This window comes from Crassostrea angulata, chromosome 4 (assembly GCF_025612915.1).
Source record: "Crassostrea angulata isolate pt1a10 chromosome 4, ASM2561291v2, whole genome shotgun sequence".
Lineage (NCBI taxonomy): Eukaryota > Metazoa > Mollusca > Bivalvia > Ostreida > Ostreidae > Magallana > Magallana angulata.
The window spans coordinates 17,639,248-17,783,426 of record NC_069114.1 but is presented as its reverse complement, the minus strand read 5'-3'; the positions used below and the strand labels follow the sequence as shown (position 1 = coordinate 17,783,426).

Sequence of the window (144,179 nt, the reverse complement as noted above, 5' to 3'; positions counted from 1 at the left end):
TGTGATACGCCAAAAGTAGTTACTGATGAAGAGTACCCGTGTGTGTGTGTGTCTCTCTCTCTCTCTCTCTCTCTCTCTCTCTCTCTCTCTCACTCACACACACACACACACACACACACACATAATATTTTCATAATCTGTTTCAAAATCAAAATATACCTAAACAATTACCAGTGCGTCGAACCCAACTTTGGTACACACTATATAATTATCAACAGAGTTTATAGATCTGGAAAGGAAAAGAAAAACGCATGACCCCCTCCCCCTTACCCCTCTCTTTCACCAAACTCTGATTTTTTTACTCTCCTTATCGTATTGCAATACGTAATATTGATATAAATGAGAAAATTTTCAAATACATATGTGTATTTTTTTTCTCTGAATCGCCGATTGAATTTCGGATTTTTTTCATTTCTTCTTCAAAAGACATTGAGTTGACAGAATCATAATTATGACTATTCATATCATCGACCAGATATTGTTTATTGCCCACTAATCAAGAAATATCTCTACATGAGAATAAAATAAATATTCATAGGTACTTTCTTTGAAAATTGCTCTAAGGATCAAAATTGATTTTTCGTCGTTTAAGGTGGACACCAGAAATATATAAATCTTCGTACGCCATCTTTGACAGTTACAATCGGAAATGTTGCAATAAGCAGTGTCTCCGTATAATGTTTGCATATTCTTATGAAACTGGTTGCTCATTTTAAATAAATTTTGCGATTATTGAGCCATGACCCTATGACCTATGTGACGTCAAGACATTGTTCTGTTCAAGTAAACAATCCGATCACGGTGGCAGTACTACAAGATGGCGAAATTAATTCATAATTAAAGTCTAACAAATGAAATTGCTATTTGATAAACTAAAAGTAAACTAATTTGAAAAACAAAAAATATATAGTTTGCAGTGATTATCAATTTTATTTGTGATTCTCGAGAGGAAAATAAATATAACGTCTAATACAACGTTTGGAAGAGAACACTAGTTTTTCTAATACATGTAATTGTTTTTCTAATAATCCATCAAAATACCTGACTCAAAGCCATGAAAGTTAACTCTTCATCTCAATGTTATTTTGCACATCATGTATCTTAGCATCATATTTATTGAGACTTTTACCCATACATTTGTCCACCCCCCCCCCCCCCCCCCCTTTAATTTCTTCAACACAAAGAATGTAAACTTCTTGGTTCAAAAAAGGATTCACTATAAAAATAACCCAAATTCCGGTGCCAGTAACACTCTTATTAGTCTTGCCACAGACCACAATATTAAAATTATTATCATCGCAATGACACAATAGTATGTTATTAAGTTAAAAACTGTTCACTCTGCCAATAAATCACACTTTGCACGGCCTCTTTCCCGGTGTAGAGCCGTTTGAATATGCTCACAGCGTACGCACGGCGTTGAGATCTATTTTTGTTATTTATTTTTTACTTTGGTTTTTTCCTGGTTTCCATAAATATAAACAGTTTCAAATATAAAGTAAGCCAATGTGGAGGGCAATGGTTTGGGCGAAGATTCGTGAATTAGATACCATAGAGGAAGTAACTTTTAAATATTAAGGTGATGTACAGGTTAACATAGTTGTTGTATAATATTTTGTAATGAGGATTACAATATTATAAACTAATATTTATCGTAAATTTTGAAACACAACAATTAGAAATTCATATGTGGCCATTATCTTTAATATGATGTATTTTCTAAGAGCTGCGGTTATTCTATCACTGAAAAAAGTAGTCATTAAACCTTTACTTTTTTTCTGTGTGTTTCCTGTTGTGATGGAACTACGGATTAAATTCTGTATTATTAGCCATCACAGGGCCAAAGAGTTTGATAAAACCGCAGCTAAAACACGACACTTGGAATTCTGAAAGAAAGATGATGAAGGAACCAGTTTCCATTAACCAAATGAACGCTACTGGCCCTTTTCTTTAAAAAAAATAAATAAATATATAATTATACGTATAACAGAGATCTACGAAAAAATGTGTGATGTGTACAATTTGAAGTAATGACTAACAAACAACCAATACCAGCACATTGTGTCAACATACGGCAATTTTTGACACCACAGACAGATGAAAACATCGTCACAGTCTAAAATGGTGCATGGTCTTTAGTTGCACCAGTGCAATAATGGTTCAACAGCATAGTTTATCATTTAATGAAGGTGTGATAATATATCAACGTAATTGGAATCATCATTATGGTTAAGGTCAACCGGATCTGGAAAGACTCTTTCTGTATAATGACAGTTAGCTTTGCATACTAGCAGCGGGTATCACCAAATTCATTTATTTAACATTGCCAATTAAAAAAAGGAAATGTTTGCGTTCTGGCAATGAAGAATACTTCGGAACAGTTTTGAAAGTGATTGTCAAGGTTTTACCAACAAAATAAAAACAACTGACGTTTCAAAACATTCGTGTGGAAAACATATAACTTAAACTTAATTGTTAAATGTATGCTTAATCTAATATATGTGGCAAAAAATCACGATTTAAGTTTTCTAATTAGGAAGTGCATTAACTTTTTGACTACCAGTATAAAATTTCATAACACTTGACCCAAAACATAAAGTAGATAAAACTATTGCATACAAAGCCATTAGGAAATGACAGTTTAACTAATAACATTCCTTGAAATGTTTTAAGTTCTTCCTAAAAGTATATGGCATTTCTATGCTAACAAGAATCCAATTCGCGACAAAAATCAAATAATTTCCCTGTTCGTGAATTTATAAGCAGAGAAATAACAATAAACTGTCATATATTAAATTTCAAGAACTGAAAGGTTAAATAATCATTTAGGTATGACACGGTTTCGCGGTCATTTCACTATTCATTGAAATTTAAGTTAACGAGACAATTGAACGGTGTAACAAAACATCAGATCAAACCGTTTTGTGCACTCGCATGCATGTTTTTGCGTAACATTCTTATTTTGTACCGTAATGTCTTCTCTAAAAGTACGGTATGTTGAATAAAATCTTACACGTGGGATGACCATTAAGAAAGGAGACTTAGAAATATTTTTGTTCGCTACAATTATTTTTAATTAATAAGTCTAATTAAAGAATATAAGGGCGCTGGCTACTGTAGAAACATGTGGCCTTGGTTCGTTGAAAAACAAGACAGTTTGCATTAATTTGATCAAGGTGGCATTCCATGGTCAATTAAAACACCGCACACCTAATATGTTAAGTAATTTTGGAAACCTGAAAAGAATAATTTTTAACACCAATAGTTAAAATTATATCAGAATTAATGTCATCACACAAGGGTTGTGCTATTATTTATGTCTTTAGCAGCATACTCTATTAAAATATAGTAGACCCCTTCCTTGAAGAGTTCTGCCGAATGAGGATTCTTAGAAGTTGTGTAAAAGCTCTATGTATATATGCGGTGGTTGCCAAGAAGACGGTGGTTTTGACACCAATGGGTGCTTTATGTCTTGTTAATATTAGAACCTAGCGCTGCATGAACACGCTCCGCTTGCATTAAAACGATGTTAAGCAATAAATGAAACAGAAAACCAAGCAGACAGACGGACATACAGGCAGACAAGGGATTTAGACAGACTCAAATAATTTCTAAGTGTCATCATCCCCGACAGGTAACAAATCAAAGCATCAGTAGCCAACTGTTTTTAAGTGACCAAGAAAAAAAACAACGGAGCGCATAATTTGGAATGTTTAGAAAGTTTATGGCACACAGTAAAGGTGTCATATACATGTACATCGTTCTTGGTGATAATAAAGTAACAGAGAAACTAATTATGTCGTTCGCATTCTTTTCTTCCAGTTAATCTCAAACTATGCGTGTCCGAATTCTGTCAGACTCTGACGACAAACTGCAGCTAGACATGCAGAAGACTCGAAGCATTTGTTTTTAGGAAGAAAATTGTCTTGGTTCCACGAATTTATTCATCAATTTTAAACCAGTTGCTTTATTATATATTGCTACATGTAAATCATAAGGCAACAAAACATCCCCCTTTTCTTCAAACTATTTTGCATGTTTTCCAACTAAACGTACGAGGAAACGGTTCTTGGGGGGGGGGGGGGGGTCTTACGTTATTTTATCAGTTCCGTATACGAGAATTCTTCCGATTTCTACACGTTTCTAGTGGAAGATTTTGAATGGAGTGGGTGGTTGTCTTCTTGTGGTCAAATCAATGAACGTCAATAGTATTCAAACGCACGTGCGATTCATTCACTAAAACGGCGGTGTATATTGTGCAATTCTATACCTATAAATCAAATTTTCAATTAGCAATTATTTCACCAACCGCAGACGAAACAATTTGTTTTTGTATCTGCAATCTCATTGAAAGCCTGATTTTACGTTTAGATGCTTGTTTGTTTGTATATACAGCTAATTAGTATCTTTTAAACAATAGAGTTGTGTATCTCTTGTTTTGATGCTGCCAGTCAGAAAAATATACAATTTAGCATTATTTATTGGTGCATAATTATGATATATAACTGTCGCCTTCCCAAATAAGATAGTTAAGTAAAATATAAAATATTTTTTTTTAATTCTTCTCCATCGTTTCTTGGATATGTTGAAATACGTGTATATACCGGTGCTCTATTAACCGACTTTTTAAAAAAAAATTCTGATGTGAGAAAAATTACAATTGATAAAACAAGCCACCAACGATTCATAAATCAAGTAAAAAGCAAATGAAGTCAATAGTGTCAATGAGTTAAAGTTAGGAATGTACGAAGACAATTAATATTGCTCAAAACACTTCTTTACACAGTGAAACGTTTTGACAAGGATTTAAATTTAACAAATCCATATTCTAAAAGGAGCAGTGATACATTAATACGACAGTGAGCTTTAGTTCATCTAGTTAACAGAATCCGAATTTAAGACTAGAGTCTCTAATCAGGATTCTAAAAGCATTTCATTTTTCTATCTAGAGCATATTTACAAGCTTAAGCCTGCGGTCGTTGACTCGATAATACAGCAATAAATCTAAAGCTTAAAGTGTTCCGAAAAACTTAATCATAAATATATGCCTATTAAAATGATATGTCGTCGTTTAAACATGCATTTATATTGCAAATTATTGTGTCGCGTTTTAACTCTGTATGTAATAAACAAATCAAAATTACACACACACACACTGCAAAAGTATTTCACTACGTTTCAGACCCCCCAAAAAATCGCATCAATTTATATGAAAATCAATTAACTCTGGGTTTATTCAATAACGCGATTTGAATAAATCTCTAACCCCTCCCCCCCCCCTTTTTTTAAATGATTGATTAATAAAGAATCATAACATTGAAATCGCAAAATTACTATAATTATCAAAATTCATGACCACAATGACAGCTGCAACAAAATTTTAATCTCTTACGCATCCTAAAATAAAGAGAATATGACAAAAATATGTGCAAGAAAAATTGACCTCGACAAAAATGAGTGAAGTGGCAGGTATTGCCGAGGTATACTAAGTGCGGTTTACTTTTATTTTTAGAAAGTTGAAGCATTTTGACACAATGACATCCCAAAAGCATTGGCAGATAAACAAATAAATTGTTCTGTTGGGAGACAATATTGCAATTATAGTGCCATTAATGCAAAACAAACTTGAGGAATTTTTGCATTTCTTCGCTCCATTGTAGAAAACGGAGAATTTCTTTCATCCATTGTAGCCTTTAGGCAACGCCTTTAATACTGAACACTCTTTCACAAAAGAAACCAAAATTAAACACAAACTGAAAATTTCACTGGACAAACGCCAGTTTAATTAAACAAGAAAATAAAAGGCACAACTGATTGTAATGCAACTGAACAATAATGTTAGCCAAATGACTTACAGTTGACATATTCTTAGTCTAACAAACGTTTGCGGTATTATAAATAATTGATTTTCATAAACACCAATGATGAATCAAATCATTAAACGAAACAAACAAGTATGAAAAGCGGTATCACCGGAAGTGCAATTGCGGAAAAACTACAGATGTTATGAATACGAAAAAAGATTAGTAAATTGGTTTTTGCATAAATGAACTTTTGTAGATTCACAAAAGTATTACACATTATTTTTTATTCTTTTGATAAAAATCAACTGTAATGATATTGTATCGTACGTTTACATTGCTTTTTTATCTTTTATTTATCACTCATTTGCAAGTGCAAGTGACGGCTGAAACTAGGTCACACGTCTTAGTGTATTTACAAAAATATAAATTAAAGAAAGACAATAGACTTAATAAAATATGAAATAAAATATGAAAGTTAGTGATATAACATTATATATATAACAGTACCAACTTTTTCATCCTACCAGCATTCGCTAAATATTTTTGAACGTAATTTTTTTTCAAGATCACAGTGACATCAATTTTTCGATCGACAGCTTTGGGAAAAAAATGAAAGACCTAAAAATCTGGACTGACAAAGAACATTGGATTAAACGTTGGATAAGCCAGATAGATATTTTTGTAAGAGAACTGTTGTCAACATCATCAAACATACTTCTTTTGCATTATAATTAATAAATCATACGCTATTCGTTTTCAAAGTTATCGGTTAATTATTTTTCCGAGATATTTCATACTATACTACTATATTTCATACTACCAACTCAATTTTCACGAGCGAGTTAACAATATAAAACAACTAACGAATTATCTTGATATACTCGAGTAGAAAAAATCCAATCGCAAAGTCTTACTAGGCTTTTTCCACAATTGGAAATTTTCTCAAGTTCTACAGGAAAGACCCGAGGCATTGCTATTGATACAAATAAGCTGATGTTTAAAAAGATTGGTGAGCTAGCGCTGTAGCCATCATAAAACACAGAAGCGGATTTCTAAAACAAGAGTGGGCTTCACATCGGCAATGGCATAGCTTATTGACTCTGCCTTAATCATATGTATCTATTGTAATTTCAATTTCGAGGTGAGAATTTCAAGAACCATTGGTGCTGTTTTGTAGCAATCGTATATTCTCGGGCCTTTCCGGCAAGCTTGGAAAACATATCCGAGGTTGTTTTCCGAGGTTGAAGGAATTTAAGATAAAGCTAGCTATTTATTATAATATTTAAAATAACTTTGCATTATAAGACCAAAGCTACGTTTACTTTTTTACATTTAAATAGAACACAAAACTTCATGTGAAGATGATAAAACGAATTTCAAATGGTACAGTTTATGTTCTGCCACAGGCCCATTTTCTACGTTGAAGTAAAACGCCCAGCTTTTTACATTCTTTATTCAGCCAATATAGCAGGAAATTTACGGTAACAACTGAAATTTAACAACATATAGACATTCTTACTATACCTAATATAATTAGAAAAATTTATCACACACTGCACTTTCATACACACTTGCCAAAAATCTCGAATGAAGTTTTAAATAAATAATCAGAAAATATTACAAATATGTAGATGTAAGAAAAAAGACATACATCGTTGCGCCTTTGCACCACGAAAATATGGATGACGAAGCGTCCCTGACGCTGTAGAGGGTCTTCAAAATGGATCTGTGCGTCCCAGACGCGCGGGAAATAATGTCTCCCAGAAACAGCTTACCGGATGTAATTATCACCAAGTAAATTAGAAACCCAAAACTGACCGGCACCGTAAATTCCGGTGACGTTACACTCCCCGCCTGACGTTCTATAATGTCACTCTGCTTAAGGTGTAAATAAGTGAACTATCTCGGTGATAGGTCTCACATAAGTAATACAAGTTCCGTTTCTAACAGTGCGTAGCTCTACTTTCCGAACATGTCCATCTTTACTTGGGAAGGTACGTTGAACAACTGCCATTGGCCATTCGTATCTAACGGTGTCAGAATCCTTTAAGAGTACTACGTCATCAACTTTGATGTCTTCCTTAGAATAAGTCCACTTCTGCCTGGTTTGAAGACTGTAAAGGTATTCTTGCTGCCATCTTTTCCAGAACTGGTTGGCTAATAGTTGTGTGTGTTTCCATGATGATCTGTACATGTCCTTCACATCAACTGCTTGAAATGGTCCATAATCAACTTCAGTCTTTTGTGTCAGCAATACTGAAGGGGAAAGAACTGATGGCTGTGTTGGATCTACCGACACGTTCGCTAATGGTCGACTATTGATAATAGCACAAACTTCATACATAAATGTATTCAAAACGTCATGTGTAAGTGGTTTCTTTGACTCCTTGATGATAGCATTAAGAATTCTGCGCGCTGTTCCAATGATCCTTTCCCATATCCCTCCCATATGGGATGCATGTGGGGGGTTAAATATCCAAGTAGAGCCATTTTCCACAATATACTTCTTCAGGGTTGGAGATTCTATGTTGATTGCATTGATGTTAAGTGCATCTGTACTTCCAACAAAATTAGTTCCTCTATCTGAATAAAACTCAGTGACTTTACCGCGCATTGCTACAAAACGCCTGAGGGAATTGATAAAGGCACTGGATGTCATCTCGTCCACCAGCTCTATGTGTACTGCTCTGCTCGTCAAACATGTAAATAAGATTGCCCATCTTTTAGCATTAGCAACTCCTCCTCTAGTTTTTCTAGCTGTCACCTCCCAGGGCCCAAAGGTGTCTACTCCCACATACGTGAACGGTGGTGATGGCTTGCATCGAAAGTCAGGTATATTTCCCATTTTCTGTGTTTCAAGTTTACGTCGTAACTTTCTACAAATTACACACGAGTTTAATAATGATGAAATAAGTCTCTTGGCACCCATTACCCAGTAACCTGCGGATCTCACAGCACCTTCAGTTAGGTGACGTCCCTGATGTTTACATTTCTGATGATGGTGCTTTATAAGCAATCTTGCCACATGTGACTTTTTCGGAACAATAATAGGTCCGTTGGATCCAGCCAGTACATCTCCGGTGAGAATTCTGCCTCCTACACGTAGCAGACCTTCGTTATCCAGATAAGGGTCAAGTTTTTGTAGCGGACTACCTTTGGTGACTGGTTTGTGCTCCTTAAGTCTTTCTATATCCTGTCCATAAGCTTCAAACTGTACACTTTTGATAACAATCTTCTCCATACTTTGGTAAAGCTTTGTTTGACTGAGCTTTTCAAGGTTGATTTTCTGGCGAATAACACTACGCATGAATGATAGTCCACGAATTAGAGAATCCCAGGTAGAAAATCTTGTGAACACATTTGAGTTCAATCCATGAAGTACACTTGTCTTAACTACAGTGACAGTCCTTCTAATTTCACAGTCATTATCAGGGTCCAATAACGGGTATTTTGAATAATCTTGTTGATTATGATCCAAAATAATCTTTGGCCCAGTTAACCACACAGATGTTGCAAGTTCGTTTGCAAAAACAGAACGTGTTCCTATATCAGCTGGATTCTGGTCTGATTTCACAAAGGTCCACTGTTCTGATTTTGAATTTGTAAGTATCCGTTGGACTCGGTTTGACACGTACGTGTGAAATCGTCTGGTCTTGTTATATAAGTATCCTAATACGACACGACTGTCAGAGTAGAACTGCATATCATGAATCTGTGTATCAAGTTGACGCTCAACAAATGAAGCAATTTCTGTTGCAAGAAGAGCTGCGCATAGTTCTAACCTTGGAACTGTATGTCCATGGTGAGGAGCTAGTTTAGATTTTCCGGTTACAAATCCTATGTAGGTTTCTCCCGTGTTTGTAACTTTGATGTAGGTAACAGCAGATATAGCTTTTTCAGATGCATCCGCAAAGGTGTGGAGCTCGATCTTTTCAGCATTCTTCATAGATACTGCAACATATCGCCTAGGTATCTTCACATCGCATAGGTGATGAAGAGAGCTTCGCCATGACCGCCAACGCAGGATTATGTCTCTAGGAAGAGGATCGTCCCATCCAAGTTGTAACTGTGTAATGTCACGAAAAATAAATTTTCCAGCCAAAATGACAGGTGACAGGAATCCTATAGGATCGTACAGGCTATGTAAACAAGATAGCACACCACGCTTTGTTTCTGGTACATCTTTGAGATCTGTTGAGAAGATGAAAGCATCTAGTGATAAATTCCAGATTAAGCCCAAACTACTCTGTGCAGGAGTTGTATGTAGATCTAAATGTACATCGCTTAAATCCTTTGCTCTATCCTCTGGTGGCAAAGCATCCATAACAATTTGGCTGTTGGAGGCAAATTTGTGAAATCTAATTTTACCTCTATCTCTTAGAATTTTCTGTGTTCTTAACAAAATATCTAAAGCTTCATTGTCTGTATCGTAAGACGACAGTCCATCATCAACATAGAAGTTTCTTGTAACATAATATTTCACATCACTATCACAAGGTTCTTCTACACATTTGTGGAGACAATATGTGGCGACAGCGGGTGACGGTGAATTCCCGAATAGATGTACACACATTCTGTAGTCTTGAAGAGACTTGGTAGGATCATTGTCTCTAAACCATATGAAACGAACGAAATTTCTGTGTTCTTCATCAATGTGAAACATATGAAACATCTGTTCTATATCTCCAGTGATGGCGACACGCTCCTTACGAAAACGCAAAAGTACGCCGAGTAGATTGTTAGTAAGATCTGGTCCTTGAAGTAAGGAAGAGTTCAAGGAATGTCCTTGATAAATGGCTGAAGAGTCAAAAACCATACGGACCTTGTTGGGCTTTTTTGGATGGAATACTGGGAATATGGGAAGATACCAACATTCTTCTCCCTCTTGGACCTCTGGAGCTTCCTCTGCAAATCCATTATTAAACACATTTTCCATAAACTTTATGGCTAAGTTCATTTTCACAGGATCACGCTTAAAAGTTTTCAGCAGTGAATAAGTCCTTTTCAACGCTTGTTCTCTGTTGTTAGGTAGTCTATTTCTGTTTAACTTGAATGGTAACGGAGCTGACCAATGTCCTTTCTCATCTTTATGACACTTTTCCTTCATGATTTCTAAGAATTCTCTGTCCTCGATTGACATTCCTGGAATGTTATCGTCTTTGGTGCGTTCAAAGATCTGAGAAAGCTGAATTCCATTCTCACACGAACACTGAATGTCTGTATCATCTTGATATGTTGAAATTCTCAGATTTGATGAACATGGGGTAAAATGAGTTCCTCGTCCAGACGGTAAAATCTGAGTCTTGTTCACAACCACATGTTGAGGTCTGTGTACTCTACCTAGGCAACATTCTCCTATAACGGCCCAGCCTAAGGGAAGTCGCTGTGCGAAAGGTAGGTTTGGTTTATCAATCTTTTGTTCCAGCACATGATGAGCACTGGGAACATCCCGTCCAATAAGAATCACTTCTGCTTTATCGTCTATTGGTGGGATCTCAGACTCCAAGTCTGATAAATGTTTGTATGGTTTAACTACAGCTGGGGTTGGAATCTCCTCATATGAAACAGGGATGTCATCACATTCAATAATTGATGGTAAATATATTTGTTCGCCACTCTGTATTGAAGATACAACGAAATCAAAGGCTTGTCTCCCGGAGACCATGGCCGAACCACTGCATGATGACAATGTATATGAAATTTCTTGTCCCTTGATTCCAAACTTGTCAAAGAATGATGACTTCGCAAGTGTCCTGCTGCTTTGGTCGTCGAGAATCACATATGCTCTTTTCTTTAAATCTTCACGGCCAACTGGAAAAATGTTCACTAAAATAATCTTTGCACAAGATTTGCCACTGAATGCGGGTGAGCAGACTTGAGTACAGTTAGTTGTAAAAGATGATATTCTGTTCTCCCCGCCATGCGAATTTTCCTTATCCTCCCCGCCCTGGGAACTGTTAACATGTAAGGCACCACAATGTCTGTCACTTTGACACATGTCACACTTTAATTTCACATTACAGTCTCTTGCTAAGTGTTCTTTGGAATCACAACATCTAAAGCAAATTCCATTTTCCTTGAGAAGCTTTTTCCTTGAACCGATCGGAAGGGTACGAAACTTGCGACAGTCTTTGATATTATGATTGGATTCAACTCTATGTTCTAAAAAGCATGATTTCCTTTGTCCTGTTGACTTGCTAGGCTTAACATCAGTTTTTCTTGAACGAATCTGTCCAGTGTTTTTGGTTTTAGTCTCTTTCTTTGTTGGTTCACTGAACTGAAATCCAGGGTCATTTCTCACACGACATAAGTCTTGTATAAATTTCACAAAGTATGTAAATGGTGGGTATGGAACACTGTGACGCTCCTTATATTCCGAGGCCCTGTTGATCCATTTTTCTCTCCATTGATACGGAAGTTTGCTTACTATTGGTGCAATTCCAAGAGAGGTGTCATAATAGGATAATGCTGCTGAATATTTAGGGTTTTTCTTCACACCATCCACTTGTGTCAGTAGATCAGACAGTTTGTAAAGTTCTTTAGGGTCCTTTATCATAAGTTGCGGAAAAGCGGCCAACTTCGATTTTAATGAATCATCGATGAGTTCGATTGCCCCATATCTCTCATCTAATCTTGCCCAAATCTGACGTAGTCCCCTTCCAGGATTTCCGGCGTTTGCTTGTTGGATGTCCGCTGCATGTTTAGAGGACTCCGGTCCTAGCCATCTCACAAGTAACTGAAGTTCCTCGAATTCTGAAATCTGCAGGTCCTTTATGATTGAGGTAAAGTTTAGTTTCCATGCGTTGTAAGCCTCTGGTTCATCATTAAAGTTACTAAACCGGGATAACAACACTTCCTTCCTTAACAAGAATTTAGTCACAGTTTCCACTGAATCCTCCTTTGGTCGAGTTAAAGGAACATCAAAGTTATAACTTGAGGGAATTGGTTGAACGATTTTTGGGTTCACATGTGATCTAACACTTGATTCTTGATCTCGAGAAATACTTTCCACATAATCTGCAACACGCTGACCTCTGTCTTTGGGTAGTTCATCTAAGATGGAATTTCTTTCACTTTTGGTTTCACTTTCTTCTCTTTCGAACACTTTGGCTTCTGCATCCGCGATTGCTGCTGAACACGTTTGATTCAGAATTTGTATTTGTCCTTCAATTTTTGACTTCTCGGTTTGAAGGTCAACTTGCTGTCTGATGAAAGCTAATTTAGCCTTTTCTGCTTCTGCCTTCTGTCTTAACAGAACACGAGACTTTGACATTTCACTGACAGAACTTCTACTCTGTGATCGGGATCCTTCGGAACCACTTGCTCGTGATATGGTGTCTGCTGCGTCCAGAAGGGCGTCCTCAATACGGTTCATGAGCTGATCTATGATGTCAGAACGTTTACGAAATCTTGGTTCTTGAATAGAAAATTCTTCATTACTTTCTCTTGTGTTTGTTCTTTTAAGAAATGAAAGAAAGTCATTTGCACAATCAAAGTAAGTACGTTTAAATTTCTGAAGCTCTGCTTTAATCTTGCGTAAGTCTTTAAAATTCTTCTGGTCTATATTTTCATCTATATCAACTAAGATTTCTTCAATCATTGTCCATGCCTTTTGTTCTTGAGAACTATATTTCTTAAGAAATGTCAAAAACTGTTCCATGCCTTTCTTTGTCTGCGTTTTCAGTCGTTTTCCCTCACCTTCCTCTGAAAGAACAGTCTCCTCTTCACTTTCCTCCTCGTCAACTATGGGTATGGGTTTTCCACCAGATGCCATACTGATAATACTGTAGTGATTTTCACATGAAATTATGCCATGAAATTTTGAAAATATATACACATGCTAAAAATGGCATTAGACATGTTAGATGAGAAAAAATGCACAATTAACTTTCAAATTCACATGCACACCACAAATACGTGAAAATTAATGCTTCCTTTCGAAGTACTGATGTTATCTGGTATTGAGAAAATATTCAACACCAATTGACCAGAAAAAATATTTGACATAGCATATGATCATGATCAATCTATAATATCTGTACTATTGTTCATTTCAAATAATGTCAACATATTATTTGATATAAAGTTACCGATATGTCACTAGTGTTTGCACATATACACACAATGTCCAGGAACACCATGCACCACAAATACCACGAAAAATCCTCCAGCGAAGGTATGGACCAAAATGGGGGGGGGGGGGGGGGGTAGTTGGTTGGAAATCCCAGCTTCACAGGAATCTGCTGTCCACCAGAAAGTCGTCTTATCCCCAGGATAGGTTGCAATCGACTCTCAGAATGGTTGAGGTGGTAAACAAAACGATTTGTTACTGTTCTGCCACAGGCCCATTTTCTACGTTGAAGTAAAACGCCCAGCTTTTTACATTCTTTATTCAGCCAATATAGCAGGAAATTTACGGTAACAACTGAAATTTAACAACATATAGACATTCTTACTATACCTAATATAATTAGAAAAATTTATCACACACTGCACTTTCATACACACTTGCCAAAAATCTCGAATGAAGTTTTAAATAAATAATCAGAAAATATTACAAATATGTAGATGTAAGAAAAAAGACATACATCGTTGCGCCTTTGCACCACGAAAATATGGATGACGAAGCGTCCCTGACGCTGTAGAGGGTCTTCAAAATGGATCTGTGCGTCCCAGACGCGCGGGAAATAATGTCTCCCAGAAACAGCTTACCGGATGTAATTATCACCAAGTAAATTAGAAACCCAAAACTGACCGGCACCGTAAATTCCGGTGACGTTACAGTTTATCTAGTGTAGTACAGTATTCCCACACTCCCCTTCTATAGAATCGAGCAAGCGTATTCTAGTGAAAAAGACTAACGAGAGCGCTAGCAATCAAATTTCATGTACAAGTTAACAATATAATATAAATATATAATTTAATATAAATTATCGAACGAGATAACTTGACTCGATGTAATAACGTCGCACCTCAAGGAAAAAGACTATTGTCGATAAAGATGCTCCGCAGGGTGCTGCTCTTTTTTCCCATTGTGTATTTAAGCAGCAATATACATGTACTGCTAAGAATCTTCCAGGGAAGCATCGGCGTTTCTCGGGGTTTCTGGAAATCTAGCCTTTGGGCTGTCCGCCCCAGACATGTTCAACCACGCCTGTTTCTATGATCGCTGTCTGTCTTTGCCTCTCGTATTACTACTGCTATTGGTCCACTTAGCCCTTGTTTGTATTTTTCTCTCATAATTATTTCCGTTTGTTAATTAAATTTGAATTTTTGAATACATCAGAATTTATACAACAAGCCAGTGTTAATAAACCATGCGCGGTGGGTTTTATTTGTGTATTGTAATACAAGCAAGTATCGAAAATCGCAGCCATTTTTTTTTCTTGCAGAAACACATAAAGAACCTTTAATCTATAAATTATTCAATTGAAGAGATTTGATGCTGCAGGCCTGGAGAAAAAATGGTCTTTGACTCCTCTTAAAACTAGGTCGCGTGATATATGTCAAAAACATGTCAAAATCTAACATCTCTTTTAACCGCAAAGAGATTTGCATAAATATTTATGGTAATACTACAAACATCATTACAGAAGGGTTTAAGACTTTTGTCAAACAACGCAAATAATTGGTATTAACGTTATCTTTATATAGTTTAATAAAGTAAAGTTCTATATATAGCTGATCAAGATTGCGTTTTAAATGAACGATGGAATTTAGCAAATTTTATTGTCAGATTTGCATGTAACTTTCAATTGGCAAATTAATAGATAATTCGGCACGATTTTTAGCTGGACTTTGCTGAAAGCAAAGATCTGGCTATAGGCGTACAAATCGCAAATGTTTCTATAAATAGCGCAACTGCAAAAGTAAACAAAAAAACTGAACAACTCAGTAAATGTAGAAGCTTCCGCTATTTTAAAAAGTGTCAAAAAGAGCTGTCAAGTGGTGTTTTTTTCCAAATCTACTGGGTTTTTTTTTTTTTTTTTTTGGTTTGCGAATAAATCTAACGAGTTTTGTTTTGTTGGTTTTTAAATTGATTACATAATAATGTATGTGTTTTAAAAAAAACAAGCCTATGCATTTTGGACACATATACAATGCGCATGAGAGAGAGAGATTTTGCCAGTCTTTATTACACAATATGCAGAATTACACATCAATTCGATGTCATCTAAAGAGCCCGGCTTTTACTGTTTTAGTACTTCCAGTATACTTTGATGATTAAAAGCTGTCCGTACAAATCTGCCTCAGGAATTTTCCTTAGAGATATATTGTTAAATTCTAAATTATAAACATAAATTTTTAACATCTGAAACAGATCTTTTATCAGTAAACAAAATTTCTTTCAAGCAAATACAGTTTTAGAAATGCATTAGTATTATAATAATATATTTATTTTTTTATTTTAACAAGAGCAAATCCGCATTTAAACTTAAAGTAATAACTCTGCAAAGAAAACTCAGCATTTAAACTTTAAACAATTGAATAAAATATTTATCTAAAAAAAACACAAATAATTGAAATAAACATGAATCTTTTAAAAACTAAGTCTTCATGAAACTAAACTTGCAATGAATGTAAATTCGAGAATTGTGTAGGTTGTTCGTCTTTTTTGTTTGACATGAACGATGTTTTATCATTTACGCTGGTGACGGTCTCGTGTCTAAAACTGTCCGTTTTACCAGTAATGCTATCCGTCCGCACAAGGATTAATTTTGATTTGTGATTGGCGCCGAAAAGTTTCTTATATTTCACATGATTTGCCTAACTTTTCATCGTTTCATTCATTATTTCGTTTTGTTCACTTAAACACCAAAAGGACACGAAAGAGCAATATAATTAGAACATTAACGTAGGTCTCCCCCACTGATGATACAATATGACACAACATTGTCAAATGTTCGTATCGATTCTGCTCTGTAGGTCAGCTTCACAATGTCAAAGTGATACCTTATTAGAAATAAAAAAAAAACCTTGACATTGTCGAAAGGTGTTGCTAACGTACATTAACCGATTTCCTCTTTTATTCAGCGTGCGAATTATCTGGGAAAAGGATATTATATCCTCTGTTTACAAACTTATGATATTTCTCATAATGATAGAGATTACTCTCTAAGTCTTACATTGTACGTTAGTGTGAGAGAGTAAATTTTGTCTTTCTTTTTTCTACCACTTTTTTTTTTATCGAAATTAGATTTGAACAACATCATCCCTTTTTTCAATTGTTCAGGTATACATGTACATGCAATATTTAACAAAGTTAAAACAAAAGTAGAATGTATGTATTTTACTTAAAAATCTAATTTAAAAGCGCACCTTTAAATCAGATGCATTTGTTCATGTTCGTCGGTAACAAATATAAATTTGAATTCAAATTTAATTAAAATCGGTAACGATGCAACTGAATTACTAGCATGTGGAAGTCGTTCATGTTTCTGAATGAATTCTCTGAATCGTGCTCTACTCTTTAGTGTTTCAAAGTACTGCGAAGTCTTGTATACGCACGCGCAGTATGCCATAACTCACGCCACCCACGTGCCCAACGCTCTTACACACGATTATTTTCCGTTTACTCATTTTGTAAAGATTGGTGTCAATTTTGTTTTAATACAATGTTATTTGTGGAATTTATGCTATATACATTTCACATTTCACTTCAGTTCTATACCTTTGTATTTTACACCCAAATACTAAAAAAAACGAATAGGAAATTAGCTTAAGGGCTGGGTAACGGCTATTGATTTACTTTGTATTATTTTTTTCCTCATTTAAATTATTTACGTAATCTTAAGAATTAGTTTTTATAATCCTTTTGATATTTTTTTTATATTAGGTGCTTAAAGATATCTTTAGAAGTTATAATTAAAACAGAAATCGATATGCTCTTGATATGTTTGTAGTTTAGCATATGGAAGATAGCAACCCAACCCCCCCCCACCCCACCCCACCCTCCCCATTACCCCCTTCGGTAATAAAACTAGCCGTGGTTAAGCAAATTACGTTCAATTCTACAAGATCTCGCAAAACATGAGTACGACCGCTTATTTCATTTCTCATAAATGAATATACAAGATTTATGAAGCAATTATTTGGTCATTGGTCTTACGGAGTGCGTCAAGAAAAACTGGAATAGAAGGGGAAAAGGGGTACTTTGTACGTTTTCAAGAATGTAACGATGAAGAAGTGAAACCCCCGGGGATAATTTCCCGTATATCATCGAACAAATATTGAGACCTGAATAATTTATCAAGAAATTGAATATGTGCGTGGTAGAACGGGTTACAATAGCTTCGAAGACTCACGAGGTCGATGATGGCTGAAAACAAAAAAATGTAGATGCTTATATACTCGATGCAACGATCGTAGTATTAGCATAGAAACGTTTTTGAAAACTAATGATAGTATTCACGATGGGTTTAATTTGCGGGATAATGATAATGTCGTTATTCGACAATCTCCAGTATTATTATGCAGTATGTATGTATAACGTTTAGATTAACGAGAATAAAAGCTGCTATGTTTTTATTCACCAGTTCAACCGAACATAAATCATTTATAAAATAAAACAAAAACACATTATTTATAGGGTGAGCTCGCATGCGCGAATGCAACAGACTTTAATAATTATATACATGTACATGTATATAGTACAATGAACATGGCTCTCAGTCTCTTTACTTTCATAAACACGTACAAGCATACTCATTCTACAAAAGAAGAAAAAATTATGTAAAAACAGAACTGACAGAAATTCAATGTTATAATTTGGGAGGAGGGGTTGGGTGGATAGTCTGTTGCAAAGTGGCATCGAAGTTCGAATATCTTAAAAAAACCCGAGTTCTACTTTATATGTGTACAAGTCATGCGTAGCACGGATTAAATTACAGTACCCTATTCGCCCGTAAACATCCAATCGATATGTTATTATGTAATATCAACACGCCCACTTAATTCAAAACAAACACACGTGTTTTCTGTAAATTTTATAAATATATCAACCAATACTGTAAACCAACTTTTTATTCGCGAGGATTATGTAGATGTTGAAATAAGGTGTCGAAAAATAGTTTACCTCCAGTGAATCGCGAAATGTAGCCGTTGCAAATAAAATCTGGTTTACCGTTCTGCGGTTATGTATTTTTGTAATTAAAATGTTCAAATTGCTTCATCCCTCAAGCGATTTTTAAGCTACAATTTACCCAGAGTTGGTTCCCCAAATGAATCCTTCTCACCACCGTCCCATTCCTTTGTCATGTTGTAAATTTTAAATTTACAATGTAACGGGTGGCAGTAAATACAAAATTTACAACATAACTCTTCAATCTAAATAATGTTGCTTTAGAATAAACAAAAACAGCTTTACCACCTTTCCAAACTGAAAAAACATTCGAAATATATTTTTTGGAATTGCAGATTTTTTTTAAATTATTGACAGTATAGGTGATTAAGTTCTAGGCATGTTGTAATTAGTGAAAGGTTATTAGGAATTATAACTGAAGAACCAGATCTAGAATTTGTTTTGCACTTAAGAGTGGCAAAAACGTGTGTTCGGGTGTTCAATCCGTAAATTCACATTAATTTTTTTTATTGTCTGATTACAAATATTAAATACAAAGAATCTAGAGACGCTTCGCACTGATACTTGATCGCTATGAATGAAACGCTTGTTTCTTTCCTATTTTGAGGTGACCTTCTCTTACATAGTGGTAAGTCATCGACACATTTGTCTACAAGAATTGAGGTCCTCGATTTGAAATAGTAGCCTATTTTGCTTGCAAGAACCGATTGCTCTGTTGTTGATTCACTGAAACAGAATATCCATTGACACAACGAAGAATGGTGTGCATTCCACCATTGAGTATTGTAGAAGTGGTCACGTTATACTAGTATTCTACGCTTCGTCCTACATTTAAATAGTTACACATGTATCATGAAATAAAAAAAGATCCAAAATACCCAGTGGGTGTGGATATTAAGAATCAGCTAAGAGCGTAGAAAGGATACGTAATGCCGTTTATCGACCATAAAGTGGCCAAATTATCTATAAATAGACAATAAATCCAATAATACTAGAAATTTAGGCAGTTACACATGCATGTACAATAAGTCATGTTTTCAGTACAGGTAGAGGAACTGTAATTAAACTTTGCAATCAATAGTATGGCTCACGTAATACCTCACACTTATTTGCCAGTTCATCTAAGCGACAGCGCTACTTTTTACCATTAGTTCAAAATATTTTTCTGATGTATAAACGTAAGTTCTGGCATCGATACTGATTTAAAAATTTCCCTTTAATTTCATACGATAAAAACAATGGTCAACCCTTTTACTATATATATAAACTATGTTTTAGGGACCACTATAGAGGTTCTAAAGTGTAAATTAATTTATAATACCAATAAGTTGGTCTTTTTTAAATTTCGAATGACACTGGGTGTATGTTTAATGCATACTGTGCGCAATCGGGATGGGTGATGACTTTCTTAGAAAACAATATCATAAAGCTACAATGGTTAAAAAATAATATACAATGTATTCCCCCCAAAAATATTAATTTTTTTTAATCTTTGCATGTATAAATCAATTATCTAATATATTGTTTCTTTAATACGGAAGACGGCGTCAAAACTTTTAAACAGCTATCGATATTGGGTTTTTAAAAATAAATTTTGATATATATATATATTTTATTTTTCACTTTAACCTCGTTCTTAACTTTTCAAAGCCACAAGGCTTTGACTCTATTCTAAGTCTTGCTGAACGTAAAGGTCATAGACGTTACATTTTGAGGTCATTAATAATTTTCAGTTGAAGTTTAGTTGTGAGGAATAAATATTGCTTAATATTTTACGATCTAAAACTTGGTGGGGGGGACCTGCTAGCAGTTAAAATTTTGAAATATAGAATTAATATAAATTAAACTCGTTAATTATATATTGACGTAGGGTTTTTTTTCTCATAACTAACAGTCATGCTGCACAATCATTCAAAGTGTAATTCAACCCACGCAAAACGAAAAGAATTTGAGAAAATTCAATTACAGCAGTATTTCTGAAATGTAAAAGATGTGAAGGAGAGTGATGCAAACAAATATGACGAAATCATTTTAAATGAGAAGTAATTTTCTAAAGTTTCTCTCAACAAGTTAACTTTTTATGCCTTCGTAAGCATCCCAACACATGGAGAAACACGTAATACTAAACGTTAATTTTTATCATTGCAAATTCTTTAATTATTGCTGACGTGGCTTAAATCAACCAATAAATTATACATTAATGAATCAATCAACCACATGAAGATAAGCTTATTTTAAAAACCATGAAGACATTTTGTATCCTGAATCCTATTCTAATGCGCACGCACAAACATCCTTGCCAACGAAAGGTATTAAAATGTTGTAGAACTTGTTTATCAATTGTTGTTAAATAAATAAAGACCAATTTATTTTTTTTTACCCTAATTTGATATCGAAATCTCACCTGTCATTCTTTATGTAGATTTGGACTAACTCGATCGCAACTATTGTCCTCAACGTACTGTAATATACCTGCACACTAAAATTTTATACCACACACACACACACTATTTCTTTAATCGAGTTCAAATCAGTAGTTTAATTTATAACTTAACCTTTGCATATGTCAAGCTTTAACCAAAAACCACATCATTCTATAAAAAAATCATCTTACTATCATCCAAACCACAATTAACAAGATTTGACAGAGTTCAGTCGATATCAAAATTTCAAAGAACATTTATATCAATTTACATATATAAACACGTAGATTCAAACAATAACTATAGATATATGACTAAATATAGCTGCGTAAAGTGTAAAAAGGATGAATTTTTATTTATAGTTCATGTATCGGGATCTGCAAGAAGAGCTAGAAGAATACTCAGCCGATAAGTTAGAACGTCCGATCCCTGTGCTATGGATGACTTTCTTTTCAAGGTCACCCACGTTCCTTTAGACGTTTGTTTTAACAACGTAGAATACAAACATCGTAAAATCTAAACTTGGAAGAGGTTTAATGTGTATTGTGAATGCCGGAGTAAGTTTTGATGCGTCGCCTTCTGCTACTCTCTCCAAATTGTTTTTTTCAATGGCGTACCCTGTCGCGGGAACCGTTGTCCTTCATCGAAGTCTCCCCACAGTAGCTAGCAATGAAAAAGTCGACCACGGCTAAAACTTGTCGATTTTAAGTGTCCTGCAAGCATAAAACAGTCTAAAGAAATCAGGGCATTGAAAAAGTGTCCAATACACGAAGTTTGTATTTTCGGAAAGGGTTAACTTAAAGTATAGAGAGAATAGCCGAAAATTTCATTTAATAATTGCATTTAAATCAGACAACAAATTAAAAAAAAAACTCGCTAATTTATGATGAATGGCGAAAGAAATTATCATTTGTCAATTTTAGTACTTGACATAGTTATTTATTTCCCGTCATGAGTTTTATTTTCCAGCACTATTATTCTCCCTGCATAAAAAAAAAGTAAGCATTAACTTGTAAGAGCATAATCTAATATATCACGCCGATCATTTTAAGACCAATATTCAGGTGATTTTTGCGATTCAGTATAATGGAGCGGGACAGTCAGCAACAAATCCATTAGATCTGCTTAAAAAAATTTACCCGTAAACTGTCATGAAAGGGGCATCGTCACGATTTTGGTCCAATTCTATTTTTATGTTTTTATTATTTACAATGCTTTAGAAATGCATTTCTAATGATCAAATAAAATTTGAGAGTCGGTAGTAGAGTCATGAGCAAGATACAGGGCTCACAATTCTTTGTCATGTAAACAAGGCTCGTGCCCTCTTTTTGTTTACATAGGTTCAATATGCCAGTAAAAATTCTTTTTCCAGCTTATTTGTCTATCCTTTTATTTCCTTTAAACATCGATAAACAGTTCCTAACATTTAAAACATTCGTTTTAAGGTTTAAAACTGAAATTATTACTTCAACGTTCAAAATGTTAACAAACGCTTTGTTTACACGGCGATGAATTTCAAGCTCTGTAGCTCGCTTTCAACTCAATAAATGACAATCAAATTTCGGTTGCCTATTTAAAATGCCTTTCTGAAGCAATGAAAATATTAAAATCGGAAAAATAATTTTTGACCAAAATCGTGACCATATCCCTTTAATTTAAGAAAAGTTCAGAATATTGAAATTTTAAAATTCAAATGTTTTCCTATTCTTTATAACGAGCTCTTCTTCTCAAAGAGATAGAGTATAAAAATAGCCAAGAACATCTTGCTCTCTTAAAAACCAAACACATTTCGTGTTGCATTTTTATTTAAAATTTTCAAATCATACAAACAAGACAATAGAGCACAGTTGTTAATCTTCGATTACCAACGTTGAATTATTGCTTCATTCCAATTTAACTTTAAAACTTCCATCCAGCACGGGGGAGTGCCAACAATTATTCTTTCATGTTGTTTTTCGCGCGAAAATCGTGGTTTGGTTGTTTACCTCTATCATACAAAATGATAAACGCTTGCCATCAGACTGCTTGTGGTTGTAAAAAAAATAATGTTAACACGTTTAAAACAGAAGAATTATAATAATCAGTAGGAATTTAGCAGTAATTGGCAGCAAGATTGCTGGCAGTCGGCATGCGCTTTGCCAGAACATGCGGTAATATTTGAAGCAATGGGATTTGTCTATTATTTGTTTCGTCGCCTTATCACGGTTCTTTTGTGACCAATTATTTCACAACATTAATTAGCCCGCCTAATTTACTGCTAATTAACCCGCTTGATAAGATGCACCGACAATATTTCTTCTTGTCTTCTTAATGACTTTTCGTACCACCAGAAAAGGCCAATCTCCTAGCATATTGCAATAGAAGCTCAACAAGACATGCTGTGACGTCACGATTGACAGCGGTCACGCTTGACAAACGGAAGCTTTTCCCGCAAGAAGGAAGTTGCTCCCTATTCGCATTTTTATATGGTTGCATGCATGTATAGTGTTGATATGACTTCTTATGATTTAAAAGCTTAATGCGATCTATGCCAACGCTAATTAGACTGTGTATGATCTGACTTCATTATAACATACAGTTGAAATAAACATGAGTGAGAAAAAGCGTTATTTTGAATATCCTTTAACAAATGACGTTCACAAATCGGCGGGAATCCCAATCGATGATAAAAAACACCCCACAGTGCCGGGTCAATAGAATTGATTTTATTAACATTTTTGAAAGTCCATACTTAAGAACCCCAACAAACTTAGAAGTATACGTAGTCTAAGGATAAAAATTTTTGTTTAATGTCCGTGTTACCCCACCTAGCGGAGACATGCGAAGAATGCATACGGGGCATATCACTTGAGGGTACGAGAAGTCGAATTCAACGAGGGTTCCTACGTGTTAACTTGTTAATAAACTCATTGACGAGCGTGTTTATGAAACTAGGATGTATTGTCTATACGGCAATGAGAGAGGTCACTCGAAAGGCCAAGAACACAGACAGTCGTAGAGCACCGAGTGCAGGAGACGAAATCGCCGAGTAATTTTATTTGTTTTTGTTTCTTTTTTTTAATTTTGGTTCCGTCACTTTCTGACATAAATGACAATGCATTATAGAGATTAGCTTCAGAATCAAAGTCTGCAAGGCATGGATCGTGACTGTACGAGAACTATGCTAACTGAAACCAGCCGAGACCTTAAGGTAATTTAAAAGTATAAGTCAGTGGTTAATTGTTAGATTCATTCATGGTAATCAGTTTTTGCTAATTGTGTCATAGATTTATTTAATATTATGATACATAATTATATGAATACTAGTAAAGCATTGCAATCCATTTTGTTTTCAATATTCAAGTTTCAAATCAGATGAATTATGCTCTTTTAAAAAGACATTTTAAAATTAATTTTTAATTTAATATAGAAACTCCAACATATAATCACGGCTGCTGAACAAAATAAATAAACAAAGTCACAGCGGAAATACCATGACATGGACATACAGGATGTTGCTTCTTTTGTTTTAGAATGTTACTTACGTTAAATTGATTTTCTATTTCCATTTAGCTAACTGTTCATTGAGAGAGAGAGAGAGAGAGAGAGAGAGAGAGAGAGAGAGAGAGAGAGCCGGGGTAGATGGTAAAGAGTGGTGGTCTATGCGAAAGTATTATAATTATTATCATTTTAGAGTGATTAATAGTGTTTTATTTAAAAAAAAACCCATGGTTTTCTATGCAAAATCACTAGGTTTTTAACAATTGCCTTGCATGTGGGATCATTGTGAAAAGATATTTTTACTGCAATATTAAAACAAGAAACGAGTTGATAGACACTTGGCCAAATCATACTCATTTTTTAATAATATTGACTTGTTTTCCTCTAGTTAAAGCAGTTAACGTTATCAGAGCATCGCCTCGATCGTTGTTAAGCGTCTAATATTCTCGTCTAAAACGGGTATTGAAATCCTAATATTAAGCAATGATTATATAACGCTATAATTTTCCTCGAGAGGAATAATTACAGGCATGTTACGAGGGCTAGACAAACGGACCAGACAATTATGAATCAATTTAAAAACAATTGAAAGATACATAAAATCTAACGATCATAGCTGATGGGGAGGTTATTTTTTATTTTTTGTTTTTAGGGACAAAGCTGCATTAATATAGGCAATCACTTTAATATAGCAATTGCTATGGGTTACCGTAACTATCTTCAATACACCATTGCATAGATTTACCGATAAATCAATTCGTATACTGCCCACTATTACATGCGCAGCGGTTATGAGGAAGACCATGACCCCCGCCCCCGCCCACCCCTGTGGAAACTTCAATTTTCTTAATTTCACATAGTAAGATACTGAAAATAATTGTGTGCACTGACGGAATATGTTATTAATTTTGTTTATCGAGAAGTGAAATCAAAAACCAAAGCAATATTATTCAAGCATCATTGACAATCCTTTTGTTATATATCTGATCACAGGATAAAGCTGTGCCATTCACTCCGCTGAATGTTAACTGAAAGGTGACTGAATTGTAGAGATATGCCGATCAGTCACATTTCAGTAATCTTTCAGTCACATTTCACTTTACTGAGTGGCACAGTTTCATCCTGTGGTCGATGATTCAGCCCGACGGCGTGTTGTACGAAGTTGTGTCAGCGCGACGGCGAGATGCAAGATGTTTTGTGTCAGTGCGTAGGCGAGTTGTACAAAATTGTCGGCGTGTTGCACGTATTGTCAGCGCGACGGCGAGTCGTAAAATGATTTGTAACAGGGCGACGGCTAGTTGTACAAAGTATTTTGTCAGCGTGACGACGTATTGTACGAAATACAGCGCCACGAAAATATTTACTAAGGCCGAGGGTATTTTCTTGGTCTGAAGGTCTAAATAATCATGTTCAGTCCAAATCAAATTATCATTATCCTCCACTATTATTAAAGATAATTAAAATTACATGTGGCAATAAGCAATTCATGTCTCACAGCATCTTTATGTTGTAACGGCACAGATCTGTTTAATTGACATCGATTTTGTTTTGATATATATTGAGAAATAGTCATTAGGGTATAAACACCTCACTAAGGTAATGTATAGTTACATAATTTTTAAAAGTCTATAGTTTAATATATTATACAGTGTATTGTTATAACATCATCCAAACAAAACAAAAGCAAACTGTTTCAGTGCATCTTTCAGTGCATTTTGATAATAATTTTTAATCCGCTTCTCACTAAACGCAAAAACATCGTTATGTCGTCACCTATATCTCAGTTGAACATGTACAGTTGAGTTGTTTGACTTTCATATGAAGGGGGTTAATAAATAGGGAACATAGTGTAAAAATCTATTCATCAATAGAACAATTTTAACAAGAGCTTGGACTTTGGGTAGTTGTATCAAACAGCAATGTGACGTAGGCCTGTCTATTTCATTGCTGGCCACTCGGCCAAGGCTCTGTGAAATCAACAAGATTTGTCTGGAGTTTTTCAGCTAAGACTAAGCAATTGGTGCATATTTCGCTTGAAACTGCGTCATTTTTAACTTGTTTTGACGCAAGAAATAGATAGCTTCGTGCAACCGAAATTCCAAGGTCTCGTTAAAATGATTCTAATTTAGAAACTTTAACTGGGGAAAATGTCGTAGGGTAATAAAATATTCATTGTGAGTCAAATTTAAACATTCATCTTGTGTTAAAATGTGGGCTTGTTGGAATTCATATTTTTTCCCAAATTCTGTACTGTATTTAGTTCATGCTTAATCTAATTTTAATGAAATTGGCTCTGGTTTATTCAGTTGCATGAGAAGAAATATACCCTTTTAAAATCTTTATTTTAATTTTGAAAGTTTCTATATTGGCTCTCTTTGCAGTACTGGTCAACATCAGCCAAGTGCTTGTAATCCCTGGACATCTAAATCTACAACCGTGCGACAAATATAGCACTACAAATACAGACACCTAACACAGGTCAGGTTTATTAAATTAACGTAGAGAGAAATGACTGAAATTGATTACCCGTTTTAAAAACGGACGATATCCAAGTGAAACATGATGTCATTCACAGAGCAAATATTTAACATATAGTATCCGGTTTCCGTTTTTGATGAAGAGGTATCTACGTCACGCTTTGGGGATGTTTTCATTCACTTTTCGAATTCATTTACTTTGGTCAATTCATCAATGTACATGTAGACCTCAAATTGCGATTCCCTTTTGATATGGAGACTTTTATTTATTCGTTTTGTCACTTTCAGTCCTATAATTGGGATTGTATCAAAATTGTCTGTCAACATGAAAAACCAAAATAACTCGGACAAACGAATTTGATCGGAGACACAATCGGAACAGGTGCGTGCAGGAAGAAGGGTTTCTGTTTAATTTTACAAATACATTAAATCGAAAATCGATGCAACTTTAAAAGAGCAGTTGTAATTAATATCCATATACCCTTTACAGTAGCATAGGTTTTGAAGTTGTTTCAAATATTTCTCTTACAGAATTACGATATCAAGCTTTTTATTATCAGTAAATAGCAAATTTCTCACGTGGAATTGTTTATAACATACTGATTCTGAAAACAAAAAGTAAAATGTCAACATATTTCTTTTCAGATTTATCTAGATTTGTTTTTCTGGGTCTGTTGTTAAAATAGTATTGTTTTAAAGGCTAATTTACGAAGAAAGGTTGGTTTAAATAGGGCACGTATTTTTCGAGGAAAAAACATATAAGACATCTGAATACAGTTTTGAAATAGATTAACTTTTATTTTATTCTTAAGGTTCTTTTTATGAAATATTGTGTTTTACAGGCTAAGTAATTCGGAATAGCTGTTTCCAAATACGGCACGTATTTGAAAAAAATAATAACAATCTTTAGGTACAGACTTAAAATAGAGTAAACTAATTTCCAAAAACGACTCTATTAATTAACTGTTGAATATCTTGCATACATGATTTCAATACAGTTGATGCATAGCAAAGCAAATAGCCTTCGATGTAATGCACTGAACATGTTTATAAGGGACCTCCGCTGCGGTCGATATTTTCATAATTTTTTATCCTCTGTATAGTAATCAACTATTATTGATTCAAATGTGGCATGCCTAATAACAATTTTTACTGGAATCGATCATGTAGAAGTATAAAAAAACCCAAATGATAGTTTTGAAAATTAAACAATGTTAACATTTCCATTTGTTCAAATTGTTTTTAGAACGTTTTACACAAAATATAATTTCCAAATGTTTATCACAAATATGGAAATAATTTATTTTGATTTTACAATTTAAGCCTTAACATTTTATATTTATATACGTTTATAGAATATTTGCAAGATGCATATATATATATATATATATATATATATATATATATATATATATATATATATATATATATATGTGTGTGTGTGTGTGTGTGTGTGTGTGTGTGTGTGTGTGTGTGTGTGTAAATATATAAAACTTTGTAAACATGTAATTTGTTTTTTGGTTTCTATTTTATGTGGTGGGCTTGATTGGTGTGGTGAAGCAAGGTTGAGGTGGTGGTATTAAAGATAGAGATGACACGACACCTTGAAACAAGCTATAAAATCAGGCAGCCCGCCATCAATCTCCGTCAATAAACGTTGTCTTTGAACGACTTATAAAAAACAACACTCCTCAAAAGGCTCTCGGATTTAAGTAATCTGGAAACCAATACAGACCTGCAATAAATGGCTAATTACATCCGTCGACACTTTTTATAGTAAGGTTCACTGTTTACTCACTGTTATGTGCTGCGCGACAAATCGGTCGTCTGAATCAAGAAGAAAAAAACCCCGTATAAAACGTCGCGCGAGGAGGAGTGGGATCTTTGGGTCTGCTTTCTACGTCTGGATTTAGCTCCTTAATGTATCCAGTTTTATACAAATCATTGCCCATAATTCAAAAGTGGTATCGATGAACACATGTATTAGGTTACCGCAACACAGGCCTCATGATTTCAGTAAAAACTTTTTTAAAGCCAGTGTCGTCATAATTGTTGCCAACATTGTCGTCGTCGTCGTTATCGTCGTCATCATCATCATCATCAATACAACTACATCATCATCAAAAAATTTAACTACAAAACTAATATAAAACACGCTATCAATGATTTAAATCATAGGGAAGATATTTATTTCTTATATATCATTATAAATGTCAGACTGTTTTAGGGACTGGTAATCACGTTGTAAGTGCTTTCCATAGACTGACCAGTTTATAATAACGACAGTGATGGCTTCAGAGTGAGGTCACCTATATAATGTAATCATCATAGAAAATTTTGTCATTCTTTTGCAAATTTGTTCACCGAAAGTAAGAGATTAGGAGCGGCTGCAACTATGAAAGATAAACATATATTATCAATGGAAATTAGACTTAATTAATTTACATCTGACTATCGCCATAATGTTGATACCAATACAACGCTAACCCAACGTGTCTTTAGTAAGAGTAAATAATACATCAACCTTTTTGTCCTGGTTACATTTGATTGGCCTCAAGATTCCGCAGGAAAATGAAATGACTTATTGTTTCTTGATTCAAGTCCTTTAAACCTGCGTATCGTATGCACATATCATTAAAATCACCAGTTACCACTTCATTAAAAAATGGACATTTCATATCCTCTCTGTTATCAAAAAATGAATTTAGGTAAAATGGCGGTGATGACCCCTATTGTTATGAATATTGTTCAGGGAGTTTTTGGAAAAAATATAAATGATATTGCTCCAAACTTATACAAAAAAATAAATAAATGCAAAATATAAACGAATTCCCCTGGTGAATCAAAGATTAAAGCATAATATAATTATAATATTTTTTGAAAATAGATTTCCTTACTACTTTTGAACTTGAAATGGATTTTTTTCTTTTGCTAAACAACTCGCTAAAAATAATTTCTTAGTTTTCTACTTGTAACGCAAAATTGTTGGGCCAGTACATGTAATTAGAGACCAGGACGAGATGATCGTAGACATTATAAGACTATGTAAATGGACGACCTATCTAAAGACTATGTATTGTTTAAAACTAGAGTTAAATCTTCAAATCAAAGTTGGTTCTAAAGCTTCAATCTTCACTATATACAGCGTAATGCAAATGGCTAGAATAAAATCCATAGCTGAATCTGATTGTCAATTAATCTCCTAAAGTCAACTTGTTCCGTAATACTACTATTTTGTGAATAAAAGTGTTTCCTTTTGTATACAAACACAGTTGCCATGAATACCAGACTTTCTCATTGCATTGCATCTGTTTTTGACTAAAACAGGATGTGTGTATTGAAATCAAAAAAGCATAAATAAAAAATAATATGGAAATAGCGTCATATTGCACATCGAGCTAAATTAAGAGCCTGTCATATAAAAATAGCTTAATGCAGGAAGCGTTTATGAGGGTTCCGAACGATAACTTATTTTTGTAGCGATGTATCATGTGGTCTTTCCCTCAAAGAAAATATTCTTCTTTTGAGTAATTTTTTTTAAAGAAATGTTCCCCTTTTTATTTCATACTACCAATCTAGTATGAGTCTTTTCTTGTAGTAATTAGATGTATATTCGCGTAACAGATGTATGAATACTAATGACAGGGTTTCTAATATGGAAACCTGCTATACAGCATCGGAAGTTAATGTATTAAAAAAATCACAAAAAAGTCTCAATGACAAATGCCAAGTCGTCAAAAAGTTTTCATTGTCACCGGGTCGCTATTTTTAGATACATGCAATTTTCGTACTTACTTTTATTTTCTTTATTTTATAGCAATAAGGGCAAAATTAACATATTCTGACCTACATTGTAAATTCAAATCATTGTTTAAATCCTCTTTTCAAAGGCTGAAAATACATGTACAACTTTGAGACATAAGAGATGTTTGTGAAACACTTATTCCCCTGACCCTGGAAACACTGCATGATCGTACCCAAAAAAGAACTTGACCTAGATATTATTATGATAAATCTGTTTTGTAAATTTCATTTCAGTAAGTGCAACCTTTGCAAAGAAAATAAACGGAAACAACTGCAAATAATTGGAATATCTTTACGTCCAAAGGGCATAACACTGTCAACAGTGTCTTGATCGTTCCTAAAATCGAACTTGACCAAGACTGATATTATTATGGCAAATAAGTAAACTAAATTTTCATTTCAATACGCTCAACCTCTTCGAAGAAAATGAACGGAAACTGTTGGTGGACCGACCGACAGACTAACCGACCGACCGACGGACTGCAGCGGAACAATATGCCCTCCCTTGTTTGAAAGGGGGGGGGGGCATAAAAATTCAAAAATGTGGATCTTAAAAAAAAAACTCGATTTTATTTTTCAATGCTTATTTAAATATCATATGGTCATATTGTGATTTAAAATTAACTGCTAATAATTAAATCCATTTTCAATCCAGCGATCTAAATTTACCTATTGTTTACAAAGGATGAATGTAAAAATATAAATTTTGAAAAAATGCCTTACATCTGACTAATATCATTAAGAAGCCATTAAGAATTGCACTAAAATAGCAAAAAAGCATAAGAAGAAATGATTGTAACATTTTTGTAACAGTCTGATCGAACAACCCGTCAATGGACATATTTCCAGGATTGCCTCAATGTGGTTTTTTGTAGCAGTAATAAATGACTTCCTGACTTGCGCGTCATACGACATAAACTGCTTAACTTCCGGATGCTGTTCAATCGAAATTAAAGTGATCGCCCACATTTACAGATAAAAATTTATTTCGACAAATTAGAGTAATACTTAATGGCGGGAATTGCTGCTGCAGCCCTGCTGTAATATCAGATACCATAGCCTATTCAAGGAACCAATTATCCTATTCAGGTCGTTAATTCCATATAGAATCAACGCTAAGTGGCCAGACATTGTGTATTAAATCTCTAAAACGGCAGACCTTAAGAGTCGCAATAGACGAGTTTTGGATTTCATTGATGAACTATTTCTAAAAAAAATAATAATAATCTGTATCAGAACGCTAAAAACTGGTTCATGAATTCGAACTTCACGTTAGAATTAATAAACAAGAGCATAGCGACAAAACGAAAATAGACTTTGATCAGACGGTTACCCTTTTTGCACGATTTGCAATTTGAGCAATGCACATGAACGTCACATCAAGCTAGCATCTGACATTAATATCCCGTTTTCGGACTGCTTCTACCAACAGCCTTCAAGAGAAAAAAAAACAATTATGTACTTGAAGCAAATAATCGAGAATGTATTTAAATCATCCACAATATATAATTAAATCAGGAATGTTAATGAAGTAATTTATGGTGATAATAAGGACCTCACATATTCTAGAGATTTGTGGTTCGGTGCTGTGCTTCAGCGGCCATGTTTTGGATTATATGCTTAGGAACCTTGACCGAATAAAATAAATTGTGATCAAATAAATTGTGATCAAAACAGCTTTGCAGGGACGGCTATGAAAAATATTGTATATTCTACACATCTTAACAGTGCATTTGGTCGTCTTTTGAGGGATGGGGTAGTGGTTGATTTTAAATTATCGTTTTAATATGAAAAATTCACATCGCCATATAATCACTACAAAATGTTTCAGAGCAAAAGTAATATGCAGATGACGTTCCGACTCGCAGCATTCCAAACGATGAACCCAGCGTTTGATTGACGTTACGCCAGATGGCTATTTCGAAATATTTATGGAAAAGACATTATTTTTAAAGACATTACACAGGTGATAAATAGATACAGTTAATAAAAAATTGCAAAATAGAAGTTATTTTAATATAGTTATTCTACATATACCATCTGTTTTCTTGTCAAATGCAAAAATATTATTTTGTAAATCTAAATTCTTTTTCTATAAAATCCATAACAAATACATGTAATATGCTAAAGAGAGGTCCAAAGTGAATATTTTAGGAATCTTTTTTCTCAAAAAGGCTTGACACAGGCATAAATTAGAAAACTTTCGTAATAATGCAATGACAATTGTTGGTACATTTATTGCACTTTTATGTTAACTACTTACATTTCAGGTAAAGATAAATGTTTTTCAAAGTGGAAGGGTGTAGACTTGCCAAATTTTTTTTTTAAATATTCTAGAATAATAAGAGGGACCATTCTGATTATAATCAATCAGAACTAGGAAGCTAGTGGAAGGGTTGCTTTTAATCAGCCTGAAGAAGAACATACTCCGCAATCTAAAATGTGAAAAAGGTATGGCTCGTAGCTTCATCACAATGATATAGGTAAAAACGACTATTTTAAGAATATAGGATCTGCCTAGAGACAACGTACGCCACGGAAATTAGTGTGACAAAATGGAGTGTGAATCAAGCAAAGCAAACATAAAGAAACTCAAACTCATGACGAAAATCTGGTTGCAAATATTAAAGATTAATAGATATTTGAAGGAATCAAAAGTTAAGGGTATAGAGGAATCTAGGTAATCCCAAAACATTATGATACTCAAAATAAGTGGAATTATTATTTTCATTTTTCACAATTCGTAAATTCAAGTATTCTAGCAAAATTTTTTAACGTTAACATTTAATTTTAATATACTCTGGAAAATAAATATAATTATTTTATCAAACAAAGGAAAACTAAAACTAATTATTTTTTTTGTCACGTTTAATTTGCTTTATCCGGTTTTTTAAATGTGTCTTTTAAAAAGAAATTGATTATAATGAATAATTAGATGCGTTCAACTTCAACCCCCCCCCCCCATAAGGTTTAGGAACATATTCTTGTTAACATGTTCAGTGCATGATGGTAAAATTAACAAAATATCAAAATCCTTACATGAACTAAGGTTTGTTTTGAGAAAAAAATAAAAAATTTGCACTTTTTCAAATCAGAAAAGAATGACACTATTATCGATAATTATCGATCTTAAAGCTTTTTTTATCTTCCTTTTCTGAAAACATCTCATAAAAACTTCATTGCGTGCTTACAATTACGGTCTTTCCTGAATATAAACGGAATACACATATATATCAAGAGGAGATCGACAAAAGCAGCACTATAACCAATATATTTTTATCTATTGGAAATGAATTAAAGCGAAATAGAGACCTAGAAATTAAAAACGTTCTCTAGATCATGGACGTATTTGTTTAAGTTTTAATGTACAGCGATGATGGTTAAATAAACAATAGACAAAGCGGAGTAATTTCCTGTGGTGTGAGTGACTTTGAAGAGCAATATCAGGGAGAGCATTTGCAAAGAATTCCGGTAAATTTCAGTGTTAAACGGTTATTGCATTTTGTCATGCGACTAGCATAAACCTACTTCTAAATTTACCTCCCGTACTGTGTACAACCATATTTCAGTCGCTTAATGATTGATACGATCTGCAATCGAAGATAAGTTGGAATTTCACGACAGAAGTCCTTGACTTGTCGCCCAGAACAAGTGATACATGACATAAATGCCGAGGCCTTCCGTGTGAAGACACGATCAGAGAGAGGCTGCGAGGATGTAGGGAAACGTACCGAGAACAGAACAGAGATCAAGGAGTCAGCGAGGTATTAGAGGTGTAGAGGCGATACGAATGAGTGGATATTTGTAGAGAACTAAATGTCCATATTTGGACTGGAGTGCAAATATGCTAAGGCACACACATATATATATATATATATATATATATATATATATATATATATATAGAAAGCGCCATGAATGCTTCGCATGCGTGGATTTTTGTGTATAGCGTGGGAGTCAGGACTGATTCAACCTAAAACGTTAAAATAAATGAAATCTAATACCTAATCGAAGTCTCCGTTAACGTTTCAATAAACCCGACCTTGTCTAAAAAAATTGTAAAGTGGACACCCGAGCCTTGGGAGTTAAAGCTTTATATTTATCGATGGATTATGCAAAGAAATAAGAAAGGTTAAATTGTTTTGGTTTTGTTTTTATAAAATGAAATTGAGGATTACTGAACGACTTAAAAACATACGAGATATGACATTTAACAACCATTAATCTCCAAATCAATCCCAAAATTTTATATGATCGAAATCAATTATGACATTTAAAATGGCCGGAAGACGAAATTTTACACCAGGAAAATCTTCGCGCCCTCCCCAATTGACGACTTTTTAAACGTTTCAAAAACGCGATACGATGAGACAGACATTCAGATTGGGGAAAATGTGTTGTAGATTACTTGTTGAGACCATCGCTAGTGATGTAGTTAAGATTCACGTCATGTTTACAATGACGCTGGTGACATTTTTCTTGCGCCATCGCGGATGCTTGTCGATTGCCTCCTCTTTGGGTACTGCCGCCATGGTCTGGGTGGCTTAGTTCAAATTGTAGGAGTATTTTCTATATAGCCCACAGGACGACGACACCAAAAATACTAATATTCCATGAATTATTTTTGTTATATTATCTGGCACATTCAACGAATCTATCGCCCTTTTAATCTGCCGGTTAATTCACTGCCAACGTTATTTTTTTTTATCTACCACTGGCGTTAAGTTTTGTTACCAAATACATCCTGTTACACGCAGTGACAGAAAAAGTAACAACACCTGAGCAGCATGGATGAGGAAATGTAAGCTGCTGCTTCTCACAGGCTTAATCGCTGATGATAGGGTAGATAACGTAAGCTTCAGAGATCTAAGGCTACCAACAATAACCCCATCGTCTGATAATGCCCTTTGACGTGTTTTTTTTGTTGTATGCAACTGGAACATGCACCCTTCGAATCAAAACATGATTCCGTTTTTATAACTGCTTCAAGCTAGGTTGCTATTTACGTACAAACATTTTCTTGTTTTTCTCCATTTATGGTCTGTATGATGTGCAACTTCTATACGATCTTTTTGCTCTTTATCTAAAAATGATCCTATCTGTACGATTGTCTGCGATAAATTCCCAAGGTTGCATAAGGAAAAGCGAAGAAAAGAAGGAACTGTAAGGGACACCCAAATCAAGGCAATATCCTTTAGATTGTGTTGTGATGTTCGCTTTTTATCAATTGAACTGCAAATATATATGTATTGATACAACCGAGTTCACCGTTGCACTATGATATTGCGATACGGATCAATTTGAAGGTTACCCTAGCTAAGGGTTCATTTTCTCAATTTTTGGACGTCATATTAACCACCAACAGCATTATATAAGTTTTGGAAAGAGAAAGATACAGATCACGAAAATGTGATTTCAAGTGCTTTTCGAATGTAATTAACACCGCGTATATAAAAGATCAAAACCCAGTAATGCTGATATTGTTGTATCTAGTACGTCATTTTGCACACCCGTGTTGTAATTACTCTGATATTACAATTATAACAAAAAATGAACAAAAACAATGAATAAATTGTCCTTTAGCATAATAATAAAAAGTGTTATTCACTGAAACTTTTGAAACTGATATGTTATCAAAAGTTTAAGTGAATAACACTTTTTACTAGTTTTTGCTTCCACCACTTTTCGCTTGATATTTCGATAATCATACATGTAATTACATGTACCTCTGTGTTCAAACAACATTCATCTACTTAAATTAAATATTAAAATTTTCCAGATTATCTGTTTTGAAAAGCCCCATCCATATTTTTCATACCAAATGAACGTCAACTTCCTGTTTAAACGATGACTCTTTATTTTGAGTCTAAATTTTCAACCAAATTTTCCTCAAAGATTTCTCAGCAACTATTTATTGCAAATGCTCGAAATATTAGTTACACTATTTGTGTAGGAATGCCATATATATTATAATCTATTCTTTTGTACCAGCTTTCTGTTTAATGTTGACTGCTTATTTTGCATATTCGCATCAGAGCGGGGGTATTTACTAGTGAGCATTAGTTCACAGATATCTTATTTATCTTAAATTGGTTTCAATTTACTGTATTTCTTATCTGGGTACAAAATGTCCAAAGAAAGAACATATCTACAGGACTTGCTGTGGTGAAGTCATTATACTGGAATCGAATGCGGTAGACGAATACGCATATTTTTCTCTTTACTGTTTTTGCAACTTGACTATTTTTGTATTAATCTGAGAAAAAGGATATTTTTAGGCATAAATTAATCTTCCGAGACTGATCACTGCTCTTCCGTATTTTGCACAATTGACATTTTTGATCCAAATAAAACAAAGTATGTAGTGTAAGTAATAGACATTTAGAAGCTGATAATCTCTTCTCCTTGGGGGTCATTTCGAATGTTAATGGAACATTTACAAAACAATGCAGACAATCCCACTCAAAAATAAGGAGCGACGAGAGTGGAACGCGATGTGCCGACGCCATGGGTCTGACACTTAGCGGTTCCACCCAAAAATCGTCATCGGTTAGATGATGCCTTGTAAAGCATCAATTGTGACGTAGTCCCAGCGTGTTCATTCAACCATGGAAAATCACCACTTCCGATGAAGCTATAAAAGTTGAGGGAGGTTCACACGATTACGAGCGTAAAAATACCCACTCCCCTTGGGGTTTTCCTCTTCGTAGTAATTCTGCTATCCCTGCGTGTTCTCTCCCAACCAATGAGGAGGCAGAGCAAAGATTCGAAGTATATTCGAAGGAAACAAGGAAGGGATTTGTGACCCGCATATAAAACTATATAAATCGATTTGAACTTGTAGCTTATCGTTGTAAAACTGTCATTATCGTCTTATCCCATTAGACGAACGCTGGCAGGCACCCATACTAGTACATCTTACATGACACTCGTTTACACGCATGTCTGCAGACAACGCCTTGAGGAAGTGACGTCATGAAATTGGGCGATCTTTGCACACCCTTACCGTGATGCAATATAATTAATTTGCAATAAAAAAAAAATGCACTGCAAAATGAATATCTGAACTATTAATTGATGCTTTCGGACAATAGATACCAGTGTATCAACAATATTAATAATATGATCACTTTTGCACAAAATTATAAGTACGCAATTTAATATATTTAACTCTCTATTTAGATAAAAAAAAATGTTATACACAATGCATGAGCGAGTGTCATTTTAACGCATTGAATATTCAGTATGTATTGATTAACAGATTTTGAGAGGATTACCAATTGTCCTATCCTGTTATGTTTATACATAGTAAAATATTGTTCAAATTAAACGAAATATTAACATTATATACAATAAATTCCACATTATACGAGTAACATCATTCCAGAGTCGACATCCGATAAATAATGATAACTAAAAATTAATAGTTACAAACTTATTTCAAACCAAACATATGTACACTAATGTTTATGCGATCTTAAATATAGGTAAATCAATGTAATAAGTTACGCAGTAATTATCATGATTTGTATTAAATCTAATAATGTCTTTGGCTACACTGAAACTTCTAAATATTCAATGATGATGATCAAAAAGATTAAGCCTGATTAAAAATTATGAGATGGAAAAACCGCGAGCGGCTTTGAAGTCATAGGTATCAGTATATTACCCTTGGCGCCTGCAAGTTCTGATGGTATTTTTGTTGGTTAGTTGTAGGACTTATCGAACTACGGGGTTTCCAAATTTCAATTGTGAAACAATTGGTCTGAAACACTATCGTAGTAGAATTTTTGGAATATCTCTTAAAATTTAGAAAACTTTAATTCATAATCAGAAAATCGCTGAAAATTTTCACAGCTAGACAAAAAAAAACAAGAGATGTTTGTGAAACACTTATGCCCCCATCCCTTGGAACTTCCACAAAGAAAATGAACGTTAACTGCAAATATTTGGAATTTGTCTAAGTCCAAGGGCCATAACTCCGTCAAAAATTGCTCTATCATACCAAAAATTAAACTTGACCTTGATATTATTTAGAGAAACCTGTATATTAAATTTCATATCAATATGTGCACCCTCTGCAAAGAAAATGAGCGTAAACTGCAAATAACTAGAATTTTTCTACGTCCATGAGCGATAAAAGTCTGTCGAAAATTGCTCGATCGTACCCAACATCAAACTTGACCTAGATATTATTATGATAAACCTGTATACCAAGTTTCAAATCAATATGTTCATTCTCTGCGAAGAAAATGAGCGGAAACTGCAAATAACCGGAATTTTTCTACGTCCAAGGGCCATAACTCTGTCGAAAATTGCTCGATCGTACCCAATATCAAACTTGACCTAGATATTCTCATGATAAAGCTGTTTACCATATTTCATTACAATATGTTCATCCTCTGCGAAAAAAATAGAGCAGAAACTGCAAATAACTGGAATTTTTCTACGTCCAAGGGCCATAACTCTGTCGAAAAATGCTCGATCGTACCCAATATCAAACTTGACCTAGATATTATCATGATAAACCTGTATACCAAATTTCATTTCAATATATTCATCCTCTGCGAAGAAAATGAGCGGAAACTGCAAATAACTGGAATTTTTCTACGTCCAAGGGCCATAACTCTGTCGAAAATTGCTCGATCGTAACCAGTATCGAACTTGACCTTGATATCATCATGATAAACCTGTATACCAAATTTCATTTTAATATGTTTATCCTCTGCAGAGAAATTGAACGGAAACTGTTGGTGGACCGACCGACAGACCGACCGATAGACAGCAGCAAAGAAATATGCCCTCCCTTCTTCGAAAGGGGCATAAAAATCGGTTGTAACCAAACCAAAGTCACATTTAAAGTGAAGAGTAACGAAACCAAATATTTATATTTAGTTATTGGTTTTTATGTTTATTTGACCTTATTTATAGAACGCTGAAAGTGGTTCACCATCAAGTTCGCTCTTAAAATAAAGATTCTTTAGTTGTAAAGAGAAAATCATGGAAACATTTTTATCAAGCATTCTATTTTGGAATACATTAGTAAGATCGTACAAATATATGTATGTATAAAGTAAATACTGAAGTTATTCTAGTCGCGTTGCCGTTAGAAAGGGCTCGGAATAAGTCATGAAAAATTTGACACTTCGGATAAATTGCAATTTCTTTTATCTAGATAACCTTTCAAAGCTTCTATATGAATTGTATGTAATTGTTACAAAACAAACGCGTCTGATTTGAGCCAAGGTGGCCGCATTACCGACTTTTTTGACTGTTAAGTGATTACGAATTTTCGAAATTAAAATTGTGATATAACAATGCGCGGGATTGTACACTTAATAATAGTAATAATAATAATAACACATAGGAGTATATCGAATATACTGAGATTTGACATTATTTGAAAAGTAACTTCGAATTCTGCGGTCTTTGCCCTACTTGCATTTATTTTCAGCGATGCTCCAGAAACCATCACATATATGTCAAATAGGTGTGAACATTTTCATCAAAATTGAAATTTTTATTAATTGGAAAAACCAATATTAATACGGTGTTAGTACTTGTGAAATTCAACTACAACTTTTTGAAAAAAAAAACCTTTTTATCAACATTTTGCTATCTAAAACAAAAACCGTCGATACTCTATTTAATCGCTACTTATCGAGCTGATATGGTCATAACATAGCCTGCTGGTACTTGCTGACGCTATACAGTCATTAAATCTTCCCAAAGCTTCTCTGTGTCAACGATATTCAAAGAAATTATTAGCAAATAAAACCGATACCCGTCATCATTTACTATTTCTGATAAAACGAATAATTTGGATGAGCTTAAGGGTTAAAAAAAAATCGAAAGTGACGAGTTTATGTATTACTTGCATTTGTAACCCTATAAAGAAAATAAAGTCAAACGAAATGACGACGATTCGAACAGTTAAAAAAAATGGACCATATACAATTGATGTCATTCATCATAGCTTGTTAATTAATAGAAAATATCCATTCTGGTTTTGTTTTGAACACTGACTCAAAATATAGTTTTTTGTGTATAGAACGTCCACCTCCTCATATCCAAAATGTCAAAGGCATAAATCTACCTGGCGAAAACACCAGCCCCAAAGCTTTAGCCATGTCAAGGAAATCCTAAGTGCTCAGAATGGATTCTGATCTTTTTTTTTATAATATCTGGCCGACATACCAGGTTAATTGGACAATTTAATAACTATGAAGATGTGCAATAAGCGTTTTGAAGTCTCTTTGATTTATGAGGACGTTTTGGTGAAGATGGAGGACCGTTTTGATGCCTATCATATACTATTGGTACAGATGGAGTTCATTACATTAATGTATTATCTTATATATTACTGTACCGAGTGTCCTTCATGACGCGACTCGTTGTCTCCGCAAGATGCTAAATTGACAATTAACAACAATTACGGAATCTGAAAGAAGTTCAAGGATCATCATCATTTTGATAAAAAAGTGACTTTTTCACCTTTAAAATTTGCTTGTTGATAAAAGAATTATCAATCCCGGTATAAGAGACTTGAATCATGCGTTTTTGTTTATGCCTTGTAAATGTTCCTTATTTAATCTCGCTTTTTATGTAAAATTGAGAACATGATTAAATCATTAATATCGGGTGAGCAAGTACATGTATATGCTCGCAATATATTTTATTGTTACAGAAGTCCGTGTGTTTGTAAACTCGATAGTTATAAACATCACTGGTTTTTCAGCACATCCATAAGACCAAGATTCCGCCTTTATCAATGGACTATTGTACAAGTAATGTAATAAAAGATTACAGAGCTCACCGAGACAGGGCATCACCATCATGAAACCCTCTTAATCATATTATATAATCAAAGTACTGAAGAACTGACGGGAGTTGATTTTGTCGATGTTTATTTATTTCAAAATCAATGATATGTTATTTTGCATGACAAGTACATGTATAAGTAGTTTCTAATTTGAATTACGCATATTTTTATAATATGAATTTTTGAACTTTTTCGACTAGAATGTCGAGAAACCTCCATATGAATCATGTTGAATAATATTTAAAGATAAAATTAATTCAATCAAACTATGTATCAGTGGTAGAAATATTTCTCGAAAATTGTATGGATCCAAGCAATTATTTTTTAGGCCTATTGAACTCTAGTCTCGTTCAACCAAACGCTCGGCTGACACCGTAAATCTCCGACAAGGGTTTACGGAGACAGCCGAGCGTCGAGTTGAACGAGACTATATTGAACTCTGGCGTAGGAATACATACGACTACAAAAAATATTTAAATTGTTCGGACCATTTAAAATCTGACTATTTTTAAGGTATTTGTAAATAAGTTTCCTTGAAAAACAATGCTTTTGCATACATTACATCGAATTCATCAATTATTTTCAAGAACTAAGTCTTGTCAGGAGCAATGATTTGTGCTGAGGTCCAAACACTGTTTAACTTTCGGTTTGTCCAAGTGACTGCATAGGAGAGTTGATTAAAAATCAACTCCCAAAAATCATTGTAATTAAATGATCTTGATTACAAAATAATATAGTGTATTTCGGGTATGACGCAATATTGTATCATAGTTAATGTAAATTTTCACACATTATTGCATGATATATAATTTATCAGTTCACTACTATACAATACTATATAAATAGTGCTTGTTTGGGTGGGTAACAGTTGAAATTAACACCCCTCAAAAACCATTGTCAACCTCCGCTTCGCGTCGGTTGACAATGGTTTTCGAGGGGTTTCAATTTCAACTGTTATCCTCCCAAACAGGCACTATTTATTTTGTTATACTGAATGTCTTAATTTTTAAGAAAATTTTACTGCTTTTATATAGGAATAACCCGAATTCTACAGCGAACCGTACGCGCATGATTTTCGCGCATGTAACAATTTGTAATGTTACCCGTTCTTAAGTGCGTTGCTAACGCTTAGGGTAATAGAACGGATTATGAACTGCGTCTTAACCAATCAGATTTCAGTATTTAACATGAAAGTATAACAAAATATTTTCTCGCATTATCATCGGTGTGAGATCGGTTTGCCCAGTGTGAGACTGCACTGTGAGATATTTCTGTCGTACACTGTGTATTAAGGTATCTCATTCCTCATGTTTTGATTTCATTGCGCAGGTGATCATTATATTTAAAATGAATATGATTTTATTTAATCATCACAGATTATTATTTCATATTTACACAACATTCATAAAGACAAGAATAGAATTCCTGGGTCCCCCGTCGGTCAAGCAGTATACTAGTATCGAGTCCATCGACCAATGCTGATTTTCGAAGTTGACCAAAGTATTAGTGGTATAAACATTTGGTATAAATTTAATTAAAATCTGTCAAAATTTGTAGGCATGAGAGCGCTTACAAGGTCAATTTTTGGATAAAACGGAGTCATTATTGCGGTCAAAGTACCATTACTCCAACAAAAAGTATCGACCAATGCTGATTTTCGAACTTGACCAAGGTAATAGTGGTATAAACATTTGGTATAAATTTAGTGAAAATCCGTCAAAATTTGTAGGCATGAGAGCGCTTACAAGGTCAATTTTCGGATAAAACAGAGTCATTATTGCGGTCAAAGTCTCATAACTCCAACAAAAAGTATCGACCATTGCTGATTTTCGAACTTGACCAAGGTAATAGTGGTATATACATTTGGTATTAATTTAATGAAAATCCGTCAAAATTTGTAGGCAATGAGAGCGCTTACAAAAAAGTGTGACGGACGGACACACGGACGGACGCCCGGCATTTTTAAGTCCCCGCGCGGGCATGTTAAGGCTTCCCGATGGGATATGTAGAAAGTCACTTGTCTGTACTTCATACGATATGACGTCATAATTAACTTTGACGTCACGATCTGCATTCCTGTCGATAGTTCTCAGGGAATGTATCTTAACGTTAAAAGTGAATTATATCAAACCAGTATAATACCGCATGTTTCCTTTATATAGATGCTGCAGTTAATTCTAGACGTACAGAAATCATTCATATTAAAAACCAGTATCAAATAATCGGCAGTTTTAAAGCTTCGTTTTAAGTAAAAGACTATTTATAAACTAGTGGTTTTGAGACTCTCCCTGCTACGTGTAAACAACTGAATGAAGAAATTTTAATGCATGTAAAACCAGCTTGGCGCAGGTGAAAGATCAACACAATTTTAGAATATTTTACGTAAAATTGGTAGAGAATATAAGTACCAATGTGAATCGTGCTGCGGAAACCTACGGATTTACCCCAATTTTTTGTAAATCGCTTTTGATTAGTAAAAATGTGCATTATTTTGATGATTTTGTGGAATGTTTCAACAATATCTTCTATAAACGAAATATCTATTTCTTTCCCAAGCAAGAACTTCAAAGTTTATGACTTAACAAAGGATTTTTCTTAAAAATATGTATGATTTAATGTCATTAATCACCTGCGCCGATGCGTTTTAACTAGATCATTTGCAATATTAGGATTCGCCTGTCACGTGATTACGAAGTACATATGACGTCACAAAAATGCATCAAATATAATGTTTAACATCGACGTCAATAAATGTAACATAGATTTAAAGAAATACTCCCGGTAAAATTATTTTTGCCATGAATCAAATAATATCGTTTTCCAGCCGTATTTTAGCACCGGGACGCCTTAACAATGCTGCGCGCACCGCGTTGCGGCGGGGAACAAAAATCCATTTAAATTCAAGAAACAAACAAGTTTTTTGGGGAACTATTTTTTCGTGCGGAAGGCTTTTTAGACGAAAATGACAGAAACAAGCAATTTTATGAATTTTCAATATACTTTTCTCTTTATTATACTTAATTCATTATTCACATTTTTAACATTTGACAGGTTTGTAACATATTTTATAGGTTCTGTGTGACATGTACAAAATCAAATCTTGAGAATATGATAGCCGTTTAGCATAAAATCATGCATATATATAGAACATGTCTGAATTTTTTAAGCCAAATTTTGCGAGAATTTTACCTTTGAAGCCCTATATCTAAAATTTGACATCACTGACCCCCATGTTATATTATGTCAAAATGAAACTGAATACATATTTAGGCAAACTTGATTAATATTATAAAATTCTTGATATTCAAAAAGTTTTTATTTCAAATCAAATTGTAACTATTATAGAAATTGTCTTTTTTAAGTGCAAAAAGGTCACAAAAAATTTATGCAGCTTTGTACAATTTTTTTTCGTAATCCCTCTATTCAGTGTGACCATTGTGCATAATTAAAAACAATATTTGAAGAAATAAGTTTGCTTAATCAAAAATACTGACAACAAATCCTAATCAGGATGAAATTGCATTTTAGGTGCAAAAAGGTCAAATTAAATGGGCCATAACTCAGAGGGATGGATACTGATCCCCCATTATCTTTGTATTTTTTAAGTTTGTTTTGTCTACAGATTTCAATGATATACTTCTCAAGAAAATCTTGATACAACAACATTGAGGAGTGGGATACCTTAACTACGCAAAATTTCTAATACTATAATTGTAAATGTAAACAACCATTGTATGCTGTACCGAAATGGTAAATGATGAATTGAGCTTATCTATAAATCTATGTTTATTTGACTACAGTTTCTCATATTTTCATTGGAAAAAAAATCGTCGTATCCCTTTTTCTTCATTTGCACTATTTGTAGCACGCGGAGGGATAAACCGAATGTAAACATTTAGAAAGTTGTCAGACATCGTCTTTGTGTATACTAATGCGAGAAAAATTCATTATACATCGTGTGGCAAAGCCTTGTCCAAGACTGAATCTTGTCCCCGAGGCGGAATTTCACTATCCCACACTCGTAATAATGGATGATTCTATTAGTATCATATATAAAATTGTATCAAGATTGTATCATATAATAGCTAACGCAGCGAGGCGGCGCGAAGCGCCGCTCGCGTAGCGAGCTCCATAGACAACGTGTACGAACGGAGGAAATTCGAGTTGAAATCTGCACATTGTTCAAAGAAAATTTTATGAGGCCACGTGAAAATGTTCTACTATCCCAGTGATCCTTTGCGGTGCATAGCAACATGGTGGAACAGAAAGTGTTTCTACGGAAAATTCTTACCTCTACATCGCATACATCATTTTCATTTAACAATAAAAAAAATCCTTCTAAAACATTACAGTAAACAACACATAAGCTTACGTAAAAAAACTGATCTTTTGCTGACATATGACGTCATTTCCTTCTCCGAATTTTTCCGACAATTTACGAAAACTTTGTCGAGCGTAAAAGATATTAACTATGACGTCACAAAGATCTCGCGTTTTAATTTCCCGCGATACATTTAAAGGTGGATCAAGCATATGTACTGGATCATGTAGGAAGTACTCAGTATCAGTGTTAACGGTGACTCTTTGGCTGATTAGTTTTGTTTTGATGATTTTTTTTTTGCTTAGTAAATACACATGCAAGTTCCATGCTAAATTTATTGTCATATTGATCCAATCATATATGCATAGTTACGTTAGGTAGGTGACAAAATATTATTAAGAAAGAAAAGTCTAATCATTATTAGATCTATGTGCAGCCACGTCATTTTGTAATGAATAGATAAATGAAAAGAATTAAACTGTTAAAATATCTACCGGTACATGTATTTGTTATATAGTTGCATATGTGGTCAAATAATATTGGATATCACACACTAAGAAAGGGGCGAGGGCACATGTCTACAACGCTTATATAGCGTACAAAAATTAAAAAGATTTAAAACAAAATTAATGTCACTGAGGAAAATAATTAAACCACGGGTTACAACAAGGAACAAAATGAGAAATAACAAACAAAATTTATTTTTACTGATTTTAATGATCATTATCAAAGGTAAAGAAAAGATAAAACATAATTGTATCTTCATAAAAAAAAACGGCGTTGTGTTTATCAAAATATTTTAATACAATGTAAGTCTGTTTAACATTTTATTAATGCTCAGTGGTAGTTTATTTAAGTGTATAAGACTAGGAAGGGGCCATTGGAATAAAAGTTTGATAATTTCGGGTTCCTTGCGATGGTAAAAGTTTTCGAGACAAAGCCAAAGATTTTTGGTTAGGGCAAGTCCACGGGTTGCATTGAACAATGATGACAGATGTGTGGTTCCTTCTGCGCTCGCCCCAACGGTCACACCGTAAAACATAATATTATATTTTAATTACTTAGAAACAAATACTAGTACAGTGTATTTGCATATTCAATACAGTTAAATTTATAATGTCCGTATCAGCATTCAGGACTGATATCGATATGCAGGACTGATATAGACCCGTAGAGTATTTTTTTCCTAAAAATAATTACCAATTTTGGGAAAATTAGAACTAAACATACAAAATAGAGTATAAATATTTATTTAAGCCATATCCCATCAATTATTTTGCGCAAATTTTTGTAAGTAAGTACGCTTTATGGACCTGATGTATCAAAATAGAATACAAAAACTGCAATGCTAGTATCGCGTTTGGTAATTTTTTTTTACTATTTTATGGACTCAAACTTAAATTCATGGTGTTTATTCTATAGATTGATATCTTAAAAAAAAGATTTGGTAAAATGAATTATATGTTGCCAGATTACTTTTCACGCTATAAGCTCTACACCAAGTAGACCCTGACGAAAAATTCCGTAAAAATCACATTTTACTACAGTTTTCTGCCTAGATCTGTCAACAATGTTAGATATCATTTAGACATTAATTAATTGACGATTGATTAAATTCGAACTAGCTTCTGTCTCTAACTTTAAACCGGTTTTAGTAAAAGAAAAAGAAAAATTCGGGGGGGGGGGGGGATCAAAACAAAGAAGATATAAGCATACCTGAGATCCTGGTTAATCAGAAACTTCGTTTTTTATTTTACTTTAACAGAATCGAGTTTCTCAACATTAATCATTTCTATCTCTCATAGAATACACGTATTACGGTCTAATTGCTTATTATTGCCATTGTCTACAACAGCGATGTAGAGCAAAATCAATACCGGGTATCTAAAACGCTTTGTAAAAGTCGAGCCAATATTGTAAAATCCGTATTATGACGTGTGCGATACTCGGACTACTTTAAAGTGTAATAAAACTAACGATGGTAAAACTCCTCAACTGTCATATTTTATGTAAGTACTAGTTTTTAACCTATCACCTTTATTGATAAAGAAAATTTGATTTGATTTTTTTGATAAATATTACTAGTATTTAATTAGGAAATATGTAATAAATATAATAATTCGATCCTTTTTGACATCACATTTTGTAATAATCCTCGACCATTAACAGCCCTCTGACTGACATTGCTGTCTCGGTCGGATGAAGGATGCAATATGGAAAAGTGTATGTGTTTTTCTTTATGTATCCGCATACGATCATATAAGATGGTACGATACTCAACATATAATATTGTATTATATGATATTGTAACATGATATCTATCATATGTTATTATATGTAGTATAATATGATAAACTAAGTATGATACAATTTTTCATAATACAATATAATATCATATGATTACCATATCTTATGATAAACAGTTTTATATACTATTTTTCAATATTATATTAACTGATACAATATCGTATCATATTATACAACACTGTATCATTATATAGAACAATATCATTTACATAATAAAATGTCATATGATTTAATATCATCTGAGGAGAATCATATGATATATATTGTATCTTATATCAACTATCACATCTCTCAAGGAAGTTTTATTGACGAATGACAAGGTTTTCTTAGCATTATTGATAAAGAAGATCAGGCTATGTATCTTAAGCTAGCTGTAGGCTAATGTTTCATATCCAGATTAATCGAGATCAAGTCTATATCTGAAGTTACCTCTATTTACAAATGTACATATCCATAGTAATACGAACTGTTTAAGTCTTGACTAGGTATAAACAAATTTTACTTCAGTTTGCAACCAGCTCCAAGACCCTAACACAGTTTGAGTAGATTTACGCATCTCTAGATAATCAAGATCACTCTCCGTATCTGAAGTTACCTCTGTGATTCATTTACATAGTTAAAATACTTATTAGTATTAAGTATTCTTATAAACAAGTAACCAGTTCCAACAACTTTAACCTCCCTACCATCTGAAACCAATGGCTCAGATCCAGCATCCAAGCCTGTAGAGTGCATCAGTATTACAAGATTCATTGCCTACCAAACCTTGTGAGGTAGAACCAATAATAACAACAACGTATATTTGCTTATCAAATGGCAACTCCTTCAAAACTTTTAACCAGATCCAAAAACTTAACATCCAAATTGTCCTTCATCATCCAAATCCTATGGTTCAGATCTAGCGACAACCCAGTAAAGTGCATCGGTATCCAAAAATGCATCATCCCAGCATAAATAGCAAGATAGGAAGAGAGATAAATTAGAAATGGCCATCAAACGGCACCTGCTCAAATTCTTAACCTAAAACTTTAAAAGAATATCAGTGTTAAGTTACAAAATCAGTAGTAAATTGCCCGAAGAATTTAATGGTACTAATTTTTTCCACAGGATTTGAGTGGAAATAAGATTATGGTTCTTCGACCCTCAGCCTTAATGTAATTTTTTCATCATAGAAATATTATTTATACTTTAAATATTATTAACGAAGTGAAAATAAGAAAATTTATTGATGGTATCCATGCAGTTTACAAAGTTATTGCAAATTTGCCCACGATGGATATAATGGAATTAACTTACAAGTTGAGATTAAATTTAAGAAAGGCTGTACCTCTTTACACATACCTATATTCAGTACATGTATATATCCGTGTAACCACTAAACCATGCATTTTGCTGAATAACTGATTGTAGTATTAACATTAAACAAGAGGCCCAGGGGCCACATCGCTCACCTGAGCAACAATTGCCTTAATTCTGATCAAATTAGCATTACAGTATCAAAATATCTTGACAACTGAGTACAGTAGATCTTGCTAAAAAAAAATGAAAATCTGCCAATTTTTATCAACCTCTTATTTTTTAGTAAATACCAAGCCCCTTTTGTTGTTGTACCTGTAAGAAGATTTTTCTCTATTCCTATATACCCCCCCCCCCCATTTCATGGCCCCATTTTTCTCTAGGGAATCATGGTTTCAACAGACTTAAATCTGCATAACCTTTGCTTTCACACTAAGTACTGAGTTTTGAACCGAACACTTTCCCAGAATAGTTTTAAAGATTTTCGCTTTATATTCCTATGTAAATATTCAAACCGCCATCACGGTCCCGCCCTACCACTAGGGACTGTGATTTTGCAAACTTGAATTTACACTACCCGAGGATGCCTCTACACAAGTTTAAACCCTTTCTGGCCAAAAAATCTTTAAAAAGAAGATTTTTAAAGATTTTCTCTATATATTCCTAAGTAAAAATTCATCCCCCATTGTGGCCTCACCCTACCACTGGACTATTATTTAAACAAACTTGAATCTATATGATCTGGGGATGCTTCCACTCAAATTTGGGCTTTCCTGGCCTAATAGTTTTGAGAAGAAGACTTTTATAGTTTTTCTCTATCTATAAAAATTCATCCCCCATTGTGACCCCGCCCTACCCCCAGGGACCATGATTTGAACAAACTTGAATCTACACTTCCTAAGGATGGTTGCATGCCAATTTGAGATTTCTTGGCCAAATATTTTTGAGAAGATTTTTTAAAGATATTCCTATATAAAACTTGATCCCCCAATTGTGGCCCCACCCTACCCCCCGGGGACCATGATTTGAACAAACTTGAATCTATACTATCTGAGGATGCTTCCATTTTAATTTGAGCTTTCCTGGCCTAATAGTTTTTGAGAAGAAGATTTTTAAAGATTTTCTCAATATATTCCTATGTTGAACTTCATCCCCCAATTGTGGCCCCACCCTACCCATGGGAACTATGATTTGAACAAACTTGAATCTACACTACCTGAGGATGCTTCCATTTTAATTTGAGCTTTCCTGGCCTAATAGTTTTTGATAAGAAGATTTTTAAAGATTTTCTCTATATATTCCTATGTAAAACATGATCTCCCAATTGTGGCCCCACCCTTCCCCCGGGGATCATGATTTGAAAAAACTTGAATCTACACTACCTGAGGATGCTTCCATTTCAATTTGAGCTTTTCTGGCCTAATAGTTTTTGAGAAGATTTTTAAAGATTTTCTCTCTATATTCTTATGTAAAACATGATCTCCCTATTGTGGCCCCACCCAACCCCCGGGGACCATGATTTGAACAAACTTAAATCTACACTATCTGAGGATGCTACCACTCAAATTTGAGCTTTCCTGGCCTAATAGTTTTTGAGAAGAAGACTTTGGCTCAGGTGAGCTAAAAAAGGTTAAGTTTACAATACAATAAGTTGTTAAAGTTGGTTTCTGGAAGAAGAGACTTTGAAAATTTTCTTAATAAATATTGACAATTTTTTTTACTCTTTTAATCTTTAGTTTTTAAGATCTGTGTACAAACATAGAATTGTGAGCAAATCTCTGTATCTTGCTTATAATTCGAAGCTTAACACTCAAATATGGTTAGTAAATAGAAATTGTAAACAATTAGAACACAAGAAACATGCACTATAACAAATAAAGAACACAATTTATTTTTTCGAAATGAAGCATATATATACATGTACATGTATATACCTACATATTTCCGACAGCAATATCAAACTCTATTTAAACTGAATAAACTCGAGAAAATGCCGAGCATCTCAACAAAACCTATTGCATTAATCTACCATTACGCATAATATAATGCCGAATTACCGATATAATGAATTGTATTTCAGTACTTTTTTGATACATCAGATTTTGCTTAATTTGCGCAGGTAAACAGTTAACTGTTTGATTTACCGAAGTCTCTGTTTGATTTGATACGTAAAAATCACGAAATACAGACGATAGTTCTCAGGTTACAAAGCATAAATAATGAAAACGAAACGAAAATCAGAACAAGCTAACACCATCGTCATGTGTGAAAACTGTCAACGCATTGAAATATTTAGCCTCAATTTACTTCACAAAATCGGCACCGATATATTTTGCATGTTTCAAAAATTTCCCTCCATTCGCAAACTGTTGCACAACAAGCAAATTCATCATAGTCAGATCGACCCTTTTTCGTATAATGTCATGGCTGCTTTAAACACAGAACCTCGTTTTAGGTGTATGGAATACGAGTCTTGGTAAAATGGGTACGCAAACCCGAGCCGTGGCAAAAAAAAAGCCGGGGCAGATCGGCAATCGTCAATTCCAAATACGCATTATTTTGCAGCAATATTTACAGCAAATACAAATATACTGGTCCATTAAATATCCTGAAATTTTAATGAGATTGGCAGATTAATAACTGCCAATCTTTTGTTTTGCCCAGGCCAAGTCTTGTCTACCCAATTTACCGGATGCCGAATCCGAAGCTATTAAACTGATTGAAACACACCTTTCCTTTATTATTATTTTCGTAATAACTCAGATTTGAAACAGAATTAGACCTTTATTTTTGCAATTTATATTTTCCTTCCCATAAGGATAATTTATGCTTAACTACGTTGAATTGGAATCAGTAGTTCTTGAGAAGAAGATTTTTTAAAATGCACCCCCTTTTTCTACAGTTTCAAGGTTTTCTCCGCTTTGAATACAGATCGGACTTTTATTTCAGCAATTTATATTCGCCCTCCCATAAGGATGCTTTGTGCCAAATTTGGTTGAAATTGGATAAGCGGTTTTAGAGAAGAAGTTCAATATGTAAAAAGTTTACAGACGGACAGACAGACAGACAGACGGACGGACAGACGGACGGACGGACGACGGACAAAAAGTGATCAGAATAGCTCACTTGAGCTTTCAGCTCAGGTGAGCTAAAAACTAATTAAATTTGTTAATATAAAAGGGAGATTTATAGTACAAAAACTATCCGGATAATTTTGAGTTTTCGAACATGGATGAGGATTGGAGATCGTTATTCAGACGAAAACCATAGGTGCTTGAGGACAGGACCGACCCTCCCCCTACCATCCCCCCAACTATCAAGACCCCCGGGACTTTACTCTTTTTTAAAATTAAATTATCCTTTTATGACAGCAACCTTCTTGTATTATATATGTAGAGGGTCTGATTTTTAAAAAAAATGTTTGGTTTAGGAATTTTTGTGCAATGAATGTATAAATTAGATTAGAAATAAGTTCTAAAGGATAATTTAATGAAAAAGATTAAATTTAGTCCCGGGGGTCTCTATACTGGGGCGGTCGATCCCGTCCTCATGCACCTGTGACGAAAACTTGCACAATTTTTGAGCGCCGTATATCGCAACTTTTTAACAGGTCGTCCGTCCGATTTTTTTATTTCAGACCGCGAGCTTCAGACCTGCAGCCAACTTCTCACATCAATTTTTTTGATCAACATTCAAAATGCACCAGTAAACCATTCTATACATCAAAAAGTAAAAATAAATAATAAGAATTCTTCTGTCAGTTAACATCTAGTTTATTAATTTAAAGCAAAATGTGAATTTTTTAAAAATCTTTTCTAACCTTACTTGACAAAATTAAATTCTAAGGGACCTTTCTACATGTACATGTAACACCTTGGGTTACGAAATAAAAAGCTTGAATCTATTATGTATTTCTGAAAAATGTGACATACAGCTTTGATATGAATCGTGAATCATTTTGTCAAACAGAAGATTTTTGAAACCTTTTTTAAACTCAATCCTATAGCATGTCCCTTTTTGGGGCAACTTAAAAGTCGGTTACCCATTTGCTTGTTAATTGAAAGTTTTGTGGTCTAGAAGAAGAGGCCGAAAATATCAACATTCTGCTGGCGGATGGGCGTCAGACAACGTGTTCTAAATATCTCTTCTGTGTTTTCGGTTAAGATGATGTTACCAAAAGTAGGAATTACTGGTTTATTATCATGTTCACATCCATTTAGACACACCACTGACACGGGAAACATTTCTGATATTAACAAATTTAATGACAACAAATTTACTTCAATGTACCGATGCAAGTTCCTGTGACATCTTGGGAGTGGGTGGGTTTATAGTACTTCCTTTCTTTTGGCTGACATGCAAGCCCGCGCTCAAATCTGACCTGGTTATCTTCCGTGTTTTATTGGTCGGAATTGAACTGATTACGGTCCAGGACTGTCCATCAATTGTCGTATCTTCATGCCAACGAGCAACAGTCCGGATAACACACGATATCACTCTACACCGTCTTAATCTGTAATCGTTATGACACTACCACCCACGCCTCCCCCCGCGCTGGTCGCTCAAGGACACGCGCAGACGACGGAATAGACCAGCGATTTACTGCCGGTTTATCGCAACATGCCAATGTTCCTTTCGATCCAATATTTTTAGCATTATGGATGTCTTTTTTGAACAACTTTATCATTTTTTGGGTAGTGATTATATTCCCAAACGGTTTGGTTCTATGATAATTCTTCCCTGGAGGTTTTACACTTTAGTGCAAAAAAGTTCAATGGGACAATTTTTTTATATCAACAGCAAATCAATCTTAAATAGACAAGGTGACGAAATTTTTGCTATATCAAAAAATAACTGAATTTAAAAGGACTAAAACGTATTCCATTTTAATTATTTTGAGTCTGAAATTTTGTTGAAATAATGTAAGAATAATGAGATTAAGAAAGAAAGAGCGAAAAAATAATAATTTGATGACTGGGTGGTGTTGGCCGCTATATATTTTAAGACTATATTCATTTCCCTAAGGTGGCTCACTACACCTTGAAATATTTTCTCAAATTACCAGCAAATTACTTGATTATGTTAGATAGCATTATGCAATGAAGTAAATGACATATAGAGAAAATAAGCAAATTTGGATGAAATTTAAATTTTTAAAAATTTGACTGAATAACTATCATATAACAAAAGGCCAAGACGGATTCGAACGCATTATCTGAGGTCTACAGGCCCGATAATTTATCCACTGGGCTCGGATGGTATTTAACGAGTTAGTTGATACAAACTTTTTTAGAAAACCATGTGAGATGTAACGTAGTGTCTTAAAAAGTATATGTATTGATGTAGCGAGTTACCTTGGTTAGAAATCTTTTAGAGCTCTGTATAAAATTGTTGGCCACACAACATCCTTAAAAATGTCAAAATCAAAAGTGTGAAGTAGATCTTTAAAGTGAGGTTATTGATATGTCTAACAGAACAGATCTGGAAGGCAGATAGTAATGAACAAATCTTTCCGAAAGAATGGTCCACAACTAAGTGTTTTTCTCTCTCTTCTCCAAGATGACCTACTATTGGAAATTAAATGAAGGCATAATAAAACCACAGCTTTCCCATAGTGATACACCAAGTTAGGATTTGAAATACACATTTTTTTTTAACTTGTTTCGGAAGCAAGTTAGTACGTATATGAAAGACTTGCTTGTATATTTTTATACTTATGGGGAATAGCTATATGATTTCTATAATTATATATGTTTAGGCGATGAGTGGCTCTTTGTGCTTGAATTGGGTATTGTTGTACATTTGAGCAACATGGCCCATAAGCCTTCTCTTCTGCAATTTGTTTTGTGTGTCGCGATCATTTATATAAATGTATTGCAGTCAAATATTGGCGCGATGATAAATTTTTAGCCTTTGTGTTAATTTTTCAACACATTGTGTTGTCGGGTAACATTCTTTATATATGAATCAATACATCTTACATTATTATAGGTTGCAAGGTATCATAGGCGTGACATTTTATTTGGATTATTGACTGTGGAAAAAAAAATAGGGACAAGAAGCACGAACAGGATGAGAGCGAGAGATAGGGATTTAACTATTGCATGTCGGTAAACATTTGTAATGTCCGCAGCTTTAGCTGGGTGGGGCATTAAAGCTAACATCCTTTTTGCAATATCAATCACTTCCGATAGACCTTGGGATCAAGGTTTTTAGAGTGTTGGATAAATCCCTTAATCGGAGATCACTGCGTGCAAGGGAAAAGAAAAAAATACGTGTACATGTTAAAAGTACAGTGTCAAAAATGCATTTTTATGCACTAACCCTTATGCATTTTTGCACCAAAAATTATCAATACACGAAGATACATAGAAAAGGTTGTTTAATTATCTAAACATTGCTCAGTAGCAATGCTAGACGAACCGGGTAGCGAATTTCAGCGCCAAGATCGTGAGATGAGAGACAGATAATTTTAAATGGCAATATATCATCGGAATTTCTGCAGACAGTTTCGTGTATTACTGAAAAGATAATCTGTACGAAATAATCATTGAGTTGCATTCAAAGATTAATGCAATTGATTTTCACTTTAAAACAGCGACGACATGTCCAAAAATATGCCATATTTGGTGTTTTTTTATTTGTTATGTATCATTTTACGTCTGTTTTGTTTTTAAAAAAAAAAATAGCACGGAATTTGTGAATAACGATCATTGCAGTCTTTTTAAGTACATTTTAATGACATGTGTAAACATACATTTAGAATAACCTAATCGCACTTAACCCAATGGGATACAAAATGAGAAAAACCCAATGAAATCAATAAGATACAATACAAGAATGATTTTAAAAAAAAAATACAAATGGAACATGCACAATGTAAATAAAAACGTTTACAATAAAAAAAAAAAACAATTTATACACAAAACTGATAAAATCATATGAAAGAAAAAAGAAAGCAAGTTCACATGTCCTACGCTCCGACGTAACTTGACGAAAATTATAATTCAGTAAAGAGGCTCCTCGAAAGTCATCATATAAACCTTTCTGCAAATATGCACATTTCAACCAAAACATTTTCTTGAAATTTTATTTAGGTTTTAAAGATGTACTGTATTTAATACTAGTCAGATTAAGATATTAATGGCAAATATTCCAAGTTCATAAGCCTTTTAGGGCTAACATTCCAGGAAAAGTAATTGAATCAGCATTTCCTGGTAAGTTGCACATCTTGACGTTGAGTCATACACTTATTATTAATCACAAAGTTTAAATTTTGTGCAGCATTTAAGGTGAGTTGCGCCGGCAAACTGATAAATACGTACCACATTCAACAAATGGCCAACATTCTAAGCAATACGCACTTCTTTATATATACATGTAACTACATACAGTTTTAAAAAAACTAGAGGTACTGTGAGCAAGCTCACAATTGATACCCTCCGCTAAGAAAAAAATCATCACGCGTGTAATTTTGCTATTATAGAAAATATTGGATGAATCTATTTCACTGTCCATTTTCTATAAATAACAACTGCTTTATTTTTGAAAACTGTTAATTTTTAGCTTCTAATATTTCCATTAATACATGACATGACACAGACAGAATTTAGCTTTTTTGAAACAATGACCTTGAACTTTCTCAATTGACCTTGGGTTAAGGTCATGACACACCCTTTAATCATAAGCAATCTTTGTGTGAAGTAAGAACTTCCAATGTTTCTCCATAAGAAAGATATGGACCGGACACGAATTTTGCATTTTTTCTGCCAGTGACCTTGACCTTGCCCAAATGCCTTGGGTCAAGGTCGTGACACACCCTTAGGTCATAAGCAATCTTTGTGTGAAGTAAGAACTTCCAATGTTTCTCCATAAGAAAGAGACGGACCGGACCCGAATTTTGCACTTATTCTGCCAGTGACCTTGACCTTGCATGAATGACCTTGGGTCAAGGTCATGACACACCCTTAGGTCATAAGCAATCTTTGTGTGAAGTAAAAACTTCCAATGTTTCTCCATAAGAAAGATATGGACCGGACACGATTGCACAGACGGACGGACAGACGGACGGACGGACGGACGGACAAGGTGATTCCTATATACCCCCCCCCCCATTCCCAAACTTTGCGGGGTGTATAATAATGCAACGGTTTAAGAGGAGAAAACTGTTAATAACTAAATTAGGACATTCAATTATTGGCCAAACTTATAAGTTCAAGGGCAACATTGCGTTAAACGTATTATTGTCTAGAAAGTCTCACAAAATTCCTAGGAGCGGTTTAAGAGAAATTGCACTCCTACTTTTGAATCAAAAGGAAAACAAACAAAATTTCGATAATTCTTTCATGAACGATGAATTAATATTCAAATATTTTAGACTTAATCCTGTTTTGTGTCTGAAGATAAATAATTTGGGGTGTTTTTGTAATCGATTCACCATGTTTTGTTTACCATTCAGCTATGACTGAGTTGATGCTTAAAATGAACAGTTGGACATCAAAATCCAGAAACCTTTTCATAAAGAACATGTAGATGCAACAACTTTCATCTCAAAATGTCCTACTTAACCCTTACAGAATGGAAAGAATTTCATAAAAAACCAACCAATTATTTGGCACATATTGATAAATTGTCTCCATCCCTCTGCTAAGAAATTCTACTCTGTAGTTAATTTTCCCCTTCTTGTTCTGGATATTTCGTCTGGTTTTGTCACCAAAGACCATGTCGTACACATCTAATCACGAAAAGGCCAAAAATAGCAGGGAGTGGGCAAAAATAGCGTCGGTGGTTAGGTGTTGTTGCGATTTTATTTCTATCATCACATACTACATCAACTCCGTTTACTATTTAGTTTGGTTTTTGTTTTGCTGAGAAGCTTGTTCATTGGTTGGTTTTTGTGCTGCGGTGTTGAATATGCCGTTTTGATTTCCGCCAATGATTAGTATCGGTGCTTTATCCGACAAATGTATCAATCCTTTCGTCATTTATGCCTTTTTAAGACTTCGGAACGTACAAGGGTATTGAAATTAGAAATTGGAGCTTCTTTAATGTTGTAGAGAGAGAGAAAATATAGAGAGAGAGAGAGTCTTGAAAATAATGCGTTCACCTACATTTTTTTTATATAACAGATATAAACAATATGACAGGAATATTATATCTTATTGCTACATAATCAAATAAACGTAAGAAAATTTGTTACTTTTTTGTCTAAACAGTGGCGATCTCCGACGGAGGTGATACTATAACATCATTACAGAAGGAAAATTGCTTCGACCTTGAACAATAATTCATGTCCTGAAAAGGAACTGTCATAAAAAAAAATACGGCGCATTCCTTAGCGATACCTAATTCACATCAATTATGATTTGTGCCCAGAAACATACGACATTCTACTTCATTAATCGGAAATAATGTAGGAATATTGACATTTTTACCGTTAATCGAGCAGTAGTGGGAGGCCATGCTCACTGGCTATAGTCAAACAGAACCGCCAGAGAAAGCAAACAAAACCTTGAGATTTCTTCCGTATATGGCATCTTCTGATGTCACCGGAGAAGCGTGACGTCATCAGTGTCATTAAATCTAAATCCAATATTCTCTTGGCCGGAGCCATAAATCGGTTACATTGATTTTACTCTCGCTTTCGTTTATTTTTCCCGCAATTTTAATGTATTGGACTCAGAGTTGCGAGATAAGTGCGCAAATTCAACTCTGAAGCATGTGTCGATACCACTCATCATGTTTTATATACGGACGAACTGTGCGTAGTAGCAGATCATCAATTTAATGTGCATAAACATAAAAAATAGTTTTTGAATTACCATTTTATTTGATCAACACTTTAAAAGTCCCGATCTCCAAAATGTTTCTCTACGTAAGTTTGAGCAATATAATGTTTTACTGTGCAATATTTAAATTTATTTTACGTGTAGATCAATATGTGTAGCTATGACGTATGGGGTGATATATGCTAAGTTAAAGATTCTGTTATGCACTAAGTCCAAAGATTTAGTTTTTTTTTCATTACTTAAATAAAGGTTGGGAATAAATCAAAAGTAAATAATAAATTTCAAGAGTGCCATAGTTGATGTCATGGCAACAACATATCACATTCATTTAGCCTACTAGCATTAAATTTGTTCTCTTTTTCGATCACTATTGTTAATTCCTCGCTCAAATTTACTAAGTCAATTTTTTGGAGTCTGGTCTGTTTCTAATGGAAAAATTAATGCCATAATCGTTTTAAGCAGGGTTACAATAAATACAAGTCTTCATTTTCCTACCCTTACTGCTCTGCAAATAACTGGAAATTAGAATTGTTTGTCCTTGATTGAAGATAAGGTTCATAAATATGCATGGTAGTGTAATTGAACGAACTCTCTCTCTCTCTCTCTCTCTCTCTCTCTTTCTCTGTCGCTAATTTTTAAAGGTTTCAACAATATAACATCGGCCGGTATAAGAAGCCATTGATTATTCTATACCATTGATTTCAACAATTTACGTCTTCGAAAAATAAAACAATAATGTAAAGGTCCAGGATTAAGTCCGGTAAACCATTATATATAAACGAAATTTTTTCGTAATATGATTCTTTTATTTTGCTTAAAAAAGTGAATATCATCACAATATATTGAGCGTGTTTTTTCTAGATTTTTTTTCAGCTGTAACATTTTTGTTCAATAAATTACTCCAAATACCTATGACAATTTCAACAGTTGCAATCATTTTCTAACTTTTCTATCCAACAACATTGACAAATCTTTCTTATTTGCAGCGTATTTCACCCTCTTGAAAAGTCGGCGATATTGAGCAGTATGTGTAGCTTTGCTGTAGTAGACTAAGGCTATTCAATCGTATGGCTTATTCTAGCTGCATATCTGTAACTCCCGGTCTTAAAAAATTCGGAAGGACGATCTTGGAGGTACTGAGCCTCTTAAAGTAAAATAACTGCAGTTTATGGCGCCCAAAATTAAGTTTTGGACTGATAAATATCATTTCTGAGTACATTCTGTACAATTATTAATACCCCCGCAAACTAAGTTTAGGAGAGTTCCTATGTCTTTCTCTACAAAATTCGTATCCGGTCAATACCTTTCTAATGGAGAAACATTGGAAGTTCTTACTTCATACACAGATTGCCGATGACTTGAGGGTGTGTCATGACCTTGAACCAAAGTCATTTGGTCAAGGTCAGTGACATGAAATGTGCGAAAATCGTGTCTGGTCATATCTTTCTTATGAATAAACGATGGAAGTTGTTACTTCACTCAAAGATTGCTTTTGACCTAAGGGTATGTAATGACCTTAAGCCGATGTCCATGTGTAATTTGGGCAACGACAAGGTCACTATATATTCTTTTAAAAGTATAAAAAAGATTATAATTGATAATTTATAATAAGGTTCAAATTCTTCATATAAATTTCCAGCTAAAATTCCGAGTATATGCTTGTTTTTTTCATTAGATTACATTTTCACTGAACATACTTTTCATTAGTGTATGTTATATAAATCCATATTAGTTGTCAATGCTATGTTTAAGCATGTTCCGAGGGGGGAAGGGAGGGGTATAAAGTTATAAGTATTAAGTACTTTAAACTTAGAGACGTTTTGAGCAGTAAAGTTAGTGGGGCTAGAAAACTTTTTTGTCAATTGTGACTAATTATGCATATATTACCAAAACCAATTGCAAACAGGGTATACTACCACCCATCCCGCCAAATCTAAAGTCTTTTTTTAACTTTGACTCACGATTTCTTAGCTGCGTGAAATTTCAGTTTACCCGGTATTCCAAATCTTCCCGTAGTGATACAGGTCTGCAACTATCGCCTCCTAGCTTCTTCCTCTTACATGTTTCTCTACGTAAGTGACATGCAGATATTACTCTTCATATTGGTCATCAACAATCGTAATTTAAACTGCTTTGAATACCGTAATGCACTTTTAGTCAGGGTGTCTCGTTTATAGTAATATAACATACATTGTTTATAATGATATGTGCTGAATCTTCCTGATCGCAAGACACCAATCAATTTCAGAACAATTCTGGATGCTTCACAAATAAGGTCAAGTAAACAACCGCCCATTTATCACATAGATAGCCTGGAGATACCAAGCCAAGAAAGGATGTAATGTTTACCCTATTTAGCAAAGAAACGCGTATTGGATGACTTCTGCTAGTCCTGCACTCTTATACTTTACATCGAACAATTAACAAGGAAGTTTATCTAACAAATGTCAAAAGACAAACAAATAGCAGAATGATATTCACATGTTTGTATAGTTTTCTTGCATTAAAATATTCAAATGGGAAGTGAAGAGTCTTTTTTTTCAATCCAACCGAAAATTTCAATTCGGTATTATTTTAACACCAAGAGTTAGTGACCATTAGCCAAAAAAGATCGCACCTAGGTTAAAATATATTAAACAAAACTTTCTCTCCTACTCTGAAAGGAGCTCGAAGTAGTTAACGTCGTTAGGTACTTTTGAATGCATACAAGATAAAATTAATCATAAGGTTTCTTAGATTACTATATAGTATATAAATATGCCTCGCTATAAAATGAGTTTTGTGTTTGTCGTATTCAATAACATGACTAACAGACCGACTTTCGCGTTTTTGATTCATTTTTCCCGTAAGAGGACTGAATGGCTACTTTAGCACAGAGGTCTGTTAATATAGGAATGTTTGAATTAAAAGCAAACCTATTTGGATTTGTTAATTTGTTTTTCAAAAGTATTAATGCTAGAAATATCACTTTTAAAGTTCAAGGCAGACATTATGGTATTTTTGTTGACAACCAGCATCTTTTATTAGTTTATCTACTTGCCTCTTAGTCTTAGCTTACTACTCTTGAGTAGATTTTATAACAAGTTCCTAGACATGTATCATGCAGAGATTGTTCGCACACTGTGCAATTATGCAAAAGTTGTGCGAAAATCTCTCATGTGCTTGGAAACAAATAAAATAGAAATCTATTTTATTCGACAAAACAAAAGCAGAATTGTATTTTTGTTAAATTTTGGTCAAATTTCATTTACCAAACTTTCAAATTCCAGTTAAGGTATGGTGTCCTTTTTTCACTGAAAACCCTATATGTCTCCAACAACAAAGATTGGAGGAGTATATAGGAATCATATTGTCCGTCTGTCTGTCCGTTCGTCTGTCTGACATCAGTTTTACACACTTTTTCTTATGCGTTTGAGGAATAATATGAAATTTGCTGAACAGGTTCAAAATGTCAAGCTACAAATCAAGTTTACACTTTTGTAGCGTCTGGTTGACAAATTTTCGAGAAAATTTATTTTTTATATTCCAAATTTTTAATGTTCGGGTTCGGAGTGTCTTCAATAAACGAGGAACTAATGTAGTCAGTCATAATAATGTGCATTACTTATTCCATTCCTTTTACTATTTCTAACAATCAAATAATTTCTGTCAAATAGTGTCAAGTACATGTATTTTGTTGTAAATTTAATCGACAGGGTTTTTTGTATTATTACAATCGGGTTCGTTATCGGGTTGGTCTGTTGATTTGGGGTACAGAAGACGGTTAGAAATGATTCTGCATAACAGTGCATTGTTTTCACAAACTTCTACCAGCAAATACTAAATAGACTTTGCGAAATTACAGGAGATAAAATGTAGAGTAATATTTTCTCATTTTTTAAATTTAATTTCTATATCAACTATGTAGTTTGAATTTCCTCTGTCCTTATATCTCTGATTAAAGCATAACATCTCGTTTATAATAGTTTTGAAATAGATGTATGCCTCGAAGCTTTCATAGAATAATACAAAAAGGTAGGGGACGCTTGTTGATAATGTGTTGCAATGTCTGACATTAAGCAAAAATTTTATAGTATTAAGTTTTTAGGTGAACTAACTCACTCATTAGACATATTGCAAATGAACTTCATCCTCATCTACAAGAGTTTACCGTGTGTTAACAATTTTACATTTGTAATTTGAAAACCACAAGACCAACTTTTATCACTTTTGGTTCGAAACAAACTAGGATAAGAAGAATAAAAATTGTCAAATTTATGACTATATCACCTGTAGCAAGGGCCACATAACGCAAAAAAGTAACAAAACAAGAAGTTTACAACGTTGAGCCCCTGAAACTAGGGTATAGATAATCCACGATTTTTCCGACTCTTGTCCCCCCCCCCCTTTTTTTCATTCATAAATGTTTTTCAAATATCAAATAAAATATGCATCTTCTCTATGCATTAAAGTTTCTCATATATTAACAAGAATAGAATTCCTGGGTCCCCCGCCGGTCAAGCAGTATACTAGTATCAAGTCTATCGACCAATGCTGATTTACGAACTTGACCAAAGTATTAGTGGTATAAACATTTGGTATAAATTTAATGAAAATCCGTCAAAATTTGTAGGCATGAGAGCGCTTACAAGGTCAACTTTTGGATAAAACGGAGTCATTATTGTGGTCAAAGTCCCATAACTCCAACAAAAAGTATCGACCAATGCTGATTTTAGAACTTGACCAAGGTATCAGTGGTATAAACATTTGGTATAAATTTAATGAAAATCCGTCAACATTTGTAGGCATGAGAGCGCTTACAAGGTCAATTTTCGGATAAAACAGAGTCATTATTGTGGTCAAATCCCATAAATCCAACAAAAAGTATCGACAAATGCTGATTTTCGAACTTGACCAAGGTATTAGTGAAATAAACATTTGGTATAAATTTAATGAAAATCCGTTAAAATTTGTAGGCATGAGAGCGCTTACAAGTCAATTTTTGGATAAAACAGAGTCATTTTTGTGGTCAAAGTCCCATAACTCGAGCAAAAAGTATCGACCAATGCTGATTTTCGAACTTGACCAAGGTAATAGTGGCATAAACATTTGGTATAAATTTAATGAAAATCCGTCAGAATTTGTAGCGCTTACAAAAAAGTGTGACGGGCGGACGCCCGGCATTTCTATGTCCCTGCACCGCGTTGCGGCGGGGGACAAAAAAAGTATGCGGGGATAAAAGTCAGAGTAGTCTAAGAATAGAGTTTAGACTCCCAAATGAAGCCTGAACGCAAAAATATGACACTCTGATAAGTCAGTCAAAGGATCATGGTACTCGGGTGACTGTCAAGGCCTTTATTACTCTAGTTTTTTTTTTGGTGCATAAATGCACTAGAGTCACTTAAACAAGTCTTGTTCCGAACTTAACAATAGATCAGTGCTTTATCAACAGTGTTAAAGTTTACGTCTACATAAAAACTAGAGGTACAAGTTCACAAATGATACCCCCCCCCAACACACACACACACACACACACACACTTCCCGCTAAAAAAAAGTCATTACTCAAGTATTTTTTTATAGAAAATAATGGATGTTTCTTTTAATATGAGAGCACAAACCAGTTTGTATTCTCTAAATTCCATTTAACTTAACTTTCATGAAGACATTTATATCCTTATGATGACAAATACGACTGAAATCAAATGATAATGTCGTGCAATTTTCTCACCAGAGGTCGTGCTACACAAGCTTTGCTCACACCTCTATCAACGCCGGAAAAATAGTCTGTCAAATGATTTAAAAACAAGCATGGCGAGCGCATGGCATTGTTGATTTGCTTCTCCTGTACAATCATCTTGAAAGGAAAATATTAACGGTCAATGACTTAATAGGCAAGTTCAAAACTATTATAGGGGATGACATTACTGCTGATTCGTGTAAAACCAACGATGAATCGGGAGCGTGCAGAATCATAATTTTTCAAAACTTTCAAACATCTGCCTAATTAGATCATGTGATCAGATTTTAATTTTTACCTCCGCGAAATAGTTCTACCCGTTACTTTAAATTATAAATGAATAAAGGTATGAAAGATTTAAAAACTGAATTACAAATAGTCATATTTATATATAGAAGAAGCAAAAACATTGATTTTAAATACATTTTGCCCATCGTTTTAGTTTGTACAAGAATTTTGTACATCGGGCGTTGACAGAGGTGTAAGCGAAGCTTTGTAGCACGACTTCTGATGAAAGAATAATGTCAGGCAGCGATTAAATGTTTAGAATTTTCTGTCAGGTTTAAGATAGTTAAAATCATATAAAAGTGAATTATACAAAAGCTTATCAACCCAGTGAGATCATAATCTTAAAAAATACGTCATGAAGATTGTCATATTTTGATAAATTAATGTTATGTAGCACAATATTGGTGTTTTTGAAACATCGAGGACATGCTTTCTCGAGTATCATTTTTAAAACTGATAGGTAAAAATATATGAACAAAATAATATGTTTAAATTGCACTCGAGCAGATCGGTGCTCTATACTTTCAAAGGCAAAATATTGAGGAAAAATGAAGATATTTTGTAATTCGTTGCAAAATGGCGGGAATTAACATATGTTAGAGACGTGATAGATGAACAGCTTTTGGACAATGGTGACTAATATCAAGAACATTGTATTATACAACCTGTAAAATGTTTTAGGAAGATCTGATTTCGGTAGGGTACTATCCAATAATTTTGGAGAGGGGGTGGGGGCAGATTTATTTTAGCATATCAAATGGATTCCTTTGTGTAATAGTGTCCCTTGGGCCATGTAGGTTCACCATATATACAGTAAATGACCCCTAGGGAATATCATGTATTTCCAGAAATGGAAATTATAATCAAGCATTAAATAAAATCTTTTTGACTTAAAGTTTAACCAATGTGGGTTATTCTAGCCTAAATAAAGGCCTCGTAGTTTGGGAGACTTTATAATCTTCCCGATTATAATTAGCTCTTGTTCATATGATATTCTTCACTCTCCAAAGTACGCAAAGCAAAGCGAGGTTACTCAGATTTTGGAATCCATAATCCAGTAAACTGTATATGCTAGCCGGATGGAAAGTTAAGATATTCCATCCAAAGCTCTAATATTTCAAATGTATTAGATTGCATGTTTGATCACTTAAATCTTAATGTGCAATTAAGGTTGGTCCTCTCTTCTTGGATTTTTGTTTTATGTAGCATTCTTTGGTTAGGAATCAATAGTATAATATTAAGGGAAATTAAAAAGGACATAAAATTGAAAGGTTTGCATACAAGACTTCCAAAGGACACTCTACTGAATTATATACCCTAAAAAAGATTTTTATGCAAGTCAGTGGAAACATTTTTTGTTGTTATTGTCAAATAATAAACAACATTTTACATAAGAATTACATTTCCATAAAAAAAAAAACAAGTCATTTTTTAAAAATGCATGTCAAGTTCTGCACATTTATAAAAAGGTGATATTCTACAAACAAAATTTTTTTTAAATACAAATTCGGACAACAGTTTAAATATTAATTGGTTTACACTTGGGATTTTCTGTTTAAATTTGTAGTTGTACATCTGTTCCCCAGTTATGATAAAACAATAGCAAGAGGCCTATGGGCCACATCCCTCACCTGAGGTATAATGTACAATAATACAAGTAGATCCTGTATAAATAAAATCCATTTTCCCCCTGGATATTTTTATGTTTATAATCATTAGTCCCTTTTCTAACAGGGTGATTTTTATATTTATATCACATGTTGAGTATTGCAGTTCTCTAAAAGATCCTTAACAATTGTTTATATATGGGATATAAAGCTACATCAAACTCTCAACCTTCTTGTGAGGCCGAAGAATTGTCCTGGAGCCAAAGTCTTAACAATTATAAAGAATTAGAAAGAGTTTAAGATTTTAATCATTTTTTAATAAATAATTCAGAAAAGAAATATTCTTACTGTGCGATATGGAAGTTTAAACAAATCTCTGTCATGCGCTGCTCCAGAATTTTTATCATGTCGGGGCCCGCCGGTTATTTGATTTTCCAGGAAGAGAGTGAGGGAGGTCTGTGGCAGATTTTGGTAATGTTCTAATGTACATTTCATTTAAGAAATTTTAATTTGCTGGTGGGATGGGGTCCTGACCCCCTAACCCTCTTTTAGATGCAGGCATATCTGTAAATAATTAAAGACAAAATAGATATTCTTGGCGTTGACCAATTTGGGAATTTACGCTTTTTTAGGTGCTTAATAATTACTTGTAGAATGAGAATCTGGAAAAGAAACTAGGCTTATTATTACTGTTTTATTATTAAAGCACGTGCTTCTGGCATGCCACTTTCAATAATAGATAAACTTTGCAGTGTTATCAGTTTGGATCTGTGGTCTGCTTACTTATATACTTAAATTAGGGCCCCGCTCTGCGGGCGACCTATTGTGATCAGTCTGTCCGTCCGTCTGTCCATCCGAGATTTCTTTTTCGGAGCATATCTTATTTCCCCTTGGCTCAAACTTCACCCACAGAGTGCCTTTGGGTAAAGGCGGTGCAGTGATCTTGAACATTGTTTTTAAGTTAAAACTGAAGGTCATAGCAGAATTAGATGAAAAATCCTTGTCCGGAGCATATCGTCTTTCCCTTCATTCTCGCTCAAACTTCACTCAGAGTATGCCTATAGACAAAGGGTGTGCAGTAACTGAATTAATGAAGTGTGTAGGTCAAAGGTCAGGGTCATATTTGATCACGCAAAAATTCTTTTTTTTTTCAGAGCATATATATTCTCCAGTTTACCCTATTTGGCTCATACTTCACAGAGCTTTTGAGTTAACAGTGTGCAGAGACCTTGAACCAATGGAAATAAAATCTTATCAAGATAAGAGGACATTTCTTCAACACAGGTCTGCAATGAATCTAACGAGTTCTTCAAAGTTTATACTAAGTGCCCATCTTTTCCTTATCATAAAGTAAGCACATCGTACCATATTCTCAAAATATTTTCTGGTAGATACGTTTTTCATTTCATCGCAAGCAGCTGCACAAAACTTGGACCACATAGATTGAACTGATTTTGATCTGTAGTTTGTGTACTTGGAAACAGATGTGATATGTCTATTGCATTTATGTTTTTCCAATTTTCTAGAGGGATGAGTACCAAGCAATACTCCCTTGTCAATTAATTTATGGGGTGGACCTGACTCTGCAGCAAGTTCACAGATCTTGCATATGTAACCGTTTTTTGTCATACTCCAATACAGCCAAGAAAAATCTGTCTCATATTTTTTTATAGTGAAATAATCGTTTGTTACTCGAAACCACTGACGGACACTCATTATCTTCACTAACTGAGTCTGAAGAATCCCTATCAGATGCTATTTTAGACTTACTTACACACAAGACCGCTGATTCCTCTGGTTCTTTATTCTCAGACTCACTACAAGTACTAATGTTTTTATCCGGTGCAAACACAGGGACCAAGCCCGTTTTAACATTAATTTCAATGTAACCATAAATAAAGAAAGAGGTCGAACTCTGACCCAGATAAAAAACTACTAGCTCGCTTCAAATAAATCAATTAATTTTTCTTAAAAACACTCGCAATATGCATGTATTTTTCATAAAAGTAATGTCTGAGATACACTCATGCCGAATTTCAAGTTGATGGGTCTTAAAATAGCGGAGATATACGTCATTATTATCTCGAAGTCGCCAGTTTATTTTTACTCGGACATTTACTTGTCCATGGCTCACGATGGGATTTTGCCTATGACAACAGCAGTATTGCAACAAGTCAAGACACATTTGCACTTATCTTTTAAATTCTTACATCAAACGCAAGCTACTTGCATATAAAAACTCCGATAAAATTCCTTAAATACTCTCCATACTGAACTTTTATTCTCCAACCACATTGACTTCTGACAGGGCCAGCCATTTTGAAGTCTTCGAGAAAGACTGATTCTGATTGGACCATTGGACCAATGAAACTGAGTTTAACATTAGCTATCACAATCGCCGGTCTGGTCAGAAGTTGATGTGGCTGCAGAATAAAAGTTCAGTTTGGAGAGTATTTAAAAAAAAACCAATTAATGCTAATATAATCACACAAACCAATTTCTATTCTTTAAATTCCATTTTATTTCAAGTTAACTGTTAATGCATGAGGACATTTATGTTAACAAACATGACATGAATATAAGGCACCCAAACTGTTAGATTTAATGATATTTTAATTTTGCAGTATCTAATCATTGCTCATATGGACATTTTGCACGCCTTATACACATATCTTCTTTGTGTAGATTTTATGCAATTCATCGTTGAAGAATCATCCTTTTGGCAAGACATTTGTATTGATCAATCAAAATTTCAACGTCAATCGTAGAATTATAAGCAAGATACATAACTTGGTATTTCCTATTCAGAATGAACAAAAGCATGGCCTCAGTTCTGTGAGCAAAGCTCTGTATCTTGCTTATAATTTCTTTAAAGGGTCAAAAATATCAAAAGATTTTTTTTTCCATTTATCAAACTGACTTGTGCAAAAAGAACTGTCTTCCTTGTTACATTTTGTATTGACAACTCATCGTAATTCAAAGTTTTATGATAACAAAGACTTGAAAAAAACCCGTAAATATTTGTTAGAAGAAAGTTCCCCCTTTAAGGAATATATATAACAGATCTATTTTTGTACAGGATGACAATAATTCAATTTTGCTCCAACTAAGGCTTCTCAACGGCTTTTCACACAATTAATATGCATACAGAAATTTTAAAACTATAATATTTTTGTCATTTTAGTAGAAAATAACATTTTTGTTAAAAAAAAAAATTCAACATTAAAAATTGCAGCTCATATTGCTTTAATTAACCTGCATAATATACCAAAATTGAAATTACATGTGTCTAGATCAGTGTCAACGGCTCCTTCTAAACCAACGATACTCTCTTCGGGAATAAGTGTCTTTACAAACTTTACAAGCAATATGTGATATAAATAAAAGGTAATAAGTTTTCTACCGAATAACAAGAAATGACAAATTACATAAGTATGAATAATGAACCAAAAAACCTCCATTTCCCATGGTTTGTACTGTACATTTGGCAGAGGACTTCCCCCTGTCTTTCTTTGTCCCTGCTTCCTTGCAGCGTCCTTCTTTTTACCCTAGTTTGATGTCTTTCCACCTCTTTTTCACGTCATCTACGTCTCTTGTTCCACATGTGATGGATTCAGAATTAATTCTATATAAACATGTTCTTATTGTTTACTCAGCATTATGAAATTCTTACTTATAGTTACACAGATGTCTCGGAACTTTCTTCCACCAACATTCAGTACAATTCTTTTCTCTTGAGCGTCTTTTAAATGTTGTAGTTTGTTATCTTTTAAGTTAAGTTGTGATGTGATGCATTAATGTCCTTAGATGCACCAGAACAGAAAAAACCTCCTTCATTCTTTGCTATATTTGCTATAAAATAAGTATAATCATTAAAAATATTATAAAGATATATAATTTTTAGGAGACAGCAGCTTAACTAAACGAATGATTAATTTTTTTAAATTGCATTTGCTTAGTATTCTCTCTCTCTCTCCCTCTTAGTTTCTCTCTCCTCTCTCTCTGTGCTTAACTATATGAATAGGTTCTTTAATGTTCGTTTAGGTTTACTTCATTTTAAATAACTGTGATGTTTTGATGAACACAACAATTGAATGAACACAGACATTCGTCACGACTTACCGTTTTGTTGTTTCTACCCAGACAGTCTTCTTGTTTTCAGACGTAACACTTGTTGAAAATTTCGAAAACAAATCCTCACTGTTTTCGACGGCCAGGGTTACAAGTGTCTGCGTATCTTTTAGATTCCAATTTGGTTTTCTTTTTGAAATTTTTCCCTTTTTACAACTCTCGCATTCCATTTTTTTGGGGGGTGTCGCAGAAGAATATTGTTTGATTAGTGCGCAAGTGAATGTAGATTACCATCAATAACATGCAATATACATTTATAAGATTGCTGTAACTGTAATTTACCTGACATTTTTGTTTTGTGTTTAACACAATACCATTGTTTTTGTTTCTTTAAAATATATATGTTTACATCACTTAATTACGTATATGCATTGTAATACAACGAGCTTTTTTATTAGCTCACCTGAGCTGAAAGCTCAAGTGAGCTATTCTGATCACATTTTGTCTGTCGTCCGTCTGTCTGTCTGTCCGTAAACTTTTCACATTTTCAACATCTTCTCAAGAACTACAGGGCCAATTTCAACCAAACTTAGCACAAATCATCCTTAGGCAAAGGGGATTCAAAGTTGTGAAAATTAAGGGCCACACCCGTTTTCAAGGGGAGATAATTAGAAATTAATAAAAAAATTCGAGAAATTTTCAAAAATCTTCTTCTCAAGAACCAGAAAGCCAGGAAAGCTGAAACTTGTGTGGAAGCATCCTCAGGTAATGTAGATTCAAAGTAGTGAAATTCGTGACCCCCGGGGGTAGGGTGGGGCCACAATGGGGGGGGGGGGGGTCAAAGTTTTACATAGGAATATATAGAGTAAATCTTTAAAAATCTTGTTCTCAGAAACTAATCAGCCAGGAAAGCTGAAACTTGTGTGGAAGCATTCTCAGGTAGTGTAGATTCAAAGTTGTGAAAATCATGACCTCTGGATGTAGGGTGGGGCCACAATGGGGGGTCGATGTTTTACATAGAAATATGTAGAATAAATCTTTAAAAATCTTGTTCTCAGAATCTAATCAGCCAGGAAAGCTGAAACTTGTGTGGAAGCATTCTCAGGCAGTGTAGATTCAAAGTTGTGAAAATCATGACCCCCGAGGGTAGGGTGGGGCCACAATGGGATTCAAAGTTTTACATAGGAATATATAGAGTAAATCTTTAAAAATCTTGTTCTCAGAAACTAATCAGCCAGGAAAGCTGAAACTCGTGTGGAAGCATTCTCAGGCAGTGTAGATTCAAAGTTGTGAAAATTATGATCCCTGGGGGTAGGGTGGGGCACAATGGGGGGGTCGAAGTTTTACATAGGAATATATGGAGTAAATATTTCAAAACCTTGTTATCAGAAACTAATCAGCCAGGAAAGCTGAAACTTGTGTGGAAGCATCCTCAGGCAGTGTAGATTCAAAATTGTGAAAATCATGACCCCCGAGGGTAGGGTGGGGCCACAATGGGGGTCAACGTTTTACATAGGAATATATAGAATAAATCTTTAAAAATCTTGTTCTCAGAAACTAATCAGCAAGGAAAGCTGAAACTCGTGTGGAAGCATTCTCAGGCAGTGTAGATTCAAAGTTGTGAAAATCATGATACCTGGGGGTAGGGTGGGACACAATGGGGGTCGAAGTTTTACATAGGAATATATAGAGTAAATCTTTAAAAATATTGTTCTCAGAAACTTATCAGCCAGGAAAGCTGAAACTTGTGTGGAAGTATACTCAGGTAGTGTAGATTCATAGTTGTGAAAATCATGACCCCCGAGGGTAGGGTGGGGCCACATTGGGGGGGGGGGGTCGAAGTTTTACATAGGAATAAAACCAACGCAACAAAAACGTCGTCTTTTAAGATTTTCTTTGCGGTCTTTACTGCAATCTCCGCCTCTCCATTGACTTGAGGATAATACACCCCAATCATACGGCTTTACCAAACGCGGAGGACTCTGCAGAACGCGGAGCAGAGTAAAGTTTACTCAAAAAGGGTAAGGTCTTTAATTTTTCTCCAAACTTGCTTATTAAATATTTATTTCAAATTTTTTTAGGTCTAAATCATAGATAATTAAGCTTTCTCATGGTACAAAACAATAATAATCCAAGAAAGAAATTCTTCCGCTGTTGGTGTACATGTATAAACCATGTGTATGAATGGAGAAACATTCGCACTAATCTTTAAAAATATCCCATCAAATCACAGGGGCATCGTATCCGCTCTACACTCTATGATATATATATAATAATACACAAGGGAAGAATTGAAAGTAGGACACGATTTGTAAACAATGTCAAAAAACAACTTACTTTACAAAAGTTACGCAAATCCTCGCACACAATGTTGCAAATGTTGTCAAAAAACACGTTCACACTCAAATATTCCTAATAAACTCGGTAACAAGCGTTTTCATTCCATTAAAACCGCTGTCTGCTGCAGAAACCCAATCTCTTCGCCCAAGAAATTATAACTCTGTACTTTCTCTCTCTATATGTTCAGTAATGATAGTAGAAATTTCGGCGATAAACTGTAAAATGTCTAGGGGGAATTTTAAATATTTTTTTCTTCTCTAAAATGTTAATGAAAAACTACGTTGGTGTTCACCAAAAAAAAATATTATATAATTTTTTTATTTAATAATTAAAATACTCATAATTCATTTTTTGTCTTTGCAACCCATTAAACCTTTAAAATTAATTGTCGGTTGCCTATGAATTTCAGCATTGTTTTAATTGTCAATATCAAATTACTAGCCTAGTATATTTACATTTCTACGAAAGATTAAATGATATGAAATATATTAATTTGTTTTTAAACAATTGCATATTAAATTACGCTTATTAAAGTACATGCCAAATATATCGGAACGAATGTTAACTTATTATGCTTACGGTAGTAACATACGACGAAAATTTCCCCCGACATTTTACAGTTTACCGCCGAAATTTCTACTATCATTACTGAACATATAGAGAGAGAAAGTAAAGTGTATTATTATATATATGTCATAGAGTGTAGAACGGATACGATGCCCCTGTGATCAAATGTACGCTACTACATCCTTAAATTCCGATAAAATTTCTTAAATACTCTCCAAACTGAACTTTTATTCTGCAGCCACATCAACTTCTGACCAGACCGGCCATTGTGATAGCTTATGTTTAACTTACTTTCATTGGTTAATATTCCTGATGGTCCAATCAGAATCAGTCCTTCTCGAAGACGTCAAAATGGCTGGCCCTGTCAGAAGTCACTGTGGTTAAAGAATAAAAGTTCAGTATGGAGAGTATTTAAGGAATTTTTTGGATTTTTTTTTATGTAAGTAGCGTGCGTTTGATGTAAGATTTAAGAAGATTAGTGCGAATGTATCTCGACTTGTTGCAATACGGCTGTTATCAGAGGAAAAATCCAATCGTGAGTCCTGGACCGGTAAATGTCCGAGTAAAAATAAACTGGCGACTTCAAGAGAAAAATGACGTATATCTCCGCTATTTTAAGACCCATCAACTTGAAATTCGGCATGAGTGTATCTAATACAATTCTTTTCTGAAAAATACATGCATATTGCGAGTGTTTTAAGAATTAATTGATTTATTAGGCTTTTGAGGCGAGATGGCAGTGTTTTATCTGGGTCAGAGTTCGACCCTTTTATTTATGGTTACATTGAAATTAATGTTAAAACGGGCTAGGCCCCTGTGGTATAAACATCAAAATCGTTGCTAAATTTAATAAAAAAAAAAAATAAGTAACACGTGCGACCGTTCAACGCAATTTTGAAAATGCAAATCTGCCACAATAATTATTTTACCCAATGTTTAAGCCATTATCTAACTTTAAGATGAATTATAAGTGTTTAAAGGGAACATTCGATCGTACGACCGTACGTACACTTTAGTGTTTGTTATCTTAACATAAAATGACCTTAAAAATCGCGCTGCTTTAAATTTCGTTTAAAATTATTCTTTTGATGAGTTATTTTAATTTGGTTAAAGTGATAGTGTCTACGGTTGTGGTGTTGTTTTTTTAAGAGTTAAATTGCAAGAAAAACCCATAAGCATGGATAAAAACATGAAAAACAATTCAAAATGTGTTCAATACACACTCTAAATACACATTTTGTCCGTAAACTTGCCGTTCAGACTATCCATCGATCTCATTAATTATGCATCGTGAGCTTTTCCGATGATTGCCGAGCGCTATTCTGGTGTCCCGGATTGCAACGCAATGGACGACGAGGTAATAGCACATGACAGTTGTAAAACATTTCTCATCAGTTTGTTATACTATTTTAAATGCATTTTCTATAATAAAGATACACCTTTTACTATAAAATTGATCTTGTGTAGTTTTTAGACAAACACACATCACAAACGTGGGCTTTCCATGATTTGAACAAAATATATCGGAAAGGGGTTCCTAAGGGGTTTTTCGAGAATTGGGGAAACAAATAAAAACTTTGATTTTACCTCATATTTTATTTTTTTTGCCTTTTCATCTTGTTAGGGCCCCGCAAGGATTTGCGGGTGCCCTATAGTAATCACTCTGTCCGTCCGTCCTTCTGTCCGTCCGTCTGTCACTCTTCCGTCCACAAATTTCATGTTTTTTTTAATAAATTTTTTTATGGTTGCCCAATCAAGTTCAAATTTGTTATGGTAGTTCAGTAGGCAGAAATACATATTTTAATGCTAAGTTTGGTTCTCTATGTCTTCTGGTTTAGAGCTGGGGTGGTGGGGTAGATTCCTAACTATGCATAAGAATGAATGGGCAAAGAGAGATAACTGCTGAGAATGAATGGGCAAAGAGAGATAACTGCTGAGAATGTTACCATTGTATACATGGAAGGCTGTACAATATTTGTCCTTTGGGATTAATTAACTTTTCACACTATTTTATTTTTTAATTATTTATTTTATTTTTTTCTGCCTTAATGCTGTTAATTTTAACAGGTAATCAGATAATAACCCCATTCTGTCATTTCTGAAAAAAAAATCTTATTGTAAATTTAGAAGAAAAGGATAAGAGAGCAGAACAATTAATCCCCTGGGATTAATTACCTTGCCTGCTGCAGAAAATTTAGAGGCTTATCTCTATCTGTCATATCGAGATTAATGAACACCTTTGTCTGCACTGATGTTTGTTTTAGCTGCACCCTAATATTTTTACCCCTCAGTTTAAAGGATGGTATTTGATAAAGAATATATTTCATTCTAGTCCAAATACTTGTTTTTGGTTGCTATGTTTATATTAAAGGAAACTTAAGAATAGTACCTGAAAATGTTCCTTCTGTAAGCCCTGATTAAATTAAATAAATGGATGAGAGCAGGATAACTAATCCCCTGAGATTAATTATCTTGACTGTTTCAGAAAATCTAAGGTCTGTCTTTATCTGTTATATGTATTACCGTACACATGTGTCTGCAAGTGATGTTTGTTTGAAGTTGAGGCAAAGCCTAGGTATCATTGCATTGGTATCAATTCTTTGTTTTTTTAACAAATTTTATTTTATCCCATGTTAACCTCCTTTATCCCATGGATATGACTCACTGGATATTTTTTTGATATCCCACAGTTGTGACTTTACATCGGGATTACGTAGGCATAATGAAGTAAAATAATGTGGAGTTTTATAAACAGTGTAAACATTGATTGTGGTGTATAAAACGTGGGATAAATAGAATCTCATATGATTTGTAGTATAATATGATTTTTATCCAACTTGTGTGTTTTATCCCCTCACTAAGGCTCAAGAAAAGAACACTTTAATTGTTGGATGAAAATAATATCCAACTACAAATCATGAGATCCTATATATTGCAGTTCTTTACATCTTATGATGGGCATTTATTTTTCATCATTGTCAATATAAAGAGGATGGAATTCAAAGTTTTTTTCACTTCTCTATATTGATTGTCATAGCGGGGCCCTTCCTGACTGGTCAGTTTTCTAGTTTATTTATTTAATGGTGTACATAATTATAAGAATGTTCATTAAATTACCAATGTAACGTTATGACTACAAATATAATACCTTTACGTGTATAGCCTATACTATAGGCCTCGAACTTACGTGTACTGTATAACGTTGAATCTAATAATTTACTGCAGGACAATTATTATATTATGCGTGAATTTCAAATTATTTGACTGCGTTAGAAAAGCACAACATTTTGATATTTTCATAAATCATTAAAATAGACACTGTACTTACTATGCATATGTTATGTTTTTCATGCATACAATTTTTTTTTTAATTTTGACTTCACATATACATGTATACGTATTTATCACTTCGGTATTGATATCTGGCTACTCAATATATCTATATTCTTCCTATTTTCATGATTTTGGATACATTTTTTTGTACTTATCCTTCAAATATTATGTTAGAACTTTACAACTGATTTTGCTTACTTCTTACAAGCATCAAGCATGACTACGACTACATTTGATATTTAACCTGCATTGTCAGTCTCTGTGGATGAAATTCTGGTGATATCCAAAATTGGTTTGGTAAGAAGAGAAGACCGTGATGGGCCAGGTGTAGAGGTCAAGATAGTATCACATTGTGGTGTAACTATCAAAGCTTGCTTTCTGAGTGGACTGTATCCCTCACTCCTCGCCAAACGTCTATGTACATAATTACGTGTGGTTTTAAAAAAAATTCCCCCTTCCGGGGCTTCAACATTATCTTGAGGCCAAATGACTTTATACTGCAGATATTGTTTTCACCGATCGTATTCATTATTTTAACAAAAGCATGAATTCAGATGACTGTTTTGAGGAAATTGGTGGTTTTGTTGCACATTTTACATTTACTTTGAATCTGAATAAAGAGCTATCAAAACGAAAATTAAAATCACCAACCTGTCGAGCAAGACTTTCGCCACTTCTACGTGGCTGCTCAGGTCCAGTTCTTTTTTCAACGCATTCCAACGGTCGAACTCGCTTCCAATGTTTATTCTGGTCTTGTTATAATTCGACTGAATTTTTTCCGATTTTTTTTCCTGGCAGAATCAGTCAGTGTTCGTTTGCGACCGCGTTTACAATCGTCCGCCATATTCTACTTTCTATCGCTTAGAGAAAACGCATGCGCAGTTAATGTTGCCGAATACAGGTTAACAAAGGTCATATGAATATGGGCGGGGTATGTTTTGTTTTTTAGTTCTCCAGACAAGAATTCAACGATGTCTAATAATACGTTGAAATCATACTTAGGCGATCATAATTTGATTTTTAGTTTTACGGATTTTTTTCCAAGAAAAGTCAAGTCGGAGGAAAAAAAAAAAAGACATGTCAGCTGCTGGCCCGGGTACTTTGAGGCAACTCTTGCTGCCATATATCACTACCACCCCCGATTGTGAGGACTCCAACCGTGTGCATTGCATGCAGACACTAAGTCTGAGGGTCTCTTGTTTTGCATTGGATGAATTGGTTTGTAAGTGTAATTTCAATGCAGGGACCAACCTAGAGCAAAATTTTTGGGAGACTTCAATTCTCTCTTAACAGAAAAATAGAGAGAAGTTTGAGAAATCAGGGAGACTTCCATTAATTGACAATGGCATAACACTAATGATGATATACACAGATTCAACCTTTAATAATTTAAATTAGATTAGAAGCAAGTCAATAAAAAAAAAACTTTTAATAATTATGAAAAAAAAATTATTAATTTAATTTATTTGAGGCATTCATACATTAAATAGATGAAATGTGTTGCAATTGTGTTAGCTAAATGACAAATAACAATGACATTTTATGTATTTCTGTGTATTTTGGGGGTATTAGTACAACCTTTTGACCCAATTACAACCGTTATGTAGAGGGTCTTTTTTTTTAAGATAACTGTAAACAACCCTAGGGTTTTATGATTATTTAAGCATTAATTTGGCAGAGTTATTAATTAATTACAAGTTACCACGTAATTGTAGCATCAACACTAAAAGAAATAAACATCGGTTGCACAGTATGTGGTTGCATCATCCGTATTAGGCCTACCCCTAAAGATAAGACAGTTTCAGTAATTATCCTAATCACAACAGGGGTTAACTGAGGCTGTGAAAATGTCTTTAGAATAAGTAAAGTATCATTTTATTGCCTTTTGGGTTAATTTAGACGATTGTGAACTCATAATACAGGAAGACTTCCAACTTCTCTTTTGGAGGAAATTCCGGCGAAGTTAACTATTTCGCCCAATTCGCCCCCTTTCAACACAACGAAACCAATCCAACGATGTTCTGCAACACCTTGACCTTCCTCCATCATTCTGCAAGCGTTTTTACATCCAGATTTAAACATCTCAGTGATTTATTAATATAAAACACGGGTTTGACTCGAGCAGCTTGAACTGAGCATGAAAATTTTCGATTTTTTTTTTTTAAATGCTAATTCTTAGAGTCGGCGGATCCGTAAAACTAAAAATCAAATTATGATCGCCTTATTTTCAAGTTCACTGTTGTTACGTAATCTATAATTAGTTTTTAAACGAGATTTTTAGAGTTTTTCATGCAAAAACTCGAGCAATTTTTTTTTGTAAAATCGTAGACACTATCCGTTTAAATATGAATATGAATAATACAAGATTACTTTTTCTTATAATGAAAATAAAATGTTATTTTCATCTACTATTGCACTTGTCTCAAGTAATTGTTCAAATTTTCATAACTGCAAAATATATAAATATTAACCAGCTGCAAAATACAATGTATAAATTTAACCTTTCTTCACCTGAAATAAATTGAAAACATGTAAACAAAAGTCAGAATCAAGTCTGTAATTGTTTACTTCACAACAGCGCGGACATCATATCAGGAATAGTGTCTGGCTTTGGGGTTCCATTGCCGGTGGGTTCTAAATCTCAAGAAAAATTGTTATAATTCTTGGCTACTAATTAATAGACCTGACATTATACATCTCATTTGGGACAAAGAGGATAGATGTATCTTTCTCTCTATATGCGTTACTAGTACTTCAAATGTTATTATGGGAATTCCACGTACGTATCTAGTTGGTGGTGGAAAATTTCTGATTAATATTTTGTAATCTCTAGGCAACCATTGTAGAAGATAACATCGTAAATCCCCTGTCTGCAATAATCTCATCACCTGGTAGGAAATAGTTTTAAAATCCTGAGTTTTAAACTATGAATTTGTCATGGCGCAACCATCAAAACCTTTGGAAATAAACATGATTTGTCCATGGAAGATATTCGAACAAGATATTATACAATATTGTGATAATATGTTTCAGCTCAGTCAATTATCACAGTTGTCCTCGAATACATTTCTTGAAAGCTTGAAGCCATTGTAGCCCTCAGCCAGTGTACCAAGTCCCTCAGTTTTTCAGCCTGGATTGATAACCAACTGTTAAAAACGTTGGAGGCAAGGCTTTCAGATAAACCAAATCTACATCTTATATCAGCAAACTAGAGATTTATTGGTTTTTTTTTAAACTAAGTCAACAATACTTAAACATGCATACTGAATTTAAAAGGTTGATCACTTTTTTCCATTACTCGAACTAGTTATTGACATTCCAGACGAGCATAAAGTAAAGATTTCAAGTCTGTTGTGATATCATTATAAATCTAAGATCTAATTCATTTTTAGTATATAGCCATACAGGCCCCACCCTAACGCCTAAACACCCGACCAATTCACGAATATGGTGGAGGGCTTCATAACCATGCATTCAGAATTTTACCTTACATGTGTGGGAGTACAGACGATTTTTAAAAATTTGGCATATTGGCCTCGTTTGTGGCGCCCCGGGGGTGGTAAAGACATTAATTTTACAATGTAGATTTTTCTTACCATGGTAATACTTCACGCCATAAATAGTAACAATTGACCTTGTGGTTTTTTTTAAAAAAAGCTAAAAAAAAAGCATAGGCGTCGGAACCGGGGGGGGGGGCTAGGGGGGCACTTTTTTTGCAAAGTTATACCTAACTATTAAAAACATAGTATGATAGAGGGTTCAGCCCCCCCACTTTTTCTCACAGGAAAGATTATTGTTCCTAATTTTACCTAGAAGATTGAGAAGTTGGATTCAGAAGCATAGAAGCCCCCCCCCCCCCCCCCCCCCCCCCGATTAGGAATTTCGTGATTTTGGAGAAAAAAATTTGGGTAAGTAATTTTTTTTTATATTTTGGAAGCATAGGTATTATCCTCCTCCTCCTTCCTATCTTGAGAACTGAAGGAGGAGTTATCCGTACAATGAGGGTACCCTTTTGGCAGCCGCCCGCCCGCCAATTTCACCATTTTAATAACTGGATTTTTCCGTTGGAAAACCCGGTTAAAAAAGTAGGGTACCCTCATCTAAATTCAAAAAATATCAGTTCGTTGATTTGAACTGCTTACTTTTAGTTAGTTTTCACAGAAGTGAAGCGGAAGTAGTTATTGTCAAGTCGTACATAAAATTTCTGTTTGAAATTGTGTTATTTTAACGATATATTAAAAGTACTCAATCTAATTGACTTGAAAATTAAGAGGGTTTGTCCTTTTATTATGCCAAATTCGTGTACGAAGTTTGATAAATATCCGTGCAATGGTTTTCTTTTAAGTTTTCTTCCAAGCTGAGCACACACACTTTTATGTTTTAATTTTTTTTGTTTTCCGCGAATTCAACCTACCGCGATTTGCTGCACAATGATAAAAATCGCGATCTTTTCCGACTGCGGTTTTAACCTGCCATTAACACAGTATATTTAATTCTGCTGATTTAGCAGGTCAGCCTAAACAGTTAATACGATTTCTTGCCATATTTTCCTGTGTCGATCTGGCTCGATGGTCAAGCATGATTTTACTTTCATCTGAAATAAACACTTTTTTCAGTTCATGTATTTTCCCCATGCGCCAAGCATGCCGTTTCTTTCGATTTATCATTCATAACAAGTTTCGTCTTTGTAACATATATCCTGTAATTAGTTTGTGTAGGTTACGTTAAATAGTTTACTCACTCGTTCTAGTTTTTCCTTCGTTAAATTTAGCAGTCATACAATGTAATTGAAAGGGAACACCCCCGATATGGTTTTTTGTGGGTTTTTTAAAAATAGAAAATCCTTTTAAGCTTGCGATAATCATGGGGTTTTATTTTTGGAGGCCTGCCGATTTTTGGTTTGTTTTCTAAGGATCCCGTGTCGGAAAACTTTCTACAAATGTCAATAACAGTTGATTTGGGCATTTTCACCATTTTACTTGTCTTTGTGAAAGGACACTTTGCATTAAGTCCACAAGGACTTTATTGGCGTCTGTTTCCAATTCTTTTACTTATTTTCCAATGGATTTAACTACTATAATAGACCCTCCTCCAAGTATGTTGATTAAGGTTAAAGTAACCTTTCTTTAATTTGGTAGTGATAATGAATTTTTTATCCAATCAACGCCGAAAAAAGGTAAGATGCCAATATTATTACATTTGTTTCGGATGGTTTATTTGGATTAGCACCCAAAAAACCCAGCTTTTCCAACAACATTGATACTGTGTATTTATTTCATTTCGTAAAGGCGATATGATGATTTCTGCATCCAACTTTGAAAGGCCATCATTCTAGAGTGATCGTCCGATACAAAGCAAGCGACTACTTTTATTCTTTGAAGTGGATGCATCTCCCCTGCATACGGCATGGTCAATAAGTTCTTGTGCCTTGGTAACCTGATTGGAACAGAAACAAGAGCAGAGATGACATTTCTAATGGAAACCAAGTCTGTGTTTTCCAAAATGGGATTAAAACAATATCAAGTTTCCCACAGTTATTAAGAAAATTAGTGTTGATAACTCTACCAGTTTATTTAAAGCCTGAGGTAGGCAAAATATATAGATAAAATATATGGATAACATTTTGACCACGATACTGAGAATGCATCAACTTGATATGCTTCATGATCATAATTTCACGAAAGAATTTTAGTTCACTGTTTATTTAGTCTTGAAGCAAACAAATCTTTTTCTAGCATAAAACACTTATTTAAAAAAAAAATTTATTATTTTTGATTTCAACATCCATTCTTAAGAATCTGAAAACTTCTTTGATAATGAATCGGCATTAATATTTTTCAAAGCATGGGATATACTGAGCAGAAATAAACAATGTTCGTTGGAAACACCATTTCCATATCTTTATCGTTAATTTATCTATTTGCTTTGATTGCTATACCGCCCATTGCATTGATATATGTTGTGTTGTCAGTTTTATGTTTTGAGCTGAATTTCTTAATAAAGATTTTGCCAGACTTTCTAATATATTAATATGTAAAACTCCATCTTCATGTGTCAATCTTCCTCCTGTCATTTTATTTTCAAATCTTTCATTCCATCCTTGTAGTGATGGATCAGTTTCTACCCAAAAATCCACAGTATTAGTTAGTTTTGATTGGTTTTCCATTCAACTTTCTAAGATTCGCAGGCCACCATTCTGTTTTATAAAAGCCAATATCAGAACAAACCATATAAGTCATAACTGTTATTGTTCGTTTTCAAGTTCATATCCTTGTCTCTTTCTAAATTTCTATAATGCAATGGACCTTGCAAAACAGCATTTACAAGCATGCACTAACAATCCATTCAAAGAAGAAAACATGGGAACTTATCAATATTTTGTTGATTTCATATCAACACAATTCAATCATTTGCATCATCAAACATTTTATTACTTAGATAATATTCTGGAATTGAAACAAATTGTTTGACGGGTATATAATTTTTATTACACAAATCGCCTTATGTCATAGTAGAAGATATCCCATAGCGTGTACCGGAGATCCATGTTCATTGTCGCTATTACGAGGACTACGCACCGTATTTTCGGCCATTTGATTTGTCAACATCGATACCTAGCTGAGTTTTAAAGCTAAACACCATTCGTAAAACGGAACTGTCCGCCATATTTCTCTTTCACCACTGCTGCCTCTACAACCCCCTATATAAGGCACTGACCTCTAAACAGTTTAAGTATTTCGCTGTAGAGGTCTCGCCTGTGTGGACGTACATCTTGTCTCGTCGTGTTACTCGATCACGATGAAGTTATCAAATTTAATGCACTTTTTCACGCCAGGAGAATGCTAACATCAAATAAATTGGTAAATGCATTATCTACACACAGAATATCGTACACAATAAGAAAAATGTGCATGAAATCCAAAGACCTCCAAAGGAACACTACACGTCGGCCACGAGTTTCAGGTGTGCAGTCGAGTGTAACGAAATCGAGGGGTTTATATACAAGGTACCGGTGCCAATTTGCGAGCAGTTTTCAGCTTTAAATTCATTGCTATTCAATTTGTTCTCATGTACTATCCGAGGAGATGATTCCGTGCATTATTTCTTAGTTTTAGCACGTGTTTTTCCGTGGAAACCCTGACTAGTTTCTTTTCATCTGCGTTACAGATTGTTGAACTCTTTGTGGTGATTTTGTTACCAAATATTTCTTCGATATCCGAATACTTTTCATTCTTGCTGTCCCCGAGAGATAACATGTCCGCATTTTCGTGACTCACTGACGCCATTACCGTCGAACAAAATCGACCTTGTCAAACTAAACTTGCCTTCTTTTATATCCAAATCACTCAAACTTTTATCTACTATCAAATTAAATATAGCTGTATTACAGCTCAAATGAAGAACAAACTTGAACAAAGTTCTAAGTCATATTGTTATACTTTCATGTAAAATACTAAAATCTGATTGGTTAAGACGCAGTTAATCATATTTTCTATTACCCTCAGCGTTAGCAACGCATTTAGCAACGGGTAACATTAAAAAATGTTACATCCGCGAAAGTTATGCGCGTACGGTTCGCTGTAGAATTCACGTTATTCCTATATAAAAGCAGTAAAATTTTCTTAAAAATTAAGACATTCAGTATAACAAAATAAATAGTGCCTGTTTGGGAGGATAACAGTTGAAATTGACACCCTTCGAAAACCATTGTCAACCTCCGCTTCGCGTCGGTTGACAATTGTCAACCTCCGCTTCGCGTCGGTTGACAATGGTTTTCTCGGGGTGTCAATTTCAAAACTGTTGCCCTCCCAAACAGGCACTATTTATATAATGTATATCTCAACACCGCACCTATATTACAGGTAGACCCGTGTTACGGGTGGACTCTACGTGTCGCTCCCTCAAAGAATAAGAATGGCTTGCAGCAAGGGTTTATATACGATGAATATTCAGGTAATACATACGTCTTATGGATATTTTCAATCTTTTTGAAATGAGGTTCGCTTTGCTGGCTCGAAGTTAAATGTTGTATGATACCCTTTGCAGAGCCGAAAGGTGATATGTAATAGAATGTCTTTTATTTGTAACAGGCAGCCAATTAACAAAAGTGTCACCTGATAAACTGTAAGACTTTTTTTCAAAATTTAAAGAATTTTACTTCTGTCGGAGCTCAAATTATCGGACATGATCGGTGACTTTTTCTTTCGTTTTTTAACGCCGCCATATGGTGACCGAGTACTTATTTCACGTGTCTGTAGTACTTCGGTATACTGTTAGCATCACAAAAATATATTCCCATAAAGTGCCTCTTTCTTACTATAAAACGATATCTTCTCTCCTCTGACACGAGCCTTTTTTTGGTCGGTTTCAAGTGTCTTCTTTCTACCTTCATTCTATAGTTAAAGTTAATATTAAAGTATGATTTTAGAAAAATATTTTTTTTTATCATTTTAAGAGTTTATAGTCACCATCAACAGGTAGAAATACGTTATTTGGTCATTTTGTTTTAATATATACCGGGTATTAAAAGACAACTTTATTTTAGGTGTAACCGGTAATCTTTCTTTTTTTCTATATGGAGGAGATTTTGCTCTCCGTCGGGTGTTGCGGATATCTTTCATTTTCTAATCCTATTTATCTGCGTATTTTTATATAATATATGTATTATGTAATTCGTAATACGTCAAACTATAAATATGTGGATTAAAATTTGCTGATAACATAAATTTACTTTCAAAGTAAGAACAAATGATTCAAAGCAATAATTTGCTTCATATTCTTGTCAGCACTGATTAGAGCCCACTGGACTAAATTCTGTATTGTAACAGCTGTTTAAGTCCAGTAAATGTCAGCCGTTTCATTGAATTTGGAGTGAATGTTGTCTTGAAATCTTCAGATGCTTTCAAAATGGCTGATGTATAGAAGTTCCCAACCTTATTCATCCCACCTAAAAACTGTGAAATTTCACTGTGTACCCTAAAAAAATCCAGCACAAAATATTAAGGTGACTCATTACACCCACAGTTTATTCCAATTTTCAACAGAAGATCAAAAAAAAAAACATACTTATCAAATATGAAATTGATGATAGTTATACGATAGGGATTTAAAAGATTTTTGTAATGTTTTTTCGTGTTTTGTAAAATAATTTTGAAAAAATTAACTATTAACAGATTGAGAGAAATTTTTTCGTCATATGATGGATATTTCATTCGAGCACCTAAAATAAATATATATATATATAATGTAAAAATAAAGTTGTCTGAATTTTTATTGTTAACGTTCAGTTTATGATAGCTACAGGTGTGTAACTCCCGGTCTTAAAAAAATCGCATGGACGTCTCTCTTGATGTTTTTTTTTTAGATCGGGAGCTACATACCTGCAGCTAAGTTAATGACGGAATGACCTTAAACACGAACCTGAATACTTCCTTTAACCAAATACACGTCTTTTGGCTACAGTGCATATCGTGCTCTTAACTTCCCGCTTAGAAGCTATGTTCAAAACTGTTGAACAATCGAAGAATTTTATCGTGCTGGAACATACTTCTAGGGCTCGTGTAGCATATAACACAAGGTAAGAGCATTTTTTAAAAATGAAGGCTGCCATCTCGCTTCATCAGGTAATGTCTTATTAATATTTTAATATATTACTAGACGCGCGCTGATTTGTATCCCTCCAGAAAATCTCTCTTCGGGATAAATGCCTATCATTACCAACTGGTTCAAATTATACAAAAAGCGAAAATACGACAAGTGATGATTCTGTCTGTAAACAGACGACTATGCAGTGACCTTGATAAGAACTATTAATATGAACACATAAGCTATTGTGTTTAATCTACGCAATTATTATGATTATTAACCTATTGATCACTCTGTTGGAAAGTACAGTTTGAATTTAATTGTGCAGCTCACATCTCACATGTTCAGGTATGGGACGAGAGTACTATATTTGTCATAATTAAAGACTATATGGAGCTTTCTTATTGCATGCTTGTCACAAATTACATGTTTTCTGTCAACCTTTGACCTATGCTCTTGTCCATACTCGTGTACTGATGCGAGAGACATCAGGCCCGCATCCCTCTACGCTGTGATGGACAGTTTTGATACTGTATTTGAAAATGAAATGCTGCTTTTAAAATTGGTCACTGAATCTACATCCATGATCACCAAAGGTGGTCACGACTTAACGGAACTGTCCGTCATAGTCGATAGGGTATATATACTCATGTCATTTTTGTTACAGTAGAAAACCAATTAAGATGATCATGAGAACTGATGTTATACCACTGTACGACATGACAATAAAATTGTGAAAACAATTACTTCAACTTTCCTTGAGTTAATAATAAGCAACAGACGGGGAGACTGCGTGGTGACCGAAACGTCAAACATGTCGATTAGTTTGTCTCGGGCTAATGATTGGTTTTGAGAAGTTAAAAAATACCCAGATAGTGGACGAAATACAAAGAAGGTTGGAGCTATATTATGGCCATATTGTGAACATGTATCAAATGTAAGAAAATCTTTTTTTTTTCACTTTCACTATAGTGGTAGATAAAATGAACTCATGGTTATGATGTTTAAGAAGCCGTCTACCTAAACTGTGAAATTCATGCCCCTCGACACAGGGATTCAGGCCCTAGGGTTACTACATGTATAGTTTTATGTTGTTTTAAACGATTTTCTGAAAGGCGACAAAGAGTCTTCTTCTCAATAGGACATAAATTTTTAGGAATATATGATTTGCCTTTTTCCACACAAGCAAGCAGCAAAATCTCTCACTTTGTCATGTTCATCCCTTACTTGTCAAGTTGTAGACAAAGTATTATGAAAGTGTCCATTTCAGTTATCAGTGATGATGATGATGATGATGATGGAAACAATGAGGTAAAAGATTTGTTACATCTATTAAGGACAACTTCGGCATAATGACGCATTTTCCCATCGTTTCTCAAAAACAGATGCCTATTAGTCAGTTAATGATGAATCTGGAATGGGTTGTGGGAAATATCCCGTAATTATGCATTTTTCAAAACGTCCTTTATGTTCCAAACGGTGTTTGCAGTAGTTGGTCTAACCACTTTTGGAAAAATTGTCGCGTATTTTCTTGATCACTTGGGAGAAGTCCATAATGAACATTTTATTAAAATTAATGTATCTGTTTTAAATGATTCTCAATGGTACTGTTGTAGATTTGTTTCGAGAAGGTTGGCAGAAGAATATGTATCAAACCTTTGTTGCTTTGAGCTCCAACAGTGCTAACAAGTGTTATTTTATAAACATTGATAACATGTGAACTGCCTTCCAAAACAAGTAAGTACAGATCAGAAGCAGTCACAAAAGGAAAGTGTGCAAAGGGGAATCGAAACCTGGTAAAACCAACGAACACAAAATGCAGAACATGAGTGGCAAGCTGTCACTCTTTTTAACCGGTTTTGGTATTGCACATTACAATGGATTCTGGAGTTAAGTTTGTGAATCCGATGAGCTGAATTTTTCCATTGACTTTTGAAAACCGAAGGTCGCAGGAGCAGGTTCTTTTTCGAAGTAATTGCCAGTGATGGAAGTTATGGAACTGTCCTTGTTATTTTCATTTGTTCGTTTAAGATTGTATTTGCACTTCCCACACATTGATTTCAATGATTTGTTTGGCACAATACAAAGGCAATTCTCATCATCCGCTAGATACATGTTCTTTTTAGAATAATGAATCATCTTTAGACTGTAACATATTATTGTCAAATCCATTACAAAATTTTAAGATTTTAGATGTATTAAGTGCCATTTTATTGTTAGACTGAAAAAAATAAATTCATTTCTGATTCAAATATTTTTCAATTATCAACAGACACCATCTCCCTTCAGATAATGTAATGTGTAGCAATATTCCATTGCCATTCAAGACTCATGATGTAAAATATCTCAGTCTACATGTAACGACACTATTGATTTTGGACTGAAAAAAAATCTTCTGGCAAAAATAATGAAATGTTTTCAAAAATTGAAGTAAAACTGGCAAGTTTTTCAACAGGATTTTTGTTTTCCAGGTAATGCCATGTTATCATTGAGTTAGTCTACCCCAATCCTCTTTGCACCTGACTTTAGAAACGGAAATGTTAATATTTCCATTAATTTACAGAATACTGCGTCCTACATTATATTTGTCTACGTCTGGCATATTTTTACGGGCCGCCAGAAGGCGGTCCGTTATTTGATATACATTTAGATATTGTAACTGCGTTTCTGCAGGATAGTTCTTTTTATGAATTAGAAGTAAATTTGCATGTTTTATGCCTTTAAAAAATAGCATATTTTTTTTACTCGTAAATGTAAAGTATATCATAGAATGTCGTGTTAGGCGCGATTTTACCGAGACTATAATATATTCGGAAAATTTCGGAATTTTTCATTGTATCGGGATCGGTACACGGGACACACTAAAGACCTGAAATACTAAAGACCTGAATGACATGAAATTTTATTTAAATGATGTCTTTGAATTTCAATGTTCTGAGTCAAATAAAATGCTTTTTTGTGTGTATATTTTATATTTCCAGGTAAAATGTGGTAGAAAAATATCATGAAATGACATCCATAAAAATATTTACGCAAAAATATGAAAGCCATGAAAATTTGAGCTGACCTGATTTATTTTTAATACTTATGAAAACCTCGTGCAATTCAATAACCATGATTACATGTATCTTCAAAAACTGAAGTGTAGATAAGATTTATAATTCCATTTAGGAAAAAAATTATCCGGCTTAATTCTTTTACCTTTTCTACCGGATGAGCATATGAACTTACATGTACCTTTAAGATAATCCATTTCTATTTTATTATGTGGTCCCTTGGAATCATATAAACTTATGCATTAAGATTTAATTCAATACAATGCAATAAAAAATAAAAATGGTTTGAAATACTTAATCTCCAAGAGAATAATGTTGCGTTGAACTTTGTATTAGCATAATGTACAAATCAATGTGTTCTCCATTATTTAATACTATTGCAATGGTCATACAGTTACCGTTAGAAATGCTTACAGTAACGAACTCGATTCTTAATAATAATGGTAAAATGTTATACTTCAATACGTGTCGCTGAAAATATATTAAAATTTACCATAAAGATTGGTACAACCAACTCATTATTTTTCTTCTTTAATGTCTTTTTTATGTAAACAACCAATAATGATTCATACAACAATCATATTTTTGCGGCCCATTTGATGCTTGCGTCAATATGTATGTCTTTGCTTACGTTTCTCGACTCAATACGAAGGTATGGAAGCATGAAACAAATCTCTCGTTGTGATTGTGCTACAAATAATTGTTGTGATTCTGAGTAGAGTAGTCTTTCTTTGTCGTAACGATACTGCGTGTTCCAAAATAAACTGGTTCTCATCGCCATCTTTATTGCGATTGTGCTTCAAGTGTAACATAATAACATAAGTAATTGTAGCATCAGTGTATAATTGAAGGATACATGCATTAAATATTTGTCTAATAGTATGAAGAAATTATGTTAACTGTTAATTTTTTAATTTAAGTCTTAAATATCGAAGAATATACTGCAAAACTGATGTTGGGGGATTTTTAAAGCGCGTGTTGAAATAACGTGATACCCAAGTTTTAGCTTGTTTCTTTTGTAAAATATCTACCAAATAAATGAATTCATTTTAGGGAGAGTAGTGATGACGAGAAATATGGCGGACGGTGCCTATTTACGAGCGGTGTTCAAGATGAACCCTGATACCGGTATGCAAACTAATGATGAACTTATTTAATTGAAATTTAAAATGCAATGATAAACATTAACAAAATAGGGAAACAGTATGAAAAAACCCCAATATCTGAAGAAGAAATATTGTCTCACAGAGATTCTCACATCTTGGTCTTCTTCACATCTCTGAAAAGATAAAGAACATTATTAGAAATTCATTTACAAATTGATAAAGCTAGCGAATTATCACATAGCTTTAGAATATGATAAAAGATAATATATTTAACTTACATTTAACAAATTTTCCATTTCTTTTCAGACCGGTAACCGTTACCAGACTAAATTGTCTGTGAGGAAAAATCTTTGCAAGATTGTAAGCATCCGTTCGTTGATTTCAATGAGATTGCTACAGTAAATAATAAATCCGTAAAATCAGTTTGATGGTACATGGATGTAGACAATTGGTTCTTGTTTCTTGGTTTTTTTTTACCATGTTAAATAAAATTAAATCATTCAGATGGGATATTTTTGTAAGCTCTCTTCATATCATTTTAATACTTTACTTAGACAAACGTAAAAAGGTGTAATGGCAAGGACAATATCGTCAAAAAGAAATATTAAAACAATAAAATTTATTAAAGCAATAAACACCAGCAATAGTTTTATAATATATTAAAACGGAAAATGCATAGTTTGAAAAATAAATCGAAAGGCAAAACTTTTCTTAAAGAAAAAGAAAGTGGTACCAGGTAAAGGACACGGACTCAACCACTCCCTCAAAAGCTGACATAAAGAATTTACCAATGGCAGTTGCATTTTCAGGTCTTCAAGGAGCTTTGGTGAAGTCTTTGGGTCCTTTTCTATCATTTCTATCAAAATTTGGCCAGGATTTTCAAGGATGGAACATCCCACTAATGGGGCTATCTAAGGCAAGACTTTTAAAAAAAGGTACATATAATGGAGGGCATGTGGATTCCAAAAGACTTAACAAGATTCTGAAGGCTATGAAATCTTAGGAGTTTCACCATTTTCGTAAACTCCAGCATGGTCAGTGGTCAATGGAGGCTGTTCCCTAGCATACTTTTGAAGCAGTAATCTTGTATATGGATCAGAGATCAGCACACGGTCTTTATGACAGCTAGAATTATAAGAAAAATAATAGTTTAAATATTTATCATTTTGATTAATGTTGTACATATTTTAGGTCATCAGATCAAGTCGCTAAGTAGCTAATGCCTACACAATTACAGCTGTCGTTTACATTTTTATCTGGGAATTTGGTCCCTTTTGAAGTAATTGTAATACCCCCAGTCCGAAGGAGGGGTGTACTATGTTTTACCCTTGTGTGTTTGTCTGTCTGCACATCCGTAACAAAAATTTCTGTCGCATTTTCCCCAGCAATTATTTATTGCAGGTGCTTGAAATATTAATGAACTCTTTAATGTTTGGGCACGTGGTGGGATCAATTTTTGTACCATCTTCCTGTTAAATGATGATGGTACCTGGTAAAGGACACAGACTCAACCACTCCCTCAAATGGTTCTGTGCATTCATATGTATGCAATTGTAAGTCAATATCAATCAATATTAGTCTGATGCGGCATTAAGATAGCATCTTCATATGAAGAAATTCCTTTACAATATTTCAATATTGTACTTAAACTAAATATAATTCATTTGTTTTTGAAGCAATACTTTTGTCTATATGTCTTAAGTTTACAATGACTTTTTTGATAACAAAACCTATTGTGTTATCAGACAGTGCATGCATTTTACCTCGGACTTTGTCAGAGGGGTGGATGAGTAGCACCTCTGCTTGTTGAAGTCGTTACTGGGAACTATATTCCGTACAATGTACATGTCCCCAGCTACGACCCCCAGGTCTATCTCCTTACCCAAGAGGGTAAGAAGAGCGGATCGACCGTCCATGGAAAGCTGCACCTCCGTCCTTTGAGGACCGGTCGATACCACCCCCGTCTCACCAATCTAAATTTCAAATCAGTTAATAGAATAGTACTCATTTGTACGTACTCAAACAGACAACGATGCAAATGATATTTACATTTATCATTTTTAATTAGACAGGGCCAAGTGAATGACGCATATTGTTAGCTAATGACGATGCTTCAGCGATCGTGAAAGTTTGAGGATTAAAAAAAATCATTTTTGCTTTTTTTTTCTATATGGGTCATTTTGAATACGGTGCCCATTACCTACAAAATATATTCAATTAACCATTCAATACTCAGTAATTTTTTTTTACATTAATATACATCCTTTCGCCGTGGGTGCATGTGTATTTGAGCATTTGTTTGTGTTTGCCATTATTTTGTTGTGTAATAAATGTTAAAATATTTTTAAAGAAAAAGGGATGCAACTCCGTTAAATGAAAATACTTACGACAGAGTCTGCCATCAGCTCAATACCGAACGAGGGGTGGCTAGTCGCATTCAGAAGTTTATAGTTTCCCAGGAATTAAACTTTCTTTGGCCTTTGGCAGATTCCTGAAACTCGAAACATTTTGCACAGCCCCTCCCCCTGAACTATTGATGGCACGTTATATTTGATGCTTCAGCTGGATGACTTGAAGCGGCTCTTCATTGTTCTAATCGTAAATTGATGCAAAATATACACTCTGAGATTCTGAAATTTAAAAAAATTCTATGATTTGATATCTATGGAGAAACGAAAAAAATTTTGCATTTATTGTTACAATTTGAATGTAAATTGTAAGGCGTAAGGCCTAAGGCGAAAAAAGAAAACACAACCAAAAAAACACGAAGTTGTAAAATACTGATGAAACATACACACATATATATATATATATATACGGCGAGCAGCTTCTCTAGGTATGTAAGGAACCTCATTTACTGACGCTGCTACTACAGTAGCTTTCTGAAACAAATCGTCCCAGTGTACATCATCCTTTCGATTGGGTCTAAGTTGTTCTATACATGTAACAACTGTTCTTTCAGTTACACTTCAATAAGGTCAATCTCTTTATCCTGCAGCATAGCTGACAGCGGAACAAGGGGGTGCAGTGCGACTTGAACAACGACAAGCGTTACAAAAAAATCAAACGTTGTAATTGAGCTAGCGTAAGCCCTGGCTGTTTTCGTCATCTCATTTAATTTTTATTAAGTCACTCTGATCCTGAATCATATTGTACCTTATTAGCTTCAGATGTATTTTTCTCTCATATACTGTGATGTTTTTATCTTCATGCTCTCCTGAATGGCTGATCTTGTTCGTGTTGAATATCTTAGGAAATATTTTCTCACCTATATATAACTCGTTAGTCTTGACCTTCTTTTCACTTCATTTTATAGTTATCGAACTAGACGAGGCCTAGGTATGGGAATTAGATTTTTGGACAAAATTTCATCTTAGCTCTCCTGATCCTCTGAAATAGTCCCGACCACTGACCCGCATCCGAGTGTTCACTGAGCTGCCTACACATTTTGAAGACAAGTTTGTAGAAAAAGAATTTGAAAAATTTTCACGGCTTCAATTGGAGACAAAAATCAGATCTTTGGTACAGATGCAAGACTTTTTGCAATTAAATTATCTGAATTTGCCCTGTCCCTGTACAATGAAAAAAGGATTTCCCTTGATATATTGGAACTATGCAAATCCCTCTTTTAAAATCACTGATATATGCCTGACTGTTAAGACTGCTGAACTGGGCATACTCATTTATATTGTAGCCACCATTACAGCCTCTGTGGAAAAAAACCAGTGCAGCCGGTCGACTAAAAACCACGTGCCTTTTAAAAAAAGTCGGGATAACGGTTTAAGCAGCAGGTGTGCAGCTTGCACGAATTGTCATAGCTGACAGTGGATGGAGCTGCAAGTAAAATAGTTCAAAGTTTGTTTAAAACAATATTTCAATTCCTTAAATTCGAAAGCCCCTCGTAAATATTGGCACCGTCACACAGGTAAATTAAACATGGTGGACATGTACATGTAGTATTCCTTTTGTGGTCTTTGGATTTTAATATGCATTTATGTCTTATTTTATATGCCTATACTGATTGTAAATAATACATTGACCTGTTTGTAATCCCCTCGCACAACTTTCATGTGTGTTCATTCTAGCCTTAAAAGCAAGATTTAAAAAAAGACCCTCTCATGCATGTTTGTCAAAATTTGTAAACTTTATAAGCATGGTCAAATGACAAATCCTATTTTTTATCAAGTAAATCTGTTAAACATGTATTAAAATATCGTTAGAATTACACCTTAAAGTAGAAATTTTATGGAACCTGGCAATAGACATTTCCGGTTTGCGAAAGTAAACATTTAATATCAACAACTTCATATTTTGTTTTAGGTCTTATAAAGGTAAGAAACAAAAGATTATTTTTAGAAATGGGGAGTTAGATGGATAAATGAAAGCGAGCAGGAGATTAGGTTTATCCCAATCTCGTCAAAATAACAGCAGAATTTCGGGCTATATTTACAAACTGTGCTCAGCATTAACAACAATTGCAACCAATAATGTAAATTAATTTACATTGAAATCAGATCACATATTTGAAACTCAAAAGCATTCATATCTTCAAGAAATAATTAAAATCAAGTAATAAAATGCTTTAAATGGACATAAGTTTTAATCTTGTGTGGCACATACTGATACAACCACATAATCAAGATGACAAGCAGAAAACAATTTTCTTAACTGTACATATTATATGTTGATTTATCATTATTGCAACTTTAAAATACATTTTACTACTCAATGTATTGAGTATTGTGTTTATGTGAGCTCTTTCACAGGTGTGCTTTGATAGGAAAATATTATTAATTACCCTTTTTAAATTTTGTCAAAATGAGAGTGAATGGAACGTTTGGCGATTCATTTGAATCCATCAGCTCATACCCATAGCAGATACCTGTTGACAGAAAGGGAACAAAGAACATGTAAAGTTTTATAAATTTAAAATTTATTTTTTCACAGGTCTAAAACATTTTGATGCAAATAAGTTTTGTTACAGTAAATCGATTTTTAAAGAGAACATAAAATAATATTACATGAATTTTTTTTTGTAGAAAGTGGAAATACAGATTTAAAAACCATGTTCACAAAACAGGCAAACCACTCCAGGCAGTAGACTAGGGTAGCCAATTGATTTTTTGTTGCAGTCATGATTGCTCTTTTTGCACCCTTTAATGTCCATCTCGTACGTTCCCCTGCATCTTTGGATAGGGAGAGATGGGAAAAACTGTTGTGTTTTAATCCAGTTTCATCCTCAGATAGAGATGCCATGGTATGTGGAGGGTAGCTCTCGGCAGCTTTCTCCTCTAATGGTATAAGAAAATCGAAGAGTTCCGAAGGAGCTCTGCTTAAGAGGCAAACTTAAAAAAACCTGTGTGGAATAATAAGAAAAAGAATTAAATATCCAGTCATAAAGCAAAATTAAAATGGTATGCTTGTTTTTATCTTTAATATACTAAATATGAAATGAAATACTAATTAAAACATTCTTTAAGTCATCTGAGTGACTCGGGTAACCTATTGCAATTGGTTTTCGTCTGTTGTTGTGTGTCATGTGTTAACATCTTGTAAAAAAAAAAAAAAGAAACTACATAAACGTTAACTTGAAGTCTTACAAAATTTAAATATTCAGACGAGTATGATGATAGTAGAAAAAAGAAGCCCCGACCAATAGAAATAGATGTCAAATTGCTGTTGACACATTTCGGTAAGACGAATGGTAAACAACAAGTAAGTTAACAACAAGTAATGTTAAACAACAAGTAAAGCAAGTTCGGAGTCGGCAGATCGTTTATACTAAGAAATTAATTTTTAAAAAGTAAAAATGTATATTGTATGTGGACTCAGGGTACATGTGCAAAGAAAATAATTTTCCCAATACATTATCGGAAATAAAGTGTAAATATTATCAAAAATGATTTGGAGGGTTTGGCAACAACATAAAGACAGACAGTTTTTGACGTCGCACATTCCGCTGCACGGCAAAACTTGTTGTTACTAAATATTTATTTGTTCACGAAATAAATAAAGAACAGATTTGAATTTTTCAGTATGGTTTGTCAAAGCCCAGTCATTGAAAAAAACATAAGAGTCTTATGAAATTTCAGTGAACAGATTTTAGGCTATGTGTTCTGTCTAGTAGTACGCTATTTTGGGACAACCCTTGTAGACTAATTTGCTATTCTTGACATTATTTACAAGAACGATGTACAACAAAATCAACAACTTGATTAAAAAACGAAACAAACAGCTTACTGAGCCAAGTTTTGGGCTTTATTTTATGAGTATTTTAAATGGAAAAGATCTAAGATTCAAAAGAGACATCGATAAATTAACGTTATCATTAGCCCCTATTTACTTCAATGACATGTTTAAATTGTTGCAGATCTTTAACTCAATTTACTCAATAGAGTGGATGAGTAGCACCTCTGCTTGTTGAAGTCGTTACTGGGGACTATATTCCGCACAATATACATGTCCCAAGCAACGACTTACAGGTCTGTCTCCTTACGCCAGAGGGTAAGGGTAACCGTTAATGAAAAGCTGCACCTCCGTCCTAACTAAACTAAATTTAAAATCAATTATTTAAACAGTACTCACTTGTACATACTCAAACAGCCAACTACGCTAATGATATTTACACTTACAATTTTTACTTAAAGTGGAATAACACACCTTAAAAAATCATTCATATTTACTGTAAATTTTTTGATTATTAAAGATATAATGATTAATAAACTATACATATGCCAAATAAGCAAACAAATTTGCAGTTTGGGAATAAAAAATGATTATTTAAAAAAAATTAATTCAGTAAGTAACATCAAAAAAAACCTACGGGATTCGAACTCGGGATGTACGGATCACAAGACCGAGTCCTTATCCACTCGGCTACGGAGTAAGCTGCATGTTGCCATCAAAAAAATTCTTTTAATGAAACGAAATATCATTTCGATCAGAGATCCGCCATTTTGCGACGATATGTTATTCCACCTAAAACAGGCATTCTCTCATCAGAGGTCGTGCTACACGAGCTTCGCTTACACCTCTGTCAACGCCGGAAAAATAGTCTGTCACATGATCACAACAAGCATGGCGAGCACATGGCATGGTTGATTCGCTTCTTCTGTTCAATCATCGACGGGCGATGACTTCGAGGACACGTTTAAAAACATCACAGGAGAAGACATAGCTGCTGATTTATGTAAAATCATCGATGAATCGGTATCATACAAAAACTGATTTTTCAAACATCTGTCAAAATAGATCATGTGATCATGTTTTAATGTTTACCTCCGCAAAATAGTTCCCCCAGTAACGTTGAAATAAAAATAAATAACGGCGTTAAAGATTTAAATTTAATTATTCTTAATCGCATTCATAGACAAAATGAATAATTACATAGATTTTAATTACATTTTGTCCATCGTTTAAGTTTGTACAAGAATCTTGTACATCGGGCGTTGACAGAGGTGTAAGCAAAGGTTGTGTAGCACGACCTCTGGTGAGAGAATGCTTAAACAGGGCCAAGTGAATGACGCATATTGTTAGCTGATGATGATGCCTAAGCCATCGTGAAGGTTTGAGGAATAAAAAAAATTCATTTCTGATTTTTTTTTCGGTCATTTCGAATACGGTGTCAATCATCTAGTACAAAATATATTCAGTTAACTATTCAATATTCGTACTATTCACATTAATATACATCCTCTCGCCGTGGGTGCATGTGTATTTGAGCGTTTGTTTGTGTTTGCCATTATTTTGTTGTGTAGTATAAAGTGTTAAACTATTTTTGAAGAAAAAGGGATGCAACTTTGTAAACTAAAATACGACTACAGAGTCCGCCTTCAGCTCAATACCAAACGTAGGGCATGGATAGTCGGATTCAGAAGTTTATATTGTTTTCCAGGAATTAAGCTTTCAATGGTAGATTTCCTGAAACTCGAAACTTTTTTCACAGCCCCCTTCCCCTGAATTATTGCTGGCATGTAACATTGAATGCTTTGGCCGGATGACCCGAAGCGGCTCTTTATTCGCCTAATCTCATTTGATGCAAATGATGTAAATTGATGCAAAATATACACTCTGTAATTTTGAAATTAAAAAAATACTATGAAAAATATCTAGAACAACGAATGAATTAATGCATTTATTGGCACCATTCAAATGTAAATTGTACGTCCTGGGGCGAAAAAGGAACACAACAATAAAAGAACATGAAGTAGTAAAATACTGATGAAACATACATTATAGACTGAGAGAGAAAAGCGGGGAATATTAAATAAAATAAACTATAAACTAAATATCACGCATTTGTTTGCACACTCACACGTTTAAAAATTAACAAAACGTATAATTTCGACAATGTCGAATGAAAACATCAATATTAAAAAAAGTATCAACATTTATTAACATCTTTTACTTTTTTGTCACAAGTTCCGCTATAATGCTACTTCAAGGGGCTGAAATGGTTTAGCTGGTTTATATATATATAAATATATATATATATATATATATATATATATATATATATATATATATATATATATATATATATATATATATATATATTTGTTATACTTTCATGTTAAATACTGAAATCTGATTGGTTAAGACGCAGTTAATAATATTTACTATTACCCTCAGCGTTAGCAACGCACTTGGCAACGGGTAATATTAAAAAATGTTACATGCGCGAAAATTATGCGCGTACGGTTCGCTGTAGAATTCACTTTATTCCTATATAAAAGCAGTAAAATTTTCTTAAAATTTTTAAAAAAGACATTTAGTATAACAAAATAAATAGTGCCTGTTTGGGAGGATAACAGTTGAAATTGACACCCCTCGAAAACCATTGTCAACCTCCGCTTCGCGTCGGTTGACAATGGTTTTCTCGGGGTGTCAATTTCAACTGTTACCCTCCCAAACAGGCACTATTTATATAATATATATATGCTTTGGAAAAAGTGCTGACTATGCAATTCTTAACCTTTTTTGATAGGGTTGAATTTTATTGGCTCCTTGTAAAAACAGTAGTTTTTGGTTGGCAGTTACCGATCACGCAAAAGTTCAGGTGGTTTCCAATTTTAAGATTGTTCGAATGGATTTATATGTTTACAATGGAAACATATTTATGTACAGGTAACAATATATGACATGTTTACGTTGCATGATATATTGTATATACACTGTAATATATTAAAAAATCAAAACAAAATGACAAAATTTTAAACAAAGTTACAAAAAAATTCCGTTATGAATAAATATATCACAATAATCGAATAGAGATACTTGTACAGTTTCCATGGCGTATTCGGTTGTGCGTTTGCTGTTAAATTAACGGTCGTGGTTTAGAACCACAGTCGTTGAGATAAAGTAATCTGAGTAAGCCTTTTATTATACAATGTCTACTTAATAGTCTGCGTTTCCGACTTTTATATAGACTATTACCCCTCCGAATCTATTTCCTTCCTGTCACGCCTCTGTGATTCCTGAAAGTCCTAAAGTAAAATGGCTTTAGATAAAATACATTTGTCTAACCAGGTTTTATTAAAAGGTATATCAAATCCACAAAGTTCGGCTTGAAGAATGTCAAACTTATTGCTTATGCTTTGTACTTTCTGGTGCAATTTTCTAAGATGAAATCAATCGAAGTCGGAAACCTGTCCACGGAATCAATCGAAGTAATAGTATGCTCAAATGGGCCAAGGTGTTTCTTGATATCCCCACACAACAGTAGAGTTGTTTAAATCCAAAATAAATACAGAGTAGTACTGATAAATACATTACGATGCGTAGTTTATTAATTTTCTGGTATGCATAATATATTATACCCTGGGTTGAAATTGTATTTATTGCATTTATGGTAGTTCTTTTCCTCTTAATCGAAAAGTTACTGTTTAAAATTGATTATTACAACAATGGATAAGGAAATCGTTTCGTAGGTCACAAGCATTGTCAACCAGAAAAAGAAGAGGTATTGTTTTATGGTTTGAGACATGTCATAGTATAGACCTGTCTTGATCCTGCTTATGGTGTTACTAACTGGCATTATGTAATCGATTTATGTAAAAAGATCATAGAACAGGGCAAACCAGTCAAGGATCGGGAACATTACAAAGATACAGATAACATTTAAAAAAGTATGTCCTTCTTAAAGAAAAACACTATTCCAGCTTTATCTTGGTTCCTATAAAAACAAATCCAATAAAGATGATAAAGAAAGTAACATATATTTAATCCTAACCAATGTTGTACATTTGCTAATTGAAGGAAATGTGAAAAGGTTCACTTAACAATATTATCTTATTCATGTCCAAGAAATCTTATTGTACTCTAAAGATAGTTTGTAAGAGTCTCAATTGATGTGTGATATCATGGAGAGAAAATAATTATCGTTGTTTTTTGTGTTCATGTTGATAATAATAATTGTTAGAAAATGAAGCCTTCTTTCTATCTTAACTTTAACGACATTTTGATGAATATTTAACAGAATGAATTTCTTAGAAATAAATAGGATTTGTCCTTTAACCATGCTTTTGAAGTGTACAAAGTTTGTAAAACATACGTGAGATAGTTTTCTTAAAATCTTTCTCAAAATGCTGAAATGGACCCACATACATACACACACAAACACACACTCGCACGGCAGCGATGCTATATCCCAACAAGTTGTGCGAGGGGATAACCAAAAGCTCGATTCTGTCTCCTATTCAACTGGTACGATGATCTGTCACCAACTGTGGGGAAATGCGGACTAGAATTTCTTCATACATTCCATGCTTAACCGAAGGTGAGGCTTAATGTCTTGTGATTTGAAACTTGGAATTATGTCTTCAGAGAAACCAACTACATGTATAAACGAGGCAAATGGTGTTTCTGCACGATTATCTGGCACAAGATTGAGCTTCAAAGTATCTTCAGCTACTTTAAGGCAGGAAATTGAAAATGTGGTGGAATAAATCGTTAAAAATATAAGCGATATATTGAGTCAAAGTTTATTAAGTTGAATACGTACGAATCTAATCAAAGTACTGGAGTAATAACGGGAGTTGATTTTATCGATTGTCATTTATTTCAAAATCAACTTATCTTGCGTAGCAAACAGTTTCTAGTCTGTATTTAAATTACGCACATTTTTATAATATGAATTTTCAGACTTTTCCGACAAGAATTTCGAGAAACCCCATATAAATTATGTTGTGTAATATTTAAAGATAGATTTTAAACTATGTATTAGTAATCGAAACAATTCTAAAAATTGTATGGATCCAAACACTATTGATATCGAACTCTAGTCTTGTTCAACCAGACGCTCAGCTGTCTCCGTTAATCTCCGACAAGCGAAAGAGCCTCTCTGTAGGAGATTTACGGAGACAGCCGAGCGTTTGATTGAACGAGACTATATTAAACTCTGGCGTAGTAATACATGATTCTACAAAAATATCTACATTGTTCGTATTATATTAAATCTGACTATTTTCAAAGTGTTTATAGATCAGTTTTTTTTTGCAAAACAATGCTTGAGCATACATTACATCAAATTTTTCTATTGTTTTCAAGAACTACGTCTTGTCAGCGGTGATGATTTCGATTTGGTCCAAACACTGTTTCACTTTAGGTTTGCCAGAGTAACTGCATAGGAGAGTTGATTAAAATCAACTCCCAAAAATCATTATATCTACACTTACATCAGGTGCTCCTTATTTCATAATGATATATTTAGTCACGACCGGGACACCGTAACACGTAATCTGTCTAAATATAAATGATCAACACCGCATGTCAAAAAGAAGCCGAGTGCAAGGTCTAACAATGTAATTCTTAACCCTTTTTTAAATATTACTTTAACCAGTTAACCTTCTGAAACTCAAAGAGTGCTGGGAGCCTATTTTTCATCTTTGCTCTAATCATTTAAATTCCATAGAAATGTGCCGGTGTCGCTATTATGGAGGGGGGGGGGGTCCCTCAAGAAATACCTGTATCATCGCTTCAACAAACACTATGTGTAGCTCCCAGCACTTTTCACATACTACGGATAAAACCTCTAACATATACTAAAAATTCATCTCACCTCATCAAGTGTATGCCCCTGCACTAGAGCTGTCTTCATGGTGTACATAAATTAACCACCCCGAAAGTTTATTTTAAAACGCGTAGTTACCTTAGATTCAAGGGCTAGTCACTCTAGTATGTTTAAACATTCGTAAAGTTTTTTTCGCGCCGGTTTTTGAACTGCTATCTTAAACAGTACAACATAGTGAATAAACCTCCCATGCATTCAATGAACATTTTATTTATTTAACATGTAATTAAAAAATAGTTTCAGAAACGGCATTGGCCACGGGACATATCATCACGCTCCTGAATACTGCACAGACAGGTAATTGTGCAAGGTATTATTCTCTTGATACACAACAACAAACCCTTGAGAGTATTTTCTTGATTAATTTTCAAAAAATTACAATATGAAAAAGTTCCATAATAGTCCTGTAAAAATACTGCAATCAACATTATAGCAAGTCTAGAAATTAATCCAAAATTTTAATTTGATTAAAATGATTCAATTTTCAAATTTTACACGAGAAATTACTTCATATTTGTCATATAGATCATCTTGTTATAAATAAATGCTTATAACATTAATAACCAACCATGCAACAAAATTTTTCCTAAGTTAGAAAAATACTTAAACAATAAATTTGTTATTATTTTAACAATTTATAAAAGCAAACACAAAACAAATCAATATATATAATTTTTGAGAGAAAAAAATCTCTTTGATTCGAGATCTTACAAATGCAAACATTGCCATGGATGAGACTGTAACCTTGAGGTAAACAATTATGAATTATTGCAATTTTGCCAAAGTTATAATTGCTAGAAATAGCAAAGACCTCAGAGTATTGACTTGTGGAATTCCTCTTCTGGAAAAAACAGTAACTCGTCCCCACAATTAGATGTGCATTTAGAAAAATTCAATAATTTCTACACAGCATCAGAGCGATATGAGTTCTGCAGCAGAGTTATGTTCAAATATCCAAAATTGCACGTTCATTACACAATATCTATACGCCAACTTCCACGTCTACAAAACTATCAAACAAAATAGTTATTGGAAGAATGCAAACAAAAATGGGGAAAAGGCACAGTTCATAAACCGTTTTGATCTGGAAAAAAATGGTGTACACTATCTAAAAAGACATAAACACACCCATTGGTAAACGGGGTTTTAAACTAACTTGAAATGATTGTTAGTCATGTGGGCAACCAAGCTAAGTAATTTAAGGAGCCCACTTCAAAATTAAGTCGCCCACACTTTTAATTTAAAAAACTAAAGGACAAGAAAACAGTTTATTTTTTTATTTAAGGTAAGGTTTGCGATTACAGGGAGATAACTCTAATTATCTACGCAAGATGGCGCTGCAAACAAAAAGAATCACTTGAGCGTTTTATTGATGCGAAATATAACCCAGCAATTAAAGAACTTATTAGCAAACATTGTCGTCTGAATGTGTCAAACAATGTTACAATGCACTACAGAGATAAGAAAGGAAAGTTTAAAAGTAAAAAATCATATTATAAGGACCTAAAAGCACGGGAAGCAAAGATAAATTTAGCTACACACCGGGTTGACGACGCTGTTAAAGAAGACCACTCTTACTGTAAAGACAAACCGCCAAATCCAGATCTGTCAGACCTCGGTCTCGGGGCAAGTGTTGATGTACACCAAACATGTCAATTTAAACCTATTCCAGACGACAGCTGGAAATCGGGCCGTAGAATTGTTGAACTGGATGTATTGGCGAAGCGTATGTTTTGTGCATCTTGTAATACCCCGTTGCATCTTTCTAATATCGAAAGTGAAAGGAGATATGGACTGGGAAGTATACTGTTCATTCGATGCCAAAACAATGTTTGCTGGGCTTTAAACGATGTAAAAACTGGGAAGAGGAGCCAAGGGGCATTTGACGTAAACTCCAAACTTGCATTAGGTAATTATTTCACTGTTAAGAATGGTTTGTTATTTATAACAAACAAGCATTCTGAGAGTATTGCATAAGCATACACGTCCCCTACCGGTTTGTGGAAATTGTGATATGCAGAATATCGAACCCGAACATTAAAAAATTGGAATATAAAAAATTAATTTTCTCGAAAATATGACAACCAGACGCTACAAAAGTGTAAACTTGATCTGTTGTTTGACATTTTGAAGCTGTTCAGCAAATTTCATATTATTCCTCAAACGCATAAAGAAAAAAAGTGTGGAAAACTGAAGTGGGACAGACAGACGGACAGACAGACTGGCGGACGCAGAGGAAAGCTATAGTCCCCTCCGGTGAAAACCGGTAGGGGACTAATAACGGATACTGTCAAAAAGTATGGGGCTCATCCAAGTATTTTTCCGGAGCTATGGGGCTTTCATCTGTTTATCACTCGGCTAATAAAAAAAAATTAAAAACCAACAAGCAAATTTAAAAACAATAAAAACACACATTAATGACAATGATTTGTATTTAATAGGGCTGCATGCATGTACATATTGACATAACTATACATTTCAGTATTTATATTTCATGTACATGAATTTTGGCCATGCATTTTTTGCAAATGTTTGAATGGTCATATAATTTAGTGTTAGTCTATGGTTGCTTATATAAATTCAATTCCTCAGAAATCTCTTCACTTGTTTCCTAGAACTAGTAGGCAGGACACATTTAACACAAGTTGAAATGATACCTTGCTACGGTTTATACATGTTTATTATCGGTATTTTAGCTGAAGTACACACTGGACTTGGTCCTGTACAGGTGAACAACCTGCTCACAACGATAAATCCCCCCCCCCCAGTGGACCCTACAACATTAAAACGGTGGGAATACAAAATTGACTCTACGCTGGGGACCATAGCAAATATGTCTTGCAATGAGGCAGAAAAGGAAGAAATAGAAATGGGAAATGGAAAGGTACTATAATTAAAACAAAATGATTAGTGAACATAAAAGTCAAAGGCATGGGTTTGAAAATGATTTTAATTAATTCAATATAGTGAAATTTGTGGAGGTGCACAAACTGCACATGTTTTTCTACTTAAAGCAAAAATTAATATAACTGTTGCATCTTAAATTTGTTGTTTGAATAATGATTATAGTAACTGATTATGAAATCAAAGATATGTTGGTAATAAAAATTATAATTTATAACCAGCTAATGTTGAACACCTATACATATTATTATCTAGTTTACTAGTTCTTTACTTATTTGTATCTAATTAAAGATGGAAGTAAGCTTCGATGCAGGCTGGCAGAAATGGGGTACAGGTTGGAACTATGACAGTAATACAGGTGAGCTAATTTAAACTTCAAAGTACTAACTGTTTATTTGCACAGTCCCTCATCTCATGCTTGAACAGAAAATTACAAAAAATTAAATTATGGAAAATGCACTCATCTTCCCAACTTATACGAGTATAACCTGGGTTTGAGCAATTTTCGCTTTTTTTATAAAGATTATAATTATAAAAGCGTTAACTGTCCCAACCCAGGTTATACTCGTATAACTTAGGTAGACATTGAGTTAATTTCTTAATTATTGTTAGTAAATGTATCTTGTTTTTCAGACTGAGTATAGTTAAACTAGCTAGAATAATGATGAATAATTTATATTAATTTCACATTTTAAGTTTTGCAGTTTGATCAAATACTTAAAACATGTATGTATTTAATTAAATTTATGACTGAAATATTACTAATTAATTATCATGGATGTTCCTTCATGATGCCTTTTATAATGTGTATCATTCTTTTCACAGATATATAGTGGTGGTCATATGTATGAGTAAAATTAACTTGTATATGATTTAATATAGGTCATGGATCATTAATTGGAAAAAAACAGGAAAAGTAATTAAGTTTTCAATAAGAAGCAAATCCTGCCATGTATGTAGCCTTCATCAGAATAAAGATCATACTATTCCATCTCATGGTTGTTCAAGAAACTGGGATGGGTCAAGTAAAGGCATGGAACCGGACATGGCAATAACAATGGCCCGGGACTTGGAAAAGACTGGCAATCCGATTAATATTATCCATGGCGACAATGATTCAACAACAAAATTCCGTCTTCAAGCTGATTTTCCTTACGTGGAGAAAAGAGATGACACCAATCACACCAAAAAAAGTATAACATCAAAGCTATATAAATTGAGACAGAAGTACAAAGTTCTGAGACAGCCAAATGTTATATCCTATATTGGTAGATGCATCATGTATGCCATCAAAGAATCTCAGGAAAAGGATCCAGAAAAGTTAAGAATGTCGTTGGATCTTATTGTTCAACACTTGTATGGGGATCATTCCAAGTGTGCCAAAGAAAGTGCTACCTGATGCAGTTATCTAAAGAACCCTTCAAAGTTCAGGTAAAGACTTATGTTCATGTCAAGATAGAAAAGAATTAAAAGTATGTTCATGTCAATATAGAAAAGAATTAAAAGTATCATAAATTTATGTAAGAAGGGTTTTACTGTATTCTCCATGTTGATATGTCCTTAGCTCATATCGGTCTGTATATCCAATGTAGTCATGATAAAGACCAAAATAAATGATGGCAATTTTGGAGAATTAGATTACCGTACTCAGTAATAGAGGGTGTTGATTTTATAACATTCTTTTTGACAGGTATCGTAGTCTACCAGAAGGCAAGCCTCTCACATGCGTTGACCTGAAGAGTGCTCTAACAGATGTCATAAATAACCTGAAAGACAGAGCTGCTGCCTTGGCCAACCTTGGATCTACACAAGCAAATAAAAATTTGATTTTCATTGTCTCAACAAAAGCTCCGAAAAACAAGTAAGGATTGTTAAAAATTAAATTTGAAAGTATGTGTATACTTGATTAAGATGTTTAGTAAGTTGATGCCACTAAATATTGAGCTTTAAAGTGATTTGCGTTTACCATTGTAAATTGTTTTATAACAAAAGAAATATCTACACAGGTCATTCGGATCAAGTAAATCTTTGACAGGAAGAATATCAGCATCTGTATTGCAAAAAAAAATGAGGGCCATGGATATTTATCAACTGCCGTTCAAAAAATGAGAATCTATAAGTTATGAAAATTCTTTTTTTTTCATTATTGCACAACATTCATGGTGAACATATGTGACATACATGTATAAAATCAGGAATGTTTTAAAAGGAGGGGGGGTTGGAATGTTCAATCCACCTTTGGAAAGTTAAAACTTACCAAAATCACATAGTTTCTCATGTATAAATATCAGTGACAGATGTCACTATAGGAGAAATTGTATTTCAAGTGCTAAAAAGTCAAATTCTATCTGCAATGAATACTGGACCCCCCCCCCCCCCCCCTCCCCTCTTTCAAATCAATTTCTTGTTAACTGATTATTTCCACTTGATATCAATCTTCTTATTTGATAAGCAATTGTATTCCCAACACTGCAATTACATTATATGATGCATCCATACATGTAACAATTGCATAATTGTATGCACTTCAGAATTATATGTGTAACATAATTTCTACAAATGTGATAGATTTACTATTTCATAAACAATTACAAGATATGAGCTGCTCGTGAGCAAATTGTGAGAATGTTTTGGTATGGGATATGAAACCAAGAAGTTTTTTTTTTGTGTGTATGAGTTAATTATTAGAAGCCCATGAGTATGTAAATTAAACTTTAAACTAGTTACAGTGTTTCCTTTGAAAAAAGGGAAAAAACTATGATTTTTTGTGTACAAAACCCCTTTTATAGTCTATGTTTCCATGGAAACGAGGTCCGACACATATACTTTATTTTAGCTCACTATGAGGCTAATAGTCCAATGAACATTTTCATAAATTTTGGTGAAATCGGTGGACCTGTAAAATGTGTTTTTCACTTGTTTGTTACCATGGCAACCGCGATGAATTATTACAGATTTTTTTCTAAATCTTGATTTTTACGCAAATGACATCACTTATATCATCCTCTGAATCAAACTCTTCATCTTCATCTCTGACTGCATGACTGGTTTCTTCTTCATCATCACTGGCATCAATGGGTTCCTTTTCAATTGCCTCGTGGTTTTTAGCTCACCTGAGCTGAAAGCTCAAGTGAGCTATTCTGATCACATTTTGTCTGTCGTCCGTCTGTCTGTCTGTCCGTCTGTCTGTCTGTCTGTCTGTCCGTCTGTCCGTCTGTCCGTAAACTTTTCACATTTTCAACATCTTCTCAAGAACTACTTGGCCAATTTCAACCAAACTTGGCACAAATCATCCTTAGGCAAAGGGGATTCAAAGTTGTGAAAATTAAGGGCCACACCCGTTTTCAAGGGGAGATAATTAGAAATTAATGAAAAATTTCGAGAAATTTTCAAAAATCTTCTTCTCAAGAACCAGAAAGCCAGGAAAGCTGAAACTTGTGTGGAAGCATCCTCAGGTAGTGTAGATTCAAAGTTGTGAAATTCATGACCCCCGGGGGTAGGGTGGGGCCACAATGGGGGGTTGAAGTTTTACATAGGAATATATAGAGTAAATCTTTAAAAATCTTCTTCTCAGAAACTAAACAGCCAGGAAAGCTGCAACTTGTGTGGAAGCATCCTCAGGTAGTGTAGATTCAAAGTTGTGAAATTCATGACCCCCGGGGGTAGGGTGGGGCCACAATGGGGGTTGAAGTTTTACATAGGAATATATAGAGTAAATCTTTAAAAATCTTCTTCTCAGAAACTAAACAGCCAGGAAAGCTGAAACTTGTGTGGAAGCATCCTCAGGTAGTGTAGATTCAAAGTTGTGAAAATCATGACCCCTGGGGGTAGGGTGGGGCCACAATGGGGGGTCGAAGTTTTACATAGGTATATATAGAGTAAATCTTTAAAAATCTTCTTCTCAGAAACTAAACAGCCAGGAAAGCTGAAACTTGTGTGGAAGCATCCTCAGGTAGTGTAGATTCAAAGTTGTGAAAATCATGACCCCTGGGTGTAGGATGGGGCCACAATGGGGGGTCGAAGTTTTACATAGGAATATATAGAGTAAATCTTTAAAAATCTTCTTCTCAGAAACTAAACAGCCAGGAAAGCTGAAACTTGTGTGGAAGCATCCTCAGGTAGTGTAGATTCAAAGTTGTGAAATTCATGACCCCCGGGGGTAGGGTGGGGCCACAATGGGGGTTGAAGTTTTACATAGGAATATATAGAGTAAATCTTTAAAAATCTTCTTCTCAGAAACTAAACAGCCAGGAAAGCTGAAACTTGTGTGGAAGCATCCTCAGGTACAGTAGATTCAAAGTTGTGAAAATCATGACCCCTGGGGGTAAAGTGGGGCCACAATGGGGGGTCGAAGTTTTACATAGGTATATATAGAGCAAATCTTTAAAAATCTTCTTCTCAGAAACTAAACAGCCAGGAAAGCTGAAACTTGTGTGGAAGCATCCTCAGGTAGTGTAGATTCAAAGTTGTGAAAATCATGACCCCTGGGTGTAGGATGGGGCCACAATGGGGGGGTCGAAGTTTTACATAGGAAAATATAGAGTAAATCTTTAAAAATCTTCTTCTCAGATAGTAAACAGCCAGGAAAGCTGAAACTTGTGTGGAAGCATCCTCAGGTAGTGTAGATTCAAAGTTGTGAAATTCATGACCCCCGGGGGTAGGGTGGGGCCACAATGGGGGTTGAAGTTTTACATAGGAATATATAGAGTAAATCTTTAAAAATCTTCTTCTCAGAAACTAAACAACCAGGAAAGCTGAAACTTGTGTGGAAGCATCCTCAGGTACAGTAGATTCAAAGTTGTGAAAATCATGACCCCTGGGGGTAGGGTGGGGCCACAATGGGGGGTCGAAGTTTTACATAGGAAAATATAGAGTAAATCTTTAAAAATCATCTTCTCAAAAACTAATCAGCCAGGAAAGCTGAAACTTGTGTGGAAGCATCCTCAGGTAGTGTAGATTCAAAGTTGTGAATCATGATCCCTGGGGGTAGGGTGAGGCCACATTGTGGGGGGGGGTGTTAAAATTTTACATAGAAATATATAGAGTAAATCTTTAAAAATCTTCTTCTCAGAAACTATTCAGCCAGGAAAGCTGAAACTTTTGTGGAAACATCCTCAGGCAGTGTAGATTCAAAGTTGTGAATCATGATCCCTGGGGGTAGGGTGGGGCACAATGGGGGGGGTGAAGTTTTACATAGGAATATATAGAGTAATATTTTAAAATCTTCTTCTCAGAAACTAAACAGCCAGGAAAGCTGAAACTTGTGTGGAAGCATCTTCAGGTAGTGTAGATTCAAGTTGTGAAAATCATGATCCCTGGGGGTAGGGTGAGGCCACATTGGGGGGGGGGGGGGTGTTAAAGTTTTACATAGGGATATATAGAGCAAATCTTTAAAAATCTTCTTCTTAGAAACGGATCAGCAAGATGATTCTTTATAATTGTTAAGACTTTGGCTCCAGGACAATTCTTCGGCCTCACAAGAAGGTTCAGAGTTTGATGCAGCTAAATATCCCATATATAAACAATTGAAAAGGATCTTTTAGAAAACTGCAATACTCAACATGTGATATGACTATAAAATTGAGGCAGGCAGCTATTTTTTCATTAAAATCTTTTTGTATTACTGTATTGAGTTATTGCCCTTGATTTATTGATTCTTGATTATTTTAATTAATGCATCCACTGTTAACCAATTATTGTGATGATTATTTTTATACAATAATAAATATTCAATGTGTTTAAGTTGTTCTGCATAAGTAGTTTTGGGTTAGGCCGGATTAGTTAGTTTATTTTTGATTTCCAATTTTTAGATACTATGAATTATTTTAGGCTGGCACATATATAGGGACAGTGTCTCTTGCATTACAATGTGCGATTGTTTGGGGTTAAACTTGAACAGTTACAGATAGATTGAGTGTGTGGACACCCATGCTCTATCTAATCTTCGTGTTTTCTAGCCTATGACACAGAGTGTGCGCTCTTTCCTGCCCTGTATCGCTTAAATACAAGTGTGTGGTCATACTTGCTTGTGGTGGATGTGGCGGAGCACTAGTAAATGGTCATCTCTGCTAGAGTTCTGGCCTTTCTAGCGCAAGTGTGCGGCACTCCCTGCTTGCGTTATGTTGAGCTGTTGGCGCAAGTGTGTGGTCATTCCTGCTTGTGTTAACGTTGGTACCTGTTGAGTTGCGTAGGTGTGCGGACATCCCTGCCTGCGTAACGTTGAGTCCCTATACATGTGCAGGAGAGGTAATTAAAGTCTGCTCTTGTAAATATTGGCAGCAATCGGGGCTATCCCAGTTCCAAGGGGGAAAAATCTACATGTATTATTGTACATTGTCCAGATTGTTTTTATTATGACTCCATTAAGCTGACTTTATCATACCTATTGTTCCTCAGGTGAGCGATGTGGCCCATGGGCCTCTTGTCTTCTGCTTCCATTGCATTTTCCTCATGATGATTCACAGCATAACTGTTTCCTCCAATTCCTCAGTCTCTCTGCTCATCTTCCTTTCAAATAAAGGGCGCCTTTGCCTTATGGATCTGTGGTTCCAGTAATATATTGCTGGCTTTGGGTCATAGTCCCTTACATTTTTTGAGTGGAGTTTGATAGAGAGGGCATGATTAAATGTGGTCTGATTGAGCCTAGCTATAGATCGTAAATTTGTTTTTAGGCATTTCAATTGGGAAAATCCCCTTTCTGCTTATGCAGAACTTGATAACATGGTAAATATGAGGTCGATAACTGCAAGGATGTTGGAAAACTTGTTCTCATATTATCTCTGTACTAAGACCCAATCACTTCTAAGAAGATCACTTCAATTAAAACAGATAAGTTTAACAAGTTTCTCAAAGCTTATATTGTTAAGTAATTTGCTGCACTCAATATATTTTGGATATATTTACCTCTTTAGTATTTCCTTTTTCAACATTGTCCATTCTATTTCAGCTTCAAGAACATGACTCCAGCTTGTTTCAGGACAGAATCAAAATGTTGAAGTAGAGTTCGCAACTCCTTATCCCCAAATTCTGCAAAATTTATAACATTTTTTTAGTTTTTACATGAATATTTCAACCCAGGTCATTTTTTTGTTAACAATCACCTGTATTACTTTCAAGGATTTTCTAGAAAAACTTTCAAAAGTAATAGAAAAAGAAAACACAAAATGTATACAAAATTAGAACTGAACCTGAAAATAATCAAAGTACTGAAGTACTGAAAGCCGGGCTCTTTTGGTGTGTCTTTATGCATATTGTGTGGTAAAGACTGAAAATTAATCTCTCTCTCTCTCTCTCTCTCTCTCTCTCTCTCTCTCTCTCTCTCTCTCTCTCTGTCACACACATAATTAAGCTTTTAATGTCGGCAAAGCGTCAGAGAGCGACCAAATTTTGTAAGCAGCTACAAACAAAAATATATCTGTCTAGTAGAAAAAAGTTTAACAGTTGCTGCCTTGAATTTTGCAACAAGCGTTATATATTCAATCCCCATTTCTTCAACGCGCAGCAAAATAGTTCATAAAATTCATGCGCATTGTATGTATCAAAAATGCATAGTCTTGTTTTTAAAACAAGTTATTAATAAGAAAACTAAAAAAGATAGACAATTCTCTCGAAATTAGAATAAAAGAAACAAAATGCCAACACTTTTGACAAAACGTGGCTCTTTATGTAACTATTTGGTATAGCGGAAGCTTTTACTTTGACGCTGTTAGGTTTTTTGTTTACTGGCTATTTATAGTAACATTGGCGATTTGCCTGCCTACAGCCAGGACTCTGCTTTCAGCAGAGCCCGGCTAAAAATCAATGTAAACTGATCCTGGAAATTAAACATAATAAACTTGAATCTGGAACTAACAAAAACCATCAAAACGCTATGTTTTCTGTAGAACTGCTCTATTGAGAGCACTGTTGTGATGATAATTATACAGTCCAGCTGACAAAATGCTCACTCTCTCGTATGTCTTCAATTTTTTAGTTACATCCTTCAAGCTTAACTCTAGCCGATGAGCCATACAATGGATAGTAACAATTGATGGACAGTCTTTCTCCAGGATAGCTCTTACACCACATTTGCATCCTGTCATTACACTGGCTCCATCACAACTCAAACCAACTAGCTTATCCGATATGTCATTCTAGTCCATCTTCAAATTACTGACAACTGTCTCTTGTAAACCGTGAACATTATTTATGCAGTAGCTTTACTCGCTGAATGAACACCAATGAAATCTACTGTCACAATACCTGCTCTGCATCCTCTAACAAACCACATCTCCTGCTCTTTCACAGCTGAATCAGTTCACCCGTCTCCAATTACAGATAAAAACTTAGTGTTTTTATCTGATTAGCTATCTTCTGAAACTCAACATCAGCAATACACTGAATAAAAACTTTGGCAGAGTTAATGTTCTTCCTAAATCATATCCTTTCATTTTATCTAAATCACATATCCATGTACAATCACTAAGGGGTCTATTGTTTTTAATGAGAGCATGACATGTACGAGACATTTATCCAACTTTTCTAAGTTCTCTTTGTTAAGTGTAGAAATTATCTTGCGAGCTTCAGACTCTTCTACTGGCTTACTTTTTCCCTCATTCACCTTCACTGCATGTTTGTGTTGTAATGAGTTTTCGTGTTTTGTTATACTGCTGCAGGCACGAAGCATCGGGGGGGGGGGGGGGGGGGGGCTGGCGTAGTATTTAACTTCAGTTTTCTTATTTTCATATCATTTTTTTCCATACTCCCAAAAACGTAGGGGGCCAACTCCATGGTAATTCAATTTTTATACCCCCCGCAAACGAAGTTTTTTTTTTCGGGGGGGGGGGGGGGTATATAGGAATCACCTTGTCCGTCTGTCTGTCTGTCTGTCTGTCTGTCCGTCTGTCTGTGCAATCGTGTCCGGTCCATATCTTTCTTATGGAGAAACATTGGAAGTTCTTACTTTACACAAAGATTGCTTATGACCTAAGGATGTGTCATGACTTTGACCCAAGGTCATTCGGACAAGGTCAAGGTCACTGGCAGAAAAAGTGCAAAATTCGTGTCCGGTCCATATCTTTCTTATGGGGAAACATTGGAAGTTCTTACTTCACACAAAGATTACTTATGATTAAAGGGTGTGTCATGACCTTGACCCAAGGTCAATTGAGAAAGTTCAAGGTCATTGTTTCAAAAAAGCTAAATTCTGTCAGTGTCATGTCTTGTATTAATGGAAATATTAGAAGCTAAAAATTAACAGTTTTCCAAAAAAAAGCAGTTGTTATTTATAGAAAATGGACAGTGAAATAGATTCATCCAATATTTTCTATAATAGCAAAAATACACGCGTTATGATTTTTTTCTTAGCGGGGGGTATCAATTGTGAGCTTGCTCACAGTACCTCTAGTTTATATGTAAATTTGAAAATTTGTTGTTGCGAGAAAAAGAAGGGAGTGCCTGATGTACGTGCTTGTACTGTCTAGTTTGTACGATGTAAAGCCTATAATAAACAGACGGGACCCTGTTGTACTCGTAGGTATTTGTTTGCAATAGGAGCAAATCATGCCCTTTTCGGTGTCAACTAACTATGGCCTGTTAATGGTCCAAGCATTTAAAATCTTGCGCTGTCTTTTAGTTTTGTCGTACGCATCATTATATTTTGTTCTATCTGCTTTTGTTTTCTTTGGCTGACTGATGCCATCAATAAACCGCCACATGATTACAATTGTCAAAATGAATTAGGCGTTCTTAAACTAATGTTTCTCGTCGAAATACGAAACACTACACCGATTACGATATTAGATATCTTGGTCATCAAGACGCGGTGACTGTAAAGTGTTTTAATTGTTAAGTCAAGCGTCTTAATGATCGAAACTACGACCGTTGCCGAAACATTCGGACAAAACTGGAAACAACGCGTTTGTCTCTTAAATTGTTTAATCGCCATGCGGGCAACTAAAATTGCATTTTTAAATCGTCCAAACGGAAGTTTGGTCGCAAAATGGCGAATGGGCGACTGTTAATTTCAAACCCTGGGTAAACTGCATGTCATGCGAGTCACAGTCTCTAAAAGAAACAGCTCTCCACAAGTCAGTAAGTGTGCAGGCTTCAAATGTCATTTCAAAAACTCAAGAACTATTCACCGAGGAGAAAAATTTAAAAGGAACAAAACCAGAACATGTTATCCAAATTTTAAAACCGGTGATGGAAACAGACTTCAAAACTTCTATGAAATCAACAGTGAAAAACCAAGTGAACAAAAACAAAGAAGCAAAAAAACGAAAGACAATAAACAAAGGATGCACAGAGTTATTTAAAAAATTCAAGTGACTTGCACATCTTTCTGGCATCTGGCAAATTATTCAGTCAGCTACACAGAGAACGTCTAGATACATATTATGAAACCCCAAGAGGCACGGAAGAAACAACTGAAAAAGCTAACAAACAAAATCAAAGAGGGAAAAACAAAACTAAAAAGTAACATCGCTAAGGCCAAAAACTATCAATAACAAAAAAAAGATGAATTTATTGAATTCCTGCAAAATGTCAATCCTGGCTCAGCTACAGTATGAAGAAGTCTCCTGCCCTGAAATTTCATCGTAAAAATAGAAATGGAAATATCCCCCAAAATTCAGGTCAAGTAATGAATGTTCAAGCTGAAAAAATGGGAAAGATACCAAAAAGTTTAACACTCAGATGCGGGTCAGTGGTCGGGACTTTTTTAAGAGGGTCAGGACAGCTAAGATGAAATTTTGTCCAAAAGTCTCTTTTCCCACACCCCGTCCAGCTCGACAACTACAAAATGTAGTGAAAGAAAAGGTCCAGATTAACGAGTTGAAAATAGTTACTAAGATATTCAACGAACAAGATCAGCCCAACTGGAGAGCTTGAAGATCAAAACATCACAGTATATGGGAGAAAAATACAACTGAAGCTAATAAGCTACAGTATGATTCAAGATCAGAGTAATTAATACAAACAAGATATCTGTGAGCCAATGCTCACTAGTGATACCCCCGCTCTGATGTGAATGTTACGAAAATAAATTCGTACATCTGTCATACCATTCATATCCCTAAAAGCATTAATAAACTAAGAAGTGAAAACCCACACAATTCATACAAGGGAAAATAATTAAATTATGATTAATGTTTTTATGATATTAATTCACATTGATATATATTGATATAATTACCGAGGTATCGTCATAACTAACGGGAGTGAATTACCCGAGTTTCCTCGACGATACATTTGGTCTTATTTATAGTTCCATGCATCTCAAACCCTTTCGTTTCATTGAGTTCCTCAATCACAACTCCCTCTATTGCTTTTCGATAATACATATCGTCAAAACGCCGTTATTCACGTGTTTCAGTTCTCCCATCTTGTTTACTGCTTTCCCCATTATGGCGGGTTTGTATAGCATGCGGTATGACGTCATAACGGCCGAGCCCGATGCTTTATAACCGGCCTGCCAGCTGATTTTTAGGCAGACGGTTGAGTCCACATCTGGACAACATCCACACATTGGAAATGACCATGGAAATATCCCGTTGGGTAAATGCTGAATAATTTAGCAGTGGGAGCTGATGAAATAATCTAATTTTATTAATCGATTTATTATATTTAAGTATATAGGCTACAGGGGAAAGATTGTTTAGGAACGGGACTCCCCCACGGTTAAGTGGGATTTAGAGCTATATTTATTAAGGGTTTGACTATTTGTAATATTTGTATTTTAATCCCATCAAGTTGGGAATTAATTTATGTTATATTTACAGTCTTGGGACTATCCTCGTTTAATAAATTGAAATATCTAGATTTTATTTGAATCCTGACTTTGAGTTTTCTTTGGTACCAATATACAGATTTGGGAGACCCACAAGTTGCGTTTCACAACATCCCGGGTTATATACAAAACCCAAGTTCAGTAAAATATAATTTATAAGCGGGACAAGTTTTAAAAACGCAACATTGGTGTCAGAAGTGGGATATTTTTTTATTCCCAATATATCTGATTGGACAAAGAACATAAACTCAAAATAACATTTTTTTTAGTAGTAATTTTTATATTAATTTTTGTGTGAAAATGTCCCGGGAGAATAGTCCATTGGGAGATTCCAGCGAGATAATCTTTAACCCAAGATCAGTTGGGATAAGTGAAGATGCATCTCAAGGGGGGGGGGGGGGGGGTGACTTCAGAAATTCTTGTTCTCCCGATTTATCATCAGCTCCCACAGTATCTGAAAATGTAAATGAATTATTGTTAAAAGCTATTTAAACAATGAATAGGGATGTGGTTTGCATGAAACAAGATTTGGGTGAAGAATTGTCCCACATTAGGGAAACGTCCCGAGGTTTACAAGAGAGAATTGGGATGCTGGAAAACAATGTTAATTTAAATTCCCAGTCAGAGTATGGGAGACATACAGAACATGTAATTCCCAGGCATTTACCATTTGTAGGGGCAGGGGAGAGTTTCCACTATGACAGAGTCCCATTCCCCCCATTTCAAAGGGTCAATAGAAACGAAAATAGTCGTCAAAATATGGTGTTCGATCCAAACCCCACAGTATCTCTAAAACCTCAAACATATGATGGGTCTGAAGATTTTGAAGAATATTTATCCCAATTCAAAATACTGGTTGATTTGCATGGGTGGGATTATTGTACCAAATCCCTTTACCTAGCCAGTAGTCTTACTGGGAGTGCTAGAGCGGTATTGGGAGAGCTAAATGAAACTCAAATCAGGGGCTTTGATTCCCTAGTCAGAGTTCTCAGCATGCGCTATGGGTCAGTGGAAAGATCAGAAAAGTTCAGGGCAAAACTGAAAAATAGAGAAATGGGAACCAAAGAATCTCTATCGGAACTATCCCAGTCTATTAAAAAGTTAGTCCGTCAAGCCTATCCTACAGGTGACCCAAACTTGTTGAATATTTTGGCACTTGATCATTTTATAGATGCCCTCCCAGATCCTAACATGCGGTTACAGCTCAGAGAATCCCGGGTAAGAGATATAGGGGAGGCCGAAATTATGGCCATAAGATTGGAAACGTACAAAATGGCAGATGCCCAGAGGCAAAAACCAATAAACGTTGTTTCTTCCCATGCCCAAAAAGATGAAAATAAAGAAATTACATCTCTCCTGAAAAATATTCAAGTTACCCTTAGTCAAACAAACCAGAACTCCCAAAATTTTGGTAGACTTCCACAAATGCAGAGAAATCCCAGTTTCAGAAATTGTGACAATGGGAGAAGTTATCAAAATAGGTATAATGGGGGAAATAATCAGTTCAGAAACCATAATATGGGTATCCCTCAGCGGAAAAACCATAGGTTTAATGACAGCTATCACTCTTAAAATAGAGACCAGTCAAACGGTCAAACGTCGAGTTTAAGGGGCGAAAGTCGGCGTCCTATGGCAACAAGCCTCGGAAACAGTGTCAATAAAGAAAACTAAAGGGGAAGATCCGGTATCAAGAGATAAGAAAACAGAGTGTACAAATGAAAATTAAAGTATTGAGAAGAGTAAAAATAATCCCATCTCTACACTTCCTAAGTCAGTTCCCAAGAGCATAATAGTGGGAGATGTAAAACAAGGCAATGAAGGAATTTTTATGACAGGGAAGATTGGGAATGCTAATACAACAATTTTAGTGGATACCGGATCAAGTGTGACAATTATTAACCCCAAATTATGAAGAGAAGTAGATTTAGAAAATAGATCAGATTCAGTTATAACTGAAAGTAGCCTTAGATTGAAATCAGCTAAGGGAGATGACATCCCAGTGGTGGGAGAATGTACACTCAGTATTTTTCCTGGAAATATGGAATATTTCCACAATGTTGTCATAGCGGAAATTGAAAATAGTTGTATATTAGGAGTTGACTTTATGTCAAAGTTTGCTTGTGGTATTTGCATGAAGCAAAGATTATTTAGGATACAGGGAGTAGAGATCCCTTATTTTAGTGACCAATCAGAGATTACGGAATGTAGCAGAATTGTTTTATCAGAGGACTTAGTTGTTCCTCCCAATTGTGAATTTGTAGCACCCGCTAGAGTAGAGAGCCCTAATTTTTTTAGAGGGCCAGCTATTGTTGAACCAGTAGAGAAATTTATGGAGAAAAAAAATGTACTTGTGGCAAAGTCATTAGTTAAGGTGTCAGGGGAGAATGTCCCATTACGATTTTTGAATTTTAGTTGTGAGAGTTTAAAACTCTACAAAGGGAGTGTGGTAGCTACAATTGAAAGAGTTGAAGACGTAGATGTAGAAAATGCTGATACAGAAGTAGTTAGGTCAGTGTGTTACAGAGATGAGGGAGATCCCTCGGCTTTACCAGATTATTTAGAACAGATTATTGACAAGGTTCATGAGAGCATCAGTGTTGAACAGAAGCACAAATTAGCAAACTTTTTGAAAGAAAACCAATCAAGTTTTTCATGTTCATCATCAGACATGGGAAAGACAGACTTAGTTAAACATTCCATCAATACGGGTAATGCAAGACCCATTAAACAACCCCCTAGGGGTATTCCCTTAGCCAAGATGGCCGAAGTGAGAAGGGAGATAGATGATATGTTAGAAAGGGAAGTTATTGAGACATCAGACAGTCCATGGAGTTCTCCCATAGTCCTTGTTAAGAAAAAGGACGGGACAATCCGGTTCTGTATAGACTATAGAAAAAAAAATGATGTCACTGTTAAGAATAGCTATCCTATACTTAGAATTGATACTACGTTAGATGCGTTGTCTGGAGCAAAATGGTTCTCCACTATAGATTTAAAGAGTGGGTATTGGCAGGTGGAGATGAAACCTGAAGATAAGCCCAAAACTGTTTTTTCAATCCCGGGGGGTGGTCATTGGCAATTTTTGAAAATGCCATTCGGCTTGTGTAATGCTGGAGCCACTTTTGAAAGATTAATGAAGAGAATTTTGTCTAACCTCTCCTGGAAGGTCTGTTTGGTGTATTTAGATGACATTATTATATTGTCCAAAACTTTTGATGAACATTTAGAGAATCTGACACAAGTTTTTGAGAGGTTGAAGGGTGCAAATTTAAAAATGAACCCCAAGAAATGTATTCTTTTACAAAAAGAAGTATCCTTTTTAGGGCATATTGTTAGTGAAGAAGGGATAGGTACTGACCCTTCAAAGATAGATGCAATTAAGCACTGGCCTATTCCTAGGAGTGTTAAGGAAGTTCGAAGTTTCTTAGGCCTATGCTCGTACAACCGGACGTTTATCTATAAGTTTCAGACATAGCTAGGCCACTGCATAAGCTTACTGAGAAAAACAAAAGGTTCGAATGGAACGAAGATTGCAACAGTGCATTTGACAAACTAAGGAGAGCTTTGATAAGTACTCCCATTCTGTCATATCCCAATGAGGACGGGTTATTTATCTTAGATACCGATGCCTCAAACATGGGACTGGGAGCGGTTCTCTCTCAAGAGCAAGATGGGGTTGAAAAGGTCATCAGTTATTATAGCAAAACTTTTAGCTCAGCTGAACGGCGATATTACGTCACGAGACGGGAATTGCTGGCCATAGTTAGCTCCATTAAACACTATCACCATTACCTATATGGGAGAACCTTTAGGGTGAGAACAGATCATGGATCTCTAACATGGCTGCTAAATTTCAAAAATCCCGAGGGACAAATAGCTCGCTGGTTCGAATTCTTATCATCCTACGATTTTAAGATTGAGCACCGGGTAGGTCGTCTGCACAATAACGCAGACGCACTATCCCGCAGACCCTGTTTTTGCGAAGACCAAGATTGCAAACATTGTAGCAAGGCAGAGGACAAATTTGAGCCCACTGAGTCAATCAATGGTCAAATAAAACTTAATCACTGAGTTATCGAAAACCTGCGCTGTTCAAACAAGGTCCGAGATGGGAAATACCCAAGATATGGGAAACCCCAGTGAACCTTTAGCAGAAACACAAAATCCAGATATAAAGTATTCAGAGATTGAGAACAAAATAAAATCCTTGCAAACTAATGACCCTGACCTAAATGAAATTATTAAATGGGTAGTTAATAAACAAAAGCCGCAGTGGGAAGATATATCACATACTAGCGAAACGCTGAAATACTATTGGGTTAGGTTTGATTCACTCTCCCACAGTGATGGCGTGCTTTATCACAAATGGAAAGGTATTGTACCGAAATATCAATCTGTACTCCTTAAATCCCTTGCTTGGGAAGTTTTAGTAAATATCCACTGTAGTATAACTGGAGGCCATCTGGGTGTGAACAAAACTCTGTCCAAAGTCCGTGATAAATATTTTTGGCATAAAATGTCTCAAGATGTCAAAAACTTTTGTAACGCCTGTGATAAATATGGGGCCAGAAAATCTCCCAATAAGGCACCAAAAGCCCTATTACAGAAATATGTTGTGGGCGTCCCTATGGAAAGATGGGCCATTGATATACTGGGACCCTTACCCCTAACTCCCAAAAAGAATATGTATTTAATGGTTGTGGGAGACTATTTCACTAAATGGATCGATGCAATCCCTGTGAAAAATAAAAAGTCAGTTACCGTTGCACATAAATTTATCACCCATATAGTTGCCATATTTGGGGTCCCTATGCAAATTCACTCTGACCAAGGGCAAACATTTGAGTCCGAGGTGTTCAAAGAAATATGTCAGATTTTAGGTATAGATAAGACCCGAACTACACCCTATAGACCACAATCGGATGGCATGATAGAGAGAGCAAACAGGACAATTGAAAACATGCTTGCCACCTTTGTTAGTTAAAATCAGAAAGATTGGGATGATTTAATACCTTTGCTTATGCTGGCTTATAGATCAGCTACCCATGAGGCAACAGGTGTGAGCCCCAATGAGATGGTGTTTGGGCGCTCTGCAACTCTCCCTGTAGATCTGGTTCTGGGTCTTCCTGATCCTGAAAAATATGAGCAGATATTGAGCTCTGAATATGCAAAGAATTTATCAAATAAACTAGATAAAATTCACGAGTTTGCTCGGGGTAAACTAAAGATTTCTTTTAACAATATGGCAAGGGATTACAATGCTAAAATACAACAAAATTCATACAAACCCGGGGATGCTGTATGGGTCTTTTTCCCAAATCAAAATATGGGACTTAAAAAGAAACTATCATTGAAATGGCACGGGCCCTACATAGTATTGGAGAAAGTAAATGATGTTCTGTATAGAGTGGGGAAACATGGAAAACATAAGGGGGATATAATCCACCACAATAGACTTAAACCATATCAGGGATCTGACAAACCCAAATGGTTCATGCAATCCAAATCCCAGTAAAACATTTCAACATTTACAAATATCAGTTTAAATCAAATGGTTCTTAACTTAAAATTTTATCCATTAGGTTCAGCGTTACCAATGCCTGCTATGCACAGAGCAGAGAGCCTTTACACAGATGATGCATTGCGAGAGACATATAACCTCAGTACATTCCGGATTCGGCTTTAGATGCACAGAATGTTTTGAAATCTTCAGTAGGAGGGATCAAAAGCACTCCTGTAAAGATCATAGAGTGACTGTAGTAAAAAGGGCAACGGGTACTTACACGGAGGAAGAAAAGAAAGAGTTTGTAAGATTCCAGAAATCCCGGGTGCAGCATGTCAAACCGTTTATGCAAGAAATAAAAACAGATATGTACCCAAAGACCAACAGCAAGAAGAGGACTATATGCGTGGAACCACCCTCCACTTTGTATAAAAAGAAGAAAAGAGTCTCCCTGATGAATAAACCCTGAAGTACTGGAGATGCTGACAACGCCGAGGCCCCCACACAGGCCACAGAAACGGTTGGCTCACCACCAGAAGTCATACGACAACTAAAGGAAGCTGCCGTCATTGTGACTCCTGCCGCAGATCCTCTTCCAAAACCTGCACAGGAAGTCCCGCCACCCAATCCGCCTAAAGAGCCAATACTCACCATCACTTCCGCCAGGAGACGACATATGTCATCCATTATTTCAAAGAGCTAATCGCGGCTGTTCCAAGACCCTCCCCGACACATTTTCACTGCTTGTTCGTCTAAATACAAAAAACAAATTAATATGTTAATTATTGAATTTATTAATCAAAATTAATAATAAAAAAAATTTCATAAATAATTTAATTGTTTATTTCATTCATCGAAAAATATATCGTCTGCATTCGATGCCGATCGATAGTCTGCGATCGATGTACATGAAAACAAACATGCCGATGTACAAACAAGTTGACCTGCCTATTGGAGAACGTTTTTATTATAAATCAGAACGGGTACAGATTATAGATTATCATCAGCCTGATCGTACGTTTGCTCGGCAATATGTTATTGCTTCTTTGGTAACCGGTGAAATTCGCCGAGTATTTCGGAATGAGTTGTTACAGAGGCCCATCTACCCCCCCCCCCCCTCCAGCCCAACCCCAGACAATGCTGAGCAGCAGCTTCAGTTGTTACTATCTGAGGAAATGGATGATATTCCCACTGAATCCACTCAAACAGAAAGGTTTGCTACCAGCAGTGAGGAGAATTTGCGGGAGTTAGAAAATGCCCGCATGGAGGCGACAACTGTTAAACAGACAACATGGGCTGTAAAGCTCTTCAAAGGTACCACATCCAATTTTACAGTACACAATACATATCAAACACATCCAATTATACTGTAGGCTATATTAAACAAATTACTACATGTCTTAAAACCCATTCCTCATTCGAAGATATAAATAACACAAAACTTTTTTCCCACTCATCACCCACCCTCCCCAGCAGTAAAACTATTGTAACCCACTTCTTATTAACATGTGACACTGTCTGAAGATTTTATTGTACACAACACAAATAACCTTCTCCCCCCTGAAAATGAACAATTTGTGAACTATTAAATTCAAGTCAAGTTTGACTAATTTAAAAAAAACTACAATAAATAATTGATTATAAAAATGTATGTTTTTTTTATAATAATTTCATATTACTTTCATAACGATTTCTTTTTCATACATTTAGACTTTGGCTTTCCCAGAAAAAAAAAATCAATGAATTTTGAGGAGCTTTCTTCTGATGATCTGGCAAAGGAACTACGTTGTTTCTATGCTGAGGCACGGACGAAAAACGGAAACCAATATTCGAAATCTGCTTTGGTGTCCATTAGAGCCGGTATCAATCGACATCTTACAAGCCCCCCTTATTCCCGCACCATCAACATAATGAAAGATAAGGAATCCATGTCTTCAAATCATGTTTTAATAGGAATAGTAAAATCCCTTAAGCGGGAAGGGGCTGACAAAACAAAACACTATCCACCAATCTCTAATGGAGATTTGGAGAAAATGTACTCCTCGGGGGTTTTGTCCATCACCAATCCCACTTCACTCGTAAGGAAGGTCTGGTTTGAGATCACGCTTCATTTTTGTAGAAGAGGAAGGGAAGGTCTGCGTGAATTAACGTCCAAGTCATTTCTCCTTCACAAAGACGATACTGGCAGAGAGTACTTCACAATGTCATACAACGAGGCGGACAAAACACATCATGGGGTTGACTCTCGAGAATCTGTTAAAGACACAAGACTCTACGCATTGCCTGAATCCGATTTATGTCCAGTAAAATCATTAAAACTATACTTGTCAAAGCGTAATCCAAAAAACAATGCATTCTTCCAGCGTCCATTGACAAGTTTTGAGCCAGCCTATGATGTGTGGTATGTGAATGCTCCCATGGGATATCATACACTTCGAAATATGATGTCGAACATTTCCAAAGCTGCTGGATTGTCTTTAACTTACACAAATCACTGTGTTCGAGCCACCACAGCTACTGTGCTAGCCCATTCTGGGGTAAGCTCTCTTGGGATCATGTCGGTAACAGGCCACCGGAATAAGAAAAGCATCCAAAGTTACGTAAATGCACCCTCTGTTTCTCAGCGCCGCCAATATAGCGAAACACTACAGCGAGTTGCGACTGGTGTGGTAAGTCAATGCAATTTGACGTCTCCAGCCCCTCCATCATCAGCATCCACCTCATCGGTAGCTGTAAGGGAAGTTTCCGAGAGTACTATGCTTGGTGGTGGTTCTCTTTTCTGCGGCTCACCAGTCCATGTGGCTGGGGAGGGCCAAATACACATTAATGTGTACACTGTTCCGGGGGGGGGGGGGGGGGGGGTGAAGAATGAAGAGAACTTGTTATAGTGTTATAAATTGTTATTTGTTAACATTTCAAGAAATATATTTACAACATTGACTGAAAAGTAAATGTGTAAAGTATTATTAATCTGTTTAAATGAAATTATTAATTTGGGAGTTTACAAAAGTATTAAAAAGTCGTTTTACTTCGTTTAAATCAGTGTTGTCATTATTATTGTACTATCCAAAACTATGGACAGTGTATATACCATGTGGCATGGCATGCACATGTGTAAATATATACATTAACATAGAGCTTAAAATGTGTGCAGTAAAAAGAATGTCCAACATTAGACTTAATTCGTAGTGTGTGCACCCCATAATCACAGATTTTTTGTGCTAGAACACAAACCAAAAGAATGACAATATGAAAGATTCATAGTGTAACTGTCGGGTAATTGTCAACAACGATCAAGCACATGGGGTTTGGGTAAAGTAAAAAATAACCGTAAATTATGTACCTTTTTCACTAGGTGTTCTGGAAATTACACGGGAGTCGACACGTTCCACTAGCATGCACGAAAATCCTTTACATCAACTACACAGGAATAGGTTGGGTCCAATCTTCTTACTTGAACGATATGTTTCCGATACGCATTCCATCGCAGCCATTACTAACAAATCCTTTGGGGTTACGCGGAACAGCCGTCTCAGCCAATCAGATTAATCTCGCTTGAAAATATGACCTACTTCCTCTCTCTACAGATAAACCGATCAGCTGATAGTCGGAGCTGTTATTTAGTAGAATAGAAATAAAGTTCTTGTTATCGTGCATGTTGCAGAATAACCTCCTCGGTCTCGAAATGTTGTTTAGAAATATAAAAGCCTCGGCTTCACCTCGGCTTTTATATTTCTAAACAACATTTCTCGACCTCGGAGGTTATTCTGCAACATTCACGAAAACTCGTACTTTATTTCTTAAGTATTCACTTAATAAAACATGATGCGTTGCTTCTTATTTCTTGGAAAAGACCATGGAATATGCGCATCCCATATTCACCCCCCCCCCCCCCTGTTAAGCTGAAATTACTGGTTATGATTCTCTAATGGAAGCTAAAAACAATATGATTGAGAGATGCACTCCGAAGGAAAAGCATTGGAATCAGACGTGCTGATGCAATTTTTATAGATGAGAGAAGGTTATGAAAAAAAATAAGATATATAGTTCTTTCATTTATTGTGTTTGGTACATTGAAGTGCCTTTTCTTTCAAAATCGTCTTCGTTTTGAAGGAAAAGCCAGGGGACTAATCGTGAACCTAAATAATCACATTTCTTACCTCTGTGGGAGCATCCCATATTCTGTCCTTTCTCTTCCGTGGCCAAACAAACATTGAACTGTTGAGAAACATTAGCATCAAACGGTTCTGTTTGTGTGGAGTTTAGTTTCCAACGTAGGTCCAGCAGTCTTGTTTCTGAGTCTTATTCTGTAAGGAGAAGAGCAGAAAAATAAAGTTGATGGCAATTGTACATAGAGGAGGTAGTACATGTAAATGGTCGTGAGGTAGAAAAGAGAAAGATTGTCGTGAGGTGGTAGAACATGGGAAGACGAGAGTTGTTTTTATATGACCCTTTTTTCGAATCATGAAAAATCTTTTTTAAAAAATCATTTATACTTATATTTCATAGACCAAGCTAATCTAATTCTAAATAAAACTACACGTACAAAATTTATTAATGACGCGTTAAGCTGCATTAACTTATTAAATTCCCCTTATGAAAGTGGTATTGATTACCAGATTTGGTTTTCACTAGCAGTAGTATCTCGCATCCTGTTGTAACATTAGGTTCTTTGCCTATTAAATTGTTCATATCCTTATATTATTTTTATTACTTATAAACTTGTAATTTTAAAGATAGAGGAAAATGTGTGCCAACGTTTAAACCCAACATCTGAGAAAAAAGACCCAAACAATATACCACACTAACTTGACTAAAGAAATAGAGCAGTAGAGAGTAGAATTCAGAGATACTGAGTATCTAAGTTCACCCATGACTATGTCGACGCCACATGATATTTTTTAAAAGATTTAGATCATGAACTTGTAAACTTTTTGGCAATTTGCAAAATTCATAAGTTCATTGAAAAATGTTCAAAAACAAATTCCATTAAAGCTATGAAATTAGACCATGTTTTTATCATACCGGATGACCCTAAAAAATTTAATACAGACTCAGGGACCAACCTAGACCCAAATTTCAGGGAGACTTCACTTATCCCTCGGGGAAATTTGGGAGAAGTTTCAGATCTTAGGGAGACTTCTCAAAACGCGTGTTGCGTCAACCTTCACAAATCTTTTTGTTAACCAATATCAATTTACTCTTATTCAATTATTAAACTAAACAATGAAACTATAATTTAAAAGTAATTGCAATTGTTTAATACTGTTTTTATATACATATATATGTATATACATTTGATCAAGAATACAATTTAATGCATGAAAATTCTCGTGGAGATTATTTACTTCTATGTACAGTTACTCATATTAATCACACTTAATATCCACAATGCAAATAACTTTCGCTTCTTTTCTTCCTTCCATATTTTCAGAGCCTCTGGAAAGTCAAAGTGTGCCATGAAAAAAGACCATCTTCAGAAATTCTCATTAAATCATTTAATGAAATGTTGTTCAAGTTGGTCCTCAGTCTAGATTTAATTCTGTTTTGGGTTGAGAACCCTCTTTCACATGTTGCACTGCTGACTGGTATCACAGTACAACAGTGAATCAGTCTCACAATATTGGGCATGATATCTTCATACTCAGATCCAAGGTGAAAGCACATATCACTGAGGGAAGAAGTTTGATATGATCCAACTACAAGACGTTTATACTGTTTGTATTCCATTGGGGTTTCCTCTGGATTGATTCCATGGATAGCAAAGTGGTTGGCAAGAACAGCAATTTCCTCACTTCCGTACTTTGCTAGCTCTCCTTTCTTGTGGGCAGCTGTAATATGAATAGGCTGTAGCACTTGCATTTTTTCAGTGAAACCATTCTCTTGAAATCTGTTTTCTAAATTCGCAACAATATTATCCAAGTACTTGGGCATGAGACTTCTGAGGACGTTTTGTTGCTGTTGATAATACCTAATTTGAACCCCATTGTCTTCTTCAAAGTTACACTCTTCATGCTCTTTTTCAAAACCACTGAATCCATCCATGTTAACTTCTATGGCTCCCTGGACAGCTGATTTTCTACTTTCAGTGTCAGGTCTCCTGTACAAAACACTGTCCCCATCTTCAATTATGAACTCATCTAGTTTATCAACATACATTCCCTCTGCCTCTTTTAACTATGGGTGTTACTTTACTTAGATCCAAGTCCTTTGTCTGAAAAATTCGACTAAGTTTTCCAAGAAATGGGAGGATGTCCATAAGTATATGTGTGATTGCAATGAAGCTGTACTGCGATACTTCTGCATATATTCCTCTGGCAGCGGGGTTCACTGTTCCCTCATGTTCTAATGCCACAAGAAGTGCTGGGTAAGTCCTGTACAGAATTTCCACAGATTTCTGAAGACTAAACCACCGGACTGAGTGGAACTAGGCAAATTTTAACATAGGGAGGTTCAGTAGCATTTGAATCTCCCTCAGTTTATTTGATTTGAGAGCAGAGCCACTAAAATAGAAAATATATTTGACACTGTGTCAGAATACTTCTTTAGCTCTGGAATTGATTTTGATGCTTGTGAAGCAGCCAGGGCACATCTATGAGCGGCACAATGTGTTCCTATCAATGTGCTCCCGAAGCCTCACAACAACTCCACTCTTTTTCCCTGTCATAACATTCGCACCGTCAGTTCCAATGCCAACAAGTCCTGCAACACTTCAGCCTTTCATCCGCAGCTCTGTCAAAACATGATTTGTTATAGTTTCTGCATCAGCTTTTGCTGTTAAAATTTTAATGTTGCTAAGGAGGCTGGTCTGTAGTTTTCTCTCATGTAGATATTGGATGTACACCAACAGCCGTTTACGGTTTCCTCTGTCTGTGCTTTCATCAAGAATTAGAGAAAATACTCCTGCATTCAAAACTTTTTCAATGACATTGATTGAAACAACCTTAGCACACACACTTTGGAATTCACTAACACTTTTTGGACATGTATAGGAATTTCCATCACTCAATGTTTGGCACCCCAATTCACTCAACAGGCTAAAAATGTGAGGGAATTCTTCGTTTGGAAGTTCTCTCTTTGCAAGGTAGTAGGCACACTTCAGGTACTGAGTGATGATCTCTTCATCTCTGTCCATTTTGTTAGCCAACAATTTTTGGAGAGGTTGCTGTGTGGATAATTTTGACTTGGTGACAGCTGTCAAATGATGTTGGGCTTAAAAGAATGATTGAAAGTTTAATTAGGACGTGCATAAGATAAGGAAAATTACTTCCTATACATTTTAATTTAAGTAAATGAATTGATATCGTAATATTAACAATGTTATAGAAATTTAAAACTTAAATTGATTTAACTTAAGTATTCTTTGATATATTTTAAATGTACTTACAAGATGCATGTCGCACACGATTTGTAGTTTTTGCCGGTTTTTCATGACCTCGAGAATATGCGTTGTCCATGTTTGAAGATCGACACAATGTACTGTGCCATTTATTTTCTGAATCCTTTTGGTACCAATCAAAGGGATTTCGGGAAATTTCCTTTGAAAATTTCTTTCTAGGAGAATCATTTGTGTTGTTGTTTGGTAACTTACGTTTACTACCAGGCTTCGGTGAGCCTCCGGTTAACCATGCATGAAGCGACATTTCTTTAATTTTGTGTTCTATTACATCTGATTCTTTGACTTAAATTCAGTTAACCATATCTATAAAAACATCATATGCCAAATAAATTTATTGTCTTTAAGTATTTCGGAAATATTTTATCCTCATTTAGTTCTCTCATTTACTACATCCGGGATCGGAATGTGCTTGTTTTGTTTACATTAGATATTGAGATGGCGGTTCCTTTTGAATCTGAAAAATCGAAGCGGGGTTTGGTAGGAATTAAGTGTGTTTTAGTGATGAAAGGGATTTTGGAATTATTTTTTAAATACTTGCCATACATGGGTAAAGTAGTTCCTCATATATTTACAAAGTTTACATTGCAAACTAGTTGTGTCAGAAATCTTGACTCTAATTTTAAAAGTCTTGTCGGTTCCTTTTTACTTTCAATTTAGCATTTTTCAAGACTCTCTCAGTACGCTGTCGGACTTGCAACTATAGGCATTAAGGCTTTATATTGAATCATTAGGCATATTGCATATTTCTATTTAAGAATTTTCGTTATAAATTGAATGAGATTTTTCAGGTTATAATTCTATTCTGTTTCAAGCTGATATTTTTAGCTGTTAATTTATTTATTATTTTACTCATTTTAGCCAGTATATAGTCTTATTTTTAGATTATCTATAATGGTTGGATAGGGAGGCATTCAAAGTGAATTTGAAGCGTGAATCACTGATTGTGGTGACAAAAAAATACACAGATAATTTATGCATTGCCCCAACACATGTTCTCATTTAAAAAAATTAAAGTTTTGACGTAATCACACAAATTTCATACATAAAAGGTATGTTATTTTCATTCCTAGGGGAGACAATTTGAAGTCATGAATATTAATGAGAACAGTGTCACGTGGCATTTAGCTCATTAATAAAGTGTACGTGGTTTCTCCATATGCTTTCCATGTATACTTTAAGGAATTGGTCAACAGCAACTATACAAAAACATTAAATATAAGAAAATGCTATTTAATAAAGGTTTACAAAGTTAAAGACACATGGTGTAGCACATTGAGAGTAGGGATGCCGGGGATAATGATGAATAAGGTGTGAATTTTTAATGCTCGTATATATTTCGACCAGAACTTGGAAGATAGGGGAGGAGAATGATAAACTTCTAAAGAGGGTTCTCTTTATATTCTATAGAAAATTAGTTAGGGAACACATTTTTACTTAAAAGATAAATTTTCATAGTGTGAACTTTTGTGGGAACGAGGCTCATATAATTTTAAAAAACTGTCAGTCGTACGAGTCAATACTTAAGTAACACTTGTTTAAGGTATCCGATATATAATAGCCCCAGATTCAATGAATCTGGGTGCATATCATATGTGTATGGGGTTAATACTCCATATACTTCGACATAATTGTCATGTTTAAGTATCAATATGTAAGAGTGGAATGTGTCCTAATCAATGATCCTTTCCTTTTCTTGAAGAGTTGTTCCCCTTTGCTTTAATTCTATAAAAATTAATTTTTAAAAAATTTTTGCGGTATAAAATTTATTGTTAATAGTTTTTGTATTTCAAAGAACAAAATGCACTTTCCACCAAGGCACTTACTGATATTCTTAGTATTTATTTTTTCATTTTAAAAAATGTGCTTGTCCCCATATACGATAATGCAATCTTCATTTATTAATAACTGCTTAGTTAATAAAATAAAAACATTTTGAAAATTTCTCTTGGTATATCTTATTCTACTCTAAAATGCTTTAAATTAATATCAACGTATTATATACATGATGGATATTCAAGGTTGGAAAAAATAGGTCCTAATATGGATCGGATACCTTAATTTGTTTTGCGGTAAATTATGCAAGAATTACAAAGAGTTAAAAAAGTGAGTGGAACAAAAGGGTTAAAGAAGTATCAAATAAGGTTCTCTTTGGTGAACTTAAGACAGTAACACCCTATTAGGAGGATAATGAGCATGGAAATAGTCTCTCTGCTTGTCGGAGATTTAGGGAGACAGCCGAGCGTCTGGTTGAACAGGACTATATTGAACTCTGGCGTATGAATACATACGACTACAAAACATATCTAAAATTGTTCGTACTATTTAAAGTCTGACTATTTTCAAGGTATTCATAAATACGTTTCTTTGAAACACAACGCTTCAGCATTCATTTCAGCGAATTTATCAATTAATTTCAAGAGCTAAGTCTTGTCAGTGAAGATAATTCGTGCTTAGATCCAAACACTTTCACTTCCGGTTTCCCAGAGTATTTGCAAAGAAGAGTTGATTAAAATCAACTCTTAAAAGTGTTCACAACGTCATTGACGCTCTGTTCTTTTCTCAGACAAATCACGATTTTGTGTTGGCTTCCATGATGGCAGAAGACTGTTTGGAGATCAAATGGGGAGAGATAGGCCAATTATTGCATTTCTAAGCATGACCAATTCGGAGGAGACCCGGTGATGGTTTGGGCATTAGTGTTTAGTTGTTACTTTATAACAATCCGAATTTGAGAACTCAAACCCTGAGTTAACAAGGCCCTTCACTAAGTTTCCATTTACTGTTTTTGACACAGCCATTTATGGTCGTTGTGCCGATTGCAAATATTTTGCATAATTCTCTTTACGTTTCCTGATTTGCCATCACAGAAACACAAAACGTTTTTTCTCGGGAAGGATAGGCTCTGCACCACCGGTTCATACATAATCATTTATGAGAATGTTTAATCGAGTTCAGGTTTGGGCTCACTTTGAAATGTCTAAAAAATTGCTTGCTGTCAAACTGTGACACAATATTTTCTGAAAAGTCTCCAAGTCTTGGAATAAAATAACGCGGCTCTAGGTTTAAGAGAATTGTGGTGATCCAGGTCTGCTCGATCGCAAGGAAAATAAAAATGTCCGTTTCATCCTCAATTGATAATAACTTTCCTCTTTAGGACTGGAGAGTCTGAATAGTCAAGTAAAGATGTTCCCGTTTAAATATGCGTGCACATCAAGAGTTTCTTATCCCGGGTTAAACGCTCATTGTGGTTTAATAACACGTTGTATTTTGGCATGGCGGGGGACGCCCACAAAATGAAATGAAGTGATGTTGTTCTGAAAAGAGAAGAAAATTTCCAGCCAGACTATAATAGAGTATAATTAAAGGACCACAAAACATGAATCGATGTTGATGTCACCGATAGACGAGCATGAAAAATGTCCAGCGTCAACATAAATGTTAACAGTTTTAGAGAGTTAGATGCTTATTCAAAGCACGATGACCCATTTTATAGTTCGATCGTTACAAATTAAAAGAACAATCAGGATATATTAGTAGCCCAAAAGGTGTCAGCCAATTAAACTATATCAAGTAATATGTCAAAAATTGCTGGCTTACCGGATGATAAGAGGATAACAAACACAAGTGTCCGAAAAACGATGATACAAAGGATGACCTACTCAAATGTCCCAGACCAATTTCAGGTGTATGTAACAGGTCACAAAATAATCAATTGCTGACAATTGCCGAACAATAAACGACGTACAGAAATACCCAATCAGCTGCATTCTTTTGAAACTTTCATGCAAGTGTTCTTCATTACCTCCAATTACCAATATACCCCTCGGTTCCACATATCATCAGCAGCCACGTCCCCGTCTACAGTAGTACATGTTCAACCATCCTTTGAAAACGCCGCCATTGAAACTCAAAATAATTAGATCGCACAGTGTTTCTCTTCAGCAAATGCTTACATGTACCATTCAGATCTGAACATATCTATGGAATGTAACTGTTAACATCACTAACGAAAGAGAATCTTTGTTTGTAAGGGGAAGTAATAATAAGGCCTACAGGAACAGTTTTGTCGTACCGACAGTAATATTTGGTGATGGTGGTGTGACTAGAACAAGGGCTCTGGATTTTTAACTCATCTCAAGGGTAACATTAACAAAGGTGAATATTTAGACATCCTCATGATCAGTAACTGCGATACCTTCAGCTTCTTATATATGGCGACAACTTTGTTTCCCAAAATGATTGCGCCCCATGTCATAGGGCAAATGCAGTGAAACAATGGAAATCAGACCAAAATATGCGTTATCTTGAATAGCCATCACAAAGTCCATAGCCCATAGCGCATTATCGGAGAGATCTTCAGTAAAGTATGTAAGATGTCATAATCATGTTTGGTGAAAAGAATAAAGTCGAATCCCATGCTCAACCGAATGCAGATATACGCGCCAGAAGTGAAAACACGAAGTATTTGAACTTAGAACTTTAAAAGTGAAATGAACACACGGCGGGTGCACCGGTCGGCAGGGGATATCTTCACCTCCTACATGTAGCTACCTGATTCCATCTCTGTCTTTTAAGAGGTCCGTGTTCCTCTGCTTTGAATTTGTTTTTTGCTTATTAAATAATGGATATTTGAGATGGTTGTCGGTTTGTGGTGGTCATTTTTATTGCCCTCTTAATACATTTGTACTAATAAAGTTGTGATATTCTTATTTTATCATTTTCTTTTTTTGGTCATTGTCTTCTTATTTGTTATATATTTGATGTACAGATATTTGAAAGCACTATATATGGTTTGAGTCTTAAATGGCCCTCTTAAATGAACATTCTTTGTTTAATTTGAACAAATATACATTTGAAGTTTTTTCATAATTTTCATTTTGAATTTATTGCCCACAATTTAAAAATATGATATCATAAAGTTTACCTTTTCCCACCATTTTCGAATTTTTAGCATAAAACGGTTTGTTTTGAAGCCGTTTTTACTTAAGAAAACATTGAGCGACTGCCTGAACAAACAAAATATTTTCACCTAAGATGTATCTCTCAAGTACTTATACGTGACAAAAAGTTCGTTCTTGCTCAAAGAATCGCCCCTTATTTCCGATTCGATAAAAGATAAGAAAAATGTCTATTTTTGACTGATTTTGATTGAATTATAAAAATAGCGTCACTTTTGACGTCATATACAGCCAGTGAGTGCATATAAATCAAATAAATAGGTGAAAAACATATTTTATGTCAACTCTTTTACACATGTAAAACAACACTACAAATTAATGTACCTGAATCTGACTAATATCATATATAGTTCTTTGCTTCCAATTTGTGCATGGTTTAATGAAGAAAATAGAAAACAACAATTTTTCAAGGGTGGATAGGTAGGTGGTTGATAAAGGATATCTAATTACTATCAATATAACTTTGGAAAATGATCGTTCATTTAGAAGAATCCCTTGTCGGATACCATGTTAAATAAATAATTCTTTTTAATTCAATATCTCAACTAGAATATACCAAAAATAAGTGGGGATGAGTTGAGACACATTTCTCGAAAGTTCAAATATTTATGAAAAGTTTCCAAAACGTCAGCTCAATAATTTCTATATGCAAACTTAGAGCAGCATGCCACCTTTCGACTGAGAAAAACATATTAAGATCAATTCTATGTAAGAATCAATGATTTATAAAAGAGTCTGGCCACGCATAGTCACCAATTTTCCTTATATTTCATACATGGACACACCTAGGTGTAAAACGCAAAAAACCACTAAAAGTTGGTTGCTGGGGGTAACCGTTGCCATGGTAATCGAGGCTAAAGATGGGAAAATAGCCAAACTTACCTACTTTGAAGCCATATTAGAAGGTTTTGTCCACTAATGTAAACTATCAAAGACATAAAACAGCCTTTGTCCTATTTTCAATTATTTAATTGTATAAGAAAATTGATGGAGAAACCAATACTTTTAAAATGTTACCATGGAAACCGTTACAAATTTTTGAAATCAATTGTCTGCGGTTTTTTAATAAGCCCAAATGGGAAACTTTTAAATTTTTACATCCATATCAATGTCAATGCAATATATATTTTATCATAAAAATTGACATCCGTTGCTATGGTAACAAGGCCAAATATGAAGAAAAACTGAGAAATTGAAGATTATTCTGATATGCTTTCATTTCTGATTTTAGAATTTATTTATTCATTAATAGTGAATAATATCCATTTAAAGATAACTAACAAATATTGTAATTTTCCTTATTTTTAAGCTTGTTACCATAGCAACGGTTCTTAATTTTTTATATTTTTTTTAATTGCATAATCATAATAGTGTCTACCAAAAAAAAATTCAAATTAGATGAAGAAAACAGATTTTAAAATTTCTGTTTAGTAACCATGGAAACGCTCTAAAAATGTGCGTTTCTCCATGCACTTTTTTCTTTCTTTTGAAAAATGACAACCTTTTTTAATCATATATTCTACCCTGGAAACCCCAAGTTCTGCACATAACTCACAATATGTTCTCAAATAAGCATTAAAATGCCATTTTTACATCTTTACCCTCGGTTACCATGGCAACGGGACCATAAAGCAACAAACATATGGTGTTAGGCTTTTATACTCACCAAAGTCTATCAAATTGTCAAGTATGAAGAAAATCCGTGACTATGCGTGGCAAAACTTAAACATTAGCTTATACATAAACATTTATTCTGCTGATGCATGAAGTATGAACGATGTGTTGGTGCATCATGAGTGGTCATCGTGGAGTATGATAACATACTTATCGTAACTACTTGTTAATAACATTATATATATCGTTATTTTTTCGCGAGCGGAAATGGCCGAATAGTAACGATTGGGAAACCTCCAAAAATGGCAAAAAGCGGAACTCGCAAAGGTGATGGGGGTATTTTATGAACAGTATGTCTATAAAAATATCCAGTTATACTTTGTCTTGTGTGGCTTTCCCTTTGAATTTCACTTGACGTCTCATTTGCATACAATTGCTTAAAAATCATAAGCTATAGTTGTTTAACGGTGAATCATATTTTTTACCGTGTATTTTTTTTCTTTCACATTTGGAAAACCCTTGTGTATAAATTAAACAGGAAAAGATGTTATATAATATATTAAAATGTGCATGTAACTTATTTTCCAAATTTTCCATGCAATTTCACAGTTTGGATCGGAATTAATTATAATCGTGTTATCACTTTCCCTGCTCCTTGACGTCTGACGTCGTTATGAAACCATTTCAATAAATAATTTATTTTCGAAGCAACATTATATTCTGTCATGGTTGTACAAAGACTATCATTACAATTCTCAGTTTGAAATTTAAATTACTGTTTGTTTTGGGGTTTTGTTTTTTTTTTTTTGTTTTTTTTTTGGGGGGGGGGGGTGCATTACGCAACATTTGAACGTGCTCCGCCACTTCATCTTAGCCGGTTTAAATTTTGACTAATTTTTATGCATGCAGGAAACTATTTAAATTTTTTTCTCATTCAATGTAATTTATACTGCTAATTATTCATTAACTACGCTACACTATTTTGGTGATATGACCTTTGTCAAGGCAAAACAAATTGTTATTTTTTATTGACCCTTGTCTGTCGAATATGATTTAACTAATTAAGATCAAAACGAGCACCTGCAATTAGATAAACTTCGAATGTGATTTAAATAATTAAGATCAAAACGAGCACCTGCAATTAGATAAACTTGAGGCCCATGGGCCACGTCGCTCACCTGAACAACGGTTCCTTGTAATATTCTATTTCATATCATATGCTATTTCTATTCTAAACTTTGAACCTCTTTCTGGGGCCCCAGTATTGGTCTGGGTTTTATGGTTTGCTCAATCAATTAAGAACCTATATGCGAATCATAGCATAGTAATCTCACAAACTGTAGCATTGTAGTTCTCGAGGAAAAGATTTTTAAACAGTTTCACTATATATTTTTATGTTTAACTCTGAACTCCCAGTATTAGTCCGATAGGCACAGCTTAATTTATCTAGAATCTACATAATATAAGGAGATTGCATAATAACCACACAAACTGAAGCATTGTGCTTCTTGAGAAGAAGATTTAAAACATTTTCTCGCTAAATTTCAATGTTATACTCTGAACCCACTCTAGGGTTCCGGTATTACATTGAGGACCACGGCTTTTATTATTTAGAATCTACACTATTTGATAATGCCTACGTAGTAATCAGAAAAATTGAAGCATTGTAATTCTCGAGCAGAATTTTTTTAATGCTTCCCCGTATAGTTCTATGTTAATATTTGAACCCCTATTAGGGCTCCAGTGTCTAGGTGTCACGATTTGAAAAAAAATTAATTTACATAATCCAAGGATCCCGGATGTATGCATAGTTATCTCACAAATTGAAGCATTGTTGTGTTGTTCTCGAGAAGAACATTTTTATATACTTCTATGTTAAATTTTAAACCCCTCTAGGGGTCCAGTTCTAGTTTTGGGGTCAAAGCTTTAACATTTAAGAATCAACACTATTTAAAGATCCTTGCATTGATATCTGACAAATTGTAACACTAATACTTCAGAAGAAGATTTCTTTTACCATTATCCCTATATACTTCTATGTAAATCTTTTTGAACCCTTTCTGGGGCCCTAGTGTTGGTTCGGGGGTCAATGCTTTTTCAACTAAGAATCTTCATTATTTGATGATCCTTACATAGTAATCTCACAAACTGTAACATTGTAGTCCTCGAGAAGATTTTTAAACATGCTTCCTAAATATTTCTTTGTTAAAATTTGAACCCCTCCTTGTGTCCCAGTATCAGTCCTGATGTCCCCATTTTAATAAATTAGAAATTAAATTTTCCAAAGTGCATGCATAGTAATATCTCGAACTGTTGCACCTTGATAAGATTTTTAAACTTTTTCCTGTATATAACTAAGCTAAAATTTAAACCCCGCCTGGCGCCCAAGTTTTGGTCCAAGGATCCCGATTTTCAGATGACTTATAGCTATCTGTTTTCGTCCGTCGTCCTGCGTTAACAATTTTACATTTTTTACTTCTTCTTGAAAACTACAAGGCCAATATTTTGTGTGATAAGAGGAATCTAAATTGTCAAATTCATGGCTCTACCAGCCCGGGGCCAAACAAAACCCCACCAAATTGTCAAAAGTCTTCTCCTTAACTCTCTTACATGTGAGGACAAAAAATGAATGCATCGTTATGATGTCCATGAAGCCCTCTACCATATTCTTGAACTTCATGGCCCCTGGGTCAGAATTCAAATTTGCATTAAAAAGCCACATTTTTAAAAATCTTCCTCTCTTTTCTAAAACATGTGAGGAAAAAAATGAATGCATGGTTATAATGTCCATGAAGCCCCTGGGTCAGCGGTTCAGGCTCTAAGGTGGGGCTAATCTTCTTAGCTATACCCATAAATATTTGAGAAAAATTAAATGTATGGCTAGCTGTCCATGAAGTTCTCTACGTAAATTGTGAAAGTTATGACTCCTAGATCAGGGGTTTAGGCTCTAGGGCAGGGCCAATATCGCCATACAGTGAAAATGTATTTAATCTTAGACAATCTTTTTTCTCCTAGCTGCAGGCTGTAGGGGGCGTGGCAATATGGCTATATAGTAAAAATGTTAATAATGTTTAAAATTCTTCTGTTATCCAGGATGTCCTCCACTAAAATTGTAAATTTCATGTCCCCTGGAATATGGGTTTTGATCCTAGGGTGAAGCCAAAATGATTGTATATTGTAAATGCATATAATGTTTAAATTTATCTTCGCTACTCATACACACCTGTAAGGAAAACTGAATTCATAATTTTGTAGGCCATGAAGCCCTCTACCAAAATTATAAATTCATGTCCCCAGAGGCCCTGTAGGGGTTTTGACTCTAGGGCTGGGCCAAAATCATCTTAGTGTTAATGCATTTTATGTTTTTAAAAATTGTCTTCTTTACTTCTGCTGATACTGAATAAAAACTGAGTGCATAAAAAGAAAAAAATGCTATCTTTCAAGTTTTAATAAAATTTCGAGTAAAAACTGACTACATATAAAGAAAAAAACGACATCTATCAAAATTGGAAAAATTCCATACCCCCAATATAGGGATTTGAATCAAAGACGAGGCCAAAACACTTATAAAGTGTATAAGGTGGTGGTTTTTAATGCTGGGTGTGACCAAAATGGTCATTTAGTGTTAATGTATATCATGTTTGAACAACGCCTTCTGACATAGAATAAAAGTAACTGCATATTTACAAAAAAAACAGTAAGCTGTCATATTATTCTTTAATAATGTTTCATGTCATTTACATGGAAGGCAAGGGTTATGGCTGAGAAGGGGTATATATTTGGAGTTTTTTATTCTGCTCAGGAATATCAATGAAAGAAATAAGTATATTCACCTATTTGAAAAAGAGAAAGAATGAAGCTGTCTATCAAAGTTAAGATATTGTGTAACCATTCGGAGAGAGCTCAGGGGTATAGTTAATGGAGTATTTTCCCTTGCTTCTTCATAATGGAGTTATCCTCTTTTGGTTGTTCATACTTAGTGATTAATCATTGAATATAATGTAATTAAGATTTAAATTTGCGTGATCAAAAGAGTTATGCTAGTTTTTTATTATTTGAAACTAAAACATTTTATATACAAATGTAGTAAAGTAATAATTGGCTAACCAAAATTGGATGGTAGAGGAAGATTTCCTAGAAGATGGACAGGAGAAGTGAGGAACATATATAACTTTTCATAGATTTTTTTTTTTTGGTTAAAATGCCCACAGGGAGGTTTTGCCTTTGGGGATATGGGGGATGAGAGGTTGTTTTGAATAAAACATGTATACTAGCCACGTTATTTAATTTTATCAATGTAAACATACACATAAAACCTACCTTGAAAGTTGACCAATATGAGAAAATTATTTTCTATCAGAGCCTTTTACCTTTTTAATTTCAGATCATGGACTCTATTATTTTCTTTAAGGTTTTCGTTAAATTAAAATTGTAGGTTTCATAGTCCTTTCTGAAAGATTTCAGGTAGGGAGGTGGTTATCATTACAATATTATTATTTTTCTACTCTCGAATTTAACTTAATTAAATGCATATATGAGACTACTTGACAAGTTTTTGTGAGGACTATGGTACACAGGATACCGTTAAGGCCTATTGGCCTCTTGTTACAAATTAGAATCTTAACTATATATACAAGCCTTTGTGTAAATAGTGGCATTTCTGGTGCAGTGGCTCTTCAAAAGAAGATATTCCTATGTTAAACTTTAAATCCCGCCTGGGGCTCCAGTTTTGGTCCGATGGTCACGACTTTTACAATTTAGGATCTTCACTATATGTTGAAACTTTTATGTAAATATTGGCAATTCTGTTGCAGTGATTTTTGAGAACATAAATTTAAACACATACACTCTATTCTCATTGTTTCGCATTTATCTCCCTTTTTAATATGATTTAGCTCTGTATTTTAACAATTTAATACCCTCTTCTAATATTATAAGAATGGTGTGTACCAAGTTTAGTTCAATTGGGACCAGTGGTTTAAGAGAAGACGTTAAAAGACGTCAAAAATGTGTAAAGTTTACAGACGGACGGACAACGGGTGATCAGAAAAGTTCTCTTCAACAATCGGTTCAGGTGAGCTAAAAATGATATGCAAATATACTCTCATATTATTCTCATATTATTTTCAGAACTTCCCCAGCCATAGAAAAAAACGTTTCCCCTCAAGGAGCGCCACAGAATCACTTTGATCATGCAATCCCAAGTGTGACATGAAGTTAAAGCCATTCAATAGATTATTCAATTCAATCAGCAATCATCTGCGATCGTAACACCTAAATCATGTGGGAACCAATAAGCAAGAGGCCCATGGGCCAAATCGCTCACCTGAGGAACAATAGGTATGATCAAATAAGTTTAATGTAATCAAAGACAACGTAGTATACTACATGTAGATCCTGTATAAATAAAATTTCATTTTCCCCCTGAAAATTCTTATGTTTATTATCATTAGTCCCTTTAGTCTAACAAGATGGTTTTATAGTCACATCACAAATTGAGCATTGCAGTTCTCAAAAAGATCCTAAACAATTGTTTATATATATATTTATATATATTAAACCTAAATTAAACTCTGAACCCCTTGTGATGCCAAAGAATCGTCCAGGGGCCAAAGTCTAAATAATTTTAAAGAATCTGTAGTATGTCAAAATGCCTGCATATGAGTAAAAATATATATCATATATCATAACATTTCAACTTTTTTGAATAACTTAAATGCTTTCCTTTGAACAATGTGGCCCCACCCTACTCATGATTTTGATTTGAGTTTATCTGAATCTACATTTTTTTAGATTGTTTTCACTATAGTTATAGCTTTTCTAGGCAAAAGTTTTTATAGAAAAGAATTTTAACGATAAAATCCTATGTAAATATTTGTCACTTCCCCCACATTGTAATCCGTCCTACCCCCGGGGTCATAATATGAACAAACTTATATTAACCCAACCTGAGGATGCTTCCACATAACTTTCAGCTTTTCTGGCCAATTGGTTTTTGAGAGGATTTTCAGAGGTTTACTATGTATTCCAATGTAAAATTTCGACTACCCCCCCCCCCCAACCACGTATTGCCCCCCCCCCCCCCCCCCCCGTTTAATCTACCATACCTGAGGATGTTTCCACCTAAGTTTTCCAGGCTGATTAGTGTCTATGAAGAAGATTTTAAGATTAACTGTGATATAATATCATATGTTAATGTTTTCCATCCCCTCCTGTGGACCCACCCTACCCCCAGGGGCCATGGTTTTTACAACTTTGAATCTACCCTACCTGAGGATGCTTCCACACAAGTTTCAGCTTTTCTGGCTGATTAATTTCTGAGAAGAAGATTTTTAAAGATTTACCCTATATATTTGTATTCCTATGTAAAATTTCGACACCTTCCCCCATTGTAGCCCCACCTTACCCCTAGGGGCCATGATTTTCACAATTTTGAATCTACACTACCTGAGGATGCTTTTATAAAAGTTTCAGCTTTCTTGGGCAGATGGTTCTTGAAAAAAAGTTTTGGAAAATTTCTCAAAATGTTTTCAATAATTCCTTGTTATCTCCCCTTGACCTTGGTCTTTAATGTTCGCAACTTTGAATTCCCTTGCCTAAGGGTGCTTTGGGTCAAGTTTGGTTAAAATTGGCTCAGTAATTCTGAGATGTTGAAAATGGAAAAGTTTACGGATAGACAGAGAGACAGAC

General features: G+C 34.7%; 1 protein-coding gene and 2 pseudogenes across 1 annotated transcript; 1 reads left to right on the top strand and 2 right to left on the bottom strand.

Moving 5' to 3' along the window:
• Positions 1–8,588: 8,588 nt before the first annotated feature.
• Positions 8,589–14,580, bottom strand: LOC128182126 (uncharacterized). The gene is made up of 3 exons (XM_052850738.1): positions 13,503–14,580; positions 8,763–13,220; positions 8,589–8,680 (listed from the first exon to the last, which is right to left on the bottom strand). Exons 1-3 carry the CDS (start codon positions 13,576–13,578, stop codon positions 8,589–8,591), a joined length of 4,626 nt encoding a protein of 1,541 aa, XP_052706698.1. The 5' UTR covers positions 13,579–14,580.
• A 14,673-nt stretch (positions 14,581–29,253) lies between these two features.
• Positions 29,254–93,676, bottom strand: LOC128182125 (uncharacterized; annotated as a pseudogene).
• Positions 93,677–104,683: 11,007 nt separating this feature from the next.
• Positions 104,684–106,373, top strand: LOC128179407 (uncharacterized; annotated as a pseudogene).
• The last annotated feature ends 37,806 nt before the right edge of the window (positions 106,374–144,179 follow it).

What these genes read in the sequence shown, in the direction of transcription:
- LOC128182126 (XM_052850738.1), bottom strand. Translation starts at nt 13,578, where the DNA reads ATGGCATCTGGTGGAAAACCCATACCCATAGTTGACGAGGAGGAAAGT. An exon ending in GACTGTTCTTTCAGAGGAAG is followed by an intron (nt 13,221 to 13,502) that starts GTGAGGGAAAAC and finishes TTTCTATTCAAG; the next exon opens with AACCAAGATTTCGTAAACGT. An exon ending in GGGACGTCACCTAACTGAAG is followed by an intron (nt 8,681 to 8,762) that starts GTGCTGTGAGAT and finishes TGTAATTTGTAG; the next exon opens with AAAGTTACGACGTAAACTTG.